We start from the raw sequence: 120666 nt of genomic DNA on the forward strand, positions 1-120666 counted from the left end.
GGCTGTGATGTACAAGGTGAGTGGTGATCAGCCCATTTGGTTATCCTGCACAAAGTGTAAATATTTACCCATAAGAAATATTTTGTGTAACGCTCTAGAGGCAAATGATTCAGATTTGGAAAAGTTATTAGAATGTTGAAAGAATAAAATACTTAAAATTTGGTATTTGTATAAATGTTCGGCTGTAGAATGTTTCACTCATATTTAAAGCCCAACTTGAACTAACCCAAGAAGTTCTCTCAAAACTACACCAGTCTCTTACCCTACGTGAGGTAGACTAAACCCTTACCAGCTTTCAACTCTGATCGATGAAGTATACAGGACTTGTTTATATTAATGTCATTAGTGATGGCTTGTTCAGCTCGGACCTGGGTAAGGCTATATGCTTATGGGAGTGGAAAAATTTAATTTTCATGTTAATGGTATTTATAAACCTCGGATTATTCCACAGTTATCGTTTATTATTAGGTTTTAAGATAAAGACGATCGTGATTTTTTTAATCAACTGTCTGCGAGGTAGATTACTTCCGTTCCGTAGACTAGACCCTTCCAGGATTTCTAAACGTTGGTTCTCTCCAGCGAGCCGGTCCGTGTTCACACCAGATTTGTTTGGAAACAAGGCTGCATTATTCATACCTGCTCTCTGATCAAATCAGGATAAAAGCATCAAGTCAATAAAATGTCATGGTTTAATCTTTGTTTACGGCTGGTTCAGGTCGTAGTGATATATATCTTTATACTAAACTCGACTCGAGTTAAACACAATCACAGAAACCACATAGACATAGCCAATTATTTTTTTCCGATTGCCTTTTTTTTTTTTTTTTTTACAAATCAGAAAGCAGATAACAGTGCACTGCGCCATAACACTTTACTCTGTTCAAAATAATGTGTCAAAGGAAAATCAACCAGATAGCCGTTGGGTGAAAAAGTCCAGGCACAGCTGTCTTGTAAGTGCTGGTATCGTTGCTAGGTTATCTGTATTTTGCGGAGTGATACCTGAAGTGCTTCGGTCAGACTGTCATTAACATGTAATTGTACTCCTGTAACGTCTCTCAGCCAATCACATTGCAGGGTCGGAACTAACTGGGTAATGTAGCTTTTAGTTGATTTTTTAAATTGTTTTATTTATTTATTTTACTTTTGAAATCTTATAGTTTCACCAGAATTCACCAGATTGCTTTGAAAATATATTCTCGTTTCCCCTAAAATTGTGGAACCTGTTATGTGAGATTGCCATTTTTGTCTCTTTAATTAAAACATCCTTGAGTATCTTCAGCATGCTTCTAGTGACCTCCCGTCTAAATAAAATTACGACCTAGTGTAATGTTGAAATTAGATATTTCACACGTTGGAACAAATTAATACAGTGTGGTAATGACACCTGATTTCCTCACGTTAAATGTAATTTCCAATCTTCATTAAATTGTTCTACACATTAAGTTAATACATTCGTAATTTATTTATTCAACAGATAATTTTTTTGTCGTCCAAATGTGTATTTTTATCTACAGATTGTACATGTTTAAACTGGCCAGATGTTTTCTTTCATTGGTATACAAAAGATTAATACATGAAAGCAGTTTTATTTGTCCTACAATTCCAGATACCTCCAAGCAATCTTGACAGCACTTCTGCACACAGGTTACATAAGGCATCCTTTTGGCACAGTAAAGATTAAATTAGCATTTGTGGATGTAACTACATATTGTAGTTCACCTGTTTCAAATCACATTATTATTTAATCATTTTACTGTATTACGTGCCTTAATCTTCCCATCCCAACTTTTTATTGAATGTGTTGCAGGTCATATTCCAGGCTGGGTCCTAGACTGGTACATTCCCCTGGCCTCAAGTTGGGGTGCTCTGCACTTCTCAGACTGGGGAACTTGTCTAGTCTGAGACAATGGGGGTCATTGACACACACCACTTTACTCTGCGCTTTGTCACTTTAGCTGCTACCCATTACCAATTGCGTTCCACGTCATGTACCACATAGGTTGCGAATGACAATAAAGTCTCCTTGACTCCTTGGTGCACATCTCTCCCCTCTTGCATTTTATGGTGAATTTGTGACTTGAAACCTTTCAAATCATTGTCATGTTGAGAGTTAACTGCCTTATATTTATCATCAGAGACATCCTACTCTTCAACTAACACTAAAGCTAACCTTACTACCCATTGTTTATTTCCTCTGAAAAGGCCAATTACATTCCTAGACAGAGTGATACCATGCTGTTTATCCGATTCGTCTCCACCGCCAATATTTAGGTGTCAAGGTCATTTAATATTTAAACGCATATCCCAGAACTTGACTAACAAATGCAAGAAAGAACCATGAATGGATATCAGCTGAAGAAATGTTGCAAACTCTACACCCATGCAATGGTGTGTCTGTGTGATGGGGTAAGATAGGGTTAATTGTTGAACGGACTTAAGAGAGTTTTATCTTCAACATTTTAAAAGCCAAGTTCAACAATTTTCACATAGAAAATAAAAATATATTTCCATACCTTCTTTAATTTTTTCAAAAAAGACAAATTGGCAAAGTCATGATTTAGTCCTTGGCATGCCTTAATTTTAAAGGGATGTCACCCGCAAGGCACTATAGACAGCAATGAATAGACATTTGTTGTTGAATTGTAAAGTTGTGTGTGTGTGTGAGTGAGAAAGAGAGAGAGAGAGAGAGAGAGAGAGTAGTTAAAGTTTGTAACGGCTCGGTGAGGATGTGTGGCTCCAATGAGAGCTGAGACTCGGTGATGTCCTCACTTCCTCCGTCTTTTCTTGTCGGAGCTCGGGGGCCATTTTGGATCTGACAGTGACCCACAGCAGCGAATGGAGCCGAGACCGAGACACACGTCCTCTGAGCCGCAAAGCGGCTGAAAATACCCGAGAAAACCAAGACAAGGCAGACACGGTAGTTCTTTGTGTGAACATTTTTTTGTTTCCTTAAAGAAACATTTTAGGACACGCTTGGGCCCAGTTCAGTGCGTTTATTCTTCAGTAAACAGTCGGACATCCGAAATGTGAAACAGAAAAATAACCTCGGCAAACTGTTTATTCTCCTTCACCGATACTCTACGGTTTTTGAGCTTTATTTCTGCTCTCCCTGGCTTAGTTTGTCGCGTTCGCTGATGGATTCACATCGGCGTTTGTCTAACGTTAAAAACTTAAGCAGAGAACATCGTCAAACACCAGTCTTTATTTCAGTCTGAAGTTTTAACCAAAGTTGGCGTTAAGCGTACGATTGAATAGCTCAGAAAACAATGGTGTCTAGTTAGCTAACGTTACTGTAGTAAACAAGATTACATTTCGCCTCATCTTTATTACAAACCCTGCTGCTTAACTTTAAATCCCGATCTCATCATCAGTGCAATGTCAACAAGAACACCACTACCCACCGTCAACGAACGGAAAACTGAAAATGTAAGTAGACATATTTATGTTATTTAAGGGATGGTACCCGTTATTAATAAAGGTAGACTGGTTTCATGTTGGAGTTTTATATTTTACCTTAAATGGTGCAGCACTTACTATCCGGCGCCTGAAGTAGAATGCAATGTAGCTAACTACTGCACCAATTAAGGTGGAACGGAAAATTCCAATAAAACCTCTTTCAGCTTCGTCTGTTACTCAGTATAACCCAAAATTGTTCTAATGTGTGTTGTTGTGGGGTTCTTTTGTGTTTTTTTTCCCCGATGCATTGTCGCAGTGTAGACTGCAGGATGTTTGTGTGTGTGTCTGTGTGTGTGTGCTGACCGTGCACTTTAAGTGGATTAACTCTTCCTATATTGTACCAATTTGGAGACAGATGGGCCACCAGCCTGAAGTTCCGCATGGGGTCTGGAGCATCAGGCATAGAGACTGAGTCTTTAGTCTCAATAATGGCAGCAGCATATGCTTTATATAACAGGTTGTGTTTGTGTGTGTAATGTTAACGTCACTGCTTAGGTTGTAACTTAGTTTACAGCTTAACGTTAGTCTGTAGGTTGGTCTGGGCCAATGCGTATAGTGGTGAATTTACCAACTCTAACCTTGGGCAGATCCTCACTGCTCAGTACTGCAGTTATTTTACCAGTTGGGAAATGGTCTGATGGTCATTTAAATGTTTTAGAAAGCAACAGAAATCCCCAAAGATGTGGGCGTCTGTGTCATTTATGCGTCACAGACTTGTCTGCAGAGTGTGTGTGTGTGATGTGAGGTTTCAGACAGACAGTCACACGCTGACACACACACATACACCCTTTCTTTGGCTGTGTGACACTTCCTGAGAGAGACAAGCAACTAACAAAGTCGTCAACTAACAAAGAATCAAGTTATTGTTTGTTCTGTGCAGTATGTTAAAACTTTACATTTTTGCTGCACATGTAAATAACCTTGGGATACATCCAGATCTCTATATAGATGCACCAAATCTGTTAAAAACAGGAATTTGAGCGTTAATATACTCAATGTCTTAAATATGTATGTCTAGTAGTTGTTCATAATATAGTCTCTTAGGTGCATACCAATGATTTGTCACATTATATTGTAGTGCTAACAGTGTACATCAAGAGGTGTGGCCATTTTGTTATTTATGCCTTCTAATGCAAGTACTTATTTTGAACACCAAATGTTGCTGTGCATCAGAGCTATTTTTCCCAAAGAATTATAATGTTAATAGTAGTGTAAGCATTACATTAAAAACATAAACAACTTACTGCAGCACTCCATATACTTCAAAATTATGTAGAAAATATGAGAAAAATACACTCCACTATCTTAATGGGTGAAGTTTCTCAGTAAAACTGTAGATTGCATGTAGACGTTTTACATTTGGTTGGAGAATACTATACAGAATTATTTACATTAACAAAAATTTTATGCACAGACCAGTTCGTCTTATAAAAAATGACAATGGAAGGCGTTGGTCAGTCTGTGTTTCAAAAGGATGACCCCCTATTGGGCGACTCAAATGATGGCCCCCTCAGGAATGGTTATTGGCACATAAGGATATCAATGAATTCTCAATCAAAGTAGATCAGTTTGGTTCACTGCTATTCAGTCAATCGACATAAAAGGTATGCATGCTAATATATAGCACCATGTCAGTACTCTAGTAAGTAGCAAACATTTTAATCAGTATTTGTTTGATATATGTTGCTTAGAATTTTATGTTGCATTGTGCTACCTGTGATGTAGCAATTAAAATGTGTTTTTCATTAAAATGGCCAAACAAACCTTATTTGCAGATGTTTGTCTTTGGTTAAAAAAAAAAAAAAAAAAAGTCTTGTATTTGTTTAAATCTAACTGTGTGGACCCCTGAAGTTGGCACCAGTGACAATGAGTAGGCTTTAGTTAAAACTATGTATAGTGCAGTGTCAGCTTTCCCTGGAGACAGTAGAGTGTTGTTAGAGTATTGCATTAGGCTCACATTTGCTAACTGTTAATGCTGTACAACAAACCATTGAAATATTTCAGTATGCCTTTTCTTATAAGGGAAGCTGCGAGTTGCCTCTTGTTATACAAATAAATATATAATCTATTCTGTCTATTCTAAATTTGTGGGAAATAAGTTATACTTTCTACAGGACTATTGCGCTGATACATTAATAAAACCTCTTTTTGGGGTCTTAACCATGTACTAGAGGTACATTACTTTCATATTGAGTTTTGTTTAAACTGCATATGAGTAAATTTTATTTAGTTTATTATTTATTGTGCTTGTAAAACCATACTCTCACAACTACTGTTTGCTCCACTTGCTTGGTGGACAAATTGCTGTTTCTGCAAATTAATTTCAGAGACTATCTTTCCCTGCTGAACTGAACAAATGCTTGAATAGATCTGGGCGTTTGACCAGCTTTGACCAGGCATGCCTGCATGCATTATAATATGCAGTTAACATGCCCCTAATGGCAAAATAATTGGATTTCTGAAATATATAAAATGCAGACAATGTACAGAATTTTGCTCCATGGTGTAGTATTAGTTATTTGCACTGAAAAGAAACACAACAATCTCACATTGGGGAAAAAATAAGCCAGTTGGGTTATTTTGTTTCCAGTTCAGTTTACTGAGAGGTCCAGGGTGTGGTCCTCTTTTGTGCCTAATGATTCCTGGTAGGCTTCAAACCCACCACAAACCTGAACAAGTAAAAAGACGTTTCAGTGGTTAAAATCGTTATAGAAAATGAATGAATGTTGTCACTGTCCTTAACACTAATATTCAGTGTAGAGCAAATTGTATGACTGTGTTTAACTCTGAAGAATTATTGCCATTGTTGTGACTGGCAAATTGAATTTTTTTTTTATTTCTGACATTTCAAATCCACAGCACACTTCAAATGGCCATGGTCGAGTTGAAGGTACCTCTCGACCTGCAAGGTCAAGTGGTCGAAACCGTAGTTCAGCCAGTTCAGGGTCTGAAGAGCAGCACCCACATGTTGGAAATTACAGGCTCCTTAAAACCATCGGAAAAGGCAACTTTGCTAAGGTCAAACTGGCCCGTCACATCCTCACAGGCAGAGAGGTGAGTTGCCTGAGGGCTGTCTGTGCTTTTAGTCTTGGTGGGTAAATCCATAGAAAAAAACGTGTTGTTTAGAGTGCAGGTTATGGTTATCATTTTTTATTTATTTATTTATTTATTTTTTTTTTTTTTTGTTTAAGGTTGCAATCAAAATTATTGACAAGACACAACTGAATCCAACAAGCCTTCAAAAGGTGGGTCATAATATTTTTATTATATCATATACATAAAAATGGTTTTAAATGTATATTGCCTGTGTTTTATTACTGCCTATACTTGCTTGTTTTTGGAATGGAGATTTGGTGAAATATCTATTTTGGTCTTCAAACACTGTCTACCCCAAAGCTTTTGCTAGCCTTGAATCAGCAGGTTTGTATCCTGGTTCTCAAGGAAATTATGTCACTCATCTCAGGAAAAGGGAGGTTGTTTTGGACTCGGAAGCATTGTTTGAGCATGAGGGGAAATTAGGGCTTTCTTTTATGTGCAGATCAAATATTCATTTAATTTGTGGGCATATTTAAAAAAAAATAAATAAAAAAAATTTATGCCATAGTTACAAATTAGTAATTCCTGAAAAGCTTTGTTAGACTTAAGCGGGTCTGTGTGTACTAGAATTGGGGTATTTAGTTCAGCTTTTTTAAAAAAAAACATTTAAGAAATTGTGATATGTTTATAATTAATATCATATTCATTTTACCTAGTAAATAGTGGCTATATATATATATATATATATATATATACACTTTTTTTTTTTTTTTTTTTTTTTTTTTTTTTTATATAAAAGTGACACAGCTGTTGAGCTGTGCTAAATGAATGCGTTTGGGGGGAATGCACATGGGGAGAGATGAAGTGTGTTTTTGTGGTAGGCCGATATGCTTTTTAAGTGTCAACTATAGTATAGGGTATGTGATTAACCGCATGGTTACATTTTAGTTTCAGACAAAATTCTTCTTGTTTTGGGGCAAATAGGAGACAGAGACATTAGTCTTTATGGCCAGACACATGAAAACCTCAGTTTCTGACATTCACAAATATACAATTATTGTATGTTATATTAGACAGACAGTAAGCTATAACATAAATGCTATGTTTTCATGGGTTTCATGGGTTGCCCCTTAGGTATGAGTGACTGGCTAAATGTGTGATGCTGTGTTATTGACTGGTACACTGTCCAGGGTTTGTTTCTTGCCCTCTGTCTAATGTCATTTAAAGCTCTTTGTGTGTCTAGAGCACTGTGTAAGTGTAGTTTACATGGGATGGCATGGTTCAGTTCCAATTTATTATCTCTCGACAAGAGACTTGGTTTGCAGGCAGGGTTAGTGTCCATACATACAGTAGAATATAAAATAATGAAATAAAACAGCTGAAACAAGCATTGACAGAAGAAATTCATATAAACCAAAAAGGAGCAAACAATGTGCAAGCAGAAGACAGAGAACTTTACTTTGCCCTCTAATTTAGCAGTATGATTGCACTAGGGATAAAGGAGTCCTTAAATCTATTGCAGCATATCCAGATGGAAGAAGATGGAATTTTCAGTGGTGACACTGCATATATTGTTATTGATAGTCATTTGTGAGGTGTTTGGAGTTTCGTTTGTTTGTTCAAATGTGAACCCCATTTATGTATATTTAAAGGTGACATTCACAATTGAAATAAAAAATGTTCTATAAAGTTCTGAGGATATTTCCTCACTATTTGCCAGCTAACCAGCCTGTTTGCATGCTCAAAACTGGTGTAATGGTGTAACTGGTATATTTTTTTAAATAAACAAATAAAGCCCCTGTGTCAGTAAATGGGGGGATTGTTATGCTTACAGTCTGTAACATTGACTTATTTTATTTGACTTATTACACAAGGTGTGGAAATTTCTCCAAATTCAGGAGATGGCTAAATGCATTACAAACGAGTTCCTGTGCTCATTTAAACACTGATTAAAAACTTGCAAACAAGGTTAAAATTCAGCCATGTGCAAACAACATTTTATTTTCCACAAACATATAAATTCATGTGTAGCTTCTGAACGTATATAAACAGTATAATAGTAGAATAGTTATTGCCGCATCAGCTTATTTTATATAACTATATTATTACTTTTTTAGGTCATAGAAAAGCAACATATTGGGAATATTTGCTACACTCAGTTTTTTATTTATTTATTTATTTTTTGGCCCGTGTTTCTCATAGCAGCTGGCAGGAAGGAGTGAGAAATATCAAGGACAGATGGACAAATAGGTGGCAGAGAGGGCTGAAGAGGGACAGCAGGACAGATCTTGAGGGGGAGATAAGGAGAGAGACAGAAGGGTGGATGACGTAGGTGGAGTGAGAGAAACAGAAGAGGTGTATGAGAAAAGATAAAGTAAGCTAAAGTAGTGCAATAGAAGGGAACATGTGAAAGCCGGGGGGGGGGGGGGGGGGGGGGTCGGGATGCATATTGCAGTTATGCTGATAATGTGGGATTAGAACCATTGATGACTTTGACACGTGTTTAGAGGCCACATCTCTCTAGCTGGTCAAAGTAGACTACTGCAGCCCCCATTAGTTTTTCCACAGTGTCATTGATCAGAGTTCTGTGAATATTCTTGCCTAATGTTTTCAGGCCAGATCTAAAGTGCTGTGATTCATATTGCATTGCATATCACAGCAAAGGGACTCTTTGTGCTTACTGCAGGTTTTTGTCTTTAACACCATAAAAGATTTCTTTTTATCCATCTTTTATTTGACTTTACATGTTTTTTCCTATTTATCCCCAGTAACGTTTTGCAGCATGACAGTAGTGTATGTACCTTCATGGTCTTAGTTATTAGAAAGTACATACTGCTTTTTTTTTCTAGAATTCCTGTGTCCAATGCAGTATGTGAGTACCTTGTTGTGGATAATCGGTTGTGAAATTGAGTGTGTGGGCGTTTAGGTTCTAATTTTGCACTTGTCTAATAGTTTTACAGAGAAAAGGAGAGTTCTTCTACAGAGTATTATATTAGTGTCCCTTTTTGGTGCAAGTATTTACTTCTTATAAGAACACTATGTAGTATATCTAGCTTTTAAAGTTACAGTTTCTAAATGATTGTGATGTTCCATGGAGCTTTAATGGGGAGAATACAGCCTCTGCTGGGTCCACTTCTAGCTTACTGGACTAAGCAACATCTGAATCATGGGGCGCAGGGCTTTCACGAGAAAATGCTGTTTGTTTGTAGGCTGTGAAGAGACCTCCAAACTTTGAAAAGCATTCTCCAAAAGTGGGTAATGTTAGCTTCAGGAAAGTAAACACAGACCATAAATGCTACAGAACTAAACAACTCAAGTAACAATTGAGTTTCTGTGGTAATTCAGTAAATTAAAAATTATTAAGCTGTTTCTCAATATTTGTTCTTGTCATTACTTGTGCCACAGCCCAAGTACTGTTCCACATCCAGCTAAGTACGTTCCCGATACCCAGGTGTGTTCTTGCTCCACCCGTATTATTGATGATGCATTGGGATGTGATTTTTGTAGACCTGAGAGAGCATTATGCCCCAACCTCAGGGTTTTTAAGGGGTTAAACTTGCTGCGCTTATACTGGCATGTGGCTAAAGTATTTATAACACTTTTGACATTTTTGTATTTACCTCTGTCATTTAAGTAGTCATGAAACGACAAAAACGGATTGATTCCTATGTTTACTAGCTCTGTTTGTGTCCATTTTTAGATTTAGAGGAGAGTTGAAATGGGAACCTCTGGGCAACTTCTGCTGTGAACTTATATATATCTGACTGATTATTTTAGTGTATTTATCTAAAAAGCTACTGTAGCTCTTGTTTACTATTTTAAATTATATGGAAACCCACTTTTGTTTGCAAAGGAAATATTGACAACAGGGGAATGGTAGTAAATACAATACATGTTTTTGTGTGTATTTCTTATGTATTAATATACTTGCTATATGTATCTCTGTGGTATACATATACAGTTTTAGGGCAAAATTATACATTTGTTTAAATACTTAATACTTCTCTCTAGTATGAACCATTTCACATGAAACCACACTCAAAAATGGTAATGTTTCTATTATGCAGAATTTTTCATTTTTAAGCCTAGTTACAAGCATCTGTAAGAACTTCTTTTTGGCGAATTCTTGAAAAACTTAAGATCTAAGTGTTGTCGTCGTCCCCCCCCCCCTCAAAGAAGCAAGGAAAGTTCTGACGTTACATTGACATAGGCAAGACTGTAGAAATGTTTCCTTCTATTTACTTAGTGTGAGGAATGTATTTTGAGGATTAAAAATAGATTTATAATAGGTGTTCAAAAACGGTGAGGATCTTCTCCAACCCACTGAAAATGCTTTCATCTGTGTGTGTTTGTCTAAAATGATAGTGAAGTGCTGAAAAAGATGGTTAAGAATGAGTGGTGGTTTGGTGAAGTGTGGTTACTCTGTGAGAGACGCCCATCAGAGCTAGTGGACTCCATGAACTGTTTGACCTCTGCTCCCATATAATACTGTTTTTTGCTGTTCTCTGCTCTTTTAAGCAGCATCTGCTGTTCTCCCCAAATAAACATACGAACACATCATATTGGGCAGCTACTCAACATTTTCCTCCTCCTTTATTTACCTCTGTTTGCCCCCCCCCATTTCTGTCTCTCTGACACTGTCTGGATTTAGCATGGTTGTATTGTTCCATCTTTGTCTCAATCATGCTGGTGTCAGGAAGCATACACCAAAGAAAGTAATAAAATTGTTTGGAATATGGACATAATTCTTTGTTTCCATTGATTCAGCTGGCTTCTTGTTTGGGTCAAGATTTCTTTCATAAAGGCAAAGATCATCAGCTTGTTAAGGTCTTTTAACTACAAAGGAATTTGAATTGTGATTTGTTTTAGAAATGCAAACTACAAAATGATTCCATAAATGTTTCCTCTACTTAACTGCCAAAAATATGCCATTTATTTCAGTAGTTTAATTAGTCTAAGGTGAGTTTTATAAAAACCCTAATGTATAGCTATTAATCAAATTTATCATCTGTGATTTGTTTGCCACAATTTATAAAATGGGCATACGAAGGGATGCATGGTATCCACATTTTTCATACTGTCTGAAAAGATCACGGTAAATGGAATTACCATGGAGTGTGGGTGTGCTGTCTGTCTGTAGGTTGAATGTAGGGTTTTCAGCACTGTGCAGTTCAGATTAGTACAGCAAATTTCAGTGAAAAAGAGCAAATTTAGTTGGCCAGCTAACAGGCACTTGTGATTTATCATACCACAGCAGATGATTTTCCAGGGAACTGAGGCTCAGAACACCCACATTTGGAGATAACGCTCCATACCTGTGAGCATAAGGTCGAGAGAAAGGTCTTCTGAATGTTTCGTCTGTATTCAACATCTTTCCTATCTCTTTAAACTTAAACTCACAACTACTGTGGGCTACTGGGCTTGTGTTTTTTTAGCCACCCATTTTCAGAGTGTGACGTCACTGATCAGCAAGCTCCTACAGCACCCCTTTGAACTTTGTCCTTGTTCTTAAAGACGGAACAGAAATTAGACACACCACACACATCATAAATAATGCCCCCATTTGAGATACTATCCACATATTTAAATATTATGATATACAATACTACCATTATATCACCCAACCCTAGGTGTACATTCGGCAAGTGTGGTGACTCCAGAATGTTTTACCAAAGGTAGCGTCATGCTCTCAAAGGATTAATAGTTTATAATTCTAATTTATATTGTAAGGCTCTCTTTTGAAAGCTCCTGTCTTGTGAAGCTTTCTGATTTGCATTTGTATCTTTGTTGAACTTTTGAGTGTTCTGAATCAGAGAAAGTGTTACTGTATGTGTTAAAGACAGATTGAATGTGTGAACCATGCTAGAAGTGCCTGTAACACTTGCTCTGTGTCTTTAGCACACTCTGAGTTAAAGTTGTATTAATGAGAACTGAAAAGTACATAAAAGCTTAGGCGTGTGGCCTGCTTGATATTTCATCTATTAAAGATGGAGTCAAGGGTCTGTTAGTAAGGATCAATTATGAATAGCCTGTTACTTCTGCTTCTTACCATTACCTTGAACACTGCTTAAAACACTGTGCATGCATGCACTGACACTTTTTTTTTTTTTTTTTTTTTTTTTTTTTTTTAAGATCTCGTGGAGCTAGTTTGTAATTCACTCCTCACAGTTAGGAATAGCAAAAAAAATGGGAACTAATTGATTATTGTTAATTTATATTCTTTATATTAATTTATATATTATAGCCCAGAAATACATTTCTTTTCCTTAATCTGTATTACATGCTCTATCGTTTCCATTTCATTCACTTGATCAGTGTTTGTTGTGCTTCTCATTGTTAGTGTGGTGTGTGTTTTTTTTTTTCTTTTTTTTTTTTTTTTTTTTCTTTTTTAAGCTATGAATATAAGAGAACTTCAGAGCCATTTATGATTATATGCAAGTACATTTTAAGGGAAATTTTTAAAAGATATACAAAAATCTAAAGAGTCCCCTTGGACACAAGGGTTGTTATTTAACGAGAAAATATTGATCCATAGGCAGGGGACTATGCTTTAATATATTTGTTTAAGAAACTTTAAATTGAATACAGTTTGTGCAGGGATATGTAGATAATGTGGTTGTGTTTTACCCTAGTGTTTTTTTTATAATTATTATTCTTTTTTTTGTACAGCTCTTCAGGGAAGTCAGAATAATGAAGATTTTAAACCATCCAAATATCGGTAAGATGAACAACTTGAAATGAAAATGGAAAATGTGTGTGCATTTTATGTATCTAGCTAGCTATGTATGATTGACCAGTTTTTAGAGTGTTCTTCTTGATCTTCTGCATTTGTCATGATTTTGTGTCTGCAAATAAGATAATGAGTAGTTGAATCAGACATATCATCATGTCTGCACAAAATAATGGCTGTGTTCCTTCTATAAATTTAGACATGCTACTGAAAATGCTTATTGAAATCTTGCCTATGTGAGAGAGAGAGAGGTTTCCTTGGAGACGTTGATTTGCTGGCAGTGCTCTCCTCTGCAGAGGGGAAAGACCGCAGTGATGGATGTGCATTGTAGAACTCATCCCACCTTTAGAAAATGAGCAGCCTTTGCCATGTACATGATGCTCAGTCTCATTGTTAAGAATGTGATGCCAACAGTGATGCCATTTTGTGCAAATTGATTGGTGATACCTTTCCACATTCAAACAATAGCTATATTATACTACTGTGAATAAAAGAAGTCTATTTGAAGTGCTAAACTGCAGTTTATGAGAATGAGTAAAACCGCAGCTGTAGTTCCTCGGGCTTATAAGCCACCACATACATATTGGATATACACGTGTGTATCGCGTGTACTCACCATGCCCTGCTTGCTCACGTTTTGCAGAATATAGAAGCACTGCTTATAAATAAAATACGCCCTCTAGAGAGAAAAATCCATAGACACTTATTATTGGAGAAATGCAAAGAACAGGACCTAGAAGAATGAAGGAAAAACAGGATAACAGTGATAGCTGGTAGCCATTTGTTATAGCCATTTAAGACCTATTAAAATTATTCTATAATGTGTGGATCACTTGAGTGATTATAATTTCTGAACTTTCAAAATTATTATTTATTTTTGTTACTGTTTGTTTATTTATGTCTTTCTCTCTGCTGCACTTCCTGGTATTATCTTACAACAGTAAAGCTGTTTGAGGTGATTAAGACTGAGAAGACGTTGTTTCTTGTGATGGAGTATGCCAGTGGAGGTAAGTGTGTGCACACATCAGGTTGTCAAATAACTCTCACTCTTTGTGTGTTTGTATTTATTGTTTGGGCTCTTTTTTGTGTGCAGGGGAGGTGTTTGACTATCTTGTGGCTCATGGGAGAATGAAGGAGAAAGAGGCCAGGGCTAAATTTAGACAGGTGCAGTGCTCTTAACATCTCACTGCAGTGTGTTTTATGTTCACATGCACATTTACCCGTACATATACACATACAGAGACTTTAAGGACACTATGAGTTCTCCACACTGACACAGACCCTGCTGTCTTTTTGTAATTTGTCTCACAGCGTTTGTATTTTGCAAATATCTGCTATAGGTGTGTTCTCCCCGTGTCCGCGTGGGTTTCCTCCGGGTGCTCCGGTTTCCTCCCACAGTCCAAAAACACACGTTGCAGGTGGATTGGCAACTCGAAAGTGTCCGTAGGTGTGAATGTGTGTGTGTCTGTGTTGCCCTGTGAAGGACTGGCGTCCCCTCCAGGGTGTATTCCCGCCTTGCGCCCAATGATTCCAGGTAGGCTCTGGACCCCCCGCGACCCTGAATTGGATAAGCGGTTACAGATAATGGATGGATGGATGGAAATATCTGCTATATAGAGGTATACCCATTCCTTCTAGAAAAAGGTTTATTAAAGAGTAAAAATGTTAACATTACACATGTTCTGGGTTTAGGCTGGCACTTCTTGGAAGCTATATTGCCTGCTTCAGAGTAGAGGGGCCCTGAATGTGTTGAGGTGCTATATAATCAGGGATAGGTTGAGGGATATACAAGTAGAACCAAACTACATTGAGAATCAAAGAATCTGCTCTTCTGGTCTCAGCTCCTTGTCGTGTTGATTTGGGAGAGAAGGGTTATTAGTGCACAGTATAATTTAGGATTTGTTGTTGTGTGTGTGTGTGTGTGTGTGTTGTTAAATGAGAGAAATCCCATAAATAGCTGTACATTCACATTTATTTCAAGGATATATCAGGGAGAGAAGTACAGGTGTGTTTGACTTAGATCCAGATCCAGTGTGTATCACTATTTTCTCTGAAGCATCTCTCTGCTTGCATAAACCAAACTGAGTTTTTGTAGTCTTCTGTGAATACAATTAGCACAGAAACCATAGGTTTGCTACTCCTGGTATTTTTAGTATCTAGTGTTAGTCCAGATTTTAAAGCACAGCTCACTAGAAAATAAATAAAGAAGTATTATGGGCACAGATTGTTGATGGTTGGTACTTCTATTCCCCCTCATGTTCCCAGCATCCAAGCAGCTGTGTGTGGCAAAGTGACAAACAGATTGTCTATTTTTTATTCCACAGTAACACAAATATTCAAACTAATTAATAATGGATTTTTTTTGCCAACATTTTTATAATAGGTTTTTATAGATGTTGTTGATTAGTTGATGCAGTCCTAAAAGGAGCGTGTTTTTAAATAGAAAATGTACTAAATAAATCACATTGTCTTCAGGTTGGCTACTTTCACATTACATGTCTCATTCATTGATACTTAAATATGGAAGCAAATCTGTCTCATCAGACTTTGAAATATTACCACCTTTGAAATTGTAGCTCTGAAATTATGCGCCTGAGTATAATTGCTCTTGAATAGAACTCGTGAATTTTCAAAAACATGTTTTCTCTCTTTTTATTCAAGATTAATAAATTCAGATAAAAAAATTCAAGCTAAAAAAATCAAACAATATATTTCGCAGTTGCTCAAATTCGGTAGAGGAAATTCAGATATACATTCAGGATACCAAGGATGAGCAATCGATTCACTTGGATTTTCTCTTTCACCTTAAATGGTGCACTAGTTGCATTCTGTCGCCGCTAGATGGCGAAATACGAACACAACATCCATACTGTGGAAAAAAAATATGTTTAGCTTCATTCCGAGGATATTATCTCTCTATTTTCAAAGTGTCTCAAAAATCTGGAAGGCTCATTAAAGACACAATATAACAGACTATTGATATCCTGAAGATGAAGAAATTTGACTGTGGACATTTTTTGTAATGGCCCTTTGAACATAGCATGTGATATGACAGAATATGTGGAAACATGAACTACTCCCCCCCCCCACCCCCAAAAACATATTTATTTTTTAATCTTTTAAATTTGTGGTGTTTTTTTTTTTTGTTATTTGTTTGTTTGTTTTTTTTTAATGTGAATATATTGTTCTCTACAGATTGTATCTGCTGTGCAGTATTGCCACCAAAAAAACATTGTTCACAGAGACTTGAAGGTAATTGTGCTTAAATTGGAGTATGTTTGAAACTGTAGTTCTTTTGTGTATTGGTCAGTGATCTGGTAAGTAATAGTGGGTGAACTCTGCTGTGTGTTGCTTACTCAGTTGCTTGTGAATGCAGTACCAATGTGTTTTGGTACACTTGATTTACTTGTTTTAAACTTTCCAAAGCACTAGAGTGTCTGTGCTGCACACATGGGATAGTGTCTCTGCTGCTACAGATGGGTTAAATGCAGAAGACATATCACATTGTACATTGTGCAGTGACAAACAAATGCTGGGTAAATTTTATGTTGTCAACACCTATTTTTATTTATTATTGTTATTAATAATAATTATTATTATTATTTATTTATTGACAACTGACATCAATTCAGATTGGCTGGTGTCCATTATGTTTTTGTCTAATATGTTCAATATGCCCTCTTTTTTTGTCCACAGGCTGAGAACCTACTGTTGGATGCTGACATGAACATAAAAATAGCAGATTTTGGCTTTAGCAATGAGTTCACTGTGGGGAATAAGTTGGACACGTTCTGCGGCAGTCCTCCTTATGCAGCTCCTGAGCTCTTCCAGGGCAAGAAGTATGATGGCCCTGAGGTGGATGTCTGGAGTCTTGGGGTCATTCTCTACACCCTTGTCAGCGGATCACTGCCATTTGATGGCCAAAACCTAAAGGTTAAAGCTATTTGTGTTTCCCAAGTTATTTTCTGACTTTTTATTATCTTATTAAGTGACTATAATATACTTTTTTGTCTTTTCATGTGCGTTCTGTAGGAGCTCCGTGAGCGCGTGTTGAGAGGTAAATATCGGATTCCCTTTTACATGTCTACTGACTGTGAAAATCTCCTCAAGCGCTTCTTAGTGCTCAACCCTGCCAAAAGAGGAACACTAGAGGTTGGTGTTTTTCTTCCATTCATTTGTCCTACATTTGTTCAGCCTTAAACTGACAGGCTACCTTTGCTTTGTTGCCTCTCTTTGTCTTTTTCCTTCCTGAACCATTATTGCTCCACATTTTATTTGTATCTATCCATCCATCCTGCCCCACCCCACCCTTTTGCTAATTCTGGCCATTGCTTCTGTCTTCTTTGTGCTGGACTGATGTAGCCTCAACACACATTGCCATTTCTATCACAAAATGAATAATGCAGTTGCAGATTTTGTAGCTACATGCATTTTGTCTGAGCGCACTGTGCAAAAGTGCATGGTTGCTGGCATACAGAGCGCTTTCTGTTGGGCTTAGTGTTTTGAAATTGCATACCCATATGAATCATTAAATTTAAAGTAGGAATACTGGATTTGATTTATGTTGAAATGCACTTTCGTCTTGTGTCCTAATCAATGTCAAATGGAATTTAGTATACATATTCTATGTAAATATTTTTTATTATGGGAAATTTCAGTGGAGTTAAGTCTTTACGTTGTAGTGGGTATTTAAAAGATTTTTTTTTGTTTTTGCCCAATGTGGATTAATTAGGAAATGGTCTGTCTTTACTCTCTTTCAGCAAATCATGAAAGACCGTTGGATCAATGCAGCCTCAGAGGAGGATGAGCTGAAACCCTATACTGAGCCAGAGACTGACATTTCCGACCAGATAAGAATAGGTATACAAGAACAAGGCTGCTGTAAAAGTTAAGGTCACAGGGGATTCTTTCCCTGTGACAAATGAGCATTTGATTGCTCTGAATATATATATATATATTTTTTGGACCAAGTCTGTCTTTGCCAGATTTTGGGTGTAGCATTATTTGCCACCTGAAAAATGCACTCTGAATGCACGTAAAGTAATACTAGGCAAAACTTGACATTTTTTCCTGGGCTCTCCCTACAGTTGCAGAGTGTAATTCAGTTTTACAGCACTGTCCTGAAATCAAGAGGAGGGGTCAGGCCCTCCTCCAGAATTTACATATTGTAGTTACTGCAGTGCTGAGTCCAGTTTAGAAAATGACATGGACAGTAAGGAAGATAAGCAGTATAGAATCCCAGAGCTTGCTTCTGCAGTGTGAAGTGATATATTTCCTAACTCACAGCAGATTGTCACATCCTCAGCTCCCATCACGTGTCTGTGAGGAGCTCCTTCATCTTGAGAGCTTTTTGTGGTAAGGCACATGGTTAAGATCGGCGCTTTTTTGTAGCTCTGTTCACACTGTTCTTAGAGGAATGGATAATACACACCAGAGTAAAGAAGTGTGATCCTCTGATCCCAAAGCATGGCTTACTGATCTCTATCAGTCTGCCTCTTTTTATAAAGGCAGGTGTCTTTGCCTGTGAAACCACATTAGTTCATACATATTCTTCTCACATTTTTATTGAGTCTTCCCTCCTAGCTTCTCCGTCCCCAGCTGCAAATGCAACCCAAAGATGACTGTCTCTTGAGGGATGTGGAGAAATAGTGGTAAATAGTAGTAGGCTGGTAAAGAAACGCTCATCCCTGAAAGACGACCCTTAACCATTCCACACATGGTTTCATCCATTCCTATAAAATACAGGCTTTATTCTTTTGATTCTTTAGCCCAGTTAATACTGCTTCTGCACTATTACAGTGTTATCATTTTATACATAGTTTTTATTAGCATTTGTGTAACACAGAATATACAAAAGAAAGAAAGAAAAAATACAACCAAACATAAGAAAAATACAAAACAAAAAACACAACCTAAATCCTTCCTCTCCTGAAAAACCCTCCACTCCACTAATTTACATCCCTGCTTTTTATACTAACACACAAAGTTTTGTAATTTAACATGCCTAAAAACATAGCCATATACAAATTTTATGAATAAAAGAGTAATATACCACAAATTACTAAATATTTACATAAATCCTTAAAGGGGTATTACCCAAATTAAGCCTCTGGAGATTCACTCTAAATAATGCTGTAATTTAAAAAGTAAGTCTGGACCGGTCACCTGAACACTCCTGAGAGAAAATAAAATACTGATTGCCAGAAAATGACAAGACCAGAACATAATTGTCTATGGCTCGTTCTATTTGACATCTGTTACACAATGTGTTAAAATCTGGAACAAATTTGTCCAGCCATATTATTTGTGTGCCTTAAAGCATATAGAAGAGGAGTAAATCGCATTCAAGATATTTTGCTACAATTTGTTAGATATATTAATTGTCAGTTCTTCCTCCCATTGTTCCTTTAATGCTGTTAGAGGCTTCAATTCAAATTAATTTAAGTGTATATACAGTTCGAATGACTTTTTTTAGATTCAGATTTAGGTCAGCATTCAGTATGTTGTATATTGTAAATCCATCCATTATCTGTAACCGCTTATCCAATTCAGGGTCACGGTGGGTCCAGAGCCTACCTGGAATCACTGGGTGCAAGGCGGGAATACACCCTGGAGGGGGCGCCATTCCTTCACAGGGCAACACACACTCACACATTTGTATGTTGTAAATATGTAAAAGAAATGGGAGTGAGGAATATCAAATCTACTGAGTTGTTCAAAGTATACAAAGTATTTTGTCAGTATACACGTCTTTTAGGACAGTAATTCTTTTATCTATCCGACTTCAGAAAGTTCTTACCTATTTATATATATATCTTATCTATCTATTTTTGAGCTAAATGAAAAGGCTCTTCAAACCTAATTCCATATTTTCAATGACTGTTTAGGGTAAAATCTGAAAGCAAACAAATATCTATACAAAAGAACATGCTTTGTTTACATTGATCTATATATGGGTTACTGTGCAGATGTAATGGTTGGTATGGGCTACTCAAGGGATAAGATCCAGGAGTCATTATCCAAGATGAAGTATGATGAGATCACAGCCACCTACTTACTTCTGGGCAGGAAGGCCAGTGAGGTGAGGACCTGATCTATTTAGATAATACCACAGAACAGCTTAAGGACTGTGCAAATGATGGTAACTGCAATTTGTAGTTAAGTGTTTTGTTTCTTCCTGGGATTTGCATAGGAGGTGAGCGACTCTAGTTCCAACAGTAACCCATCCTTGGTGAAGAACAGACCCACCAGTGAGATGAATGGACAATCACCAGCTCATTTGAAGGTCCAGAGAAGTGTCTCATCCAATCAGAAAACCAGGCGCTACAGTGACCAAGGTGATAATTTTCAGAATTTATTGTTTTTTGCTTATGTTTAATCAGAAATATTTCATTGGTTTAATACTGTGTAACACATGACAGTTATTTTTCTCCTCTGCCTTTACAACATACAATGAAGCAGACATCAGTTCTTGCTCCTTTATTTAATTTCTTCTGTCTTCCTCTCAGTGAGTGGGGTGACTAACTCAGGGTTGAGTAATGTTAAGAGGGCCATCCCAGTCAACACAGATGGTGAAAACAAACAGGATGGAGGAATGGCAGGGCATAAGGTTCCATCACAGAGCCCCCCCAGTCCATTATTAGGAAACGCCAACAACCCCAACAAAGCAGATATACCAGAGCGCAAAACAGGCACATCTGTCACACCAAATGTGAGTTTTTGTTTGCATGTTTGTTTATCATAGGCAGTACACAATATGATTGATAAGGTTTGATAAGCAGACATACCGTGGCACTTTTAAAACACATATATTGTTTTTAGTCCATTTACACAGTGTTGCGTTTAATGAAACATGCATTATTACAAAGAAATAAAACATGCCGCAGATTAGTGTTTTTGTAAATAATGACAGTATCCACAATATGCTCAGATATTTTGTATAATTTATCTATATATGTAAGAATCCAATTCTCTCATGCCTTTTTCACTGCTATCAGAATTACTATCATCACACTTGATGCGGATTCAGACCTTCTGCTGAACAGAGATGTCTTATTGTTTTCCAGAACTCTGGATCTGCAGGAATGTCCCGGAGAAACACATATGTGTGCAGTGATAGGAATAACACAGAACGTCTTTCTGTTATTCCCAATGGGAAAGAGAACAGGTAGAGTTGGGATTGAGTCTGAATTTAAATCATGTGGACAGGATGGTTTTGTAATGTTACATAAGTTATTAAATATGCCCGTCTTACCTGTTCTGTGACATAACATAGCAATTACATGAAAGAATAAAAAGGCATACATGACTTTCTGTACCCTTCATCCCCCACCCACTCATTTTTCTGCAGTGTGTCATTGTCTCCTGACCAGCGAAACCCTGGTGCCTCCACTCACAGCATCAGTAATGCTACCGCAGCTGACAAACTACGCTTCCCACGAGGCACGGCAAGCCGCAGCACCTTCCATGGGCAGCTAAGGGAGCGTCGTACTGCCACGTACAATGGTCCGCCAGCCTCACCTACACAGCCCCGTAGCCGTGGCAATGCCAACAATTTGCTCACCAAGCTCACCTCCAAACTCACACGCAGGTAAACACTAAAAGGACATTATTTGTACTTAATTTCAGGATTAAATGTAGTAATGTATAATAAAACACACACAATACATTCTCGTTTAGTCAAGAAAAAATATTTCAAAATATTCCCTCTCTTTTGTTTTATTATTAATTTAAAATTCATTGTTCTTAGTGTAATTCCTACAGGAATAATTTTTAATGACATCCATTTGTGTAATGTTTCCACTTTTTGTCATCTTTTTTGTTTTATAGAAACATGTCATTCAGGTTTTCCAAAAGGTAGGATTGCAAGTCTATCGGGACAATTAATCAACTAAATATTATTTAAATACTAACTCTTAGTAGATAGTGGTTTTCTTTGATTTCTGTGATTGTTCATTCATCTTGCGGTATTGGATTAAGCATGCCCTAAATTTTTATCTGCATGCTGTCACTAGCTAAAATCAGTCTGCTGCTACTGATTGCAACTAATCAAGTTAATCTGCTTGATGGGGATAGTTTGTATACTCAGCTTATGTTATGGAAACCTATTATTTGTGCTTGCACCTAGACTTCAATATTTTTCTACAAACTCATATAGAGATATGAGTTGCCTTTTTTATGGGTTTACAATTCAGTTGCAAACCCGTCAGTCCTTGAGCCATTATTTGGTGCTTGCTCAGAAACCACTGAATGATTTTTATTTTCATAATGAGGATCATTTTTAAGACTAAATTTAGACAAATACAACAATGAGCCCATAGTTTTGTACGTGTATTTTACCAATTTATTAATGTAACACAATTTTACAGTGCCAAACGTCATCACCAGTATTGAGAGTTTTTTGAGGACTAGCCAAGCAGAGAGAGGCCAGAGGAAGTGTGGAGTTCCTTGAGATCATATCAGCTGTGCTTGAAAGCAAATGATGTGATATTCTAGAGTCTGTTCCCATCTAATGATATAAGCACAGAGGAAGCTGCCTCTCTCTACAGGGGTTGGATCATTCATGCTTTTAGTTATATTCTTCTTCAGCATGAAGTTGTGCTAATTCGGAATAGAGACATATGGAAACTTCTCATGAGTAGTGAAGAAGTTCGTGCATTTGGAATGAAAATATTTACAATACACGTTTTTAAGCTGACACCTGACTTTAAAATCTTCCAAGGACAAGAGGAAGCTTTTGTTTAAAGGGGGCATTTACAATTGTGGGGAAATGCTGTTCTCTTGTTGCTTACATTCAGAAGCTCTGCGTCTTTTAAGGTGGAATGGTATGTTTGAGGATGGAATAAAAAGAACTGTTGCTTGCACGAGGCTGAGGTTATCTTTGGTTGTTTGTTTGGTTTTGTAGCACTTTTGCAGGCTTTCTACCTTAAGTGAAAAAATTGTTTTTTAATTAAAATTGTGAACGTCTCCTTTAACAAGCTATTCCTGATTTTAGTCTACTTTGTGTGTATATATATTTGTTTTATACATTGTTACATACACCATAACGTAGATTGTTGGAGAAAATCTTTCTATTGTCCATGGGCAGAGCCTTAATTTTTCATTGTTTGCTGTTGATAAGTAAACTTTCCATTGTGCAATGTACATTGTTCTTTTAGCTTATCTTTTGTCTGAATATACATGCAACCATGTAGTAAGTGTGCGTGAGCAGGTACAGTGAGCATTTTAGTACTTCTTTCCGCAACTGTATGTCGCATAAAAACATCTTTATATTGATAGAGGACATATAAAGGCATTCATGTCACCCCCACCCACACATATTTCGACCCTTGGGTGTTTTCAGCACTGGGCTATTTTTTTTCTTTTTCTTTCATCTCTCATTCCTTTCTTGTTCTCCATTTTATTTTATCTCACATAGCATTTTTTTTTATATTTTATGTTTATGGACTTAAATAGTTATGGGATGAAATATTGATTACACTCACACTAGGCACAAATCCTGCAGACATATTGTATTCTGATACACAGAGTGAGAACAGAAAATGAGCCAGCTCTGCTAGACTTATGTATGCACTCTGTAATTTCTAATGTTCGTCTTTGTTGATTCTGCTGTTTCAATCTGCTCCTATTTTACTTTCTGTCTTAACTTTTCTCAATTTCTTTGACTTCTCTTAAACTTGTTCCTCCCTTGATATTATGTCGTCTTACTTTCATTCTCTCCGGTTTTGTCCATCAGGGTCAATTTTGACCCGAACAAGCGGCAGTCTGCCATTAAATCTGGGCCAGGGGCTCCCTCTGCTCACCCTACCCTCTCAGTCTCAGCCCCCTCCAACCCTGCGCCAAAAACGCTTAGTAAGTCTGTGCTTTTCTCGTCTACTGTTTCACTCCCTGCCCTCCTGAGCCATACTCTCTCATTCCTCACCTGCTGACGCGACTCTGCAAAGGCCTATTCTTTCTGTGCCTCTTGTGAATTGCAACTCATTCATTTGTAAAGCCATTTTAATACCATTAAACTTCATCTTTTTTGCAGATTCAGGAGCAGTGGCTATAGGGAGTTGTAGGAATACGCAGATGGAGAGTGTCTAGAGTAAGGGCTTATTAAAATTCATACATAATGACACTGGTGTGTCTTTAGGGGATTTAGGAAATTGTCAGTGAGCATGTATGTTATGTGCACTTGGATTAAATGTGTGCACAAAAGAAAGGTGGTGTTTTTTAAATGTAAAAGGGCTGTTTATTTTCACAGATCTCAGTACACATGTGCACTAGATTAACTAAACTAGGTTAGACTGTAGTTTGCATGTACTACCCCTGGCCAAAGTTGTGAAATCACCACACTTATAGGATGTTCTTTTTTTTTTTTATTTTGTAGCAGATAAATAAAACACTTTATTGTTATTTATTTGTTATAATACCTGACAATTCTGATTTAATTCCATATACCTCCAAAAATAAATTGTTAATTAATGGGATTTTACTATGGAGTCACCCTTAAATTTCCATTTCTAAATAAATAAGCAGCACCAGTCTTGTGTATGGCTAGTGAATAATGACAGACACTTGCGCACTGTTGAAAGTTGTTGTGGGGCTGGTAATTTAAAGTACTATATGTATATATGTATAGGGTAGGGATGTAAATAGCTGACAGATGCACCCATAAATATGCAATGATGTTATTGAACCTTAATACATAAGCAGCCACTCTTACAACTAACAAATGCCCTTATGGCAAGAATCTAATTTCTTTCCATTCGACCATTGGCCCTAAACAATAATAATAACAAATAAAAAAGTTCAGCTTGACAGTTTATGTCCATGAAAAGCCTGTAATTGTGTTTTCATACAAATGCATAATGAATGATGGCGTTAATGACATTCAGTTTACTCTTTTACACCAAAAAAAGAACAAACTTAGTTTTTGTTGCGCATACACACACACACACATATATATATATAATAAATAATGTGTTATAACTTGGATTTGTTTGCTACAAACCAGAAAAAGGCTGTGTGAACCCATGAGTCTTGTGATTTCATCACTTTTTTGCTGATTTTTTATTTATTTATTTATTTATTTTGGTCTGTCATGGTTTCACATATAGCACATCATGTCCGGGACTCTGAATCGGTTCAAAGAACAGAGATAACAACCCCAAAATTAAAACATTTACAAGGAAAAAAATTGAAGAAAAAATCTAATTCTCCTATTTGTTCTAGAACATTTGATATAACTTTTGGGGGTTGTTGCTAATTTATAACCTTTTCGTTCTGTGATCCACAATCTAACAATAATATAAACTAGCTTGTTTAAAAGTGCATCTGACAATTTGCCACCTGAGGTCACACTTGAGCACAAGTATCTCAGATCAAAACAAATTCAGCATTGTCCTTTTCCTTCAAGGCAGAGTAGCGACCGTGTGAATGAACATGTTAATTGGTGCATAGGTAATAAAAGCTGACATTCTCCATCTGCCAGGAGGTTAGAAAAACCAAGCTCCTCTGGTTCAGTGACAGAAGTGTTTTTCACTGACAAGTGCAGCTGGGTGACCTGTGAGCATGCAATTAGCTTGTCATTCAGATTTTCCCATTCCACATTAAATGGTGCATCAGAACGTTTGTGTAAATGAAGGCACAAGTTGTAAGTAGCTTGTTGCACACTCTACATGAGTTGTAGCGTTATATTAAAGTGTTATATTAAGGTTTTGAGCAGTCAGCCAGGGATTGCACCAGCTAACTTTAGCAGGATTAGCCTACTTTTTAGCATTAGAGACAGATTCTGGTAATAAGTAATTGTCTGTTTGCTGCCTAGTTATAATGGCCAGAATTACACTTTGTCTTCAACCACACTTGGGATGCACCAACAAAGTGTTATGATCAGGTACAGGTTTCACTTAGAGCACCCTTTTAAGGTGGAAAACAAAGTCCAAATAAAGAAACTAGCTTCAGCCTCCTGTCTGCACTCCCAGTCTGCCAGAGAGTTAAAAAGACATTTACCTGAATTGGAGAGTTGGAGTAGCACCAGTGAAAGCATCTTTCCCAGTCCAGCAGCAACAGGGAGGCAGCCAGCCAGTCAATTGCTTTGTATATCTCAAAAATAAACACACAGAGCAGAAGAAGCTTATGTTCAGAATCATGCTGGAGCCTTTCAGCGGCACTTGGTCTCCTCCATGTTGGAAAACCAGTCCACTGTTGATTCTTGCCTAGTTTTGCATTTGGAGAGGCTGTTTTTTCTGAAGAAAAGATTTTGCTGGTGGAAGAATACTACTGAAAGTTTAAAATGGTCACCTTCTATGTTTCATACACAACTTTGTGGGCAGCCACTGTCTCATCTCTTGGGAGTGCAGAGCAAATGTGGGGAAGACCTAATAGCAGGCATGCGTAGTGCAACACAGCTGGTGTATGGCTGCTTTCTCTGCTTATGATGCTTTCACTCCATTGTACATTGAAATTAGTCATTTCTTGCTATGTTAATGTTTAAAATGACAGTTCACAATTAATGTATTGTTGTATGCACATGGTGCGGCTTAGGCACGGATGGGTTCAAGGTGTAATGGCCCTATAAGGTGTTAGGTGCTTTTAATTAGTTTAAATATTGTTGCTGTCAAACGTGCCCAGGTAATTTTTGGCTCATCACTTTGTCTGTTCATCTTGAAATTTTGAGACACTGACCATCAGCAATCCGCTGCTGAGTGAAAATATTACCCGTAGGTTCTTCATGTCCTTTGTAGTTTGTTCTGTTGTGACAATTCACAAAATCACACATTTCGTATGTAGTTATTCAAGGTAACCAGAGATTTTGATTTTGTTAGTTTTTCTTTATCTTTTCTGACCCGTTTTACACATGATGACCATATCACTTTTATAGTTGGTGTTTAAATTTGTGTATTACCGCTTCACAGAACCCACCACAAAACTACTAAGAGTCTTGTACCCACCTCCCAGATTCTCTAACGCCAACTCACTCACTCACTTACTCCTCTCATTTCCTGCATCTCTGCATCTTTTTTTTTTTTTGGGGGGGGTCTTACTAACTTTTTCTAAATGTTCTTTCCTGCCTCTCTTCTTCCTCCCTGTTTTCCAATAAAAAAAAGAGTCTCAACCAAGTTTGAGAGAAGCAGGAGATTTGAGGGCACAAGGTGAGGAGTTCCTGAAAACCTTTCCTCTCACTCAGACTAGAAAATGTCTAGTCTCACTAAATCTCTGCTGTATGAGAATGTGACTTAATATTGATGAATAATAGGTGTGGCCTGTAATCAACTTGAGCTTAGGAAAAAAACACAAGTGTAAGTTTTGGTTTTGATTGCATGTGAAATTTAAAGTATGATTTTTATTGTTTTTGAATTGTGTTGTCAGTGGTTTTTAACACGTTACATCCTGTGTTCTACTCTGCATGCTATCTGGTGTCAGTGGAATGAAATATCTATGTACTTTATGAATCATGCTCTGAATTTTAGTCACATAAATACGTAGTCACTATGTATAGCTTAACTATAACAGTGTCCAAACTCTTATCCATTCCCACACCACCCCCACTTTTTTCACTTTCTGCTTTCCTTCTCTTACTCAGTCGCCATGTACCTGGGGATCAGCAAAAAGATGAAGGGAAAGATGGAAAAGACGGAAAAGACGGGAAGCCCCGCTCTCTCCGTTTCACCTGGAGTATGAACACCACCAGCACCATGGAGCCGGCAGCCATCATGAATGAAATCCGCAAAGTTTTGGATGCCAACAACTGCGACTATGAACAGCGTGAATGCTTCCTGCTTCTCTGCGTCCATGGTGATGGCCGTGCTGACAGCCTTGTCCAGTGGGAGATGGAGGTCTGCAAACTGCCTCGTCTCTCACTTAACGGTGTCCGATTTAAGAGGATATCGGGCACATCCATCGCTTTTAAGAACATTGCATCCAAAGTTGCCAGTGAACTCAAGCTATGAAATATAATCTATTTAAAGGAATATATAAAAGTGTTAAATTCTATTTAGAGAAATTAAGCAGTACAATCACAAAACGTAGCAGTTTCCTTTTATTTTATTTTTCCCCCCTTTTTTTAACAAACCACTTATGGTATGTATTTAAAACTATGTAAAGACTTGCTTAAAGCAATAATTGTGTCAATTACATTGTTAAAAGTTGATGAACACTGTAAAAGAACTGTTGTTGAAGATTGTATACTTCATAACTTGTGCTAGAAGTATCCATGCCGCACTGGAAAATTGTCCATATATGGCCTAAATACAGTATCCAAGACCTTTTTGATGTGCATCTTGTTTTTTCTTCCTATCCAGACAATGTTAAAATTGGTTTTTGGCGTCTTGAGCAGCCTATATGTAATGGGTATGTAAACATGCAGAAAAACAACCTGCTATTCAATTGCATAAAACTTCTTTAGATCCTTGTTGTTCTGCACCTTAGTCTAGTTTCTTAAAGTATTTCATCTCCAGCCAGCTCAGCTTCAGTTTGACTGTGTGAATGTTATGAGATGCTGCCCAAAGGACAAATACTTTTAAGCCCACCACTCTTATATTTGTGTATATAATGTACTTTTTTCATTTACAACTCTTACACATCATCTTAATGTTGCTTTTCAAGTTCTAATATCTTCAGGGCTACATGTACATGGTTACTGATGAGATTCAATATTAAAACAAACTTCGTTGGACTGTATGACAAAACTTTTGGCATTTCTCAAATTCATGAAGCAAACTTGGTCTGGCAGCAGAGCTGTGTGCTGGGCACATTACTGTTCAAATGTTTAGTGTGTTTTTTTTTTTTTTTTTTTGCACTGCTATGCATGTTGTATGTAGATAGCGTCACTCACACAAATCCAGGGTTGTGATGTTGTGGGTTCAAACCCAGCCTTGGGTCACTGTGATGTGTGTTCTCAAGTTTGCATGGGTTTTCTTCTCACAGTCCAAAAACACACGTGTCCAAAGGTGAGTTAATGTGCAAGTGTGAGAAGCATTTAACTGGCACCCTGTTTATGGGAGTTCCTATCTTACTCCCAGTGATTACAGATTGGCACCAGACATGACTCAGAACAGGATAAAACTAGTTTGAATATGAAATAAATTGGAGCAGTTGCTCCATGTAGATGTATTTTAGGCAAAAATTTACTATGTTAAATGAACTCTTGAATGTGGATTTAATTATTTTGAAGTATTGTTTTAGGAATATATTCAAGGAGCAATCTACAGTAATAGTATTTTTGCAATGCTTGATTACGTTTGAATGAATTTTTTTTTTTTTTAATTGAAAACATTGATTCCAAAAAAATGAACTGTGGTGGAGTTGGTGAATATCAGTTTACAATGAGTTGCTCAGTCTCAATTCTAACAGGACTTAGTCCTGAATGATTCTCTTGAATTTTCTACAGAGCAGAGGGAAGGCATAATGTATGAAAGCCTTGAGAATTCAATTCTCAAAAGGAAAAACACAACTACAGGTCATATCTGCATGTACCCACACAAGTCCTGAGAACCTGAGAAACACAACAGCTGTCCCATCGCCCACCCTGTTCCCCTTTTATTATATTTGACTTCTAACAATCTGTTGGTTACCGTGGTGGGTGATGTTTACTGAAGAGGCAGACTAGTCAATATGGGCCAAGAGCATTTAATTCTCTCATCACCACAATGAAACATCAATGTGGGGCAGAGATGGAAAAGCTGCTTAAATACAGTATGCATTCATGGATGGTGTCAACAAATTAATTCTTAAAATAGGACTGGAATGTGGGGAGATGGGGAAAATTTTAAAAAGGTGGGTTTAAGCTGTGTTCACTTTTGGGCGGGCATGAGGTCATCAATGGGCTGGCTTTTCTCCAATTTCTTCTCCATCTCAATCAGTAGTTTCACTCCATCTACAACCATCTGAACGAGCTCCACCTCTGAGAACCCCAGCCGGTCAGCATTAGATATATCAAATACACCGCCCACTGAAGCAGTGTCTACGCCACCTGCCATACAGCAAACAAGTCATTACAACAGAGGTCAGGTTCAGATTTATTACAAATAACCTAGGGTTGGCTCTGTTGCATAGTACTACGAGTTGCACATCAGCTCTACCATTAGGTTTTTGTTTACCTGTTCCACGTTTCTGCAGCCGTAGTCTTTTCAGGATCTCCTCAAACTTGCTGTGCTTGCTCAAACAGGGGAGTTTGACATGCACGCCAGCACGCAGTCCTGTACCCAGGTTAGATGGGCAGGTGAGGACGTAGCCAAGGTGCTCATTCCACATAAACACATGTCCCTTGCTCTTGAACAGCTCCTCTATCTGAAATCACAAGTCAGTATAAAATGGGTTTTTATTGTTATTTCCTTCAGACTTAGTAATGCATTGACAAGTAGCTGTAGTAATAAAAGTTATTTGTGCATGAGAGGGAATGTTTTCGAGAAAGTGCACAGACTGCAAATATTCGTAGATGGAGTGAAGCATGACATTGGAAATTGCTGGTGGATGTACAGAAAAAAGCTACAGGTCCCAGAGTGCATTGTGTTAACTACACTGAGGCCAGACATGGTGCTCTACTCTGAAAGTAAACAGAGAGTTAACGGTTCCATTTGAGGATGCAGTAGATGAAGCATTTGAAAGAAAGAAGCTGAAGTGTGCATACTTGGTGGCTGAGGTGAGGGAATGTGGGTGGCAGGCACATGTATGACCGGTGGAGAGTATTTGTAGCCAAATTAGCCACATCCCTGCTTGTGCAGTTTGGCATCAGGGGCCGGAGACTAAGGGCAGCCGTGAAGGAGTTATCAAAAACAGCTGAAATGGTCTAGTCAGTGGTTGTGGATAAAGAGAGCATACTTAGGGAAATGCACTGTAAAAGTGCTGTAGTATGTAATGTTTACATGGAACTGGTGGCACTGAGCATGCATTAACAGTGCCAGTGGGGCTAGATACAGCTTAGTCACCAGGGAGGCCAGTGGGCATTTACAGTTGTTGATGGTAAAGGGTGAGGTAGGACTGTAAAGCTGGCTTTGAGTGGGGTGGGTCTGGGAATCAAGACTTAACTGTTGAGCCTTCTGGAGGTGTTGGCTTAATTCAGCGAAACACCAAAAGAGAGGAGATGCCCACCTTATGGCCCCTGTATAGAGCTAGTGATACAGTGGCTGGTTTGGATGCTCATGGGCTGTGCTCAATGAGTAACCATAGTTTTTAAGGTTGCTTATAAGGTCATAAACGGCCACAGCAACCTTAGTGTAGGATTCAACATAAATTATGGTGGATGCAGGTAGGAAGAGAGTGTGGTGGGCCCTATGTGAAGCTCTAATGGATTGGCATAGGATATTTTACATCTTATCTTGTATATGATTATAATAATGCCTGTAGCAGGCTGAGCTTGCAGAAGTTTACCTTGGTAAGGCCTGTACAGAAACGAGTGAAAACCTCCTTCATGTTGCCACCTTTCTGCATTGAGATGACACGCAGGTGATCCTCCTCATTCACCCACACGAGGAATGTTTTATTGACATTGTGCCTGACAATTAGAACAAATGTAAAATAAGTTTCAATTGCAAGGATTCTAAGAGAAGAACATGTATTCTTTACAATGGTAACTTTATAGGAGAATAGGGGAGGGGGAGTTAACTTTCAATAGAAGTTGATGTAAAAAATATTTTATTCCAAATAATTTGAGCATTTCTATTGGTCTATTCATGAAAGTTGCACAAATTTTGAAGGGCAGCTGTGGTTTTACATGTAGCAAACTAAAAATCAACAAAAATGTAGAAAAATGTTTCTTTAAATACACACACACACTAATGCTCTTAACTTGTCCATGTCCTGCAGCATTAATCATAGCATTATTTGGAAAACAAAAATAGTGGCAAGTTTGTACTGGGTGTGCCCTTAGTGGTTTCTTAGAGGTTTCTGTCACCTCTGATAAAGATTTTAAAAGTTTTATTTTATGTAAATATTTTATTTTGGGAGGAGGAAGGAACAACAACAAAATGCATTTTTGATAGGATTCAATGCAAAATTGCATTAGTAGTGTTTTAATGGATCCTCTTACCAGATGCCCCTGGCATCAGGCCAATCACGGGCCATCCCAGAGGCCAGCAGCAGGGGTGAGACTGGTTTGTCAAACAGGAAGTGATCATCGATGAGCTGCTGTTGCTCTGCTTCTGTCATATTCTTCAGAGCATAGTACTTTCCTTTCAGATCTCCACTTAGGGCACTCAAAGCTGCCAAAGGAAGTGGAGGGAGAGGGGGAAATCATTTTAATGCTGTAATTTTTTTTACAAATCTGTTCTGCCATAAATACAGTATAAAATACAGGGAAAATTAAAGTCAAAGTGTGAGGCTCTAATGTTTGAATAATTAAAAAGCCTCTCAAAACAACCATTACATAAGGTACTGGCGCACACATGGTTGCCACATTTTTTTTTAATCTTATATATTATTTTTTTACCCAATCCCAAGTCTTTGGGTTACCATTCACATTGTGTTTATATTTTCAGATTAATGGACTAACAGAAATTACAAATTCACACTTGATATTACAAACACAGGCCAAACTGCTAAGAGACTAACCAGGTCAAGCATTTAAAATAATGCCAATCCTTATTAGAAGCTACAGCTCCACCAACTACTTTTCCTTGCCTTTAAAAATTCTATAAACATAATATTCGCACCTTTAACTTTTTGACAATGTGACACAGATGCAAATAGCGGTAAAATAATTTGCATCTAGGAAGACATTTGAAACCACAACTCAATATGGCCTCTAAAAATTGACAAGTTTCTGCCATGTATTGGAAAATACTATTCGTGGCCTGCAGAGGGAGCCAGTATCCAGGTTTAGTTTTCCACTATGAGCCACATCACAGAACTGTACCTTCCACAGAAAGTTTTTCAACGGCCCTCCTCTCTCCACGACTGCAGTGTGGTGGCAGGCAAAATCCACGAATGCTCCTGCCAGTCCTTACGCGTGAGCTCAGTACATAGTTGGGGTCAAGATCATCCCCACCCTTTAAGGAAAGCACAAAATTTGCTCCAAACTTAACAGTGAAAAATAATCTAAGCTCTTAAAAGGACCGTAGGAATTTGTAAAAAGCCATGTACAACTACATATACATACCTTGAGGTTTGCTGAATTGAGGTCAGTTTTGTGTTTGTCTGTGGGTTTGTATCCTCCATGTCTGTCCTCAATGACCGGGTCCAGCAGCTCCTTAAACACCTCATATGTCTCCTCATCCCCAGCCACACAACCCACAGTCATAATGAAGGGGTGACCTAGGGTGTGGATAGGGGCCAATCATGTAGGCATGCAAACAAGTAAGTCATGCATAAAAAACAACTGGCATCTTAACTATTCACATGCACAGTCCTACATAATAAAAAAAATTCCTTAAGATCGGTATTGGTGTGTAAGCTGCGAAGTGCTTTTGATGGACAGTATTAACTAACTTAATCCCTGAAAGCCTCCCCCTACTCCAAGTGTGTTCTTTTACCAGGATTATCTATGGTGAAGCCGTTTGGAGTGGAGTGCTCAAGAGCTGCTTGTACATCTCCAGAGTCAGAACCTTGGACATATGGTTGTTATAGACAGAGTTCTGGGTACTCCTCCTCAGCAGGGAGTTGCTTGATGTTCAAAGTGGTAATTTTATGAGTGCTATACAAATATAACAACACAGGTACTACAGGTAAGAACCATATAATTATTAAAAAAGACCATGTTATTATTGACCTAGGTGTAAACAACAAGTTTAGCAAGGCCACTGTAGCATATACACCTACATTTATGCACATTGGTAATGGCTTTCCACACTTAACTCTTCAGTAAAAATTGCTCTCATTTTAGACTTTCCAATAAAAGACTTATCAGCAAAACTTGCCTTATTTTGTACTATTAAAAAAATGTAGGACAATATATAGTTAAGGCTTGATATTAATATGCAGATTTTAAAAGTTTGAGTACTAATAGTTAAGTTATCTAAAGAGTTCTGATTTTAAAACTGTTGAAGTAAGAGCAGAATAGGGAGAGGCTTTAATCATAATGCTCTTCATCAGTAGTAATTCACCAAGTAATGCTAAGGGTAATGTACTGATACATTTCTGATAAACAAAAAATGTGAAATATGTTGCAGCATTACTAAATTAATTGTTATAGTTTACTGGAGTGAAAAATGTTAATGTGTCATTAAAATGCTTTAACATGTTATGCACATCTGGATCAGAAGCAGAAGGACAGAACAAAAAAGTATCAACCTTCGTTCTACACACACAATTCAGTTAATGCTGGGAAATGTAAAATAAATTTTGTTGACGTGATAAATAATAAAATAATAATAATAAGTGTGCTTATCTTACACTGTTAGTTCTTAAACAGCACTACTTTATTACAGTGAGCATAGTTCGTTATAACTGGGATTTGGTTACGTAGACTATATAAAATGGGGGGTGTATGCAGTTTTAAATTTGGTCAAAAATACTGTGATTACATATAATGTTAGTGTTCAAGTATCGTACAATAATATTTATCGTACAATTCAATATATAAACCATCAAGCCTTGTTTAAAATGTATCGATTTAATAGTACTTCCGTTCATTTCCCTCCACCATCGTGTACAGCAGACGTCTTAAGTGTGCAGTGACATTACCTGGGTTATCGACCCCCGTCTGAATCACATCATCCAAGGTAAAGCCGCTGGGGGTCTGCTTGCTGCGCAGACGCTCATACATGGCAGGAGTTATTACCTTGGCCATGTGGTTGTTGTGCTTGCTGAGGTCGGGGTATTCCGCTTCGGCTGAGTACTTCATCTTCAGCTGGTTGTGACTGTTTCCGAAAGGCATGGTGGATGCTAACTGAACGCGTGGTGGATGGAACAACAGATAACGCCCGTTAGAAAAGCTGAATCTGGTCCATATAAGCGCAGACTTGAAATAATCCACACAACGACTTGGTTTTGCTGAATACCTGATAGTGTCCACTGTTTTGCCAAAGCAATTGAATACGCAACGCGAGTTTATAACGTTCATTTAATAAAACTGGAAAACGTAACTTCTCTAGCAGGCTAAAAGCGCTAAACAAAGCCCATGAAGGGAGTGCTGATGGCAGCGTCCTTTCCCCTTAGAAGCCTGTAAGGCGGAGTAAAGGGATGCAGACCAACCACTGAATAAAAGCAGTGTTAACGTTTAAAGCAACACTGAAATAATCAAAACATAAACGCGCCTAAGCTACAAACTGTGGAGAAAATACACAAGTAAATACTAAACTTATAGGCAAAACCCCATCAAACCCAGCACACTTATAAGCTGATGCCAAACTAAAGCACTTGGGTATATTCACGCAGTTGACAGAGAGCAGTCACTGCAAACACACAGGCTGTCACCAAAACCAAGTCGTTCTCAAGGTTTTACAGACCATTGTAGTTGAGTCTTCAGTATGATATTTTAAAAAGGTTTCAGAAAAGTAGACAGGTCATCTACTGCATAACGAATTTGGTTTACTTTTGTGTTGATAAAAGTGCCGGCTTACCTGGGGACTACTACTACTAGGTGAAGACGGGGCTGAGACAAAGATCCCTATATTTCCAGCTGGAGAGGGTACAATCCAAACTCACTCTGCTCTCAAAGGTTTGTTCCTTAACGTTGCATTTACTTTATAGCACGCACGAGCGGCTCCTATTGGCTACTATTTGTAGTCCATTTATACGATTGGAAGGACTAGAAGTTGAGGACACATCAATCAGTGTAACGTACTTTACCCATCACACAGCAGACTCTACAGCACTGAGGAGCCTTTAGATCACCCATGTGGACATTATTTCCATTTAGTTGTGGACAGTGTGGGTAATAAATGGACACAGTTTCTTGTGAGAAAATCAGCTACTCTATTTTAAAACTGGAGTTTAGACATATGAATTAGTGTAGTTATGGATTAAAATGTGCCACACATACACCAACTCTTTCATAACTAATCAGAACACCTTATTTTTACTTTGTGGGAATTGTCTGCCGATATCAATATAACATTTTAAAGACACATATTTGTTGAAACTGATGCAATAAATCAGTATTTAATGTGGACATTGGGACTAAGTGGATTACAATTACAGACTAATGTAACATTATTTTTAGAGTTATGAATGCAGTAAAGTGGACCCGCTTATCAGGATGGTTTTCTGATGTCAGTCTTTCGCCCCTGATGATGTTTGAATAAAATTACTAGTGTTTAATAATAACATAAGCTTTTAGTCTTGGCTCATCTAAATAGTGACCCTGCAAGATCCCCAGTCTTTGCACAATGACTGTGACTAATACTTACAGTTTTTAGATATGAGGATGACTTTGATCTATTAAGAGTATATGATTAGTGTATGGGGGGGACTGGACACTTGAGTCCAACCATTTGAGCTTATTTCCCTGCACTATCACATCTATTAAACATGTGATGAAAAAAATCAGATCTGCTTGAGCAGAATAATAACCAGGACCTGAGCTCCCACCCCTGCCCTCAAGCATCAGAGAGGAATTCATGTCCTTCCGCGTTGCGTCATTTTTATGCGACACGTGTGAAGTAATTCTTCAATGTGAGAGCAAATTTTCTAAATATAGATACCACCTTTAAATTCTGAATTCTCAACTAAAGTCTGGCTTAATCTCCGTGTGAGAATAAACTGTTAATCGAATGTAGCCGTTATAAAGCTCACCGATGAGCACTAAACAGTCAATCCGCATGGTATGTAGACTTGATATTGACTGAGTATCGTGTATGAAGCACACGTGAGACCCTGTCTAGCTAAACCACAACAGTTAATAACCACTCTCAGATAAAAGGTAAGTGTTTTATTGTTGATGTTGAAATCTTCATTAGTATACAGCTACCTAGCTAAACATGTGAAGCGTGACCGTTTGTATTTAAAACATCCGTATATGTAGTGGACCCGGCTTCTAACGCAGCTGAACTATGCCTGTAGTAACTGGTGCTAACGTTAGCCGGTTAACGAAGCTCGCTGGAAATCCTGTCCAAGCAATAGGTTCTTAATCCAAACGCACATTATTTCGTCCCCCGTGTCTCGAGTGGTTGTGCATCTGACTGGGAGACAATAAATATGAAAAAGTCATGCCATTTTTCTCCATCTAAACCAGTGCTCTCAATTACTGAGAAAGTTCAAAACTGGGTTACCATATATTCTTTGAAAAACTAATTTTACCGTAAATTACATTTAAAATATTGTTTCTAAATTTTTGGCAGAATTTAATTTTTAATATAAAGTCTACTTCGAAATACACAATATGATTCATCAGCATCCATTGCTAAATGGCAAATGCCACTGCTGTAGATAGCTATTAGCTACCATTTAAAGTGGAAAGGACATAATAAATGAAAAGCCAATTCTCCCCACTTTTTTCTGTTATTATTCCACAGTCCAGTTTTACTTGGTTGGTGACGAATTGTTCATAATTTGGCAAAATGGGTTAAGGCTAAAGTGTTGCAATTTAATGCTAGCATATTGTATGCCGTTATCAATATGTAAAAGCAATTATTTTGTGTTGATATTCCTGTTTTGTGCATTAAAATTGGTCTGGTTAACCAGCCATTAGACTCTACAGCCACCAGTCTAGTACAGGCGCTAATTAACCCGAAACGCTGACCCTGCGTGTACAGTCACACTGCTCAATCAAACTCAAATCTATGAACTAATTCTGTTAGTGTATTCTATCTTAGGTTGTCAGTGACTTGTAATACTTACTTGGTTTCTATTTTGACCAGGGCATTCAGTGAAATCATCGCAGTTTGATTGGAACTGTTAAACAATTCGATTTGAAAATAAACCAACGGTTTGCAATGTAACGGCGCTTTCAAATAATAACAATTTGCGTCCTCGTGCACCGTGACGTCAGTCTCAGACAAAATGTCTCTATAAAACATCCAGATATTAAATACTATTTTTAATAGTTATGGGGATGTGCACATAAAAACTAGACCCTTTCACCACCGTCGGTCAACGGATTTCCCAGCAAAATACCCTTTCATGTCGAAAATGCCTTGGATGATCTTTTATACCTTTTATAACTTGATGTTGATCTTTTTATAACTTGATGCTTATAACTTGATTTTTGGCAACATTTTTAAAAATCAGCAAAATTCCTATTCAAGTCTTTTTTGGAAGTAAATCTAATCATGGCTAATGTTCACACACAGCATCTTTTATTAGAATAATGTCTTTGTTTCGTATTTTATCCCTCAACAATTAAACATTACTGATATTTCCCATGTTTGCTATTTGGGAGGCTTTGTATATTTCTTTTCTCAAATTGTCTAATAAAATGTTCTCTCCCACAGCTACTTTCATCTATTTTAGAGCTCATTATTGCAGTCCCATGAGTTTTGTGGAGTACTCAGAGTTCATTCAAGAAGGAGATGTGGTCATTATCTTTCTTGGCCACGATTCCATGATGCCTATCAATGTAAAATCTGGAGCCCAAACCCAGACTCGATATGGAGCCATCCGCCATTCCAGTGACTTGATTGGGCGACGGTTTGGTTCCAAGGTGACCTGCAGCAAGGGAGGATGGGTCTATGTTCTGCACCCCACTCCAGAGCTATGGACTATGAATCTTCCCCATCGAACACAGATCCTTTACACCACAGACATTGCCAACATCACACTGATGCTGGATCTTAAACCAGGATCAATTGTCTGTGAATCAGGTAAGACTAAAATGGAGGCATTTTTTCTGTTTAACAGTTGCACATGGGTAACATGGCAAATATCTAACACCATCCTGTATTTTCACAATAAACAATATGGTCCAACTGCAGGCATGTTGCTCCCAAATTTTAAATATGTAATATTTTTTAATGGAAGTTAATGTATAAAAATATCTTAGTCATTTTGGATCATTTATATTGGTCCATCTGTCATACAACATTCTCATTATAGCTAATATGTATAAGATGACTATATTATCATTATAAGTAAGCATAACCAAAGTTAACTCCCAAGCAGCAGAATATATATTTGCAGATTTACATGGATGGCAGAATAGGCAACAATAAAATATATAACGGTGACTGAGGTAGATAATGCAATATTATATTACAGTTTTACATACACAGCAGGGTGTGCTGTGATTTCAAGATTATAGCATATGTTATAGATTTCCTTAACCAGCACTATAAATGGTGATATAATAATTAAAATAGAAAACATGCAGAGTCATGTATTTTAACACTACTAGTGGTAGTGGTACAAGTAGTGTCGCTGTCACACAACTACAGGGTTTAAAACCTGTGTCCGGTTACAGTCAATCAGGAGTTTACTGTGTCTTCCCTTGTCTGAATGTTATTTCCTGGTGCTCTTCTCCCACAGTCCAAAAACATGCTTATGAGTGGATTGTCTATTCACAATTGTTCATATGTGTGAGTTTGTGAAGCCCTCTGATGGACTGGTGACCTTTCCAGGGTATGCTCCTTCCTTGTGCCCAGTGATTCTGGGTGGACTCTGGACTCAGCACAGCTCCAAACATGCTAAAGCAGTTACGGAAAATAAAGAAAGGGAATGTTATTTAGTGTAGCATGCATTTCATGTAGGATGTATATATGCTAAAATGTCAGTGTTTTAACAAGTAACATGTGAGCACAACACAGCATTCTCTCCTACCCACCCAAGTGTTTATGGCAAGCATGACTGGAATAGTGCAGTCCAGAAATAGTTCTCTATGTCTGTGTTATTTTAGAAGATATTATGTATAAATTATATTTAAGTCCCTCTATTGCAAGTGTTTTTGATGGGATGTTTTCTACAAATTCAGATCTGCAGTTCAGATTTTTTATGTTGATATAATTGTGGTAGTAATTTTAGTTCTAAAATGTAAATCTAAGTTTATCAAAGTGTTGAAAATCTCTAATACCAAGAAAAATTAACATTTATATTTTAAACATTCACTGGGGTGATTGTTTGCATAGGTGCCTTTTTAAGTAATGGTTAAAGTAACTGTTCTCAATGTGACTTTGTGATTAAGCTGAATAAAAGTTCAGTGTTTATCAGCGTTTGAATATCAGTGAGCCATGTGCTGTGTGTTTGAGAGAATTGGTATATTCCATATTTTTAAGTGGTTCTATAGGACTATGGAATCTTGGCTAGTTCTAGTGCAATCACTGGCTTTGCCAATTTGGGGTTGCCAGGGCTGCCATTGAAATAAACAATTTTCTGCGTTGTTTGTCTTCTAATATTATGTCGGTTTTACACGAAAGACATTCCATCAGCAAATCTTTTTTTCCTATTTATGTGAAATGGACTCTCAGAAGCAAACAGCCTGGCAAATTACATAGGTTACACAGAAATGCATTAATGTCTACTTATTAGATGGCTACTTGTGCACACTTGGAATCTCGTGGAAGGTCTTTCTTTTTTTCCTCTTTCCTCTCCGTGCGTGCTGGGTATTTTTCCTTTCCTCTGTTTATCTCATTCACTGAGTGGAAACCACTCATAGTCTGAATGGAACTATTTAGTAGCTGTCTCTCTCTCTCTCTCTCTCTCTGTGTGTGTGTGTGTGTGTGTGTGTGTGTGTGTGTGTGTGTGTGTGTGTGTGTGTGTGTGTGTGTGTGTGTGTGTGTGTGTGTGTGTGTGTGTGTGTGTGTGTGTGTGTGTGTGTGTGTGTGTGTGTGTGTGTGTGTGTGTGTGTGTGTGTGTGTGTGTGTGTGCTGCTTGATTATTTATTGCACTCATTTAGCCGGACTGGTGTAATTTCCTTGCTAAACTAGTTTTGGACCAGTTCAGTATATATGTCACAAAGTAAAGTCACAGAATATATTTGATTGTGAATTCTATGATGTCGGGACTGAGTCTAATGTACATGAGCCATTAAGACATTAATAATTATTTTTTCTCATTTGTGGAACGCTTTTTCTGTGTTGAATTATGGTTATGTTCACAGTTTTGGTTTCTGTCTTCCTTTTGTATGTCAGGGCCTTCCTCTTCTTTTTCACAGATATCTCTCCTCAAGTCTCTCATTCCTTTCCTCTGCTCGTCCCTGAGCTCCTGATCCTGAACTCTGTTATCCTCTAGCATCTGAATACCACCCTGTGGGCCAAACATTGACCCTATTGTTGCCATGAAAACAACAGCTATGGTGATGTAACACTGCAGTGAGTTGGAGGAGTCGGTGTGTTCAGTTCTGTGTCTGTGAGGATTTGCTTGTACATATGTGGGTGTTCACTTGAAACAACTGTGTTTTAGTGGTGTTGGTGCACCACATATTCCTGCACATGCAAATTGCAGTCTTTGGGAGTGAAAACTGCAAGAAACTGTGAATAAAGAAAGCAATTCTTTCAATATTTCATAAGGAATAGCTCCTTTTTGGCATGTCTATATTTGTTATATTGACTAGTAAATGTTAACATTGCCTGGACCCACTGGCAATAGTGTTCATTCATTCAATCATTTATTTTCTATTTTGTACTGTTCAGGATGAGGTACCATATCACTTGGCACAAATCAGGAACACAGTCTGGACACAGTGCCATTCTATGACAGGGCATCACATTTTCACTTACACACTCACAGGTATGGACAAATAGACCACCTGGAAGAAACCCACATAGAGAGGGCGAGAATACACCAAACAGGTGTGATCTGTGGTGGATTTTGAATCCACCACCTCAGGAACCTGGAGATGTGTGACAAAAATACTTTTGAAGTATGGCTACTTGACTCCAAGTTGTGTGTTTGGGAGTCCTATATGTTCAAAACCATTCATAACAAGACAACTAAATCATAAAATAGTTTTAGAAATAGAAAATTACTTTGTACTGTAATGTTAACAGTATCATATTGACAGCATAGAAAAAATTCTACATTGTTCTGTGGTCTGTCTTGGTCGGGTTGTAATAAGTATGGCATTCCTGCCAGTGGCAGTGCTTACAGACCAAGTGTCCAGTGCAGATTTATAATGTCTACCACTGCTTATGTTGTCTGTTGATTTCTTTGTTGCATGTTAATTTGTATTTGATACAGGTACAGGCAGTGGGTCACTGTCCCATGCTATTCTCCGCACCATTGCTCCCAGTGGTCACCTATACACAGTGGAGTTCCATGCCCAGAGAGCAGAAAAGGCTGCTCAAGAGTTCAAGGATCACAAGGTGGACCATCTGGTGACTGTCCGAAATCAGGACGTGTGCAAAGAGGGCTTTGGTGTTTTGGGAGTGGCTGATGCAGTCTTTCTGGACATCCCCTCACCCTGGGAGGCTATCACACATGCCAAGAAAGCCTTCAAACAAAAAGGTTAGTAGGGGAGAGAGGGATAAAATGAGCCATTATTAATTTGGCTTGTCAAAGTATTAGTATTATTGTACTCTTTTAAAAAAATAAAATGTTTCTTGTCCCACAGTTTTCGACTTAGAACCACACAGGTTGCTTGTGCTTTTTGTATAATTTTGAACAATTTATGGATTTTGATCATTCAAATTCAGATTTTTTCCCTTAGGAATACATTGACCAAAATTTCAAACTGCACACTACATAAACACAACACATACAGGTGCATCTCAGCAATTGAATTCAAAAAGTGTAACTATATATAGATTCATTACAACCAGAGTGATCTATTTTAAGCATTTATTTCTTATAAGGTTGATTATTATGGCTTACAGACAATGCAAACCCAAAAGTCATTATCTCAGAAAACTAGAATATTATGAGACCAATTTAAAAAATGATTTTTAATATAGAAATGGCCTACTGAAACATATGTACAGTATATGCACTCAATACTTGGTATGGGCTCCTTTTGCATGAATTACTGCATCAGTCTTTCATCTTCCTCTTGACAATACCCCATAGATATGGGGGGAAGGTCAGGCAAGATGCTGGCCAATCAAGCACAGTAATGCTGTGGTTATTAAACCAGATATTGGTACTTTTGGCAGTGTGGACAAGTCCTGCTGGAAAATTAAATCCATATCTCCATAAATCTTGTCAGCTGAGGGAAGCATGAAGTGCTCTAAAAGTTCCTGGTAAACTGCTACACTGACTTTGGACTTGATCTAACACAGTGGACCAAAACCAGCAGATGACATGGCTCCCCAAACCATCACTGATTGTGGAAACTTCACACTAGACTCAATCAGCTTGGATTGTGTGCCTTTCCACTCTTCCTCCAGACTCTGAGACCTTAATTTACAAATGAAATGCAAAATTTACTTTCATCTGAAAACAAGACTTTGAACCACTGAGCAACAGTCCAGTCCTTTTTCTCCTTGGCTTAGGTAAGAAGCTTCTGCCGTTGACTCTGGGTCATGAGTGGCTTGACACAAGGAATGCGACAGTTGTAGCCCATGTCCTGGATACATCCGTGTGTGGTGGCTCTTGAAGCACTGACTCCAGCAGCAGTCCACTCCTTGTGAATCTCCCCCAAATTTTTTGAATGGCCCTTTCTTGACAATCCTATCAAGGCTGTGGTTATCCCTGTTGCTTGTGCACCTTTTTCTACCACACTTTTTCCTTCCACTCAACTTTCCATTAATATGCTCGGATACAGCAGGAAGGAAGGTGTCAATGACTGTCTTCTGGACATCTGTCAAATCAGCAGTCTTCCGCATGATTATGTAGCCTAGTGTACCAGACTAAGGGGCCATTTTAAAGGCATAGGAAACCTTTGCAGGTGTTCAGTGTTGATTATTCTAATTTTCTGAAATAATGACTTTTGATTTTTCATTAGCAATCATCAACAATAAAAGAAATAAATTCTTGTAATGAATCTGTATAATGAGATTCTCTTTTTGAACTGAGTAACTGAAATAAATTAACTCTTTGATGATATTCTAATTTATTGAGATGTACCCGTATACCGCACACTCCATATATACAACAACGCACCGCACCATCACTGCACTCTACAAAAAAATAAAAACTAAATAAAAAATCGCTGCAAACAACACACACACACTGCACACTTCACAGACAAAACACTAAGTCTGAGACCAAATCTACAAGGTTGCAATAAAACAAGTATCATTGTCCTCCTTGCAGTTACCTTTTGAGGTTGAGGTAGCTTATCCACCACATCACACTATAGTATTTTGCTATTCAGGCATCAATATTTTTCTAAATGCTTTGCATGATTGTATTTGTTGGTTAATCACTAACATGCATCATAAATATCTTTAGATTTGGATAATTTTTTTTGATGCAGCCACCATTAATATATTCTATGCAAAAATACTACTTTGACAAACCAAAAACAGCTTTTAAAGTTAATTTGTGCTTACCACTCCTCCCATGTGCTTTTTCTTTTTACAGTCTAGCAGAAATGATGGATGGTTCTCTTGAGCCATATTTGGATTAGATTTACCTGTGAACATGGGGTAATTATTCCCGGAGTGTCTGTGCAGTTTTAATCTTGGACAAATAGACAATTTCAGTCATTTTCCTGGACTGTGCGCTCCGGTTTCAGGAAAGGTTCTTAAGTCTTTTCCTACTGAAAAACGAGCAGTAAAAATAACCCCAAGTTATATTAATCCAGTGTGAATAGGCATGTGGGGTAATATTCCATATATTCTGGATTAAAGGAGCTTTTTGCAGGTTTTCTCGAGTGTAGTTGGGCGAAGCATCCACAAAGCAACCTAAAGGATCACTCAGTGGAGAGACATTTCTGGTTTTGTGCAAAATAGCAGCCTATAAATGTGTTATAAACATGTTTCTACTCGTTAAGGTACCACTAAAAGGTTTATAATATAAATTATAATAAGTGTGTGACATATTAGTAAAGTTTTTGTGCCCTCTTCCCATTTATATATTTCAAAGGACTAAAGTATAAGGTCTTTGAGGGATAGGGATGAGGGATTTTTTGTGTTGGACTGTTCTCAGAACAGTTGTGATAGTCTTAAATCTCCAGTAGCTCTGTATATGATCCACTGTGTAGACACTCCCAACTGTGTTATTTTCACCAAGATTTATTTTCCAGTACCAATCCACCATAAACATTACTGCTGTCCTTTAGTTGAATTACATTACCCCAGCTCTCCACATAAAACCAAACCTGTCCGAATAGGACACATTTGACATGTTTTTATATTTTATCTATGAATGTTTTGTTCTAATACTTACAATATTAGCTTGTGTTGCTTTCATATAACAAAAATCCTCTCTAGTGTAAATTTGCATTATTGATATGTCCATGTGGTGGTGTTTATACATTAGAAGATATATCATAGACAGGCTTTCTTGCATCTTAAACCTAGGCAACAATTCCTCTCAACTTGCAGGGCAGGGCTTTTGAGCACAGGTGAGTATAATTACATATTGTACATATGTGGTAGAGTTAACTCCAGTTTTATACCGTTGTTGTTTTTTATGCATGGTAATTAGGTTTTGTTAAATGATCGGAGCGGGACATAAATATGTGGTGTCTTTACTGGTGTAACTGTCTAAGGGTTCAGATCCTGGTAAGGTTCCAACTAAAGAAACAGTATCAACATGGTCTGTTGAGGCCAATAACTGTGAAACTATTCCTGTTCACTGGTCTGTAGTGTGTGTTGCTGTCAGTTTATGTAACAGTGCTATCTGTTGTTTGTGGTTGGTCAGAGATGAACATTTCTCTGCAGAGTTGAGTGATTACTTGGGCATGCAGTTCATTCTGTAGGACTGACCTGTGCCCAGCAGGCAGGCCTGGACTAGTCTCTGCCCAGCTGGGGGCCGTATAGTCGCAGAGAGTGCATTTTATTGGTTTGCTGGGAAATGGGTTTTAGGAAAATAATTAAAAAAAAAAAAAATCCCTGAATGATGGTTATCGTTGAAGGCTTTCTTGGAGAAAAGAAGAGCATGTATGAAGAATGGACCATGGGTGTGTCTCAAAGAACTCCTTAGTTTGGTAGTCCAGCTGCTGCAAAATTTTCCAGTGCTCTGAAACTTTTGTGACATGAAAACACTCAGTTAAATATAATAAGCTGTGATTAAATATAATAAGCTGTGATTAATCACTATGCTCCCTGACCAGAATTGGCTTGAGTCACCTCATCCCCCATAGCATCAGGGACCTAAAGTTTACCTAAACTGCTAATGGAAAAATAGAATTAGAACATCTCTCTCTCACACACACACACACATATGCACACACACACTACTGCCTTCTCTCTGCTGACTAACTTTTGACCATAAAGGGGCAGGCTGTGAGTCAAGGTTAGTGTTCCTTAAGAAGGCTGAAGTCTGTCTCTCTCTCTCTCTCTCTCTTTCTCTCTCACTCACTCCTCCCCTCAAATGAATTTATTGGCCTGGATTACAAAGAACAACTGTTGTTTGAACAGCTTTTGCTCATTGTAGAGGCTGTGTGGTTGATGACGCTTGGTGCAGCAGGTCAGATGGCCTTTGCTATCCAAAGAAGAATGTATGGCATGTGGCATCCATGCAACAGTTCTATATGCCAATTTCTTCGTGATCTGTATCTGCTGTTCTTACCGTTTTCTTGTGATTCCTTTTTATTGGTTTGGCCTACAACTCGCTTTTTTCAGTAGTTTCTGTAGTGTGGAGGATTCTTGCAGTGGCATAACTTTCCTCTCTTCCAGGAAATTGTTGCCAGGAAACCTGGTAAGCCTGGTTGCTGGGAGACCTTGAGTCTGTGTTTATTACAGCATTTGCAGGGACTGGCCTTATTTGTCAGTGGTATGTTTATCAGCGCATACTTTTAACATCGCTCTCTTACGCTCTCGTGTTCTCTCTCGTGTTCTCTCTCTCTCTCTCTCTCTCTCTCTCTCTCTCTCTCTCTCTCTCTCTCTCTCTCATTTCTTTCTGCCCCCCCACGTTATAAATTTTGATATATACTACAACCTTTGCACTTTGTATTCATGATCCTTCTAAAAAAGGAATCACTTTTATGTTCTTATGTTCTTGCTAATTAAGGCAGAGTTTTTGTTTTGGGTGGTCAATTTTTTGTGCACATCCTCCTTCATTTTTCTTTTAGACTGTACTTCAGTACTTATAACAGTTTACACTAGAGTTTTTGGAAAGATATTCACTTATGATATGAAACATAGTCCATATAATAAAAAGAGCTGCTTGGGGATTTAGCAAGCTCTTTTGAGCTGGATTAAAAGCTAATAAGGTGGTAGTATCCTACGTCATCACGTATGTCAACCTTTACCATTGGGATCATTCATTCATTCATTCATTATCTGTAACCGCTTATCCAATTCAGGGTCGCGGTGGGTCCAGAGCCTAGCTGGAATCATTGGGCGCAAGGTGGGAATACACCCTGGAGGGGGCGCCAGTCCTTCACAGGGCAACACAGACTCACTCACACACTCACACCTACGGACACATTTGAGTGGCCAATCCACCTACCAATGTGTGTTTTTGGACTGTGGGAGGAAACCAGAGCACCCGGAGGAAACCCACACGGACACGGGGAGAACACATCAACTCCTCACAGACAGTCACCCAGAGCGGGAATAGAACCCACAACCTCCAGGTCCCTGGAGCTGTGTGACTGCGACACTACCTGCTGCGACACCGTGCTGCCCACCATTGGGATCAGCTGGTATTAATTTCAGTGAGACACCATTTAATTCTGTAATTGTAATTGCTCATACAGTTCATACCTTTCCACACAAGTTTTACTTCCACATAGAAGTGCCGTCTAAAACTTGAAATGTGGAATTTGGTTAAAATGCCACATTCCAGTTCTGTGTGTGCAGTAACAACACATTTACTTTAGTGTAATCTTAATGTAACCTGTTAGAAGTTTGAGGGCAACTTAAATGAGCCAAAAATCCCAATTCTTCAGATAGAGGATATATATTTATTGCGATTTTACAGCCAAAAAATATGGACAGGCAACACATTTTCCCATCTTTCACACATCAATCCACCCTGTTTAAAAAATTTAAATCTGTTTTACTTCACTTTTAAAGTGAAGGGACATCTGTGATTGTCGGGAAATGCAGTTCTCTCTGATTTGTTTACGTTCAGGAGTTCTGAGTCTTTTAATGTGGATCGATATGTTTGAGTGGAAAAAACGACTGTTGTTTGTACATGGCTGAAGTTTAACTTGCTTGTTGGTTTTTGCTCACTATTTGAATTACCACAGAAACTAATTTCTAACTCGAGGTGTTTAATTTTCTAGCACTTTGAGTAATGTAGATAGCTGTCTCCAGAATGTAGGCAACTCAGAAACAGCAAAAACTAGTCAGTGTTACCCATCTATGAATGAATAGAGCAATATCTACATCTTGGTTCAGGCTTTTAAAATTAATGGAGTCCTCTCTACATTGTGTGTGTGAGATTTTTTTTTTGATTTTTTTTTTTATATAAACTAATTTACTGACATCAGGATTCGTATACAACAACACTTTTCAAACACATAAACAGACTCGAGTTAGTGAAGGGCGAGGATGCATCTTTGGATCATTTTATTTATTTATTTATTTATTTATTTTTTTTAAGTTAAAGATTATTTTAAATCTTTGACTTCACCTCTTCTCTCTTTACAGGGGGTCGTCTTTGTTCTTTCTCACCATGTATAGAGCAAGTGCAGAGGACATGTGAGGCACTAATGGAGCAAGGCTTTGAGGAGATCTGCACTCTGGAGGTTCTGCAGAGGGTGCATGATGTCCGCTCTGTCAATCTCCCCTTACCAGATTTTGGCCCTGAAGACGGTGGGGCAGAGAGTGCCAAAATGACCACTGAACCACCTTTAGAGGAAGTTCCACCTTCAGCAAACTCTGGCTACACTTCAGTGACCTGTCGGACTGCTACACCTCCAAGGGAAATGGCTGGACACACAGGCTACCTCACCTTTGCTTCTAAACCACGTGGCTAAAGATAACCTGCAGGTTACCAGGGACTGCAGCATGTTCATACTCATAAGCAGAAATCAGTACAGATTATGTTCATGTCTCCCATAGTGCACATGAATAAACCCATGGAACGACCTCCATGCTGCTGAGTGTTCTGTCATGATGTTTAAGTTACAATACTAAGGAGGTTTTGATAAATAACAGCTTATCGGATGTATGTAAAAAGAAACGTGTTGTTCTACAGTCATTTTGGCATTCTTTTGTTATAATAAATAAAAAAAAGAGGGGGGGTTTCATTTTGTCAGATCTTTGCATTTACCATTACAGCTGTACACTGCACAAGAGTCTGTGGCTTCTGCATGCGCTCTTTCAGTTTTTTTTTCTTTCTTTGGTTTCTTTGTTTTTGTTTGCTTTATTTTTCTGTTTGAAACTCATAAAACTAGCTCAAATCTATTCAGAATCCTGTTTTTGTTTTATTTGTTGGTAGAAAATTTAAAGTTCCAAATACTCCAAATACATAGAAGCTCTTTGTCTACATACAGAATGTCTAGTAGAGGTGTGGTAAATAGGGGTTGGTGAACAGCTGACGTAACTAATGGACTAGTGTTTGTGAGTTATTTTAAGCATGCTGTCTCCTGGTTTAAAAGAGAAGGCAAAGATTGGGGGATGAGAATAGAGTGGAGAGATAGTTCACCTGTATTTGTCCACTCTCCACTCAGCTCTGAGGGTCTAAGCTGGAGCATAAGAAGCCAGAAAAGCTTTTCTTAGCCCCAGCAAATCCACACAGACCATAAGCAGCTTCCCTTCAGGACCTCAGATCCTCAGTATATGAATGTGCCAAGCTGTGGGGTTCCGTACACGAGACTAAACAGCACGTGACCTGCTCAAAAAGGATACTGTGAGGAGTGTTTTTATTGAGAGTAACAGCTAGGGAAAGTGGTATGGAACCTAAGCAAATAAGTAATGCAACTACTGCTCTGCTTTTAACACAACATTTCTCTGTCTACATTGCTAAAAGGTGTTTTATACCGTGTAATACAGGTGAACTTCACAGCTCTGTTACATTTATCACTGTAACAGTGTAAAATGGGCTGATGCATTAAACTTTCCCAAATTGCTGGAGGAAACACGATGCCAAGTAAAGTAGAATTTCTATTATAATTCAGACCCCGTCCACTTTAGCTCCATCTTTGATTTGATAATTATTAAATTAAATGTTTATTTGGAGCTGTTGGTTATATCTCAGCTTTTTTAATGAGGTGCTGTTGAATGAAATAGGTGGTGCAGACCAGGAAAACACTATAGACACTATATCTATATAAATATAGATATTTATATAGCAGCATTTCACAATGTAATTCATGTGTTGCTCAGCATACTTTTTGCCCTGTTCACACTAACCGAATATGGATGACTAAGTAGTGTTGTATATTCCACCAGTTCCAAGTGATCTTTACTATCATACTCCCTTTCTCTTTACAAAACATAACAAAACAAAACAAAACAAAAAATTATTTCAGGAGCAGAAGAAAGCAAGTAATTAATTGTGCAGAATACTTTGCAAATGCTTCCTAAACAGTCTGACTCTGATCATTTCCGTGAGTTAAAAACAGGAACTAATCTAATCTTGGAAAAGGCTGAACATATTTCACATACTGAATTCAGATAGGCTGTGAAAATTAACACTGTCAAGGGTTACAAAGGAAAGTTGTGCTTTAAAGACTGTGTCCTTATCGTAAATGTTAGGAAAGAGACTTCCATCTGCTGTTAACCGCTTACAGATAGTCAGCAGCTAATCAGTCTCCAACATGTGTATGCGTATGTGTACACACACACACACATTTCTCCACATTAACCTTAATCCTGAAGAGGAAGCAAAAGAAAAAGTAGCACTGATAAGCTTAGTGAAGCAAAGCAGGCTTCTTCTGTTGTGTTAGTAAATCTTTTTTGGAAGGACCATTTGTCACCGAAAACACACCTGGCTATGCTGATAGCTCTACTGACCTCCCCAGCTGTCCCCTCATGACCCCACAACACCATCAGCTTTGACCCCTTTCCCATAGTTTTCTGAAACTGAGGCCTGACACATTTTTGTTCATGTAAATTTAGGTAGGGCAATGCCAGTGCAAACAGTTTTAGATTAACTGATGTCACTGGTGTAGTATGCAGCTGGACAAAGCTGTTTACATATCTTTTGTCAGCCATGTTGATTTCAACCTTTTGTCCTTGTCCAGTGTTAGTGCTTGTTCTTGGAATCTATGATCAGACATCATTTTTAGCCATGTTATTTTTTTGTTTTAGATCATGTGGAAGCTTTTTGTGGTTTATTTTGGAGGACACACTTTAGTCACTGTGGGAACATACTGCATTAAGAGAGGAAAAGTAGAATCATCAATTCCCATACATGGGAGTGTAGGAAAGGCAGTGGTTAGTAAATGTCTGTATTACTCACAAACATCAGGCAAGATTTGTCACTGGTCACACCTACATTCATTGCTGGAGGAATAAGCATTTCTTCTTTAAGAATTTGAGTGTGAAATAAAAACACGAGCAATGTGGGGTCAGAGTGAGCAAATCTGGTGTACAGTACCAACCAAAATTAGAATACAAGTTAAACTTAAGCCATGTACACACAACAGTTGTTTTTTTCATCAAACATACCATTCCATCTTAAAGGACACAGAGCTTCTGAACATCAACAAACAAGAGAATAGTGTTTCCCACATTTGTGTATATCACAACATTAAAAACAAATATGTTTGAGAAGAGTAATCATTTTAGCAGGAAAGAAGTTTATTTTGAAATTTTAAATTGTTACAAAAGATAGTAGGAAAAGACACTTGTATTGAATGAATTGAGTTCAGAGGACCCTGGGCTGGATATTTCATTATTTCAATGTTAACATCTTCTGGGAAGTGTTGTACCCATTTAACAGTGGGGCAAGGGGCACACACGTTCCCCAATATTGTTTCCCATTTCAGTAAATTTTTCATTTATTCACTTTCTGCTACTCTGTATCCTGTTTATGGTCAATGTGTGTCCAGAGTCCACCCAGAATCATTGGGTTACAGGCAGGAACACACCCTAGATGTGCTGCAGCCAATTACAGGGCATCACATAATCATGCATGCATTTACATACATTTGGACATTCTGAACAGTCAGTCTACCTACCACAAATTTATTTGGAGAGAGGGAGGAAACAAGAGCGCCTGAAAGAAATACACACAGGCAGAATCAAACAGGGAGAACACACCAAACTCCTACAACCCTAGACATACAGAACATAAACCACAACAAAGATTATTCTAGCTTTGTAATTCTTTCTGATTATGAGGGGTTTGGTTACTGTGGAGGTGGTGTCCTGCCTGAATTGACAAAGACACATGTATGGCAAGAAAAACCTTGCCTGTTAAGTGCTGAAGCAATTCTGTCTGCTGCGTTGAGTTGACACCCGAACAAGAGTCATCATATCATTCTGTTTCCTTGTACATTTGTCTTATGTAGATGGACAACATTTTTGGGGACTTGAATGAATGAATTTAGATGTTTCAGTATTCTAGAAATTGCACTATTGGAACTACCAGCTTTTTTATGATGGCTGAAAGTTCAGCCTTCCTGAGAACAACATGATGTAGCCAAGTCATTGGTGCTCTCATCAAAGTGTATAGCGCTGTCAGTGGCTTTGCATTAACAGCAATTCAAAATGATATAGTTTCAGAGGAAGAATGTGCTGGCCAAGTTCTCCTGTATAGTGGCATGCTGTACTCACACTCCCTGTATTTATTTTATTGTGATTTGTTCCATTCCCCTCAAACCTCTGGGCATTTTCACATAGCCAGTCCACCACCAGCTTGTGTTTGTGGATTGTTGGAGCAAAGTGGAACACCTGGAGCGAACCCACACAGAAGAAACTAAACTCCCAATAGACAGTGACCTGAGTCGGTGGTTGCTGTATTTAAGCTGTTAATTTGGTTGAACCACCTATTGCCACTGTAGCATTAATAACATGTTAATGACAACACTGGTCATGCATATATTCAGGTAAAATGCTTTTGTTTATATTCTGTATTTATTTTGTTTTTTTTATTGGTAATTTTTACAGCAAGATGATTTTCAGTGAATGTTTCAACTGCATATTTCTTTCTCTTCTCAAATGAAAACCAGAGTTTGTGTCTGTGTCTGGTTCCCATGGAGACAGCTCTGGAACATTGCCCCCCCAGTCATGGGTTTCCCCTTTCAGACCTGAACACATGACACAGATACTGAGCCTATGTGTTGCTGTTTATTCTGCTGCTTGGGATTACTCAAAGAAATTTGGTTATCCCTCAACAGCATTCGCCTCTCCTAAAAAATAAAACTAAACATATGTTCCCAGTCTTAATAACAGACCATTTATTTCAAGACTGGTGCCTGTGTAGGTGGTTGAAAGGACAATTAATCCCAAATGCAGATGCGGGTTCTTCAAATTTTTGAACTATACTTTGTGGCCTACACAGGGTTATTCTCTCTGCCACTTACTTCATAGTCTCTCTTCGTGACACTTCCCCTTTTCCTCCTTGTTACAATTCCCTCTCACCCCTTTTCACTTAGCCTTCCACTTATTGTTCCTCTTGCTTAATAAATATAACGTAAAACTTCTGGTGACTTTTCACACACACACACACACACACACACACACACACACACACACATGCATTTGGGATGTTAATACAAATGTAATAACATCCCAACACATCTTAATGGAATAGGTTGTTTTCTCAAATCATGTTAAGTTGTGGAGAAACCTTAAATAGACTTGCTCATGAGGTTTCTCATTTACTGGGTTACTGCCAACAGTAGGAGTATTTCTCTTTAAGTCTGAATCATATCTGTCAGTTTTCAAAGAATGTGGGACAAAAACTAACACAGGTAAAATGTAATACAAATATTTTTCATTTAGTTAGACTTTCAACTGAATTTGCTTTGGACATTATAGTTCCATCTCATCATCACCTGCTAATTGTCACGACACTCAGAGAAGTTTTTTGTATACTGTTGGTGACCATAATGATATTTAAGCATGCAAATGAGCTAGCAGTTTTAAGCTACAGCTTCCACACTGTAGGGTAAGTTTTAGCACTGTTACAAGTAACTCTCCAAAATTCAATGGGAGAAATGTTTATCATTTAAATACAAAAGTAAAATTTCTGAAAGTAAAGGGGCACAATGCAGTGCATTTGGGAGAATTTGTAGTGATGTCCAGGCCTAACAATCTAAAATCAGTACCTGACCTCACAAATATCCCTGCAGCTCAAAGCAAGCTATTCCTCACAGCAATGTTCCTATATATAGGTCTATAAGTCTTCCCAAACCAGTATTGGCTGTTTCTACAGTAAATGAGGGACCAACTCTCAGCTAATACCCTTGATGTCAGAGCAAACATTTGTTAATCAGGTGTCTGTAAATCTTAAGGGCATAACTGCATACTTCACAAGGGCATTAATAAGAGTCTAACTAATCACACTATAGTGAAGTTTGTTTAGTGATGTCACAGGTATATTCAGCAATTGCATAAAAATACTGCCAATACCTAGCATTACTAAGCCCATATTCGGCTTCATGCCATGGTGTCTTTACAGTAACTTTTTAATGTCACTTCCCCATTCACTTGTAGGTGTTTTATTCAGTCTCTAATATTAAGAGGTGAAAGTCGAGTCGCCTAAGCTGGAGGGTAAAGGAAATACTTTTTCATGCCATATCTTTATGTATTTACTTACAAGCCTAGAGTGTACTTTGAGCTGCTGAATGGTTCATTACACTCTGAGAATAATTACTTTTCCACTTTGTTTTGTATTCCACACTAAATAGTTTATCAATAGCAACAAACTGCTTAAAGTTATGTTTGAAAGAATGCGTTTCACTTACAGCATCTTAACACTGCACTATTTAAGAACCTAAAAAACCACACAAAGTATTAGTGAAATTGAATGGGGAAGGTCAGTGTGGGGATTGAGCTGATGACTTTGACCTTCTTCATTAATGCTTTATTCTTTCACTCTTATACAACCATGTGAGAGTCAGCTGAGCGAGTGATGAAAGAATGGTGGAGTGGACATAGAGATAAAGGGTTAGCACAGTTGAGAAAGAAGGACAGGCCTTTTGTTTTGTGCCCTGAGAATGTCACATTCACTCTAGATCTGGAGTACTGCCCAACTGCACATGGATGTATGTTGCCCTTCTCGTGCCCTTTTAATCTGCAATAACCCAAATCTTTGTAGTTATAAGCTGTTAAACATTTGACCTGGAAAGACTAAAACCTCATATCAAGTAAGCATAAAAGCATTAGTTGCCAAAGATAATGTAGCAATTTTAGATTCTCTAAATTCAAGCAAAAATAATCATTACTTTTATGATAATGAGCAGCATGGATGCACTGTAGTGACTGTTACACAGCTCAAGCATTCCAGGTTCAGTCCTTGTCTCAGGTCAGTGGCTGTGAAGAGTTTGGTGTGTTCTCCCTGTGGCTGCATGTTTTCTCTGTGTGCTTCAGTTCCCTCCCACAGTCCACAGCAGTAACTGTCCTTCTATAAATCTCTAAACTTCTAGAGGGTGCCCCCAAAGTCAAGGGAGATGTAACCAATTCTATAGAATGCATTTTCATGTAACATTTGTCCCTTACAACCTCACACCACCTGTCGTCCAAGTAGCAAGAAATTCTTGTGGTCTTCCAGCATTCACAGGTTCTGTAACCAGTAGTCTATTTCATGGCTACTGACTACCTGAAGGCAGCATAGCCTATGATTAACCACATTACAGTATAGTCAGGAGGACAGATGCAGCCCAAATCCATATAAATCCCTAAGAAGGTGGACAAAGATATTCAAGTGGCTGCCATCCAGATATCACAAAGAGAAATCTCTCCCCTCTCCAAGGGTTGCTTATGATGCTAAGTATCTCCTAGTTGAGTGGCATGCCAAATTGCCATTGGGAACCCCTGCACCTTTTTAGGCACTTGAGATGACTTGGACAGTTTGAAGACACTGTTACAAGAGTGCAATGACACCAAAAACTGGGCAGAATGGCAGGTGGTTTTAGTCATGTACATATAATGCCTGAGTATTCATATAGGACATGTAAAAATGGGCATGGTTCATCAGAGATTCTATTGTAGGCAGAAACATCAAAATCTGGCTGACAAAAGATGACGAGAGCTAAATGGATGAAGGTGATGTGCACTCTTGAGAAAACTTCAGACCTGTCTGTGACCCCATGATGAACTATCCATTCTCATAGGAGAATAAAAGTTTTTATTCATTGTTTGAATGAAAATAGAGTCTCATTTGTAACTCGAGTCATTTAGTTTTTTAGTACATTCAGTAATGCTTTGTCTCTGCTGTGAGCAGAGAGACAAAGCCTAGATTACTGGACTGAGAAAATTTTATTTATTTATTTATTTTAGCCATTTACCCAGAATTATTATAGGTGCTCTGGGTGCTAAGGCTGTCACAACCTGCTCTGTAGTTAAAAAAAGATCTGCCCTCTAGAGCAAAGGCCAAGAATTTCCCCCTAGAAGAGAGTGAATTAGAATGAACTAAGGACGGGTTGGCCATTGTGGGGCCACCAAGAGGACTTGGTAGTTGCAATGAAAAATTTAGTGAGGGAGAGTCAAGTTCTCCTGGGTCACATTTCTGCCTCTACAAGAGCCTGCCACTGGGTTGAGCACTCTGAGCAGATGCACTGACCTCAGTTAAGCCAATCTGAGGAATTTTTGACACAACAAGCACAGAGCTGGAGAGGAACAAGTCCCACCTGGTGGCTGATTTTGATCAGCTAGTGCTCTATGGTGGTCTACCTGACCTGATTCACACCACATGTCCAAATGTTCGCTATGCACCACAGAGCAGTCATACACTGGAAAAACTGTACCATAACCTTGAATTGAATAGCTTGCTATTAAGTGAGCATTTGTTCAGGTTCACAGTCAGGCATACTAAGAATCTAATTCTACCTGTACTCATGCCATCAACAATAACAATATCAATCAGGCATTGGCACACATGGCCAATGCAGACATCTGTAAGTTGTAATGGGAGATTTGTCTATGTGATATTGGTAATGAACCGATAGAATTGCTTCAATAGTATATCTAATTACATCTCTACATGCACTTCCTTTAGAAGTTTTTTTTTATTTTTGTTTTAATACTGGAATGCTCTGTTTGGACATTTAAAAGTTTCAAGTTTGTCATTGTGCCTTTAAAGTGCACTATGCTACTTTTTAATTTTCTAATTAGTACAAATTAAATGTAAAATATTCAGAACATGGTTAGAAAATAATTATTTCAACCACATCATCAGTAGAAGTGCATTCTTTGTTTAAAAAGTAGGCTAAGGTTTGAAATCTACACTCGGGACTGTAGTTCCTGTTTGTGTTGTTGTGGCTCACTTGTTTGGCCACTGGAGGTCAACATGACTAATGCACTATTGCACTGGATGGGATGCAGGATGTGCAAACTGTGGTGCCACTGATTGCATTTTGGGATCATAGTAAACATAGGACCATATTTGAGCAGGTATTTTTCAAGTGGTGTGGTTACACTGAAATAGTGGCGGTCTGTTAGTGTGTGTTGTGTTGGTACAAGTAGATCAGACACAGCAGTGATGCTGGGGTTTTTAAACAGTTTTTAAACTCTTACTGTCCACACTATTAGACACACCTACTTTGTTGAGAGGCAGGAGCTGATCTGTTGCTGCATAGTTTGTGTTGGTGTTCCTCTAGTCCTTTTTTTGGGACACTGTTGGTTGGAAATCTTGAGTTGGTGGACCGTTCTCAGTCCACCAGTGATAATGAAGGGTTTAACAACTACGACTACAAAAGCTGATTCACTTTTATCAGCACAACATACACTAACACAGAACCTCAACAATAAAACATACTGGCAAGCGTGTGTGAGTGTGTGATGCTCTTTGATAGACTGGTTCCCAGGGCAGTCTGTTTTTTGCCTTACATTCAATGATTCTGGGTAGTCCCTGGACCTTCAACAACCTTTCTTTTGATGAAGCAATAACATCCCAGCTAGCAGGGAAAGTTCCCACACCTTTGGCTAAAGTTACCCAAAAGTTCTAATTAACTTTTAAAGAAAATGTTTAAGTCTGTTCTTCAACAAAATTTTAAATGATGTTTGTCATTTTAAATAAAATGTTCTTTGAAAATTAAAACCTTTTCCTTTTAAACTTTATTAGAACCTTTCGGTAAAGTTAGTCAAACTTGTGGGAACATTCCCTGTTAACTGAAATATACTTAATGAGTTAACAAATTAATTTAAATAATTATTGTCATTATAATTATTACTCTTATGCTACATTTTAATTTCCATTTCCTTTTTAATGTTGTTAATGTTGTGTTCCATTGCTGGGTGACATGTTCAGGCCATATTGTACCTGTGCTTCACTGCTGCGCTGTGCCTTGTCTGTTCTGTAAAGTGTCCATGAGCTTTGGAAAGGCACTATATAAATAAAACTTCTGCATGAATGATGAATGATGTGCTTATGAATCATAACTTGAGGACTAAGTATACTATATATACATATATAGGTACTATATATATTATAGGTACAGAACAAGGTTAAGACTGTCTATTCAGTGTAAATGCATAAATTGTTCTGTTCTTTGTCTGGTTTCATAAGTTACTTAGTAATAATGCATTGTCTTAAAAGATAGGATATCTCCGTTTAACCAGTGCTCTATCTAATAGTACACAAGCAATTGTACATTCAAGATAAAAGAGCTTTAAGGGGTCATTGGAGAAGTTATGACATCATTTAACCTGGCATTTTATAATGACCTGATTGGCTGGAAATTATGTCACTGTCAAAGATTTATGGCTGATCCCATGACTGAGAGGTGATAAGAAGCCTAACATATTGGCACACAACTAGAGTGCCATGTGGCAGTTCTCCTTCATGAAAGAATATATAGAGTATGAATGCACAAGAACGAGTACCGGTTCTTCTGAGTTACCTGTGGCTTTATTTGAGAGTTTGAATATGAGTACAAGCATTTTTGCATAATGAACATCTTTGTGTGGAACTGTGGAAAAAAAAAGCCTGGTGAGACTTGTATGGGACTCCACATCTCAGGTGTCATGCGGCTGTTTGGAGTAGATAAGCTCAATTACGTTAGTGCTAGTATTCGACCTTCACTCTCCGACACCTGACACGTAACTCCATGTTCCGTTGAGAATCAGGAAATTTACTGACATCTAGGGCACGACACAAGGTTAGATCAGAATTGCACTCCAGAACTGGTAATTGGGGGCTAGAGTATTATATTTTCTACTCCCGTTTTTAATATATATTTATATATATATATGACTTTCCAGACCAACTAATTTTAAGAACCACAGACTAAGGCCTATAAAGATTAAACATTAACCTGGTGTCACATCAGTAACATTGCTTACATTACTGGGCTATGGTCAACTTCTAATCCATGATTCATAAGACAGCTGCACACTAGATTTGCTGTAAATAATACTAAGTTTAGTTTGTCAGTGGTCATTTGATTCAGTTGTTAAAACTACATTGAAATGGTTTGTACTGGTTTAATAGTTTAACACACTAACATTTTTGTCTTTCAACATACTAGAACATTTCCTTACGCCCCCTCAGAACTACATGCCCTCGATGTGTCATGTATGATTTTCCTACATTGCAGTGCTGTAACATTGCAAAATTCTTCCAGCCAATTTCAATGCTGAGAAGTCCTTTAGCTGACAAGTTTTCAAACTAAAAACCCATCCTCTATTTTTTTTATATGACAAAACACTTGTCATATATTTGACCCATTCCTAGTTGCAACATTAAGGTAATTTTCTGCATAATGCACCAGCAGTCTTATTCCACTCAGCACTTGCAGTGCAGTAATGTCTCTCTGTCCTGCTTCAGAGGCACAAACCTATGTGTGCACACACGCACGTACACACACACACACACACACACACACACAGAAAAAAAAATATAGGCCATAAGACTTAGGCTATATCACTCACTCCAAAATGGTGAGCTGCCCTCTTCTGGGCACAGAGAAGCCTTTGTCTTCAGTGCTCTAAAGAACTTCATAAAGTAACAACTCCAAAAACTGAAAAAAGGACCATCATAAAGTTTAAAATTATAATATATTGGGGGAAAATGTAATGTACCATGAAGATTTTCCATTATGTTAAGTTCAGCAAATTAACAATTGTGCACTAACCTGTGCAGACGTGTTCTCTTTAGAGACTGTGTAACTTCTTTTAAATTAGAGAGTCCACAAATCCTCTAACCAGGTGCAGTGAACCTTATGAAAGAAATGATAGTGTTAGTGTAGACTTCTAGCCACCCGTTTATAGGATGTAAAAAGTGCCTTGATGGAACTGATATTATTCAGCTGCGGCTGTGGCCATCCTCCAGCTTCACCGTGCCTAAAGAAAAAACCAACACTGATTAATTTTCTGTAACTGCTTCACTGTGAATGGTGCTGAAGTGAGTCCAAAACCTACCCAGAATAATTTGGTGCAAAGGAACACAAATTTGACAGTACCCCTCTCTAACAGAGCCAACATTACTTATGCATTACAGGTGCAGCAACATGGGAAACTTGTGCTCGTACAGATATTTGATATTGTTCATGTATCTGCCTTCTGATTTTGATACATAGACAGAAGCATTTAATTAATTAAAGGCTGATGTTTTAGTACAATAATCTAGTCCTTATGGAGTACAAAAAATACTTCCCAAATATCAGTTTGAAATATTGATGAAAACAAAGTCTGTTTGATCCTGATCATTTTGAAGCTATTATCTGCCAATGCCTGAAGATAATGTCATAGTGTAGTCCCATAATTAACTAAATATACTCAGTAGGTAAAATCATTTTAATTTAATAGCTTTACAAATTCTGTATTTTCTCTTCTTCACAGTAAATACAGTGCTATATTCAAGTTTGATTTTACCAGTCACTGCAGAATTTCTCCCAGAAACTGAGGGGGTAGGAGATGAGTTTTGCAGCTGTCTTGTCTGAATGATCTGATTAACTGGCCAAAGATGAGGCAGCTTGCAATAACCAACATTCCAACAGCTGCTCTGATATCTAGAGCTTCAGCTACAGAGCAGTAAAAGCCAAATGTTTATGGAATTTCATAAGTTTGAAAGGCAAAGCCTTAAATTTCTCAGGTGAACTGACTCACCACATGTCGTTTACAAAGGAGCTAAGCAATCAACTGTTAAATGTATGCAGTCATTGAAGGTTTCATGTTCAGATACATTTAGATGAATAAAGATTATTAAGAAATATGTTTGAAAAAAACATTTTTTCAACAGTGAAAATACAGTTTGTGCAAAGGGAGGCTAAGCATTATCCCCTTCTTTTGCACATGAGTGGGTATATGTGTGTGATACAGAACAGAAGAGCCAGGGGAATGAGGTTACATAACCCACTCACTAGTAATACCCACTGTGTAAGTGTATATGTTCTTTACTACTGGGAGGAAGGGGAAAAAGGGAATCATTGTGTTAGAGCAAGCTGTTATTAGTAACTGACTCAGTGGGGGTTGGGGAAGAAGTATGTGCAAACATATGGGGGAAGGCATTAAAGTACAACAGCCATCATGGTGTTTTAAATCCTACGATGCAAAGAAGCTTCAGTTGACATAATATTCGACAGAAGACAACCAAAAAAAACACGTTTCTGTTAAAAAAATATAACACAAAAAAACAAGCTAAGTGATTACATAATATTCACTGCAGAGGCCTCAGATGTGCTCTCTACTGGGCTCACATCTCTGTGATTAACAGAATGAAACATGAACATTGTACAACTTTGTTACCGTTTATGCCATGCTAGTTATGCTAGTTTAAAATATTGTGCCTGAAATTACATTGTTGTGCATATTATGCAGGTATGTGCAGCACAAGGCGAGTGAGGAGACAGAAAAATATAAAACATATTTGTCCAATTTTAGACACAAGATGTAAGGAAAGAGCAAATTTTGTTATGCCATGGCTCTCTCTTGCACACAGTTTGTTTCTTAAACTGGATCAACATATTTTATATGGGTGTTTCCTTTTTTCTGTCTCTGTACTTTGGGGATACATTTTACTTTTGGGTGACAGCCAGTGATTCTGAAATTACTGGAATGAGAACTTTGCAGAACAGGATTTCTTGACTTCGCTAACTGGGTGGACAGCAATACAGATGTTTGCCAAGGTGACTGTTGTCTGTCAATTTAACTACAGCAATCTGCATCAACATAGATGAAAAGTTTGGATACTCTTCCAGTCCACAGTCCATTAAGTGAGAATTCTGAATGCCTGTAATTTTCTTTAAAGAGGTAATCAACATTAGAGATGTGAAGAAGTTGTCAAAGCTGACAACACTATCATGGGGTTTGGGGTTTGTTGGACAATTCCAGAACAACCTTGCACTCTCAAAACTAAAGGTGCTACAAGAGGTTTTTTGATAGGGTGACCAAATCTGAGATGCTGTAAAAGAGGACACGCCTCCGGGGTGGGGGTGTGTGTGTGTGTGTGATGAGCTCTCACCCCTCGTTGCCGTTGTATGCTTAGCTGAACCTAATTGTGCTTTTAGGTCTTTTACACCTTAATTTGCTACACAAAACATGGAAATTTCTTTTTTAATTCATCCGAGAACTTACATTTACGTTTCGGCATAGCTGCTCGAGATGAGGGTGGGTACATGAGCTTTGCCTGACGTAAACAAGGACTACTGACGTGCAGACTGACCAATTAAATGTTTACAGAGAAGGTTATCGACCAATAACGGTAGCTCTACAGTCAGACCGTCCAATCAGAAGAGTTTAGGCTATTTCACCACTCCCACTTCTCACTCAAGCGAACCAATTGGAGTAGGGGAGGGCGGGACTAGTTTGTGAACGAAACGCTTTTCGAAATTCTAAGTAAGCTCCAGAAAAACAAAATCCCGGACGTTTGTGAAATTCCGCACGGACATTTTTTAAGTCTAAAAAAGAGGACATGTCCTGGTAAAAGAGGACGTCTGGTCACCCTAGTTTTTGAGCAATGCAAAGTGGTTCTTATATGACATTGCTCAAGGAACCCATTGTAGTGCCTTTATTGGTGTGGCACCAAGCCCAAGGCCTTCGTCTGGTACACATAGCTCCAGCAATTGAATCCTGTGAATATTGTCGTTAGTCCATTTATCATACAATTTTCAAACAATGTGAAGGATAGTTGCGATATTTAAATGATGCAGCAAACTAAAATGCAGGTACATGTTCTTGGGACAGAGATGATGTCAAGAAATGATACACAGAAACAGACCCCCAGCATTCTGAGGTACTGATTGCCATCCCCCCTGGTCTTTTGCCTGACATGCATCCCCATATTATAAATGAGCAGGGGAAATTTGATTAATGCAGTCATCTTGATATATTTCAATAGAACAACACTGGACAAAAGTTCCAGCATCATCTCCGTGGCCAATTTTGATTGATTTATAATTAAATATTATCTTTCATTACTGCTTCTCTTTAGTCCATTGTTTTCTTGTGTTTAGGTGTTAATGCTCCATCTTTTTGTCCTATTTAATTAAATTTAATTGGATTTGATTTGGGTGTGTTTCATGAAGCCAGAATGCTCAGCTACAACAAAAAATTTTTGTCATATCTGTAATTTGTTTTCATGTAACCAAGTTTTAAAAAACTGGATTAACATTATTAAAGTGTGGTGACTCTATGAAGTTTGCTAAGGGGAGTATAGGGATTTTCCTTCAAAGCTGACATGACTGCTCTTAAACCAGCACCCTCTCAGCTCTGTGATCTCTGATCTATGTTTTCCTTCTATGTCTGTAGTTATTTGGTGCCATCTACTGGCCATAGCTGACCATAAGGCTCATTGCATATTGAATTGATTTTTGTACTGTGGTGAGGTGAAGGTAACATATTTCTGGACCGAACAATACTTATTAAATACCATTCTTTCTACTGTAATACAAATATAAAGTCAAGGACTTAAGCACAGCTGTGTAATGGGCCCTTAATCCTCTATACTTATCTGTGTGTGCGTATGTGTGTGTGTCATCCTGTCCTCACCATGAGCTGAGAGGTCAAAAGGGGAGTGGCTTACTCAAAGGGAATTGGGATTGTCTACTGCTGGCCCCCACACTGAGCACTTGCTTTGTCCAGATTATTTTATCCAGATGGATGTGGTATCACATGAGGAAAACAATCTGACACAACTGCAGGGCCCTTGGGAATTATGCTTCAGTCTGTCTGTGTGTGTCCATCTGGTTGTGCGTAGAACTATCCCAAGTCACATATGTAAATGTGTGTGTTTACAGCACTTGGGATACCTTTACTAGGGAGTGTAGGTTTAGCTTCCTTATTAGAGTTTTGTTTATGTTAGTTGTTGCTGCATTGTGTTTTAATTAGCATACATTAAAATATAGTATGGGTGGCACAGCAGGCAGTGTCTCAGTCACAAAGCTCCAGGGACCTTGAGGTTGTAGGTTTGAGTCCTGCTCCGGGTGACTGTGAGGAGTTTGGTGTGTTCTCCCTGTGTCTGTGTAGCTTTCCTCCGGGTGCTCCGGTTTCTTCCCACAGTCCAAAAACACACTTTGTTAGGTGGATTGCTGACTCCAAAAATTGTCCGTGAGTGTGCGAATGAATGTGTGAGTTTGTGTTTTGCCCTGTGAAGGACAGACACCTCCTCCAGGGTGTGTTCCCGCCTTGTGCTCAGTGGCTCCGGACCCACTGTGACCCTGAACTGGATAATCTTACAGACAATGAATGGATGAAATACAGTATTGTAATGTGCTATAATACAGTTAATCTGCCATTTATTTTCACAGTAAATCAATAACACGGTTGGATTTTATGATAATAATACCAAGATTTATAAGGGACAGTGCATGTATTCAAACATTCTGTATGTAGGAGTGTAGTTGTCAGGAATATTACTGTATTTATCAGACGCACTAACTTAACTTAAAAGTTCTAAGGTAAATTAACCAGATATATTTAATGGAAGAAACTTTATGTCAAGCTTGGTTCTTTCTATATCCGGCTTGATACTTGTCACATTAACACTTGTTTAGGAATGATAAAGCAAAGCTAAATTATGGCAGACAGTAAGCTTAAGCATTTGTGCAATACTGGAGCTTAATCTGGATGGTATTTTGACTCACCAGCAGGCATTTGATAAGAAAGTGATGCACAAGTGCACGTCTGGAAAAACTCCGCTTCAGGGTGGATCATTCCAATGTCTGTAATAGGCCTATCTAGGTTTTTTTCTAAGGTTTCCTTAGAAAAAATAGTAAGTAGCTGAATAACAAAACAGAGGATCATATAACTCCAGACTGAATGAAAGCCTGAATTTAAACAATGTTAATTTACTGAAAAAAAAAAAAGATTGGCGTGACCAAGTCTAATAAACTACTATAAATACTTTATCTCACTTTTAGCTGAATCTTTTCTAGGGCAGAGTTCAAATCCTGCCATTTTATTGGCTGGTTTTATTCTATATTCTTATTGACAACTTGAAACCTCCATTCTGATTGAGTTGGTATATCAGGTCTGACTGATTATTTGGATCCAATTGTTTGATTATTGGGCGTCATTGTGGTGCAGCAGTCACACAGTTCCAGGGACCTGGAGGTTGTGGGTTTGATTCCTGCTCCAGTCTGTGAGGAGTTGGTGTGTTCTCCCCGTGTCTGCGTGGGTTTCCTCTGGGTGCTCCGGTTTCCTCCCACAGTCCAAAAACACACGTTGGTAGGTGGTTTGGCGACTCAAAAGTGTCCGTAGGTGTTAATGTGTGTGTGTGTGCGTGTATTGCCCTGTGAAGAACTGGGGCCCCCCCTGGGTGTATTCCCACCTTGTGCCCAATGATTCCAGGTAGGCTCTGGACCCACTGTGACCCTGAACTGGATAAGCGCTTACAGACAATGAATGAATGAATGAATGAATGAATGTTTGATTATTTACTTATCTCCAGAGTACTGATTGGCAATTTGAATATTTGCCAATTTGGATGCTATTATTGGATAGATAAATGGTGCAATCTTATTGACTAAAATGATCCAGGAATCAGTGCATAGTCTGATTATGTGTCCTGATTTGTTGATTTTAATTGTGCATCTTCTTCCCTTGGTCTCAATTTTTGAAATCCTACTCTGGCTGTCTGTTTGAATCCTGCAATCCACATGAACCTAAGTCAACTGCTGTTTACTTAAATACTGCATTATTGCACTTACATTTTTAACAAGCTAACACCAGCATGCAGATGCTGATGAAGAAATGCAATGTAGAAAACTCATGCACATACAGGAATGAACCCATTAAAATCACTGTAGTATCTCCTAAACCCATAACGCCAGGCTTATTATGTTTGATATTATAAGCCATTATCCACTATTAGACAACTAATTTGAACAAAAAATTGTGCATGTGTTTGAAACACTACACCTCAAAACGCATTGCTATAAGATTTTGTATAGGCCACTTGTATAAACTTTTTTTTATTCCTCATCATAAATGCTAATCAGACATGCTATCCACATGTATATTCAAGCTGATTTAAAGCTTTTCTAATTTGCCAGCCTTACTTTTCTGGGTTGTATAAAATTGCTAAAATAGTAATTTAAAAAAAGTAAATAAATGATTGATTCATAAATTATTACTTTTGAATGTGAATGTTAGTAACTTTCTTACGTTCCTGTTTGATGGGTAACTGAAATCAATTGCAGAAAACCAGCAACTATAAAGTAGCTTGTGTGTACTACATACATTACATTTTATCTACAACTCAAAAAAAGTTATATATATAAAAAAAATATATATATATATATATATATTATAATATTGAGCCTATAGCTCAACATTTAGGACAGAAATTGGAATTGGCTGACACTTTTACATACTAGGTATTGGAGTATGAAAATGCTGATGACAAAAACAGAATCATGTATAAATCAGCTGTTACAAAATAAAAATAACAAAATAAATAATAATTAAAAAAAAACTGATGAGGCTTAGGGATAACATGCTGCACTAGATAAAGCTACATAGGAAATCAAACTTTATACAAACATTACAGTGTAATATTAGTATTGTCCCAGTGCTTTCCGATTACAGCTGTGTAAACAATATGCAATACTGGTAGCTTTATATAGGTCAGTGCTCTTACTAGAACGTAGTGTTTGGTATAGAGTACAGAAAAATGCCAAACAGGATTCAGACAAGCTGCAATTTATATGATCCAGTGATCTATGTAGTGAACACTATGCTGTTTCAGCATTACATACTGTGTGTGCTTGCTGAACATTTTACCTGCTATTTTCTGGGCATGGGTGAACGTTGCCATAGAAACAAGTTAAATGAGTTCAGACACATGAAGACTTTGCTGAAAGGAGTCGTCCTGTTCTGATTCACCTTTTATTTACCAATGTAAAGATAAATAAACTGCAAATAACCCCATTAAATAACACATTCACACAGTATTTGAAACTTGAGTGTGCTTTCTTTTTTCTTTTCTTTTTTGTACAAGCATGTACGAACTCCAAACAGCACACATGTAGGCCTGGCACAATCAACAATGTCTCAGTCATTTCACAAATTTTATGTAACATTGAGAATACCATTCTGTAAAGCTGACCACAGAAACACATTGGTCTTTATACTAGAAAGACTGAATTGATAAAACCAAGGGTTGTAGTAAATTAATTGAATATTTCTATTTGTCTGTGCTGATACTGCGTTGCCCTTCAAACTTATGCATGAGTGGGGATTATGACTGTCTTTCATATGCCACAAAATTAGGACATTCTTCAGTACATTCGAAATCTGTGGAACTGATGTCTTTGCTGTATGTGTGATATGTTGTGAGGGCAAAGACCTACAGTTTGGCAAAAGGGAGGGAGGGGGAGGAATGAACTTAAAGTGCTCAAAAATATTACACAGTTTTTCACACAGAATTTCATTATTCCTAATTAAAGCTAAGATATAAGCAACAATGGATCTAGCAAAATAAATAATAATCAGAAGCAGCCACCTAGTAGCCTGCATCTTGCTTTAATCTAATGTAAGTCCCACAAGGAGCAATGACTACTTAACTATGCCTTCTGAGAGTGTTTTTAGCATTGCATGAGACTAGTTGTCACCCACAAACACACCCACCTTCCCACACAGCAGCAAATAAATGCGAATGATAAATTGAGAATCCAGTGTTGTTCATTTACTTTGCTACAATAAATAATGCAGCCTCATACAAAAGTGACCTTACAAATAGATACTTTAAATTATAAAAAGCCATCATCAGAGGCTAAAATAGTACTTAGTACTAGAAGCTGGATTTACAAAACTGAGCTGAATAATTTCAAACACAGCTGATTTGGAAAAGAAAAATTAAATAATTGGTTTGGACCAGCTGACCTAATATAATTGTAAACACATTTTAAAACAGGACTTAAACAGGAATGTATATCCCAGATAGCCTACAATGCCACCTCTCACTCGCTGAACTAAATATGTCTACTGAGTTACTGTCAGAACAGGAACTAGGTCATTAATTTTGAGTTTGACAGTGCAAACAAACTCTCCTCAGATTGCCTCAGACTGATTGTAGCCAATGGAGATAACCTCCCCAAGATAACAGCATGAACCACATGAACAGAGTGAATGTAGAAATGTTTGTTCAGAGACAAAACTGGGCTTGAGTTGTGTCTAATTTTGTAACCGTTCCCAAGATACAGTGGGTTAATTTGACATGATGTAGGCTGTGTTGGAAAAACTGTGGCTATGATAATTACTTTAAAGTGTGGCTGAACTTGAACCACATTCTTCTTTTTTGGTACTGGGAAATAATAATAAAAAAAGAATATTTGATACCACTGCTTAGGGCCCTGGAAACCTTACAAATCAAGACTGAGAAGATGATGCTCTCACTGTGACCAATAAGGACCACTGCAGACTAAGAGCAGTTAGCATAAATTTCACAAAAGCCAGCTTTCCAATTGTGGGGACTTTCCACCATACAAAATGATAATGACAGAAACAGACCAATGGTCAGTTAACTCTTCTGGCCTCTTCTTTTCTGAACCATTTTCCAGCCATTCTGTTACTTAATTGCTGTTATGGAAGTCTTTCCTTGAATATGGACAAGTTATTTTGGGTCCAATGTCTACTACAAATGTGACCCATTTTCTTTAATATTGGTAGCCTCCTTTCACAATGTGAACATGGCCAAAGTCAGCACTCAATAGAGGACTGTCACTGCTTCAGCTGTAATGGGGGACACTGTCACTAGTATCTACTGATAACACTTGCAGCCTCCAGGAACTGTTGGTGCAAGCCAGCACTGATAAATGTAACGACAAGAGCTCTGACTGCAAACAATATGACAAATATAAAGATCTTGAAGTCTGATATACAACAACTATGTGGCCAATGCTAATACCAAATTAAAACAATATCAGATGACAGCTAAGTCAATTTGTTGTACATGCTGATTTTATACTTAAGCAGTTTCAGTTCATTTCTTCGCTGTCCAGCTTAAACAACAGCAAAAAATGTAAAAACGTGATAGAAATACTGTACTTTAACACTGTTAAAGTTTTAAAGCATATATTCAATGTCCTAGCTCTTAAAGTAATTTGATCTGGATATTAAGCAAAAAAACTTTGAATTCACTTTGAATTAATCATATTTATGTTGTCATGAAAACAAACACTTATGTATAACTTTTACAGCCAACAGAAGTTTAGCCTCATTGAAGTTAAAAATATCCTGGTCATAATAAAATGAATTGTAAATGCTTTTGGTACATAAAACTCAGTGCTACAAGTAGATCTCATTAAAAGAATGTAGGATACGTGTTCTTTAATTTGGTAGCAACTATAGAAAGGCTCCTGAAAGGGGCTATTGCCTAAGGCTGCATCCTCTCATTAGGCACTATTTTTAAAAAATGTTTTACTTATAATCAGTGTTATCTGCAGTTATTGCCACTGGTATATCCGTGGGTTGTCAATATCGGGCAAAATATCAGTTAGGTTTCTAGTACTCAGACACACAAAGTCACCTGTCATGCATCTACAAGAACATAATTAAATAAAAAATATCAATACAATCAGAGCTGAGTGCAAATATATGCCACATTACTGGCAAAGGCGTGCATTTATTATTTCCAATCTTTGTGCTTGTGATGAATATTTCAACAATTGAAGTAGACACTCCTGCTCTGGTTTTCATGACCAACAATAAGCCTAACAATACCTCAAAACTTAAAATTTATTATGAGAGGGTGTTATTTGAGTGAATACCAGAAAAAGGAAAATGACAAAGGGAAAGAATGACTTCGCAGTGCTTGTCACAAGCTATTTAGTAAGAACTGAAGTGTTAATCCGATCAAACTGAAGCATGACTCAGTGACTACTAGAAAACATTCCTATGACCTCAACAGCAGGACGGGACAGAGCCACCCCAATGTTTGTAACCATGGCAACCATGACCATTTGAGCAAAAAGATGGGGCCATTAAGTTATTTTAGATGTTTTAACTGCCTGTCACCTTTTTTCGTTTCTATGCGGAATGTACTAGAATGCCCCTGTCTGATCTGATCACTGTCATGCCCAAAAATAAAACAGACAAACATGCACATCCACACAGCACTGTTCCCGGGAGGCTTTGAGACACACTTTTTCCTAAACAATGACAGCCAGCAGAGAGGACAAGAAAAGCCTTCAGTCCCTCCATCTCTCCACTGACTCACTTCCAGACCAGAAACCTGGCTATATAACACCTCAGCTGACAACAACTACATTTTAATACATTTTTACCCCTCTAATATTAGGTCAAGCACAAACTGCATTATATGGTATTTACACAGACGACAGTTAGGGTGACATTTTGTAGAACTGATTTTTTTTTTTTTTTTGTAGAACTGATTGTATAGAACTAATCTCTCTCCTCTAACTGACCTCAAGGCCTGCTCCACTCCTACACAAACTTTCATAAGAACTGGAAACTTCCTAAATTTCTCCTGCACATCTTTTAATATCTCTTCTATGAAAACGTGTCATATATCACTATGAGCTAAATAAATAAGTAAACAAAAATAAAGTCCTATTTTTAACTTGGCTCAGTTTTTGCAGAGCAGTTGTGGCCTAATGGTGAGAGAAATGTTCTTAGGAGCTGAAGGTCACCAGTTTGATCCCCATGACTGGCAGAATATTGGGGTGGCGGGGGGTGAAAGAACAACGCTTTCTACTCTCTTTCTTACCCTCAATTCACAGCTCAACTGCCCCTGAACAAGGCAATGAACCCACAACTGCTCTCTGGTCGCTGGTAAAGGCTGTCTGTCTCTCTGGGTGTGTTTTTTTTCCACTGCCACAGTTTAATGCCAAGTATATAAGCGTTTGTGATCACATTTTCATATTTGGGTCGTAGTAGCTGGGACTTAATCTTGGTCTGTAAGTGATTTCTTGACTCATTTAGATTGGCAAACTACATGGGGTTCAACTATGGTTGGTGTTTGAAAATCCGTTGTGTAACTTAGAGATACACTAAAGAGATGAGTGGTGGAAGTCACTGTGTAGGCATGTCTACAGTCTGGTGTTGTATCTATGCTGAGTAAAGGCAAATGGTCAGTTAGGAAGCAGGTTTTTGGCAGCAAAACAGGGATTAGCACCACACCACATCAATTAATAGCACAAATATAACTATGAAAAGGAGACACCTCTAGAAGCGCAGAAGCATATCATGAAGTCGGAATCATAACAGTAACACTTGAATGCTGTAATTTGTTTGCTTGCAGACAAATGTATTGAACAAAACTGAAGATTTCAAGAATAACTACAAGGGTGATAAACAGATAAAATTAAAAGCAGCAACTGCAGTGCATGTAGGAGTAAGAGTTCTAGTATTCTGGGCAATGTCTTTTATATACAAACTACACATATTTTGCTTGTGACCCAAGTCTGCTTTACTACTGTTGTACTTTCATGTCATACCTAGGCACAAAACATTTTCAAAGCACTTTTTCCAACCAATTTTTCTTATGATCTGGCTCGCTCAATATTCCCACTCATCCGTCTTCATGTCCAAGTAGCTGAGGATATTCTGGGCATATTTTACTGCTTGTTTTCGGGCCGTTTTTGTTCCCGGGTCCCCCTGAGGGTCCACAGCATCCAGAGCCAGTAGCTGTTTAGTCAGCAACTCCTCAAGCACCATGTAGCTTTTGTCAGCTCTCTTACCGTCAAAGCCCAGCACTTGGGCCTGCAAGTCAGACAAGTTCCCCAGAACGCTCCACACCGCTGCATGAGGCAGGGGCTCATCAGGGCCAGGATTCCGGCGCCCAAGGGCTTCCCAAAGGTCCAGGTAGGTGATGACTGCCTGAACTTCTAACACAGCCCTACGCCGTGCTTCTCTGATACAAGGGTTGCGTCCTGTGTCCACTTGGTCCAGACGAGTAAGAAGAATCTGCAACTCTGCACCCTGCCCTACCACACCCTGCCGAAGGACCTCCGCCCGCAGCACAGAGACACGACTCCGGATAGCTTCAATTTCACGGATAGAGTCATTATGTGCCAAGTCATACCTGAAAGTAAGAAAAAAAAAGAAGGGAATTTTACCATGTTTCTAGCCAAATTATTTTTATTTAATATTATTGTTAAAAAATATTTCAATTCTAGGAATGCACAGGGCCAAATCAATTTGATCCAAAATTTTCTGACCTCCCTAACCCTGACGATTTAAAATCCATTTCCTCAATGCTTCTATGTACAGCGCACGGTTGCTCATATGGTATGTTAGGTATTCTACCTCCATTAAAAAACATTCCATGCAAACAACTACCCTATAAATCCAGTTAACATCTTGACACTGAAATGTCTGACATTTTCCTCACATTGTTATTTAGTAAGGCCCTGTAACTATTTCAGTCTATGAATGCCATGATCTAAACACTGGGGAATCTGCTCAGGGCTTCTCTCATACAGCTAAGTGTTACCCAAGTGTTAACTCTACATGCCATAGACCAGGTAAAGCTGCTATTTAAAAGAAAAAATATATAACCCCATGAGGGTTGAACAAGCCAGTTTATTTTAACTGTATTTCAGGAGCTCTGCAAGATACTTGTGCTCTCTTCACACCAAGTCATAAACATACTGAGCATGGCTAATGTAGCTCAGCATGTCTGGCGCCACTGATAGAGCTCCTACATGCTGATGTAGTTGAATAATGTCTATTCAAGCTGAATACCTGGCTGTGTCTGTGACTAAATGTATTCCTCAGTCATCGTTTCAGGCACACAGCTGATAATACCTCTGACTTTAAACTTGGAAGAACACTGCTAATCTTAAAAACTGATTACAACAATTAATCATATTCATTTCTGATCAGTTGGGTGCTTAAAGACAAATTAAACATAACTTCAGGACGGAGTATAAAATTATAAATTAAAAGTAGCCTTTGGTTCGATTCCACAAACAATGGTACATTGTCTACGACTTCTGGGTCCTTTCAGAAACAACCTAAACAGTTGTAAGCATATTAAAATTTATAGGCTCAACTAAAATCAGCTATGAATATAAATAGAACTTTTAAATGTACAAATGTTAAAGTGCCTCCATTTCCATCTTAATTTAGGCTGTGATGTTTAGTTTTCTTATTAAGAAGATATTTTAAGGTCATTTTCACAGACCTCTGCCCTGAGGAATATATTGTAGGTATGATTGTGTGTGTTTATGTTACCTGAAAGTGTCATCGCCTTCCCCCTCCAGGTCGAGGTGTTTGAGTAGGCCATTGATCTCCTCCACCACCTGTTTTCTGTAGTTCCTGACTGCTGTGTTACTGGACACATCAAGAGCATCAAGTTCCACTAGCAGCTCAGTGAGAACTCGTGCTAAGTGGGTACAGCTGTCACGCCCACTTAGTCCCATCAGCAGGGCCACCAGCTGGCAACGGGCACCACTCACCTGTAAAATATCATTCAATAATGTCTCTAACTGCAAATGAAAAATGTAATATTTCTAAATCAAACCACAACAACTTCCAAAAGTAGTTACAGATCGGACACATGTCCACAAGGAACTTTCATGGTCACGTGAGGTTTTGTTGTTTGTCTAAGTAAAAAATTAATTATTCCTCTACAGGGTCCAAACTTCAGTGTGGCAATTTGCCAAAAAAAAATTTACCAACAAATTACCAATATATTTGCACTCAAGGATTTGCATATCAAAACTCCAGTGTAAACCTATTTTAGGAACTGTTAAATCATTTATTGTTTAATAGTTTTCCCACAGCTCCAGAATGCTAACCTGCACCATCACGTGATTGATGCGCTGCACAGCTTCATGGGTCTCATCAGACAAAGGCAGTGCAAGTGTGTGCAGGCGCACACGGCCCTCCAGAACTTCTTGTACGGCACAGACCCGCGTGAGAGCTCGATAACGAGCCTTTCTGAGAGGCACGCTCCCTCCGGTCTTCACCTGGGCCAGCCGCATGGCCACGTCCTGCACCGCTTCCACCAGTTCTTCACCAGTCTCTGAGGCTTCCTGGGCCTGACCCTGCCGGAATGGGGCCACCACCCCAGCCAGCAGGAGGCTCTGTGCCTCCCGACTCAGCTCCTCTATGGCCAGTCGAGATGGGTGATTAGCATTACCCTCCAGGTAGCGAAGAAGCCCCTCAACCTCACCTGCTGCCCGCTTTCTAGCCTGCTGTAAGTCCATCCGACCCTCTGTCTCCACCTTAGGACAACAAATATTCACATTCATCAACTTAGTGTAATGTATTGATAAAGGCTGTCAGACAAGAGTGCTGCTGCCTTCAAAAACAAATGTATACAGCAAAGCAAATTGCTAATAGAATTTTACAGCATTTGGTTCAGTTTAACATTTACAAAAAACAAAACGAGTATGTCTAGAGGCATTTCAGTTCTTAGGCTACATGTAATTCCTATATCATATATAACAGCTGAACATATTTATTATTCAAAAGGACCTTGAGAAAAGTGTGCAGTTTTATGAAGCTTTTAGCTATGAGCTTTATTCAATTCCTAGTGACAAATGCACAATAACAACTGACACTTAATGGGAACCTCCCACACTGCACTGCAGCGCTGCTGTTTGAGATTACAGGAAATTACATTTCCATAAATTCCAGCCTGGGTTTCTGTCACACACCCACAAACACTACACACAGAGCACACCACCATCTAAAATGATATGCACACATGGACAGGTGCTAAATAAGACAAAATCTCTGACAAATTGAGGAAGAGAAAAACTCAGCATGGATAGAGGAAATGAGCAAAGTGTGACATTCTCTCCTCTACACTCAGCATTCAAACCAGCTGTATATAACTTGGCCTATAACTTTATAATAGGGCTGAACAAATAAGCTATTCTGGCTGCATGGTGGCACAGCAAGTAGTGTCGCTGTCACAAAGCTCCAGGGTGCTAGAGTCATGGGTTCGAGCCCCGCTAGGGGTGACTCTCTGTGAGGAGATTGGTGTGTTCTGTCTGTGTGAGTTTCCTCCGGATGCTCCAGTTTTCACCCACAATCTAAAAACACACTGTGATAGATGGATTGGCTACTCCAAAGTGTCTGTAGGTGTGAGTGTATGTCGCCCTGCAGAGGACTGGTGCCCACTCCAGGGTGTGTTCCTGTATTGTGCCCAGTGATTCCAGACCCACCACGACCCTAAATTGGATAAGCGGTTACCGACAATGAATGAATGCATATATGAATGAAATGAGCTATTTTTGCATTGTTAAAATTCATAAAGACTTATATCCCACAATTTACATTTGCATTAATTTGCGTTTAAAATCAAATCATGTTTGTCATTAATGTTTCATATTCTTCACATTTTATCACTGGAAAGACAAAGACTGCAAATGACTAATGAGATCGGTGGCACTGAAACTGCAGAAAGGCCAAGCCTCTGAAAGCACAAAATATGAATCTACTTATTGGGCCCTCTGCTAAAAACCATGAAAAATTGTCCCCACCACTGGTGACTCTGTAGCACTGTAGTAGAGGAGATGCATGTTTTTCACTGGATTTTCAATGATATGCTGATACTGTGAAATAATATTGCCATACCTTACATCCCTATATCACAGCATAGCCTAATCATGCAAACACAAGCAAAAAAAGGCCATTTAAACATTTTGATGGCAATTATTTGCTTCAATTCAAGCATCAAACCCATAATAAAAATCCAGTTTACACATTTATAATGACAACTCCTACTCTATGATCATTACCATCTCAGCTCCTGACCTTATCGATCTCCAGCAGAAGCTGGGTCAGCTCACGCTCAAGTCGCTTGTACTCTCTGTCGCTCTGCAGGCCGCTAAATGAGCAGACTTGCTGCCTCAGTGCAGCCACTTCCCTCTGTAGTTCATCCAGCTGTGCAAGGGTAGGATGCTGCCCCGGGTATGGATCCTGAGGTCCCGCAAATGCTTGGAACGTCCCTGGCATCTGCTGAGTCTGCTGCTGTTGCTGCTGGCTGCCATGATCCATTGTCCTCTTCCCACCATCAAAGGGCTTCCCGAAAAGGCTGCAGAAGAAAAAAATGGGAGTGTGAGTGTGGGAGTGAGTGGGATCAGGAGAGAGACAGAGGAAAATGTGGCACTACAGGAATGAGAAGCTGACATGAGTAAAAAAGTGATGAATGAAAGAGCATAATAGAGCATGTGGAAATATCTGTCAACAAGCTGGGGAGTTTATAATTTACAACATAATTAAGGACCGCCCAATTGAAAAGTTCATTAACTCTTTTACAAGCTAATCCACAGCTCTTACCTCAAACAAAAAACAAGCACAACACAAATTTAAATAATCACTGTGAGGACAAGGTAATATTAGTGTTGCTGCATAATTACGATTGTGAGGAGCACGGATAACTCAGTCTGATCTCCCACATCTCTGGGTCATCCGCCCATCACAAGTTAATACAACAAATATATCTGCCAATACGCCTTCTGCCATTAACTTAAGCCTTCTGAGTTTCTGTGGATTACTTAGTCAAAAAGAATCCTGTTCCTTTTTAGCCCACGAAATGAAATAACCTCCGCAAAGAGAAAAGAGAAACAAGGGCTGGAACTGGACTGACAATCATGGAATAAAAATCAGAGGGATTGTTGCTTGGCTCCAACGCCACAACCGTTACCCAGGCTCTGATCCACAGTGGCCTCTGTCTGTAAATTTACTTAATGAAGCCGTCTCATAGTCTGGGTGCATGTCTGACTGTATCCAGTCCACTTATAACATCCTGACTGGGATCTCTAGTCTTAAGTTACTCTCAGCACCTCATGCATGAATGAATGAAGCAAATGTTGTGCTACCTGAAAGCAAACATTAGCCTATCCTTCAATTGGAAAAAGCATCTCCACTTTAGAAATAGCAGCAGACATGACTGTCTGAAGTCTGTTAATAATTGTATCTTCAGTATATACCAGCACTACTTACAAGCCCAACAATACTTGACCTATCCAGTAAGAAATAAAATGTCCTTAAAACCAACTCACAAATAAGACACGGTTCATTTGATGTCTGCAGTTTCACAGACTCAGGAAATGTTTTACTGTTGACTGAACACGGAGGCTGTTCTACAGAGATGTGTCTGTGAAGTCACAACAGACAGGTCATACTGTCGGCTCTTAAAGGGACAGGGACTACTTGCACCCTGAATTGATGAAATATATTTTCTCTACATTGGTCTAGCAATGTATAGTTGATAAAACATATATCCCATTACATGCCAAAGCATGTGCAAACGGACTACACTGACCACTACAACATTTAGAAGTGCAGATTTACAGTGTGATTAGACCATATCATTCTCTTATGATGGGCAGCATTAATATTTTTCCCAAAAGAGTAGACATTTATTGGGTTAATATTCTACTTATGTGCTTATATAACCAGGTGAAAGTGGTGAAGAGAAACTTCTTCATGTGGAAAGATGATGCTCAATGTATGGTCATTCACAGTGCATAGGCAGTGACCGAAAAATGTCATATACATATAATAACTTCTATTAAAAGAAGTTTTAGAATCACTAACTTGGCAGATTATCTCCTAAATTTTGGTTACTAATATGTTTTGCTTTTCCAGTTGTTTGCATATATTTCTTCTTCATTATCAAATTTAAATTTGCATAGCAAATAATAAAGAATGCCAACAGGGAAAAAATTGCACACATTCTGCAAGGTTTTTAAGGTGTAACATATAACAGGAAAAGACAGCATCTGCTGGATACGAGTGTGGTCAGACAGACTGCTCAACCTGCTGTACAGCTGTCCTTGTTCAATCCTGATTATGCTTTCTGGCATGGGTCCGCTCCAGGATACTGAAATCTCTAGTGAGCATGGGCACAACACTAAAGCTCCAGATTAAATGTTAGGGTGGGGCGAGGGAGCCAAAATGCCAGCCATGCCCAAACGTATTAGTAAATGCAGTAAAACACATGCTGCAGGATGCCATCCAAGCATTTGACTAAGACCAAACATCATCTTGTAAACCTGTACAGAGAGCAAAAGTTCTCCTTTAGTGACCACTGGCTGCCAGTGTAGCTCCCAGTAGTTTCAGTATGTGGCTATGAGGCAAGGGGAAATGTAAAGGACCTACCTTTCTAGAACAGTCTATTTATCAGAAGCATGGAGATAATGTAGATTAGGTGAAGAACCCAGATGGTAAATAAAAATGCACGATACTGTAAGCATGTAGAATCTGTTTAAATGTCATAATACATACATTGTGAAACACATGTGGACATGAACAGGGAAAGAAAATCACAGCCTGATCCGCAACAGCGCACCTCAGCAATGTTACCTACGCCCACAATGCAACCTCTGCAACTGGCAAAAAAAAACCTCATACCAGAAAAAGGCATTTGTTTCCAGCTTATAAGCGACAATCTGAGACGGTATAAACACACCCATGCCCGACACACCACCTCTACATCCTCCAGCCTCAGAGATACGCAGAATATTCCTCACCTTTTTAACACGCCAAAGACGTTCGCGCACATTTCTGAAGAGGCCCTTTTCCATAAGCCGCGCTGACAAAGTGTTGAGCGCCTTGTGGCTGGGTTTGCAGCTGATTTGTTTTCTGGAGGTTTTAAGCGGTAGATTTATTTGCGTTTAGTCGAGCCGAGCCGAGCCGAGCCGAGCTGCATTGGCGCCCCTCCCTCCATCCCCACGCAGAGAGTGTGTGGCTCCGAGAGAGAGATACAGAGAGAGAGGGAGAGAGAGAGAGACGTCTCAGCTGGGTCTCACACACTACACGCAGATAAACCGCTCTTGCACTAATATGAACACCAACTCTCAAACACACACCTCCGCCATTCACGACCCGTCCTTCGTCTTCAGAATTACTCCGAGTCAGTAGTCCGTCCTTTCACAACATAGTGGTTTCATCTCTTCTGTTAGCTCGCCGCCCTTAGCAATGGTTTTCCCAAGACAGTGAAGCATACATTAAAAAAATAAACTGTCAGGAAGCCGATGAACTAGTGTTTTACAGAAACAATCTGCTTGGCTTGACCTTATTTAGTCAGCTTTTAGGCTTTTGTCCTATCCCAGTTTAGCTGGAGGTGGTATTCCATTTTTCATTTCCACCTTAAAATGGAGCATTAGTTACACATGTAACATATCTACTAGCCTTTGAGGAGTTAAAGCTGTATTTTTCAACCCTGGTCATGGTTCCCTGTTTTAATTCTGAAAGGAGTTGTTAATTAACTGGTTGAATCAGTTTTTTTGGAGAAGGGAAAGCAATAACTGAGCAGGACATGGTGCCTTCAGAACCAGGGTTTAGAAACAGTGTTAAGGTGGAACTAACAATTCAAACAAGGGGAAAAATCCAGTCTCGTCACAAAGGCAGCAATTACCGACAGAGGAGCACAACACACACACACAGCCGAGGCTTCAAAACACCAGCCCGGCGAGACGGAACAGTACACGACCGATTTTACGTAATATATTCTTCGATAATGTGCAGTGTGATATATTTCACCGCTCTTTACCCACCTGCATAACCAGCGCACAGCCATCGGAGCATCAGTGAGAAACAGCCGAGAGGGATGAGAAGAGCTTGGCTAACTCCCACTAATGACCTGAGGGGACTAACAGACACAAAACCAGAAGACCCACGGGGCCTGAAACCTACACCAGATTAGTCGAACAACACTAAAAACTCTCCGCTACGTAAATATAACTTTACTCAACGGTTTAAAACTCCGCCGATGTTTTTGCGGAGAATTCTGCTGTTTTATTCGGTTGTATAAAAATTGTTTATATAATGCTTGACAGTTTTAACTCTTAAGTAGCGCTGTGCACAGAAACCACAACCAAATAAAAAACCGAAAAAAATTTACGTTTTAGTGGTCTTTTTCCACTCTTTATGGGATATTGAGCATACGCGTCAGTTATCAGTTGTTTTTAAACTCCTGAGTATTACTGACCGAGGAAGTAGAAGTCCTCCCGGAACTGACGTATAGTGGACTCAGGAGTGCGCTAAACAGTGTTGGGGGTCAAGAGTGTGGTTTGGGACGCAGCACAGGCTCTACGCAAAATGAACTGGAAGTTAAAACATTTGTAAGGGATTTGGGGTGAACTGTCGTATTGAATAAGCTGAACATTAAAGTCATATGTCGGACTCCTCGATTGATCCCTGTTAGTTTTTCAGTGAAGAATTTGTGTATTAAAACATGACAGATGGAGGGAGAACACAGAGAAGACAGTAGGCCCAACAATATTCACAGTTCTACACTATTGTTCTGCAATCATAACAACAAAATGAACTGACACACACACAGTAGGATATTTAACTTATATATTTATTTTTGTAAACACAATCAATACACATCTAATTATAAATAGCCCAAATTATCAAATTGCATAAATAAATGAAAAAACAGGCAAATAAATAAATAAAAGGCCATGTGCACTTTTTAATACACAAACAACTTAAACCTGATCAAAACTCTGCCCTGAACAAATTAAATTAAAATATTTAAATAAAATATATACAAATCTCGTCTGTCTGCTGCAGTGTGTCCCCTCCCCCTTCATTAAACATGACAAGCGTCAGTAAACAGCTGGACAATGCTTTGAAATCATATCTTTCATGACTCGTGTACAAAACGTGTAGGTTATGCATGGATGCTCTTTGTATGAAAAGGCAAGCGTTTTCAACGGGTGTGACATTCGTTTTTGGGGATTTAGAATCGATGGTGACATAAGACTTTTATTTTGAAATGTTCCCACATGTTGAGTTAGCACTGGTTTCACGGGGTGTAGTGTATATCTGAGACCGCTGCGCCTGTGTGGAGGCTGAGTTTAAAATACAAGAGAAGGATGATGAAGAGCTGAAGATGAGTGTGAGCGGAATACGTTGTTTGTTCGTTCGTTCTCAGTGTTGCACTCGTGTTATCGGGACGAGCGCGCGACACTGCGCCACACACAAATCACGCGAGGCACAACACGACGAGGTTTGTAACCATACATCTATGGTTATCGTGCATCTATAAGTGATTACTGTCTTAGGTTCAGGTATTGTTTTATCCGCTTTCTCAGTCCTCTTAATCTTGGCTTACTGTTTTATTTGGTCGTTTTAAGAAGACAAAATTCATCCCAGGGCCAACCTCTAAATATGACTGGATTGGGCCACCGGACAGACTGTCAAACCTGCGGCCAGTGATCTATCACATCCCCGAAAACGAGAGCCAGTTGGAGAGGAGACTGAGACATCTGAGACAGGAAACCGAGGATTGGAACCGCGAGTTCTGGACTCACCAAAATGTCACATTTGTCAAGGTGAACCTGAAATTCAGCTTTTTTCACGTGTCATTTCTATTCCTGACCAATAGATAGCAGCATTTCGTTAGAGACTGAGGAATGTATTGTGAGGAGAATTGTGGGGACCAAATCCTGTATACACACTCACTTTGTGGGTATTTTCTTCCTTATAAACCATTATTTTTTAAAGTTAGATTTAGTAGTACTTATGGAAATGTTGCAGATCTCTGCAAAATTAACAGAATTCAATGTAATGTCCCCCACTGTTCGGAAATACATTTTGTGTGCAACTTGTTACTCATTGTAATTGTGTGATGCATTATTCCATACTATTCAAATGGTAAAATGATTATTTGCCTCTTTTTTATCAATGTGTTGACTTTGTCTGCCTCAAACATCTGAGTTTTGATTTTGTTGCTGTGCTTCACTGATCAGGGAGAAATAATATATATAAAAGTGTCACCTTGCATTTATACATCCCATCACACTCATCCACAAACACATTGGGCTAGTTGAGAGAGCACTTGGTAATACATCACCTTTACAGAAGAAAATAGGCAGTAAAATTCATACTCACTTTAAAATAATGTCTTGCAGTACTTTGTAAATTGTCAATCTTCATAAAAATATTAATACTAACTTGGAAATTTATATTTTATTTTAGGAAAAAGAGGAATACATACTGTCACAGCTGAAGGCAAAGGGGTTGACAGAAAGAGACGAAAATGGTTAGTGATGGCAATGAGTTATTTATTCCTTTATTTTTAATCCTCCATACTTGTTACAGTACAACACATAATAAAAAAAACACAAATTAGTTTGTAAGATACAGTGAGGAATAGGCCTGCTATAAGAACCAAATTGGTATATCTTTTAATCTGAGGTGACTGTCACACACTATGTAATAATGCCTTTTAAGTTGCTATATGCTTTGTATTTTAAAGTTGATCATTGGCCAGTTAGCAATTTTAGCTAGAAGTTTTCCCATTTGTGGTGGAAGATTACACTAAGAGATTAACTTAGTACACTTTGTAAGATTTTCTTTTTTTTTTCAGGGCGAAAAAGGACTTTAGGTAGCGAAGAAATGGCAGTTTTCTACAAACATTTCCTAGACAAAAACTGTAAAAAACATGCCAGTTATAACAAGTAAGTACAGACACATTCTTACAGTTGTTTAAGCTGTTTAAGATGTTTATTTATTTACAACAAATAAGTATTTGTTGAGAGGTTGTGATAAGGTGCTAGATCAATTTTTTTTATTTTTTCCCCCTCTCCCCGTCGCAGAGAATGGTATAGACGAAACTTCACCATCACAATCCTGATGGCCAAAGTTGTTTTGCACAATATGTGGAGGATGATAACTGGTCATTCACAGAGTATAGCCAAATCCGGCATGAGGCAAAAATAAGTCCACAGTGAAAGTTTTCTCTGTTGCAGATGGTCAGTTTTTCACTGAAAACATCAGTCTACAAAATGTACATGCATGTGACTTGCTGAATGCACATTGAGTTTATTTTTTTCTTTATATTCAATGGATTTTTATTATCACTGGACCCCCTAATTAAACACTGTGCCCTGTCCTATGTCATGTAGATGAATCATTCATTTTTGGTAAGTGTTTTATCTTGTTTAGGGTTGAGTTGGTCTGGAGAGTACCTGGAATCATTTGGGTGCAAGGCAGGAACACAACATTGACAGGGCACCAGTCCATCACAGAGCACCACACACTCACACACACATGGACACTAACTAGCATGTGTTTTTGGGCTGTAAAGAAACCAGTGCACCAGGAAGAAACCCACACAGAGAAAACTCCAAAGTCCTCACCGTCTTACAAGGTGGGTTTTGAACCTGCAACCCTAGAAGCCTTGAGCTGTGTGACAGCAGCACTACTTCATGTCACCCTTTATGCCCATGCAAATAGTTATTTAGTCAAATTTTATTATCCTTATTATTTCAACAGTTTTCTACCCAATTACATGTTGCTTTCCTGGTCCTATACAATGCACCTGATATGGGAGGGTGAAGCCAACGAAAGATGCTTTTCAAACGGCTGCTAACAACATCAGTTCAACATGCTTGGACAGGAATGTAAATTGTCCAGATCTATTAGATGCCTTGCACTGCACCTAGCATTTTGATTTTGATTACCCATAGCACTTTTCCAAAGGAGTTTGTGTTCTCCCTGTGTCTGCGTGGGTTTCCTCTGGGTGCTCCAGTTACCCCCCATGGTCCAAAAACGCACGTTGATAGGTGGAATGGTGACTCAAAAGTGTCTGTAGGTGTGAGTGAAAGTGTGGGTGTGTTTTGCCCTGTGAAGGACTGGCGCCCCCTCTAGGGTGTGTTCCTGCCATGTGCCCAGCAATTCTGGGTAGGCTCCGGACCCATCGCGACCCTGAATTGGAAAAGCAGTTACAGATAATGAATGATGGAACACACCCTGAAGGGAGTCCTTCACAGGGCAACACACACACACTCATTGGTGGAAACATGCTAGCAGTTTTCTATATGGCACCAAAACGGTTCCTCTATTGTTACAATATCGAGCTTGTAATAGAAGAGGAATCATTTTGGTACCATATAAAATCCTTTTCTAAAAAGGTGCTATATAAAGCCATCTATAGCACATTCTTCATCAATCTGAAGCACACCTTCATGAGGCAAAGACCCCATTAATCATGCTAAAGGTTCTAAAAGTATTCATTCTTTCATTCATTCATTGTCTGTAACCACTTATCCAGTTCAGGGACAGGGTGGGTCTGGAGCCTACCTGGAATCACTTGAAGAGGTGCCAGTTCTTCACACAGTGACACACATTCACTCACACCTATGGACACTTTTGAGGCACCAATCCATCTACCAATGTGTGTTTTTGGACTGTGGGAAGAAACCAGAGGAAACCCATGCGGACACGGGGAGAACACACCAAACTCCTCACAATAACCTGGAGCATGACTCAAACCCACAACCTCTAAGTCCCTGGAGCTGTGTAATTGCTGTTCAGGGTTCTGTATTTACTTTAATTAAAAAAAACCCTTGTAAAACCATTCTTGTGTGTGTGTTTGTCTTGGGGCAGTACAAATTTGAGAAGCTTAGGGTGCTTCTAGAAGTAAAGTGCTTTATACTAAAGTGCCTTATTTTCAAAAAGGACGATACTGAAACAGACAAAAAAAAAAAAAAGGTCTGATCCAAAATGTTAAAGAGCATCCCCTGTATTTATGTAAGAAGGATGTGATGATAATCACATTTATAATCACTATTAAAAAAATCACTATTTATAATATCTACTTAAAATAAGGTGTCAAATTTTATAGAACTTAATTAACCATATTACACTTGATTTATTCATTCCATTAATTAACTTTCTGCAAACTTTAACCTGCTCAGGGTCCAACTGGGCTCAGAGCCTACCCAGAATCACTAAGCACAAGGCAGGAACATATCCTCAATGACGCATCTGTGACCAAGACAGCAAGTCTTTTGTGATGTATCAAGAGCCACGGTATCCACGGTAATGTCAGCATACCACCAGGACAAAACACATCCAACAGGATTAACTGTGGACGCAAGAGGAAGCTGTCTGAAAGAGATGTTTGGGTGCTAACCCGGATTGTATCCAAAAAACATAAAACCACAGCAGAATTAAATGTGCACCTCAACTCTCCTGTTTCCACCAGAACTGTCCGTCGGGAGCTCCCCGTCAATATACACAGCTGAGCCGCTATAGTCAAGCCTTTGGTCACTCATGCCTATGCCAAACGTCCGTTTCAATGGTGCAAGGAGCGCAAATCTTGGGCTGTGGACAATGTGAAACATGTATTGTTCTCTGATGAGTCCACCTTTACTGTTTTCCCCACATCTGAGAGAGTTATGGTGTGGAGAAGCCCCAAAGAATTGCACCACCCAGACGGTGGCATGCCCAGAGTGAAGCATGGGGGTGGATCAGTGATGGTTTGGGCTGCCATATCATGGCATTCCCTTGGCCCAATACTTATGCTAGACGGGCGCATCACTGCCAAGGACTACCGAACCATTCTGGAGGACCATGTGCATCCTATGGTTCAAACATTGTATCCTGAAGGCGGTTCCGTGTATCAGGACGACAGTGCACCAATACACACAGCAGGACTGGTGAAAGATTAGTTTGATCAACATGAAAGTGAAGTTGAACATCTCCCATGGCCTGGGGTGTTTTGGAGGAGCGAGTCAGGAAACGTTTTTCTCCACCAGCATCACGTAGTGACCTGGCCACTATCCTGCAAGAAGAATGGCTTAAAATCCCTCTGACCACTGTGCAGGACTTGTATATGTCATTCCCAAGACGAATTGACGCTGTATTGACCGCAAAAGGAGGCCCTACACCATATTAATAAATTATTGTGGTCTAAAACCTGGTGTTTCAGTTTCATTGTCCAACCCCTGTGTGTGTGTGTGTGTATGTATGTATATATATATTCATTATCTTTCTAACTGTTTCTAACTTTCTATCTAACTGCTTGTCCAGTTCAGAGTCATGGTGCATCCAGAGCCTACCTGAAATCATTGGGTGCAGGGCGGGAATACACCCTGGAGGGGGCGCCAGTCCTTCACAGGGCAACACACACTCACACATTCACTCACAAGGACACTTTTTGAGCCAATCCACCTACCAACGTGTGTTTTTGGACTGTGGGAGGAAACCGGAGCACCCGGAGGAAACGCACGCGGACACGGGGAGAACACACCAACTCCTCACAGACAGTCACCCGGAGCGGGAATCGAACCCTCAACCTCCAGGCCCCTGGAGCTGTGTGACTGCGACACTACCCAATACGACCTCTCAACCTGCAGGACAATTAGTGGCAGGGTTGAGAAGAAACAGCGCCCTTCAACAAGGGCAATCCACTGGGCATCCCTGTCCGCAGCTTGGGGTGTGGGGGTGTTCAACCAACGACAGATAAAATGCAGAGACGTAATGCCATTGTCCGTTGTGCAATGCAATAAAACAACGTTATCATTTTTAACGTTTATTCTTAGCGGACTGGAGTACACAAATAGACCGCGGGATTTTTTTCTTTGTTTGTGGAGACGATTAGCTACATTTTAAAGTGATGACACGTTTAAGATTGGGATTAAAGAGTTTGATCAAGGGTTGCCGGTTAAACTATAATAGTTAGGTTTAAGGTTACGTGAAATCACCACAAAATATGGAAATGTGCCGTCTCTCTGTCTCCCTCCCACTGTGTGTGTGTGTGTGTGTGTGTGTGTCATCGCATCGCCTCTCTCCGGCTGAGCTGCTCCCAGCCTCAGCCCCAATTTCTCTCACATTCAGGAGAGTATCTTGTTGAAACATTGTCTTAGACTTCAGTGAAAAAACTCACTGTCGACGGCTGGATGTTCTGCTGAACGGTAAGCGCTGGTTGGCCGTGTTTTCTGCCCGAGGTTTGGTTATGTTCGGCGCATGTGTGTGTACTACTGAGTAATGTGAGAGCGTTTTAATGGGAGTCTGTCTCTCGTGTCAAACCAGTGTTGACACACTGTTAGCTCTGTTTTAACAATCCACGCTTCTCGGTTGCGAGTAACCAAACAGTTAATAAACGACCAACTCTGAACATCACCAATAATACAAATTAAATATAGTTCAAATTACTCGTATACGAACAGCTTAAATTACACAGAAAGCTGTCTTAGCAACATAAGCTAATGGTTTAGCTACCTAGCTTGTTAGCCGCATTGCTGTCTGCTGAAGCTTGATGTGTTGCAGTGTTTAGCGCATTTTCAGGATATATTTAGTATTTTACACGAAGTTCATGGAATCTTTTTCTATCCATATTGCAAATATGTTTACAGAAATTGAAGTGTAACGTGTTGAAGGGACTGAACTTGTTTCAAGACGTTCTCAGACGGCAGGGAAGAGAGTGAGGTCCTCCTGGTTTTCCTCACTGGGAATCTTTGTAAACTCAGGTGTTGGTTTATGTTTTATTGGTGAAAATTAACGAAAATATCGGCCATTAAAATCCCTATCGCCCTTACTAGCATCTTTATCGCTATCTAGCTGGTTTAGTGTCCCGTAATCGTTGACTGACGTTTAGACTGCTCTACTGTAATATAATGAAAAGGCCTGAGAAATTGTCCCTATCTGAAATCCATATGTACTGATTAATAATTTACTGGAGTTTATGTCTGGATTATCAGTGTGCAGCTTGATGGTGCTGTAACATAGCAAGGCCTTGTTAGTTTTCCATTAGTATTCAAGGAGTGTCTTTCCTCAGTGACATACCTTCGTCCTCTCTGCCGCTGAAAGCTGTGCTGTTTTGGTTAAGATGTGTGCCCCGCTGCCAACCCCAACAGCCACAGAAGTGGCATTTTAATACCAGAGCTGGCAATTGTTTCCAGGGAATGGTTGTGTTTGTGTGTGAGTCTCCCCCCGAAATTCTGTTCAGTGTACATTAACTTTATATCCGGCCTGTCATTTTTGTCACTGTTATTTAGAGCTTGGCATTAGGCATTTGTATTATTAACAGTCTGTTTTTAATCGTTTGTTTGTTGTTGTTTTTGTAAACTAAAGGAAATTCTGTGTAGCAGACTCATAGTATAATAGACGAAGCATTGATTTCTGTGCAGATTCACATTTCTTCCTCTTTTTTGTTCTTTAAGCAGTGTTGAGAAGAAATGGCACGTACTAAGAACTTCTGCTTTTCTTGTGTGCCATAGAAAATACATGTCCTCATGTCAGCATTGAAGCTGATTAAATTAAAGTGCAAGAGCTTCTAGGACAGACAGCAGTACAATGACCATTATGATTGCATTAGTCTTTTCTAATTATCTCTTATTTCAAATTAACCCCAAAGGTAGGATTAGGTTGTAGTGGAACAGTGCAGCAAAGCTCTACACTTGCTGTCTAGTAGTCAGCTCTCCACTGTGCCTGATAAAGCCAGAAGAACTTGTTAAGAGTTTAGATTGAGCAGTCACTCAGGGCTTTGGCAAGAAAGGTGAAGAAATGAAGACAGAGGCTAACCTCTTATACAATAGTTTAGGAAGTGATTCAGAGCATTGTATGATTAACCTTTAACAAATGAACAACATTCTCGTCTCCCAAGTTTTTAGCAGTTATATATTTTGTTTGTTATTGTTACTTGGCTTTTTCCTGTTCTAAGTACTGCCACTGACAGTAAGACAATTTTTGAATAACCAAGCAGTTACTGCATACTCTGAAGAATGCAGATATAAAAGTATATCAGTTGCTGTTTAGATAACTGTCATGGTGGTAGATTTATGTTGCATCTGCCAAACTGAGAGACAGTCTGCTTTGAAGCAGTTAGTTCTGTGTCCATCCAAACAGGCCCTAAATCCCATGATGAGTATTAAAAAGATCCTTAATTATTAATGATAGAATGCTTATTGATGTGTGAAAAATTCAATTGCAAGTGAAAAAATTGAGAAATCTCGTTGCCATAAATTCTCATATTCAGAAATCAATGCAATTGAATTGAAACCTTTGAAATTCCATTTCATGATGGATTTGTGCATTTTTGCTAGTGAGCATCAGTGAAAGTCCTATCATGTGCAGCTTATTACTTCTATATCCTGTCAGTCCCTGAGTCAGTTAATGGCTTTCCTGTGATGTTGCTAAGTGATACTGCTGACTTCATGTCCCTAGCACAGAAAATGTGCCCTGTGGGGTCTCTCAGTTATTGTCATGAGGGTTCTTGCTCCTCCTTCTGCTGAGGTAATTTCCTGGTGAATGGGTCAGTGAGTCATGCTGCAGTTTGATCAGATTAACACATCAGCTCTGACTTAACAGCCTCTACAAGTCCTGCACAATCTCTGTGCTTTAAAATTTAAATTTCCCCCTGTACCATTGCTTCCACCCTTGTTCACTTATTTAATTGATCACATTGAGTCATAATTGCTGTGTCACTATTAAATAATGCCTACTTTGTAAAATATATGTAGAATATGCTTAATTCAGGATTGTCAATCAGTAAAGTGGACTACAAAAATCTAGGTTATTACCTAAAGGAAATGATTGAAAAATTGCACGATTTAGGGGCCATTGACAGCTAGTCAATAGAAGATCAGATGATTTTGGATGCCTTTTTTTCCACTCATTTATCAGCACCTTTTTGCTACAAATTCACATTCCAAGTTTGTTTGCTGTCTGTAATGATTTGTTCTTTCTTGCATGCGTTCCTCCTGTTTGCTCTGGTTAGGTCATTTTAACAGGCCAAAATGACAACTTATTAACTTGAGATTGACATGGCCTAGTCAGTACCTTCTCACACTCTAAATCATGGCTTCATTGGTTTTCATTCTAATGCATTGATTCCAACTAATGCATTTCCTGAGCTTAAAAAGAACTATCTTCCCCTGTGTTTCCCTGCCTACTTCATTCCTTTTATCACTTGTTGACCCTCCTAATGGATCCATTGGGTTGGTTAAAAGGGACAGGATGTCTTTTGAGGACATTGAGATTGTTGTTTTTTCTTTTAGCACTCTTAAGCTCTGAAGCGTAAAGATCCCAGAGCTTCCAAACACAAATTTACACTTCAAATGGTTACATCAAAACTGTTATCATGGTCCCTACGGTTCTTTGCTCAAACATAACCCTTTCTTTTTGCATCACATTCAGATATTTCCTTCTCCCTAAGGTGATTTTATTCTGATCCAGTTGAAATGTTTTACCTGCTATGATCTCATCTTATTATACGTCATTATATGTATGCCATTATATGTATGCGTGTGTTTATTATATATAATATTTATATATAATATGTACACAGATGCATACATACATGTAAATCTCAAGAAATTCCATGCCTTATTATTCCCTGTTGTTGTAGTGCATGTGCAGTAAGATCTGATGTACAGGAGCCTATTAGTCCACTGGCTTCCAACATTCTATGTTGCTTCCTCCCCAGTGGCTGTCACATGTCAGTCTACTCGGCCCTCTCCTGGTCACATGAATCTCAGTGAGCAGTTAGCTTTTACATCCTATTTCACTTTGTGCAGGAATGTAGGCTGACACTGGAATATATATGTTTCCCTATAGCTTGTAATGCTAGCGCAGATAGCTCTAAGTATGCCCTGTCCTTGCTTATGAGTTTCACAACACTTCCCTGCACAAAGCTTGCATTCCCCTCCCTAGCAACATTACTCCACCTACACAGGTGAGGTGTGTCTTGGCAACATCAGGGACAATTGATTTGTTTTGTCTGAAGAAACGCAGTCAAGTATTGCTTGCAATATTTTCACCAACTGAGTGAGTTTTGTTCTTGCTAACATAGATGTGTACTGAAGCCTGCTATTTATTCCTGCAACATGTGCTAAGCTGTTTTTGCCTTTCTTTTCCCATTTAATCTTGTGTTGCTGCTACTTCAGTCAGTTATGAAGTAGTTCAATGATAGGAGTAGGCTAATGAGATTTGCTGCATGTATAATGTGCTATAGGTTGTGTTTACAACTAATCCTCTTATGATTGTATATGAGTGATGCATCAAGGGGACAAGGAAGACAAAGCAAGAGAGATCTACATAAGCATGGGAGGGAAAGTTCATTCAGAGATTAAAATGAATTGGGATAGTCAGAAAATTAGTTTAGAATGGGAAATAGCCTGAACATGTTTTAAAGCATGATTTTTGTTGAATATTGTTGAAGACTTAATTGTGCTCCCACAAAAACAGAGGAATCCCCCCCTCTACAAACCTGTACAACCAGTATAAGAGCAGCAAACAAAGCCTGGGTGTGTCTTTCTCTTGGTCTCCAGAAGCGTTGACATTGACTGAAATACAGAAAAAACAAGGATCTGTTTCAAATTGCTTAAATCTCTTGAACATTTAATTAACCAATTAAAATACAATAAACAATTGCAATGTAAATATAAACAAACAAATATTGGATTTGATACCTGCATCATACACCAAATAAATTGAGACAGCCAGTTGAATTAAATATTTATAAAATATTTTGGTTAAAGTTTTGAAACATCACGCTATAAGCAGGTTAGTATAAAAGGCACATGCACCAAATGCTCAGTATTTGCAAACAAAGATAAGTCATGGCTCACTTCTTTTTTTTTTTTTGCCTAAATTCATGAGAACTTTTAAACAATTAATGTCAGGAAGTCAGAAAACTGCTGTCAATGAATAGTCTGACCCCCGCATCAAGAAATGCAACCTGAACAAATAGGCAAGTAGAAAGTTATACATCAGTTACATACAGAGGTTCTCTGAACCCAAGCTTATCTCAGAAGTCCCAACTTATTTTGAATTTATTGAAGGCTTCAAATTCTAAATTTGTTTAAATTTACAAAATACAATTAAATTTCAGTGAAACCTTTTAACTACCTTAGTTAAGTAAAAGAGAATTTACGAATCACAGATTCTTGTTATATTTGCATTTTACAAATTTCCTTACATTTCTGGAAACAGCTTGAAGTGGCTTTATTTTTTTTGCAGTAGTGCTCTGTGGTGAGTAAGATGTCTGCCTGAGTTCTGTGATGTGAACCAGTATTTAACTACAACCAATGATTATGATTTATCTGATTGCATTATTTGAAAACACATTTGTTTTGATATGATTAACTGCATTATTATATCCTAGGCCAAACATTGCTGGATCAACTGTGATTTGTCAGTATGGAAATTAATGCTGTGCCATATTGTATCATTGGCGATGATATCGTCATTTTTTAAAATGATGATAAAAATCAGTATCGTGATAATCATGATATTCTGAGTTGTTTGCATAATGATTCAGCACATCAACTATTCTGTGTTTGTTTTATTATTTACTGTGAAGCTTTAAGGTTGCTTTTTGTATAATAGTTTCCTCTTTGCTGTTTATACGCGCGCGCACAACATTTTCTGCACTTTGGTTATGTAGTAGATTTTTTTAAAATACAAAACCTGAATCTTGATAAATTACTGTTGTTTACAAAATAAGCAAATGTTTACTGATTTCTTTTGTCACTTATATATATTTGAATATTTGAAACTTTATGAATAAACTTCTGAATATTTGTAGTAAATTAAAACTTTTTAATAAATAAAACCATTTAATCCTATTATTTATTAAATATATTTTATTTAATATTAATATAATGTTTATTTTGTTGCATTAGTGTGTTCTTGAAATTAATAAAAGTATTTTTCAGTGTTTTGTTCATATCGCCAAGAATATTGTTATCGCCAAAATACCCTGAAATATTGTGATATTATTTTAGGGCCATATCGCCCACCAGTAATGGAAATCCAAGATGTAATGATTTGTTAAAGGGCTTGTTTGCATGTTTTAGAATCATGTCACTGTTTTCTGTCATCAGTCTGCATGCTGGTAGGTGGACTGGATATGTGAAATAGCACTTTGACCCAGACAATATGAAATTGACACACAGAAAGTGTATGTATGTAGATTGTGCAATCCTCCTGGGACCAAATGTCTTAATTTATACTTATTGATTGAAACCTTTATCAAAGTTCTAATTAATACTTTCTTGTGTGTGTGTGTGTGTGTAGAATGCGTGAGGACATGTCGAGCGTGGTGTGCGTGAAGGAGATGGAGGGGCAGATGGACACTCCAGAGAAGCTGTCACAGGATGAGCTGCTGTGCCGGACGAGGGAAGTGATGCAGGGACTGGAGGCTCTTAGGGCTGAACACCAGGCCATCCTCGAGGGGCTCCTGGGGACCCTGCGCTGCCTCAAACAGAGCCAGGAGGGCCGTGCAGTTGAAGAGAAAACCACCATGATCCAGCGTTCACTAGAGATGCTGGAACTGGGCCTCAGTGAAGCACAGGTCATGGTCCAAAGATATGTTGTATTATTCTATAGAAACGGGGTATGGTGGAGCAAATTGTAGTGTCACTGTCACACAGCTCCGGGATCCTGTAGTTGCAGGCATAATCCCTGTCTCAGATCACTGTCTGTGAAGAACTAGTGTGTTCTACCAGTGTCTCTGTGGGGTTCCTCCCACACTCCAATAAAACACATCATTAGGTGGATTGCCTTTCTGAAATAGCCCACAGATGTGAGTATGAATATTACTGTGTGAGTGTGAGATGCCCTATGACAGAGTGGGGCCCTGTCCAGGGTTTGTTTCTGCCTAGTCATTGGGGGTAGGCTTCAGACTAGAACACCACCCTGAACAAGAAGAAGCCGTTACATAAAATGAATGAATGTATATAAACAAAGGTGTTCTGTAACATGAGACATATCAGCTGCTTATATTTCAGCATTACTTTCATCTAACAATGCTCATTCAGAAAAAAATTGTTCACCAGAATGTATTACAAAACATAGTTTAAACAAATGTTTCTTTTACATAACTTAACATTACATAAATAATAAAGTAAAAAAGAGATGAATTTGTTTATCTGCATATATTTTTACAATTCCACTTCCTGCACCACCTGATGCTCCACCCAAGATTGTTTTTGACCTGGGAATGCCGTTTGGATTTTGTTATTATAAATAGCATTGATTATAAAAAAATATTTAGTTTTGTTTTTCATTTAAATAACCACTTTTCTTATAAATTGTTCTCAACTCAACAGGTAATGATGGCTCTTTCAGGGCACCTGAGTGCAGTAGAGGCTGAGAAACAGAAGCTTCGAGCACAGGTACACACATACATATTTGTTCATTTGTTTTATGCATTGTAGAGTCATTGCATAGACTTTCTTCGAGTTCTGGAAACCCAGCCTTATTTTATTTAAGTACTACTTACCAAAACCTAACCCTTTGTCTAACCCTAAATAACACTAAACATAACTATATTTCTGTATGTGTGTTTTAGGTGCGACGACTGTGTCAGGAGAACCAGTGGCTGCGGGATGAACTGGCTGGCACACAACAGCGACTGCAAAAAAGTGAGCAGAGCGTGGCTCAACTGGAGGAAGAAAAGAAGCACCTTGAATTTATGAACCAACTCAAAAAATATGACCAGGACCTCAGCCCTACAGTGAGGCTCCCTCTTAACTAATTTCTCTGCATGTGGACCACTTTTAAGTTTTTATTTCTTCATATTTCTTTTTTCTCTTTCTTTTTCAGGATGACAAAGACTCAGACTCTAGCAGGGAGACTCTGGATGATCTTTTCCCAGATGAACAGGATGAACCAGGCCCTGGCAGTAAGTGCCTAACTGGGATTGCCAGATCATTGTCTTGATTTCATATCATGGATGGAGTGCAGTAATTCAAATCTAATGAGCATATGCTCACTGTCACTATCCTCTGTACCTACTTTGCACTTAAATGCACCGGTCACTTAGAGGTTCACCTACCTATTAAAGTGCATAATCTCAGACTGTGGCGAAATTTCCAGCCACTCATAATCACAGTGCAATTCATCATTCATCATCTTTTTTTTGAGGCTAACACAGATTGTTAAGGGAAACACATGGACATTAGTACACAGGGATCAAAGGGTTGCATGGGTAGGATTATTGTAAAAGTTGTATTCAGGGTTATGTTTCATCAAATGAAATCTAACACTCATCAGCTCACTTACATCAGTGCCCCATTGCCACATAAAAGTCAAGGCTCTTGCCTTTTATTTCTGCCATAGTAACCATCTCTAACTAGAAAATGGGTTTTTTGTAGAGAGGTTTATTATAGATGGGTTTTTGGACTTCTGCACACTTTGGGCCTCATTCATGAATCATGAGCGGAACAAATTTGCGGGTAAATCGTTTGTAAATTACTTTGTAAATATCTGGATTCATCAAATGTTTGTAGGTATGAACTAAATATACAATTTAAATAAAAATGCACAAAATAAATAAATAATTAATAAATAATCAAAAGCACAAAGCAGCCCATTTAATAATACAGTGTGTTATTTAGGGCAACTTCCAGTAGCTAAAAATTAATAGTTTGCTAAATCATATTCTTACTCAGTCAGACAGTTACTTAATGTGGATCTTTGCAATATAAGAGTTTAAAGTCTCTAACCTGTGTAAATAGCTGCTGGATTTAACAGACAGCTTGGCACAGAGAAATTTATCATCTTTGGAGATGATAACGATCCATTCTTTTCGATTTGTGCACCATTTTAGAACCCTGTACTCTTGCTGAACCTGTGCCCGAGCTGTCCGCATTTGACTCTTTGGACACTGAGCATTTAAAACATTATTTTAAAGCCCACAATCATCCAAGCATCATCCCAGGAATTTTAAGCTGTGTTATACTTGATGCACTGTACCTGGCATGAGGGTCTGTGTGCCCAAATTATACAATCGCAGTGTTGTCTCTTGTGTTTACTTTGCACCCTATCGGTGTGCGTGTTCGTGCAAATTTATAACTTGCTTCATACAAACAAACACTTTTAAAAGAACTCTTGCAAATTAGGAACAAATCCACAGCTATTTATACCTCTGTGAGAGACTACAGAGAGTGTCAAATGGGCCAATACTCATAGAGCTCAAATCAAGAATAAACGCCTTTACCTTCCATGCAGCTTCCCCACCTTTAGCAGAATCGCGTGAATGTACATTACTGTGCAAATGTCTTGGGCTCCTAAAATAATCATTATTTAAAATAATGATTCTTCTAAATAAGAGTGGTAATTATATACAATTATTAATACATTAAGATTTATCAGGTGCCATAAAACTTTTTCACAGTACATTCCTTGCTATAATTTCCTACAAGTGAGTAAAATTAGAACTATACTATAAAGTGCAGATTTTAATGCACTTCAGTTAAATTGGTTATATGGTGGTCATTTGAAATTCATGGGTAGAGATTATGGTAATGGGATGTTAATTGAAAAGAAATGTGCACATCCTTCCAGTTTGTGAACATTTGGTATTCTCTAACATACGTTTCTCGAAAAAAAAAGAAAAAAAACAAACTGGTGTTGACACAGCATTAATAAATCTGCCGGAAAGTTTTGGGGAATGTCCATTTACGGATACGTTTTGTGTAGTTTGCTCTGTTTTTTTTTTTGTTATTTATTTTACAAAGGTTTCATGAATTAGGCCCATTTTCTTTCCCAGCTATGTTTTTTATTTATTTATTTTTTCCTTTCTTTAGTTCAACCCCCACACAGTAGTGCAGTGGCAGCAGCACAGCAGGGTGGGTATGAGATCCCTGCCCGGCTCAGAACTCTTCACAACTTGGTGATCCAATATGCCTCTCAGGGCCGCTATGAGGTGGCTGTGCCACTCTGCAAACAGGCCCTGGAAGACTTGGAAAAGACCTCAGGGCACGACCACCCTGATGTCGCTACCATGCTCAACATACTTGCCCTTGTCTACAGGTCTGACATGTTAATATGCCTAATCTGTCATCCACCTGTCATCCACAGTTTGGAGATTACTATAAAAAACATGCCTAGTCTGTTTCAATTAAATTGAAAACAGTATAAAAACATTTTTATATGGTATTTGATATTTTGTAATATGAGCTAGTATAAATTTGATGCCTGGAAAATGTTTTATATAACACCCATTTTAAATGCACTACTATCAGAGGTTTTCATTCTTACCTCTTAATCACCAAGATTTCTCCAGAATCTCTGAATCTCTTGTGTGTGTGTGTGTGTGTGTGTGTGTGTGTGTGTGTGTGTGTGTGTGTGTGTGTGTGTGTGTGTGTGTGTGTGTGTGTGTGTGTGTGTGTGTGTGTGTGTGTGTGTGTGTGTGTGTGTGTGTGTGTGTGTGTGTGTGTGTAAATGCATGTTGAGGAATATTTTTCTTGTGTCATGTTTTAAAAAAAAAAAAAAAAAGCGCAATTTTCTAAGTTTAATTTGCAATTTTCATATCTCAGTTTTTTTATGTCTCCTGTTCTTCCTAGGGACCAGAACAAATATAAAGAAGCTGCAAACCTTCTGAATGATGCACTTGCTATCAGAGAGAAAACACTGGGCAAAGACCACCCTGCGGTATGTATTTGTGTTTGTGGTAGGGGTGAATGTGTCACAACTGTCGTTAAAGACAGAAGGTTTGAGACCACCTCCAAATCCGTGTTTGGCAGTAAAACAGATTTGCCTTTAGATTACTTATAGAACAGACCACCCTGTGGGTTATGCATGTGTTTGTTTTTGAGAGAATAAGCTGTTGGCAGCTGAGTATGTCTGTGTGTATGCTACCTGAGCTGTTAGTATTTATCGTCTTAAGCTTATGTTTACCCCTTCACCAGGACCTGCAGCTTCACTGTGTACTGAAGAGGTTAGAAATCATCCCGCCACCTTTGTTGTCTCACACTTTCCTTTTGAAACACGCTTACCATGTTCCTTGCACGCATGGGACTCAAGTGCACATTTGAATCAGATACTGATGATTAAAGTCACTGTGGGCTCATAGTGTGTTTAGTTCTCATCACCAGGGACCAGTTTAATCTTACTGATTGACCCTGAGCAGACCCTATCATCTGAATTACTTTGTGTGAGCTCTGTTGATTTCCAATATTTGGCCAAATCACAGCAGTAGTTTAAATTTGTGGTTTTTATAGCTTTTAATATTTCTATTTTGTTGTTTATGGATATTTGTGAAACATATGATTTTTGTGTGTATTTCTTCTAGGTGGCGGCAACACTGAACAACTTGGCTGTTCTTTATGGTAAGCGAGGAAAGTACAAGGAGGCAGAGCCACTTTGCAAAAGAGCACTGGAGATCAGGGAGAAGGCAAGTCAAAGTTTAAGAATTAATTAATGTAAATTTTTACCACCAATTCTTATTATGTTTACCGTGAGTGAAATCTAGAGCCAAAAATTAATGTGCTTTCTTAATGAAAAATCTCTGCTGGTATATAGCCGCTGGTAAAAATCTCTGCTGATATATATACATACCATATTACATTTTTTTTGGCAGTTTAAAATACAATTGTGTTTCAACATAGAAAATTCTCAAGCAATTCTGAAGCAAATTTAAAACTGATAGCATTAATCTTAGCACTTTTCTTTATTATAATGGATGACTTACAATAATGGGCTTATTGTCCATCGGATCAATGTAAACATACTTGATCAGATGAGGTGGCATTGATATTTTTATACTCATGGTATATACATAAGCAGACTTGTATGTTAAACAATATTTTTAATGCTTAAATGTTGTTTTGACTGGTTAACGGATTGAATGGCTGAAAGCCAATACAAAATTAATGCAGAGCAGTTACATACGCATACAAGTGCCTCTAAAAAACCTGTGAACCTTTTGTTGCCATTACAAGTTAAAGCTTACATACAACAAATGAGCAGTAATGTATACAATATCACTATTTTGAACATTATTTCAACATTGTGTTAAAGTATGCTCTTCCAATGCTACTACATTGAATAAACAATTTGTACCTGCCACTAGGAACACTGGGAAGATTCTCCTAGCCATAATTGTGTATGAAATTGTATATTGTCTATTGTATACATGCCCAATATATCAACAGAAAATTATGTAATTATCAGAATCAGTTGCAGTACAGATTTTTTTCCACACACTCAGCTCAATATTTTATATGCCATCTCCATTTCAATGTCCGCCACTGGTCCGACTGGTAAACCATAATTTAATATTGCCTGTTTATAGAAAAATGTTCAAAAAAGTATCAGTTGTCATCACATTAATAGCCATGTGGCCATTTTGCTAACTGAGAAATACTTATTTGTGCAATACACTTCTGGTCTGGTGGTTTATTAAAAGGGAAAAACACAAACAAATTAAATTAATCGATCGCCAAGGGAAGTGGACACCCAGGCCACAAAAGCTGCATTTTTAGAGTCCAAATTGTGAAATGTTTTAACCAGGACCAACAGGCATATAAATAATATCAATCCCTAATGTGTAGCTTTTTAATTGTCAAACTGCACATACTGATTGTCACTTCCTGGGACTATACTGCATCACTGTTTTGAATTCAGCTTCTCTTGTGCCTCATTAAACTTACATTACCCTACTTTGTTACTTTGTGTTTTTCCACATCCCAGCCCTGCAGTTCCTTTTTGGCTTCAGAAAGTGTGAGAATCTGCATTCAGAAGCCACAAGAAAGGCTGCCTTAAACTTATTTTGGTCTCTTCTGTTGACATTTCCACACAAGAGGACAATAAGCTAGAGAATTTTTTTACTCTTGTTCCTTCTCACCGTTGCTTACTTGCCTGCACCACTTTTCTATGCATTTTTTTCTAGCCTTAAAATTCTTACCTCTGATTCCTTGAAGGCAATGTTCACCATTTTAAACAAATATTTTTTTTCATACAATGGAGAGAACTCCAAACTTGGAAAAGCATGAACCGAGATGATTATTCCTACTATATTGGGGGAACAACTCAGTGCACTGGACGTTGTTCATGACTCCACTGCAGCAAGCGAGTGTTATTCGGGTTTGGGGCTCCGCAAGTGCCAAATATCACGCATATGAATAGCTCTCATAGAATTTCAACTTTCCTAATATTTAAACATATAGCCCGTTTTCGCTTAAACTGCATACTATTAGAACATTTTGACATTTTTTTGTTTCTTGTTTATTACTATTAATAATAATTATTATTATAATAATTATTGCTATAAATAATATATATGCTGGTTGTTAATAATGATTAATGATTTTTTTTTATTAATCATTCATATTTCCTCAAAAAATGCGAAAATGACAATGGACTTTGCAGAAGTTTAATACAATTTTATTAAATTTGCATTCATTAAAGGAACATGAACATCTCTCACACTCCTTATTATCTGTCGTATTTCTCTTTTCTCCGACCCCATTTAACACAAAATACATATATTAAATTTGTCAAAAACAGATTAACTCTGATCATCAAAATAAAATTTGAGCATTTAAATCATAACAGCCATCGTGGAATAGGTTCAGTACATTATTACAGATTCTTATTTTACAAATAAATAGAAATAAGTTATCATTTATTCTGTTTCATCCTGAGTAAACACAGACAGCACTCTGCATTTACCTCAGATCAGTATCTACGCGAGACAAACAGGTTTGTTTTCACAGTACTTTTTTAATAGACTGAGCTACCTTAATATCTACATTGCTGGACTTTGCAGGTATTTCAGTCAAGCACAGAGAGTATTCCTGTTTATTTAAAATCTCTCCTGTGTCTCTCCACTGCTGAGCTGGAACGTGGAGTATGGATGCGCAGTCCAAAATACCTTGGGCACTGAATTGTCACTCAAAAATTCATTAGCTAATGGGAAGGCACCCCTGAGAAAACCCGCCCACGTGTGAGGTTTGTGCCAAAACTGCTTAGAAAACTCAGGGATCAGGCGCACAAAACTGAGAGAGCTCGCGCACAAAACTCAGAGAGCATGGGCAGAGCTTACGTGCAAAAGGCGTGAAGCACAAACGTCAGAGCTGGATATTTTGTTTGCAAGTTATATATAAAGTTTTATGTTTGAGATAAATTTTTTTCTTTCTTTTTGGTACAAATCTGATTCCATAGAAGTGATGCCAATGTTCTAACTGCATGAATGTAAACACAGACTGAAAATGCTACAAAAACTAAGCAACTCAAGCTACAAATGAGTTTCTGTGGTAGTTCACCAATTAAATAAATAATTACAGATAAGTTAAACTTCAGACACATGCCAACAACAGTAATTTATTTTCCTCAAACATACTGCTCCACCTTAGACGACACAGAACAAACAAGAGAGAACAGTGTTTCCCCACAATCTTAGACGTTCCCTTTGAAATAGTTAACTTTTCTAGGCACTGTATTACATTAGTCACTCTTTGCTCGAGGCTTATCTTTCCATTATTGTGGGCTCTGCTGAGAGTGCTTTAGTAAGGTGTTTTCTTTCAGACTGTATAGCTGGAACATTTTTGGAATTGCGGTCTTTGTATATGCTTAGAGCATATCCTCAAGGAGAGTGCACAGACATTTGTTATTAATCCTTATTGAGCTTATTGAGGCTAAACCAAAATAAAAAACACTATACTGGAGACCCAATTGTTGAGCAGCTGAAACCCTATAACAAGCAAGTGTTAGAAAACATTTCACTTTCAAAACTGTCACGACTTGTCTCCTACATTCTCAAAAGCTTATTGAATGCTGTTAAAAGAAGAACTGTTGCGGCACAATGGTAAACATGCCCCTGTTGCTAGCATCAAATTAAAATATTTTCAAATAGTTTTCAAAAAAGCTGTACTATTTTAAATGAAATATAAGGTTTAAATGATTTGCACATCATTGCATTTTTTAAATTTACATTTTGCACAGTGCCCCAACTTTTTTTGGTGATAATTGTGAAATCTATAACAAGCCCTGTAGCTGTAGGTGGCCTGATAAGCCTGTAACTCACAGACTGCCTCAACCACCCTACTGTGAGTAATCAATAGCTTTAATACACTGTGTTGGAGGCCTACACAGTACAGCATAAAGAGAGACACTAAGGGAGAGTGAAATGGAGACCCTCTGTTAAATCTCAATAAACACCTTTATCACCAGAGAGAGTGGGAGGCAGCAGATCTTACAACTTCAGTAATTGCTTAGCTGAGCTGTGGAGCAGCAGATAGAGTAAAACCTAATTAAGCGGATTAAGAAATAAAGAACTATGGCACATTTCAGCTTCTCAGCCCTTTGATCATTCTGCCTATGTTAATAATAAATACTGTAAAGGGAGGGATGGGTTGAGAAGAAAGGACCAAGAGGAGGACAGTTTGAGGAATATAGCCCCAGGCTTCTGCTTTCTAACCTGTTACATATTTCGTATTTGCAGCGTCTTCTGCAGCGCAATGCTTTAATATATTCAGTGTCCACCCTCACTATGCTAACTTGTTCACACACCAAATCAGACATAATCAGTAACAGTGTCTGTGTTGAGAAGTGAATAGAGAAGTCAGGAAAGAGCACTCTCTTCTAAAACGTGTGGCCACCCACTCACTCTCTGATTGTAAATAAGTTCCCCTCCATGTAAAATTAGAAAATGAAGATAATAAAAGTTAAGCATACAAGCTGTTTTTGCTGAAAGTTTGGGATAAATTATTTGACATGCAAAGCACCATAGATCAATAATTTCTTTCTGTCTGTCTGATGGGTTTCACAGAAGTAGGACTTGCTGATTAGCTCTTACATAAATTATCTGGAAACAGCTTCAGAGAGACTGAATAGCACATAGCAAATGCAAGGTGCAGTTTTTGATGGAACAAAAATAGGGAACAAAACGCGTCCCGTATTATGGAGAGACATTAGTCTCAAAATACTTTACAAATGTATAAATGTTAATCCATAAATTAAACACAAGATATAAATATGTTTCACTATTCACAAATATATACATCCCATCTGTGTCTCACTGTCTGCAATTTGTACAAATACAGTTATTCATAAATACATGTTTGGTTTTCATAGATTTATCATAATTTTATGCAAAAATAAATATATTGGTTTAAATTTACATTGCATACATTTGTAAAGTCAAAGTCTCGAATATAAAAGGTATTTGTAAATTGTTGAATCTGCATTGAATCTGCTTTTGTCCTTTCGCATTTTACCCGATCCAAATAAAATGTAGCCAGCAGGCGAACAAGCCATTGTTAGTTGGCACTGTTGTTTTCCCCAGTGTTTCAGCACTGACCTGTTACTTTCAGGGCCACAGTAAAACAACCCCCTGTAGGCGGGACTGTGACCCCATTGGCTGCCGCAGTAAATGAGTTAACACAGACAGATAACTCTGGCTGTAAATAGGCTAAATATGAGAAGCACATTTTCTGTTTAGGAGCTGTGGGGTATCTGCCCCTCCCTCCGACTGAGGGAGAGTATCTGTCTGAAACAAATCACCAGTCTTAATAATCCAGTCTCTAAAATATGGAATACAACGTGCCCCATATCTGGTGGGACTGATTTTAAAGTATTTTAGTTCGACAACCCTAGTCTGCATCGACATTAGCGAAGTTCCGCTAGACTTTAACGTTGTTAAATTTAGGGCACCTTAAAAAGCGTTCAGAATTCAGAGGCTTGGGGGATTTTTCACTTAGGAACAGTATTCGGTGACATAACAACCAAGAATTGCATGCCAGTTCAGCTGCATCCATGGTTTTGGGACACAGCTAGTGACTTGCCCTATGGTGTTCCATTTTAAGTGATCTGTATTTCAAAACAGTGTATTGCACACAATTTTTAAAAGACGGTCATGGCCTCTAAGGAAGTGTTGAGAGTTATTACAGCATGTGCTCTCTAATAGAATTGGGCATAATCCTGGAGGAAAAAACAAAAGCAATTTTTTTTTTATACTGAAAAGGCAAAGCAAATGAGAATTTAATAAAGACACCATAACATTCTAATTTGACTAGATATTTTGGATGATTTGAGGCACATATTATTTTTACCACAACATCCTGCTATGCTTTTTCTCCATGCGTATGTGCCTGTGCAAACATACTTTTTGCCTTAAGATTATTTTTTAAACTACAAAAAAATTGCCTGTGTGTTTTTCAGGTGCTGGGTAAGGACCACCCTGATGTGGCGAAGCAGCTGAATAACTTGGCTTTACTATGTCAGAACCAAGGAAAGTATGAGGAAGTGGAGTATTACTACCAGAGAGCCCTTGAAATCTACCAGACTAAATTGGGCCCTGATGACCCTAATGTGGCCAAGACCAAAAATAATCTGGTAAATACATTCCTTATATAGACGTTATAAGGCGTATTTCTTGAAATACTCTTTACATCCTGATAGCAATCAGTAAATTAAATGCACTGATGACATAAAAGTAAGAATCTCTTTCCATGTAGGGCGCAGGACTGTAAAAACCATGTCAAGTCATTTCACTCTGTCCGAATTCAACTGTTGGCTTATCTGCCCATCTACCTACATCACCATGCCTATGTCTATGCACGCTTCATGTGTATTAATTGGTGCATGCAGAGATTCCTGGAAGAGATGCAGAGATAATTGGAAGAATTGAAGCTAAAGTTACAAATAAATAAAGAAAAGAAAGAAAAGATGGAAATTGCTTCCAGCATGAAGAGCTTTTAGCAAAGCTATAGATGCTTTGAGAGTAAGAGCACTCAGGCTGTCCCTGCAGCACAGCTGGACTGTGTGTTAGTTACCTTGTAATTGCTTATTTAAAACTATAAAATGATATAACATTTTCAGAGTTGTTCGTGTGAACACATTCTCTCACTTTGTCTTTTTTCTTTCATAGGCCTCATGTTATCTGAAGCAGGGGAAGTTTAAGCAAGCAGAAACTCTGTATAAAGAGATCCTCACACGAGCTCACGAGAGGGAATTTGGATCTGTTGATGGTAGGCACACTGGAATCTCACAGATCATTTAATTTATCCTTAGTTACTGCTTATATCCACCTCCTGATGATTGTATAATTGCCTGGATTCAAGGCATTACCAAACAGAATTAAGAGTTCCTCACTAAGGGAGGCTCCTCAGTGGTGCAACACTACCTATCCACTTTATTTTCTGTGTTCTGATGGACTCAGCTTGTTTGAAAGATTTTTGTGCAAGACTTCTTTTCCATTTCCAGGCATTGTATCTGACAATATCCTTCACATCAGCAGATGTAAAAAGATCATTTAAGACTCCTTTCAGACAGGATAATATATCCATGTCTGTCTCATCAGTGTTTCTCTTCGCACAGTGCTCATCTTAAAATGTTTGTCCCATCCAGAATTAAGTTTGTGTTCTTATTGTTGGAAACAAAACAAGAGCTACATAGATAGCTCTTGTGACACTCCTAGGGGTTATAATGCTGGTGTGACCGTTTGGTAGAGGAGCACTGGCACTAATCACAGCAGCAAACAAAACTGTTTCTTGTTTGAGTCTCCATCTGCATCTAAAGAGTGGAAGAAGGATTTGACTATTTGAGATATAAACTGAAATTTCAAAACTGAAACGCTCAGCCATATGGAGGACCAAGTATGAATGAATAAGTTAATAATAAAACAAATATACAGTCATGGCCGAAAAATGTGCCAAAAAAGTAATTATCTCAGAAAATTATTGCAATTAAAAACTCCAGCAGCACTGCTGTGCCTGATCCACTCATATTAGTGCAACACAAACACATCACCACATCAGAGTGAATGTAGCATTTTGATACACCACCCAAATCATGCCTGCTCTCCAAAATCGTGCCTGCTCTCCTGAACGTTAAAGATCAGGGTGAAATGGGGTTAAGAAAATATGCAGAGAAACAGGTGGAATACAGTCTGTAATTGTAAAATGGACATTGAGTGTAGATACAAGGTAGATTTTCCTAATCCAGGGATGGTTCAATGTAAATGCCTTAATATATAAATAAATAAATACATTTTTGTCATGAAAAAGGACATAAATAAATGAACCTTTTTCATATGTCACAAGTGTGTTTCTTTATGTCCTGACAGATTTGGGACCTCACAAAAGAGACATACACCAACACAATGTATGTTTTAAACAGGGTAAAAATTATCCACCTGTTTATATTCACACTACATCCATGCTTGGTAGAAACTTTGCTAGATTTATGAACATACGCTGATGTGGCGTATGGGGGAAATGGACATGAAACCTGAGGAATAACAGGTTTGTCAAACAAATCTGTCTTAATAGGCTTTACCTAAAATATATGAATACAAACGTCTAAAAGTATGGATAGAGATTTATAGCCTCTTCAGTGCAGCCGTTGCGCTGCTGTACATCCCTACAGGTCTCTGTTGTGAGTTCCTCAGTCGGTATGTAATACAGTTATTTTGAGGCATTTGTTTAAGTATGTCCTTTTTTGTGACAAATATATTTATGACAGTTTTTTGTTTGTTTAGTTATACATACATACATATGTCATTTAATGCATCTGTTGTTGACTGCTCATTTTGCTGATGATTCATCATTCAGTATATTAAATAAAAGACCATGTTTTCATGTTAAAAAGGTAAAAACTTGATTTTAGCTCGAGGGAAGTCTAACAACATGCCTCTCATGTTTAAACTTAAAGGTCATGTTTTTAATTCCAGTGGACTCACTGATTATACTGACATTTAGCACGGGTCTTTAGGGGAGTATGGTCTGGAATGGGTTTTTTATTATTTTTTTTTATTATTTCCTGTATTTGAATGTGCAGATGAGAATAAGCCCATCTGGATGCATGCTGAGGAGAGAGAAGAACAAAGCAAGGTGAAGAAAATGAAAGTTTATATGTCATAGGAATATGAATTCAAATCAAGCAAATTGCTTTGACAAAAACATTCTTGAAAGGAATAATTACTGTAAAAGCCATTAGCTGCAGTCTTTATATAGTCTTTGTAAATGTATAACTATTGTTTTTTTAGTGCGGGAGATACAGCAGAATTTTTAAGCTATTTAGAAGTTCCACAAAAGTACAAAGAAATTGAGAAGCTACTAAAAAGGTTTTTAACTGATAGGATGATTTTAGCCTTAAATAATGGATATTAAAAAAATATTTTATATGTGTTTATCTTGGGCTAGTTGATATAATTGAAGAATTTTGGTGTAGACCCCTTAAGTTAAAATTGTTGCTAGTGTTTGCTGAAAATCTAATGAATGAATTGTCTAACATCTATGGCTGGAGAGCATGATTATAAATATGTTATAATAATGTTATATATTATGTTATAATATAAATAATGTTTGTTGGTGGATTTGATTGATTGATTGATTGATTGATGGTGTTTCAGGGCAAGCAGAAAGATGGATCTCCGTTTGGAGAGTATGGTGGCTGGTACAAGGCTTGCAAAGTTGACAGGTTAGAATTTCTGTATACCCAGTGTTCTTACTCATAAAGACACATTATTCATTGACCTAGTTTTAATTTACTATCAGTTACTGATGTCACATGTAGATCTAATACGACATTAAACAGTCTGTGTGGCAAAACATGTTAAAGATGTACAATATTTTTAATAAACATCACTTAACACTTTAAATGTTAAGTAGCATAATTGGTTTAATCTCTGTCTATTGCAGCCCAACAGTAACAACCACACTGAAGAACCTGGGTGCTCTCTACAGGAGGCAGGGCAAATTTGAGGCTGCTGAGACCCTGGAGGAGGCTGCTATGCGTTCCCGAAAACAGGTTTGCATTACTGGATCATTTGAGTACTTGGACAAAAATGGTTCAACCTCAACTAATACTTGAAAACCATTTCTTACTGAACTGACATGGTATCAAGCCAGGGGGAGTTTCTTAATACATAATTTCTAACTGAGCTGGATATCGTCTTTGCTATTAGATAATTTTTATAACGTACCCCACATAGACATCCACCACATTGCTGAGCATATTTTGAACCCAACAGCATTGCTAGGGTATTGTTCTACTTTATGGATATAAAAGCCTTCACAATTTTAAAGGCTTTTCACTAGGTATGAGGACATAGCTTTATGGATTTTCTTATTTTTCCTTTTATTATATTTTTTTTCCAGTGAAGACATACAGAGGTGTATATTGATATAACTCAATTTCACAGGTTAATTTCAGTTATATTGCTTTGCATATGTTTTATATCTTCTACCTCTTGTTTAAGAAGAATAAGACAAGCAACTATTAACATTGAGATAGTGAAGAGTGCCTTAAAAATGGGGGTGAAGAAAAAAAAAGACAGGGAAAAATTGGGGAGAGAGTGAGGGGATTTAGAAGAAGAATACTCATACGGTATCTCTGTGAAATGACTTAATCATATGATCTTATAATCTTGTCTTATATGACTTATAATCTTAATATAGTTAATCCACTTTGACCATAATTTTACAAATGTAAGCATTTTCAATCTGACAGAGAAAGTAATTTTTTACCACTTCATATATCTCATTAATCAGATTTGTCCAGTTATTAAAACGAGGATCAGGAGTCGGCCATTTCCTTATGACTTTCTTACTTGCGATAAAAATGCCCCACAAATATTTATACAAACCTGTTATGCCTGACTTATGTCCCCAAAAAAACAATGTATCAAAACCCATTGGAAATTCTAAATTAAATATCTTTTCAAGTGTTTTATGCAGTTCTGTCCAAAAATGTTTTAGTTTCAAACACTCCCAAAATATATGCCCATGATCAGCATCTCGAACTCCACATAGTCTCCAACGTCTTTGGTTTTGTTCAGTTATTTTGCTTTGGTGTAATAAAAAATCTAGTTACAGATTTTCACCCAAATTCCCTCCAGCTGTGTGAATTGGTATTTTCCATTGAAATTTACATATCTTAAACCATACCTCATTTGAAATGTTTAGACTACTCTTGTTTTCCCATTTTTGTTAAGCATATGGCAAATTTCTTTTATTTACCATTAAGCCCTTATACATTTTAGATATAATTTCTTTGTGGGACACACAGAATTGATAGGTTTCAATAAACAAAGTTGTTATTTCATATTTAACACTGTTGAATTGTTTTCCCAAAGTAATGCTGTAGCTGAAGACAACAGTAAAATTCTTGCTTTTCAAGCTTGTATATTTTTTTTTAAGTGACTGAAAGTCTCTCAACTTGCCTTTTTTCATAATACTGCAGTATGTTGTCTGAACTTTAGTCATCCAGATTTAAAACCTATTATCTAGTTTATTGGGTGTGAACTCAATAAACTAGTCATAAGTCATAAACTAGTCAGTAGTCATAAGCGCACAATTTAATTACTTTTAACATTTCGCTCAAATTAGCTCATCTTATTAGTTTAATCCAGATTCTTAATTGGGTTTCTATCCAATAATTATCTGAAATGTCAATATTTTTAACTAGGTCACTATTTTCTAATAATGCCTGTATCGGAGTGTCCTTTATCAATAATGCTTCCATATCCTTTTATTTTGCTTGATAATCCGGATTGCAAGAGAGATTTAGAGTCCCTGCCATATAAACCCGTAAATAATCTTATCCCATTCAGAAAAAGTATCCGGGGGAAATTTAATAGGGAGTGCTTGAAACAGATAGAGAAAACATGGCAGTACATTCACCTTTAAGGCTTTGACCCTGTCATTCAAACGAAGAAATGGAATATCTGTTTTAATATTTACAAGAAGAGGTCCAAAATTTACCTCTGAAAATTTAGAAAGATCTTTATGTAAGTTAATACCTAAATATTTTAATAACTCATTGCCCCAACTGAAGTTGTATTTTTGTCTCTGATGTGTTGGAAGACTGTAATTAAATGTCAAAACTTGGGTTTTCTGAACATTTAACTTATACCTTGAGAACATAGTGTACTCTACTGTTCTTATTAGTTCTGTGACTAAATTGGACTGGTCACTTAAAAATAACAACATTTGTGCTCCTCATCCTTTTTGGGAATACATTTTATCAATACATTTGGTTGGTTTGATTTAAGACTTGAAATAGTGACATCTAGCTCTTGTGCTGCTGTTCTGGCTTTTTAGTCTCTGTTTTGTTCCTCTGTTAAAATAGTTAATTGAGGATTTGCTTCTTTTAACTTCAAGAACATTAGGAAGGTCAGGCTTGGCATTTGGCAATAATGCTTGGCTCACAGACAGTCTATGCTCCATTTTGTTCCAGACAAGTCAAGCTTTTCAAATTTCAAACTCAGTAAATCTTTTCTTTATGGAGCTCTTTTGGCATGATGGATTGATACAGCAAAGTGTCCTCTTCAGAGTGTTGAAGAGATGTTTAGAATGCCATTGTGTGCTGTAACATTAAGATATCCCTTTACTTGAAATAAGTTAACAGCACCAAATTTAAACACGGCAGCCCTGGAGGGCAGGATGTGGGGATCTGGCTTGCTGGAAAGGCATCTATGATGGTGATACACTGAAAATCACTTGAGGAGCTTTGGTAATTACCATTTCCAGTTTTTGTTTATAGAGATTGCATGGATGTGATAACCTGTTAGCAATAGATGTGGTCGAGATAGATGTGGCTGATTGGAAGAGGTGCCTGCAAGCTATTGGCCAAGTAGTGTTTGGGCAAAAAAAATAAATAAATAAAAAATCGTACGTCTCATTTGCCATTCATTGGTTTACAATCACATTGGTTTATTCTTTCTTTGTTTACTTGTGTTTACCACCTTGGGTTATAAGAGTACTCTTCTTTCGCACCTTTTTCAGGGTCTGGACACAGCCCATAAGCAACGTGTGGCAGAGGTGCTGGGGGATCCAGAGGCTCGTGAAAAACAGCGCAGCCGAGAGAGCTTGACTTCTGATATCGTGAAGTACGAGAGTGGTCCTGATGGAGGAGAGGAAGTGAGTATGAGCGTGGAGTGGAATGGGGTAAGTGCAGCACACATTGCCCAGCCATTCATGTACAAATACTTTTCAGGGGCTACAAAGCACCATACGGGTTCAGGTTTTAATTAAGAGTTAAATAGAGGGTGACATTTTTTTTCTTTGGAGAAAAAAAAGTGCTTTGACTGCTTTATAGATTTTGGAAAATTATATTTCTGTTGCCTTTAGACACTCAAGCTTAATACTGCATTCTGTTTAATAAAACATGCCTAATTAATTAACATGTATGAAGACTTCATGTTAGTAGACCTCTAGACTACAGTTTTGAAATGAGAATCTATTCTCATGCTCTCTTATCTAATTAGAGGAAATTAAATTTTCACATGTTGCTACCTTGTCCAGTGAGAAAAATGATTCTCACATGAGACACTGCTGTTGCATTATTCATTTCCAGAACTGACTATCATTTAGATTTTAGTTGATGAATAAGTAAATACCCTTGTGTGCTTCATCAATTCATTGTGGAGTGACAGGGATATATACTTGATGCAGGAGTCTTCAATGTGGAACGGAAATTACTGAAATTAAAACTCTGCATGTATTCAATATGTCACAAACCTATGACAGATTCCTCGCTCATTAATTGTTGCAGTATTGGACAGGTTAAAAATGAAGCATATGCTAATGAAATTAGAGAATCTGAGAGTGATATGATTTTAATGCTGATTGTGTCTGATTTATTGATTGTTACTGGTAACATTGCTCTAATATTATCTGCTTGCATACTGTGCTAAGGTTTAACCGCAAATTAATCTTAGTGACTTTTCCTTTTAAAAAATTCTTCTTTCAACACATGGAGCTATTTGCCTTGGAAGCACATAATATACATTACTGTAAAAATGTCTTTGACATAGACCTATTACATCATTAAACAGCATTCATTCCATTTTCTCCTATTACGTCTAGTACACAAATTAGAATAAGTACAAATATTGTACTGAAATAACATGTCAGGAGCTACACCTATTTTACTCCAACCATATTCTTTAAACAAGAATATGTTGCAGTTGTATTTTTTGAATATTTAAGTTTATTTTTTTAATCAGTGGAGTAAATGTACATTGAAAATGCTTCTTAAATGTGTGAAATCCTGTAGCCTAATCACAAGCTTTGATCTAACATCACTGAAAAAGAAAATTGCAAAGCAAGAAATGTCAAGAAGCGGCAATCAGTTGGTCAAATGTTTACAATTGCATTTAGGAATTTAGCCTGAAACAGCAAAACACCACACTTTCGACTAACACTTTTCTTGAAAGAATCTGATCAAGCTCTTTCATAGGTTTCAGTTCCTTAGTTGCTGTTTTGACCCTCACGCCTCTGCTGTAGTCTCTCTTCAATTCTGGATCAGAACTCTCCTGCTCCCATAGCAACAGTAGCCCTAGCAGCAAGACAACCAATCAGCATTCTCCTCCACAAGAGCCTGCTATCAGCGCAGACTAGGGGGAGTCTCTAGTCACATCCATCAGGCTGGTTACATGGTGTCCTCATACACCCTCATTCACTTGCTCCTATTTTTTTTCTCTCTGTCTCTCTTTCTTTCTGTTTCACTTAAGCAGCACTATATTTGGCAGATTCTTTCTCTTATAACTGTGCTATCTCCCTCATTCTCTCATTATCATACATGAATACAGAGGCACAGTGTTGTATTATGTACTACCAAAACTAAGTAAGTCAGCCAGACATATACATGCATGTATGTGGCACACATTGGACATTCTTAGTAGCTATTATATAGGCAGTAAACAGTCTCTGTCATGCATACACACACACACACACACACACACACACACACACACACCTACATGTTGGGCTTACATACAGTGTGTTGGCTTGGGCTTTGTGTTCTGTACTCCTCTCGTTTTTCATCTGTGCTTTTTTTTGCATGCTGATGTTGTGTGTGTGTATCTGCATGTTTGTGGGTTTTGTGTTGGATACAAAACTAAAAATGTTCCTGTAAATGGCCTTTCTGTTTCTACAGTTCACCTATTCATCTTTTCACTTTTTCATCTAAGTCTTGTTTGTTTTCTTTCTTTGCTTTTCATGTTCACTCAACCATCTGCCTGTAGTTTCTCAGCAGGTGGAGTTATGGATTTTGTTATGACTTATTTGTTGGCTTCAAGTGCCCTTCTGTCTGGTCAAGTTTAAAGATTTTTTTCTGTAGAGATTAGCCAGCCCTGTTTTGTGTGGAATTTTAAGGCTTTTTTCCAAAAGATATGTTTTTATGATATTATGATAGCTATGGATGATGGATCACTTAGTTTGACATTAGATTGTTTGTTACACTCAGAAATGAAGAACATTTTTTGTTTCTAATTTCGTGTGGTGTCGCAAAAGTTTAAAGCTATATATTTCCTTGATGTTCATAGAGCTTGTTGGTTTATTTGTTTTTTCTTATTGTTAATGTAACTGAATTATTTTCAGTTAAGTACATTTTAAGTTGATTACAGCAAAAGTTCTGGATAAGCACTTTTGTTTTCTTTGATCTCAGTTTAAGATCAATTTGCAGTTTCAAAGGTCTCAGTTTAATTGCAGTTTGTTCATTTTTTTTTTTAAGTTGTAAGAAAAAATAGCACTGTATGGCACTGTTGCTGTACAGCTGCTCTCTGCAGGTGACTTTCAGAGCTGGGTAAACTGTTGCGTCTGGTGCTAATTTTGATCTGAGTTCAGGTCACCCATCCTCTTCCCTCTTGTACTGTGTTTGTGTTCACTCATTCTCTCTCTCTCTCTCTCTCTCTCTCTCTCTCTCTCTCTTTCATTACTAGGTCTTCTTACTAATGGGATATCTTTTTGTTTCTTCTGCTGTGAAACTCCTCTTTCTCTCCCTTTGTCTCTCTCTCTCTCACTCTCTCTCTTTCTCACACACACATGCTTACTCTTCCCTTTCTCCACTCACTCTGCTTCCTCTTTTATTCTCTCTCTGTCCCTCCCTCTCTTTTGTGTGGTTGGCAGGTGTAACGTGTAACTCCAGATGCCTTGTTGTGGTTGTAGAACTTATCTTCTGCATGATGGATGCTCCCTCGCCTCCCTCTCCAGCTTTGCCGTTTTCCGTCTGCTCTCTCCAACTGGTTCCTTTCTTCCTCCTCCTGCTCCTCCTCCTTTGGGCACAAGCAGGCCAAACCAGGCTCAAATGGGCTGAAGCAAGGCTAATGTGGGCCAGTCCTGGTTTTCCTCTTTGCTAGAGTTGACTATTGTCTCAGAGCAGTGGATAATTGTATAATTATATTTATATATTTAATTCTGTCACCAGAGGAACCTTTTCTTATCTGTCTGTGTCTGTCTGTTAATCTGAGATTCAATCTGTCACATTCACTTTTCTGTCACTAACTGACTTGTACAGCTTTGTCTAAGTCACCTTTAGTGTAAAGTTTGTGTCTCTCAGGTCCCCCGCATTTTACCCTTGTGTATCTCTCTCTCTCTTTTTCTCTCTCTCTATCTCTCTCCCTCGCCTCCTCTCCTGTCCTCCTCTCCCGTAATGTTTTTGTCATTAGGGTTTTTTTTTTAATAATGATATATATATATATATATTAAAAGTTCTAAAATCTTGGCCTGTGATGTCTAATATAAGTTAAGGACTAGAGCCCTTTGGATATGACACTTAGATGATAATATTGGTAGATATTGACAGTCCATGATTTCTTTTCTATAAGTAAAAAAGGATCACTAACACCCATATTCAGCAATATTTTTTTATGATCAGCTCAGTTGCTACATGACTCAAAACCAGAAATTGCTTCTTCATCCATGTTATAGCAGTGATCATTGATTCTGTAAAAATGTTGAAGATGAAGACATGTGACCTTTGAGAATTGTCATCTTTCGAAATTCACAGCTGAGTACTGTTTAAAGCACTGCTGTAAACTATTGACGATAAAATTAACATCTATTATATAACTGCAAAATTGTTTAACACATTTTTATCCACCTGTAGAGTGGTGAGTTCAGCCACTGTCTCAGTCATGTAGTGCAGCTTAGTTTTGGTCAGGAGTCATTTGAAATATCTCTCTTGCAAGCTCCAGTCTCTAAACAACTCCTTGTAACTGTTTAACACTACACAGTGGCATGATTGTACCTTGGAGCTGCTTTGTAAACTTGATGTATAATAATGTTATTATGTTCCAATATTGTTTCTTCATGTTATCTCATACTGATCATTAATGTGAGGCTACTCTGTAAATCACATAGTTGAAAAGCAGGAGAAGAATTTGGATGGAGGGAGAGAATGAGATGGAATGAATAAGGGCATGATTGTGGAGTCTGATGCTCCTTTCTTTCTCTTACTAATCTGCTATCTGTTGTTGCTGCATCTTGTGTCTTCTTAACATCTAATAAAACTTACTCTGTGCTTACCACAGCCTCTGCCTGTTTCCTCATTCTCTTTCTCATTTCCATGTCGATTGTGTGTGTGTGTGTGGTTTGAGTGCCACTCCTCCACTTGTATGCAATATGACAAGGCTTACATGCTGACTTTGCATATGTTTTATTCCTAATCCGTGGTCACTCTGGAGGTGGTGGTCCAGATTTTTCATTCCGTGTAAGTGTTCCATCTTCCTTGACCCTGTCCTTTCTTCCCCACACATTTTGCCCTTTCCTCTGCATTTCCACACCTTACTCTGCTCTTTGGATGAGCTGGGCTCTTTGCTCACAGCAGAGGAGACTGCAGCAGAGCCAAGAGGGGTAACACAAACAGGACAAGTTGTTTCAAATACCAAAGAACAGAATTATCACACAAACATCTGCAAATGTTGGTATGGCAATAAAAGGCAAGATAGAAAAATGTAATAACGTTTATAATGTTACGTTTTTTAATGATCAGATCCTTGCTCCATCACAGTTTCAAATAGTAATATTGTGAATTTGGATTTTCTGCTGTCTGGTTGGTAGCTTGAGGACTAAAATATAAATACATCTGCCTTTCTGCAAACAGATGTAATTTATACCTTCTTGTGAATATAGCAAAACCTGCAACCTCTAATGAAAATACGCAAATTATCGTTATAAATAAATTCAAAACAATCATGCTAAATCAGTAGCATTCTAATGTGTTTACTGAATAAAACACAGAATAAAAATCTTAACAAATTTTCTATTAACTAAATGTTGCCCAATGATTAGAATTTTACCACACTTTGTGAGGTTGATGAACTGATGCAAGAGAGTGCATTGCTCTAGTAGTGAGTTTTAACATGGTTGTGTGTTTGGGAGTGTGCTTGCATGTCCCCCCCACCCCCCCCGTCTGTAAATGTGATTGTGTGTAACACGGAAGCGTCTGTGTCTGCAGGATGGCTCAGGCTCATTGAAGCGCAGCGGTTCCTTCAGTAAACTCCGGGCGTCAATCCGCCGAAGCAGTGAGAAACTTGTCCGCAAACTCAAAGGAGGCAGCTCACGTGAAAATGAACCAAAGAACCCTGGGTAACTATCACCATTTCCCTCATAGACTATTCCCTTCCTGACACCCAAACAATCCAGCTGTGGACCAGACCTCTGGTAGGATGCCTCCAAACTCACCAAACACTGACAGGGCCGGTGCATTTTGGTGAAAAATCCCACTCAAGATTAAATCACAAAGATAAGGTGGAACAGTAAGCAGGATGGAATTTGGGAACTGTCGTGCAATTTCATACTTGACTGTAAATAAGAAAGGAATGTAAATATGTGGTGAACAAAGTCAAAGGGACGTGGATAGGGGAAGGTAATTGCAGTAGTACAGTGTTTTAAGATAGAGAAAAGGAATGTAGATTAAGAAAATGAAAGCAATAAAAAATAAGGTACATAAAATAACGGTTTTGAAAGCTGTGTTCTGGGAGTACAGTTCTGTGAGGAGAGTTGTGTTTTTACTGAAGAATGTCATTTCAGAGAGACTTTGGAATGAATATGAATAAAGTGGGCAAGGAATGAAGAACAAGTGCCTCTGAGGACCTGAATTATCTGTTTGACTCTAAACATTGGAAACCATTTTTAAAAATAACTCACTTTCTTACTCACTTTTAAAGGGGAAATGTATGCCCAATAGAGCAGGCTTTATACTGTAGTCTCTGTTTATTGTTAAAGAAGGAGCAGTGCACAAAGAATCCTTTATAGACATTACAAAACTGTTCAAAAGAGAAGCAAACAAAAAATGTACACTTTAAAATACATACAAATGTAAAGTGTATGCAGTCTGTCTGCTACCTGTTTTCTGTCTGTCTCTGTCTGTCGGTCTACTAAATTCTTATAAAGGATGAAGGGCTTGATTAATTAAACCTTAATTTGCACATTTACAGATCTGCAGAGCAATGATGTATGCAGACAATATGTTTTTAAAGCCTTGATGATGCACTGTGTTATAGACCAGGCAACATGTTTTGTGTGAATGTGATTTCATTCACTAATAGAAGTTGTAAAACAATTTTGCCAAATGTCACTTGATACTGTTGTCAGCCTTTCATCCTGCACCATACTGATGTTTTAATATTTATTGAACTCTTTAAAGGAACCAGCAACTTTTTTTGCTAGGTCACCATACAGCCTCCACTTATATAATATTAGTTATTGGTGTGTGCAGATTAAATGTTACTCTGTGTGGTTACCTAGGAAAAACATTTTTTATGATTTTATGTTTATTTTTGGCATGGCCTGTTTCAACATTTTTTTTAATGTTCTTTAATTTTCTGCTTTAATTTATTTTCTGTCTTTTTATTTTCAATTAAATGTGTTGATATTTTATTTTTTATTAAATATTTAATGCCTTTTATTATTGCCTTTTTGCTGAAACTTTTACTGACTGTATTTTGTCTGCATGGGCTTCCTCTGTGTGAGTATTTTATTTGTCTTTCTGCTGTTATACAGTTTACTTGAATAAAATTTCGATGCAAAGTTGCTGTGTACAGCATGCCTGCTAACTCCATTTTCTCACAGACCTTCTTGTGCTGAGTTCAATGTTTTCTGCTTGAACTGTTTCTTTATTCTCCTCTTCTCTTTCACTCCTGTCAGTTCTTGTTACATCACATCATTCCTCATATATTTCCTCTCCTATCATTTTGTTTTTTTACTTTTTGTTACTCTTGAACTCCTCTTTTTGTCTCCTTCTCTTTTCCATTTCTCCTCTGTCTGTCATTTAGTCTCCCATTCAGGCAATGGTCTCTGTTTCTGTTCTTGTGATTATCTCGTTATGAAAGCCAGTGTAACAGTGGCTACTCTCTTACAGCAGTTAGGGTATAGGTCAGATGGTCTACTGCACAGAAGAATGCTAATGTGGTGATTAGAGGTGACTGTCATCATTGATGGGGAAGAGGGGTTGTCCAGTTTGGAGAATCATATAACAAAACGATGACTAACGCACAACATGAACTTCAGATAAAAAATTTCTTCATATATCACTTTTTAACTGCATGATTTTCATAATGCCCAGTGTGAGTAGAAGGTGCCCCTTTGAGGTGACACTAACATGTGTGACAGTAATTAACACCACAGTGTTTAACAAACAGAATTGTACACCACAGACATCACTCTCCACACACCCCTCACACTTGCCGTTTGACCTGACTGACATGTACTTGCATGTGGCTCTCTCGGAAGCAGCATGAAGAGGGCCAGCTCACTGGGGGTTCTCAACAACCCGGACAAACCTGTGGGAGAACTCTACAAAGTAAGAAAGCGTGCATCTCTCTCTCTCTGTCTCTCTCCGTCTCTCTCTCTCTCCAAATTTTTACTTCTCTTAATCTGTAATTATCCATAAAATCTTTCTCAGTGCCCCCTCACTAGGCCAGCACTCAAACACACTACCCACGTGTTTAGTAACTTCGTCCATTGATTGATTAACCAGTTTTGGTGTATATGGCAGCACAGTCACAGACTAACTGGTCTTGCCCTGTGGTGTTCACTAATCTCCACCATAACCCCAAATAACTTGAAGATGTGAGACTGCAGACTAAATTCCGCAGGGGGTGGGGGTGAGATCCACACATGCTCCACAATACATTTGCTCCACACATGAGAGATGCCTGGTCTTATTCTTGTGGGATGTGGTTCAAATAAAGCACTGCTTTTAAGAGATAAAAGAAGAAGGCAGCATGTTAATGAGCCAGTTTTGCTTAAAATATATTGTTTTTTCTTAAAAGAGGACCTGGTAACCCTTTTCTCAAGGTCAAATCATTAAAATAAATTAAAAAAATACATTTTCCTAGCAAATAAATGATATAATAAAATAAATGAATAAATTTGATGTGTCAATTAACACAGGGCAGAAAGTGATCTGCTGTAAATATGTCCATGCATCATTTCCTTCTTAGAGCCTTTCATTTATAATTCTTATTTAGTCTAATTAGACTTGAGTGCATGTGTATGTTGTCACTGCTGGTGTCTCAGTTTGCTGTTACTGAAATCATTGAACCATTGCCTAGGTTTATGATCAACCTGAAGCTGTAAACGGAGCTAAAAATATGAATCTTTCAAACAAATATTTGGGTTCTTGGAACCCATACTTGCAAAGAAATTTAAATGTGAATTTGACAGAATAGGAAAAAAGCAATTAATGGACTTTCCACTTCAGATTTTACCTGTTTAAACTTTCTCTATTCTCTTTTCTCCTATTCTTCATGGACAGGAACGAAATAATCGTCTAAGGAAGAGTCGGGACCTGAGTGCCAGTCACACTGACCTGGCGCATTGAAGGTCTGCTTGGGACATCCTGATGGAGAGGGAACAGGTCATTGAACTATCTTCTTTCTCAACCCCAAACATTTTCTTTGGATGGGGAAGTAGACCCTTAACCAGTTCTTACCTTTTTATGTGCAGAAATATTATACAAATGTTACAAGTTCAGCAGTCAGATATGTGCAACTAACAATCACATTCTCAGCTCACTCCCAAACTAACCAGAGCAAGCCGTAAAACTGCGTGCAAAAGTCCGACTAACAATTGGAGAACTTTGACTTCTGAATTTGAATTTAAACTGAGAATACAGATTTTTTTCAGAGCACATTTCACACTCAGGTTGGGGGTTGAAAGGTTTGCTGCACCTTTGACACCAGTGATGTTACTGGTCCTGCTTTTTTCCCCCTCAGATTTCTATTTGTTCTTTTATTACTTTTAAATCTCAGCCCTGTGGACTATAATGGTAACTTGTGACCGTGTGATTTGTATAGGTGTGGAAATAGTATCACTTGCTATTTCTCGTTTTGGTTTGTTTAGAGTTTTTCCAATGTGTTTATGTAAAATAATGCCTGTGACAACCCAAATATTTAAATATTTTCTGTGAGATTAGAAGTCCAACTTTATTAAGAAAATGTTGTCCCTGTAAAGCGCTAACTCTCAACTAATTTATTTCCTTCAAATGTTGTGAACCACGCCTATTTTATGGAGGTCTCTGTTTACATTGCATTTCTTGCATTAAGTTTTAGATTTTGACTTGAGGAGTGGTGGTGTTTAGAAGCCATCAACATAAGAAGCCTTAAATGGTTTAGTACCAGTGAGAAGAATGTGGACTTTATCTGATACACCAGTAAATTTCTTTTTTTTTTTTCTTACCTCAGAGTTATCTGTTACATTTTTTAAATGTAAAGTTGTATCAGTTTGATATGATTGAGTTGATGATGGACTGGTTCAGCTGAACTCATCTGATTGTGTGACTTGGAGCTTCTCAAAATATGTCAGATTTTAATTTTATTTTGGCAATACTTAATTGTCTCTTCACATCAACTCACATACATTAATCCACATGGAGTTAGAAATACTGTTACACTAAATACATATGCACTGTAAGGAAAAATTATATACTAAAAATTCAAACAGCAGATTGCAAACAGCATACTTCGAGAGTGCCTTG

The 120666-nt window shown here is 38.1% G+C and overlaps 6 protein-coding genes across 24 annotated transcripts; 4 read left to right on the forward strand and 2 right to left on the reverse strand.

The window, feature by feature from the left end:
* The first annotated feature begins 2718 nt into the window (after nucleotides 1–2718).
* mark3a (MAP/microtubule affinity-regulating kinase 3a) lies at nucleotides 2719–28719 on the forward strand. Of its 3 annotated transcripts, XM_066678522.1 has the most exons (19): nucleotides 2719–2917; nucleotides 3372–3426; nucleotides 6316–6510; nucleotides 6648–6701; nucleotides 13162–13210; nucleotides 14164–14229; nucleotides 14316–14386; nucleotides 16418–16474; nucleotides 16919–17155; nucleotides 17255–17374; nucleotides 17983–18082; nucleotides 20191–20303; nucleotides 20415–20559; nucleotides 20731–20933; nucleotides 21289–21389; nucleotides 21573–21812; nucleotides 22052–22078; nucleotides 27313–27357; nucleotides 27789–28719. In XM_066678522.1, the coding sequence occupies exons 2-19, from the start codon at nucleotides 3376–3378 to the stop codon at nucleotides 28153–28155; spliced, it is 2241 nt and encodes a 746-aa protein (XP_066534619.1). In that variant the 5' UTR covers nucleotides 2719–2917; nucleotides 3372–3375; the 3' UTR covers nucleotides 28156–28719. The 3 variants fall into 3 exon arrangements, with proteins under 3 accessions (XP_066534619.1, XP_066534617.1, XP_066534618.1); XM_066678520.1 differs by lacking the exon at nucleotides 27313–27357 and having other exon boundaries at nucleotides 2720–2917; XM_066678521.1 differs by lacking the exons at nucleotides 22052–22078; nucleotides 27313–27357 and having other exon boundaries at nucleotides 2720–2917.
* A 1065-nt stretch (nucleotides 28720–29784) lies between these two features.
* Nucleotides 29785–38033, reverse strand: ckba (creatine kinase, brain a). Of its 3 annotated transcripts, none has more exons than XM_066678526.1 (8): nucleotides 34823–34949; nucleotides 33673–33833; nucleotides 33300–33454; nucleotides 33057–33189; nucleotides 32232–32403; nucleotides 31574–31697; nucleotides 30304–30493; nucleotides 29785–30176 (listed from the first exon to the last, which is right to left on the reverse strand). In XM_066678526.1, exons 3-8 carry the CDS (start codon nucleotides 33438–33440, stop codon nucleotides 29998–30000), a joined length of 939 nt encoding a protein of 312 aa, XP_066534623.1. In that variant the 5' UTR covers nucleotides 33441–33454; nucleotides 33673–33833; nucleotides 34823–34949; the 3' UTR covers nucleotides 29785–29997. The 3 variants fall into 3 exon arrangements, with proteins under 3 accessions (XP_066534623.1, XP_066534622.1, XP_066534621.1); XM_066678525.1 differs by lacking the exon at nucleotides 33673–33833 and adding an exon at nucleotides 37919–38033 and having other exon boundaries at nucleotides 29786–30176; nucleotides 34823–35027; XM_066678524.1 differs by lacking the exon at nucleotides 33673–33833 and adding an exon at nucleotides 35701–35849 and having other exon boundaries at nucleotides 29786–30176; nucleotides 34823–35027.
* Nucleotides 36664–49798, forward strand: trmt61a (tRNA methyltransferase 61A). The gene is made up of 4 exons (XM_066678527.1): nucleotides 36664–37001; nucleotides 38512–38880; nucleotides 42188–42454; nucleotides 48655–49798. Exons 2-4 carry the CDS (start codon nucleotides 38550–38552, stop codon nucleotides 48981–48983), a joined length of 927 nt encoding a protein of 308 aa, XP_066534624.1. The 5' UTR covers nucleotides 36664–37001; nucleotides 38512–38549; the 3' UTR covers nucleotides 48984–49798.
* A 17162-nt stretch (nucleotides 49799–66960) lies between these two features.
* bag5 (BCL2 associated athanogene 5) lies at nucleotides 66961–80385 on the reverse strand. 7 transcript variants are annotated; one of them, XM_066678856.1, is made up of 6 exons: nucleotides 80330–80385; nucleotides 79983–80077; nucleotides 76234–76513; nucleotides 74265–74693; nucleotides 73699–73922; nucleotides 66961–72544 (listed from the first exon to the last, which is right to left on the reverse strand). In XM_066678856.1, exons 2-6 carry the CDS (start codon nucleotides 80003–80005, stop codon nucleotides 72019–72021), a joined length of 1482 nt encoding a protein of 493 aa, XP_066534953.1. In that variant the 5' UTR covers nucleotides 80006–80077; nucleotides 80330–80385; the 3' UTR covers nucleotides 66961–72018. The 7 variants fall into 7 exon arrangements, with proteins under 7 accessions (XP_066534953.1, XP_066534956.1, XP_066534952.1 ...); XM_066678859.1 differs by lacking the exon at nucleotides 79983–80077 and having other exon boundaries at nucleotides 80330–80356; XM_066678855.1 differs by lacking the exon at nucleotides 80330–80385 and having other exon boundaries at nucleotides 79983–80299.
* Nucleotides 80386–81088: 703 nt separating this feature from the next.
* On the forward strand, nucleotides 81089–84792 carry coa8 (cytochrome c oxidase assembly factor 8). 2 transcript variants are annotated; one of them, XM_066679161.1, is made up of 5 exons: nucleotides 81089–81445; nucleotides 81576–81770; nucleotides 82417–82480; nucleotides 82808–82898; nucleotides 83037–84792. In XM_066679161.1, the coding sequence occupies exons 1-5, from the start codon at nucleotides 81329–81331 to the stop codon at nucleotides 83158–83160; spliced, it is 591 nt and encodes a 196-aa protein (XP_066535258.1). In that variant the 5' UTR covers nucleotides 81089–81328; the 3' UTR covers nucleotides 83161–84792. The 2 variants fall into 2 exon arrangements, with proteins under 2 accessions (XP_066535258.1, XP_066535257.1); XM_066679160.1 differs by having other exon boundaries at nucleotides 81121–81445; nucleotides 81573–81770.
* A 2186-nt stretch (nucleotides 84793–86978) lies between these two features.
* Nucleotides 86979–120319, forward strand: klc1a (kinesin light chain 1a). Of its 8 annotated transcripts, XM_066679761.1 has the most exons (18): nucleotides 86979–87140; nucleotides 93247–93523; nucleotides 94281–94346; nucleotides 94523–94687; nucleotides 94777–94855; nucleotides 96762–96987; nucleotides 97521–97608; nucleotides 98249–98350; nucleotides 104119–104292; nucleotides 104828–104927; nucleotides 106738–106790; nucleotides 107312–107379; nucleotides 107601–107709; nucleotides 110688–110849; nucleotides 116143–116273; nucleotides 118419–118488; nucleotides 119446–119547; nucleotides 120236–120307. In XM_066679761.1, exons 2-17 carry the CDS (start codon nucleotides 93248–93250, stop codon nucleotides 119509–119511), a joined length of 1935 nt encoding a protein of 644 aa, XP_066535858.1. In that variant the 5' UTR covers nucleotides 86979–87140; nucleotide 93247; the 3' UTR covers nucleotides 119512–119547; nucleotides 120236–120307. The 8 variants fall into 8 exon arrangements, with proteins under 8 accessions (XP_066535858.1, XP_066535857.1, XP_066535859.1 ...); XM_066679760.1 differs by having other exon boundaries at nucleotides 119446–120319; XM_066679762.1 differs by having other exon boundaries at nucleotides 118422–118488; nucleotides 119446–120319.
* The last annotated feature ends 347 nt before the right edge of the window (nucleotides 120320–120666 follow it).

Source organism: Hoplias malabaricus, chromosome 8 (assembly GCF_029633855.1).
Source record: "Hoplias malabaricus isolate fHopMal1 chromosome 8, fHopMal1.hap1, whole genome shotgun sequence".
NCBI lineage: Eukaryota > Metazoa > Chordata > Actinopteri > Characiformes > Erythrinidae > Hoplias > Hoplias malabaricus.

Excerpts from the sequence above, each read along its gene's own strand:
- ckba (XM_066678525.1), bottom strand. The coding sequence starts at position 35,015 with ATGCCTTTCGGAAACAGTCACAACCAGCTGAAGATGAAGTACTCAGCC. Across the intron at positions 33,455-34,822 it reads GACGGGGGTCGATAACCCAG|GTCACCCCTTCATTATGACT; the intron begins GTAATGTCACTG and ends TCCACACCCTAG. Across the intron at positions 31,698-32,231 it reads CCTGATGCCAGGGGCATCTG|GCACAATGTCAATAAAACAT; the intron begins GTAAGAGGATCC and ends TCTAATTGTCAG.
- mark3a (XM_066678522.1), top strand. The coding sequence starts at position 3,376 with ATGTCAACAAGAACACCACTACCCACCGTCAACGAACGGAAAACTGAA. Across the intron at positions 6,702-13,161 it reads ATCCAACAAGCCTTCAAAAG|CTCTTCAGGGAAGTCAGAAT; the intron begins GTGGGTCATAAT and ends TTTTTTGTACAG. Across the intron at positions 20,934-21,288 it reads GCACATCTGTCACACCAAAT|AACTCTGGATCTGCAGGAAT; the intron begins GTGAGTTTTTGT and ends ATTGTTTTCCAG.
- bag5 (XM_066678854.1), bottom strand. The coding sequence starts at position 78,988 with ATGTGCGCGAACGTCTTTGGCGTGTTAAAAAG. Across the intron at positions 74,694-76,233 it reads TTCTGCTGGAGATCGATAAG|GTGGAGACAGAGGGTCGGAT; the intron begins GTCAGGAGCTGA and ends TGTTGTCCTAAG. Across the intron at positions 73,923-74,264 it reads TCAATCACGTGATGGTGCAG|GTGAGTGGTGCCCGTTGCCA; the intron begins GTTAGCATTCTG and ends GATATTTTACAG.
- klc1a (XM_066679760.1), top strand. The coding sequence starts at position 93,248 with ATGCGTGAGGACATGTCGAGCGTGGTGTGCGTGAAGGAGATGGAGGGG. Across the intron at positions 93,524-94,280 it reads TGGGCCTCAGTGAAGCACAG|GTAATGATGGCTCTTTCAGG; the intron begins GTCATGGTCCAA and ends TCAACTCAACAG. Across the intron at positions 96,988-97,520 it reads ATACTTGCCCTTGTCTACAG|GGACCAGAACAAATATAAAG; the intron begins GTCTGACATGTT and ends TGTTCTTCCTAG.
- trmt61a (XM_066678527.1), top strand. The coding sequence starts at position 38,550 with ATGAGTTTTGTGGAGTACTCAGAGTTCATTCAAGAAGGAGATGTGGTC. Across the intron at positions 38,881-42,187 it reads ATCAATTGTCTGTGAATCAG|GTACAGGCAGTGGGTCACTG; the intron begins GTAAGACTAAAA and ends TATTTGATACAG. Across the intron at positions 42,455-48,654 it reads GAAAGCCTTCAAACAAAAAG|GGGGTCGTCTTTGTTCTTTC; the intron begins GTTAGTAGGGGA and ends CTCTCTTTACAG.
- coa8 (XM_066679160.1), top strand. The coding sequence starts at position 81,329 with ATGAGTGTGAGCGGAATACGTTGTTTGTTCGTTCGTTCTCAGTGTTGC. Across the intron at positions 81,771-82,416 it reads AAAATGTCACATTTGTCAAG|GAAAAAGAGGAATACATACT; the intron begins GTGAACCTGAAA and ends ATTTTATTTTAG. Across the intron at positions 82,481-82,807 it reads GACAGAAAGAGACGAAAATG|GGCGAAAAAGGACTTTAGGT; the intron begins GTTAGTGATGGC and ends TTTTTTTTTCAG.